The sequence below is a fragment of the Plectrocnemia conspersa genome, unplaced genomic scaffold (genome assembly GCF_051122295.1).
Source record: "Plectrocnemia conspersa isolate PC_06_02 unplaced genomic scaffold, ASM5112229v1 ptg000013l, whole genome shotgun sequence".
Taxonomy (NCBI): domain Eukaryota; kingdom Metazoa; phylum Arthropoda; class Insecta; order Trichoptera; family Polycentropodidae; genus Plectrocnemia; species Plectrocnemia conspersa.
The window spans coordinates 123,084-244,979 of NW_028277177.1; the positions used below are offsets into that span (position 1 = coordinate 123,084).

Sequence of the window (121,896 nt, forward strand, 5' to 3'; positions counted from 1 at the left end):
ACCCATCATACATACGCTCATAAGATTTGCAATATAGTTAAGGTCAGTGTGAGCTTATTTATAATTATTTAAATTTATATTTTTGTCCCAGTATAGAATTCTTAAGCACCCTGTGTATGTTTGTTAGCAAAATCCATTGTGTCAATTTTTTGCAAAATGGCGACAAGTATAAAAATTCAATCACTCATAACTCAGTAGTGTTAAATTTCACTAAAAAGTTTGCTATACATGAAACGTTAAGAAGCCTAAAATACATCAAAATTATATATAAAAAATATAGAGTTTTGCTTCAAAACAAGCGATGTATCAGTTCGATCGTACCCCCATACTAGCCATTTTGAGACTTTCAGAAGAGTTAACGCTCTTAACTGCTTGGTTTTGAAGATTAAAAATTAAATTTTTAGTATCGCATAAAACTACCCTGCACCCCCTATACGTTATGTATTAAAAAAATATATAAACCTTTTTTTCAAAATGGCGGCTAATGTAAAAATTCAAAGTGTCATAACTTTGCAAAATAAAATTCGACTGAAAAATTTGGTGATAAAAAAAGTGTTTAGAAACTTAATTTGCATTTAAAAACAATTTTTAATTATTTTTTTTTTGATAAAAACCGAGTTTTTTTGGTATATTGACAGGGACCCCATACGAGCTTTTATGCGACTCTGCATATAGTTAACGCTTGTATTTGGTTTCTATTTAAGATATTGACTTGAATTTTTTAACAAAAATAGAGCTTTCCAATATACTTACGATACAGTTTAGAAAAATTAAAAAATAATGAAATAAAGGTTTTTTTTTTCAAAACACGTTTAGTGTTATGAGTGGATCGTCCCACCATACATACGCTCATAAGATTTGCAATATAGTTAAGGTCATTGTGAGCTTATTTATAATTATTTAAATTTCTATTTTTGTCCCAGTATAGAATTCTTAAGCACCCTGTGTATGTTTGTTAGCAAAATCCATTGTGTCAATTTTTTGCAAAATGGCGACAAGTATAAAAATTCAATCACTCATAACTCAGTAGTGTTAAATTTCACTTAAAAGTTAGCTATACATAAAACGTTAAGAAGCCTAAAATACATCAAAATAAAATATAAAAAATATAGAGTTTTGCTTCAAAACAAGCGATGTATCAGTTCGATCGTACCCCCATACTAGCCATTTTGAGACTTTCAGAAAAGTTAACGCTCTTAACTGCTTGGTTTTAAAGATTAAAAATTAAATTTTTAGTATCGCATAAAACTACCCTGCACTTCCTATACGTTATGTATTAAAAAAATATATAAACCTTTTTTTCAAAATGGCGGCCAATGTAAAAATTCAAAGTGTCATAACTTTGCAAAATAAAATTTTACTGAAAAATGTCGTAATAAAAAAAGTGTTTAGAAACTTAATTTGCATTTAAAAACAATTTTTAATTATTTTTTTTTTGATAAAAACCGAGTTTTTTTGGTATATTGACAGGGACCCCATACGAGCTTTTATGCGACTCTGCGTATAGTTAACGCTCGTATTTGGTTTCTATTTAAAATATTGACTTGAATTTTTTAACAAAAATAGAGCTTTCCAATATACTTACGATACAGTTTAGAAAAATTAAAAAATAATGAAATAAAGGTTTTTTTTTTCAAAACACGTTTAGTGTTATGAGTGGATCGACCCACCATACATACGCTCATAAGATTTGCAATATAGTTAAGGTCAGTGTGAGCTTATTTATAATTATTTAAATTTCTATTTTTGTCCCAGTATAGAATTCTTAAGCACCCTGTGTATGTTTGTTAGCAAAATCCATTGTGGCAATTTTTTGCAAAATGGCGACAAGTATAAAAATTCAATCACTCATAACTCAGTAGTGTTAGATTTTACATAAAAGTTAGCTATACATAAAACGTTAAGAAGCCTAAAATACATCAAAATAAAATATAAAAAATATAGAGTTTTGCTTCAAAACAAGCGATGTATCAGTTCGATCGTACCCCCATACTAGCCATTTTGAGACTTTCAGAAAAGTTAACGCTCTTAACTGCTTGGTTTTGAAGATTAAAAATTAAATTTTTAGTATCGCATAAAACTACCCTGCACCCCCTATACGTTATGTATTAAAAAAATATATAAACCTTTTTTTCAAAATGGCGGCCAATGTAAAAATTCAAAGTGTCATAACTTTGCAAAATAAAATTCTACTGAAAAATGTCGTAATAAAAAAAGTGTTTAGAAACTTAATTTGCATTTAAAAACAATTTTTAATTATTTTTTTTTTAATAAAAACCGAGTTTTTTTGGTATATTGACAGGGACCCCATACGAGCTTTTATGCGACTCTGCATATAGTTAACGCTCGTATTTGGTTTCTATTTAAGATATTGACTTGAATTTTTTAACAAAAATAGAGCTTTCCAATATACTTACGATACAGTTTAGAAAAATTAAAAAATAATGAAATAAAGGTTTTTTTTTTCAAAACACGTTTAGTGTTATGAGTGGATCGACCCACCATACATACGCTCATAAGATTTGCAATATAGTTAAGGTCAGTGTGAGCTTATTTATAATTATTTAAATTTATATTTTTGTCCCAGTATAGAATTCTTAAGCACCCTGTGTATGTTTGTTAGCAAAATCCATTGTGGCAATTTTTTGCAAAATGGCGACAAGTATAAAAATTCAATCACTCATAACTCAGTAGTGTTAGATTTCACTTAAAAGTTAGCTATACATAAAACGTTAAGAAGCCTAAAATACATCAAAATAAAATATAAAAAATATAGAGTTTTGCTTTAAAACAAGCGATGTATCAGTTCGATCGTACCCCCATACTAGCCATTTTGAGACTTTCAGAAGAGTTAACGCTCTTAACTGCTTGGTTTTAAAGATTAAAAATTAAATTTTTAGTATCGCATAAAACTACCCTGCACCCCCTATACGTTATGTATTAAAAAAATATATAAACCTTTTTTTAAAAATGGCGGCCAATGTAAAAATTCAAAGTGTCATAACTTTGCAAAATAAAATACTACTGAAAAATGTCGTAATAAAAAAAGTGTTTAGAAACTTAATTTGCATTTAAAAACAATTTTTAATTATTTTATTTTTGATAAAAACCGAGTTTTTTTGGTATATTTACAGGGACCCCATACGAGCTTTTATGCGACTCTGCATATAGTTAACGCTCGTATTTGGTTTCTATTTAAGATATTGACTTGAATTTTTTAACAAAAATAGAGCTTTCCAATATACTTACGATACGGTTTAAAAAAATTAAAAAATAATAAAATAAAGGTTTTTTTTTTCAAAACACGTTTAGTGTTATGAGTGGATCGACCCACCATACATACGCTCATAAGATTTGCAATATAGTTAAGGTCAGTGTGAGCTTATTTATAATTATTTAAATTTATATTTTTGTCCCAGTATAGAATTCTTAAGCACCCTGTGTATGTTTGTTAGCAAAATCCATTGTGTCAATTTTTTGCAAAATGGCGACAAGTATAAAAATTCAATCACTCATAACTCAGTAGTGTTAAATTTCACTAAAAAGTTTGCTATACATAAAACGTTAAGAAGCCTAAAATACATCAAAATTATATATAAAAAATATAGAGTTTTGCTTCAAAACAAGCGATGTATCAGTTTGATCGTACCCCCATACTAGCCATTTTGAGACTTTCAGAAGAGTTAACGCTCTTAACTGCTTGGTTTTGAAGATTAAAAATTAAATTTTTAGTATCGCATAAAACTACCCTGCACCCCCTATACGTTATGTATTAAAAAAATATATAAACCTTTTTTTCAAAATGGCGGCCAATGTAAAAATTCAAAGTGTCATAACTTTGCAAAATAAAATTCTACTTAAAAATGTCGTAATAAAAAAAGTGTTTAGAAACTTAATTTGCATTTAAAAACAATTTTTAATTATTTTTTTTTTGATAAAAACCGAGTTTTTTTGGTATATTGACAGGGACCCCATACGAGCTTTTATGCGACTCTGCATATAGTAACGCTCGTATTTGGTTTCTATTTAAGATATTGACTTGAATTTTTTAACAAAAATAGAACTTATCAATATACTTACGATACAGTTTAGAAAAATTAAAAAATATTGAAATAAAGGTTTTTTTTTTAAAACACGTTTAGTGTTATGAGTGGATCGACCCACCATACATACGCTCATAAAATTTGCAATATAGTTAAGGTCAGTGTGAGCTTATTTATAAATATTTAAATTGCTATTTTTGTCCCAGTATAGAATTCTTAAACACCCTGTGTATGTTGGCTAGCAAAATCCATTGTGTCAATTTTTTGAAAAATGGCGACAAGTATAAAAATTCAATCACTCATAACTCAGTAGTGTTAAATTTCACTAAAAAGTTTGCTATACATGAAACGTTGAGAAGCCTAAAATACATCAAAATAAAATATAAAAAATATAGAGTTTTGCTTCAAAACAAGCGATGTATCAGTTCGATCGTACCCCCATACTAGCCATTTTGAGACTTTCAGAAGAGTTAACGCTCTTAACTGCTTGGTTTTGAAGATTAAAAATTAAATTTTTAGTATCCCATAAAACTACCCTGCACCCCCTATACGTTATGTATTAAAAAAAGATATAAACCTTTTTTTCAAAATGGCGGCCAATGTAAAAATTCAAAGTGTCATAACTTTGCAAAATAAAATTCTACTGAAAAATGTCGTAATAAAAAAAGTGTTTAGAAACTTAATTTGCATTTAAAAACAATTTTTAATTATTTTTTTTTTGATAAAAACCGAGTTTTTTTGGTATATTGACAGGGACCCCATACGAGCTTTTATGCGACTCTGCATATAGTTAACGCTCGTATTTGGTTTCTATTTAAGATATTGACTTGAATTGTTTAACAAAAATAGAGCTTTCCAATATACTTACGATACGGTTTAGAAAAATTAAAAAAATTGAAATAAAGGTTTTTTTTTTCAAAACACGTTTAGTGTTATGAGTGGATCGACCCACCATACATACGCTCATAAGATTTGCAATATAGTTAAGGTCAGTGTGAGCTTATTTATAAATATTTAAATTTCTATTTTTGTCCCAGTATAGAATTCCTAATAACCCTGTGTATATTTGCTAGCAAAATCCATTGTGTCAATTTTTGCAAAATGGCGACAAGTATAAAAATTGAATCACTCATAACTCAGTTGTGTTAAATTTCACTAAAAAGTTTGCTATACATGAAACGTTGAGAAGCCTAAAATACATCAAAATAAAATATAAAAAATATAGAGTTTTGCTTCAAAACAAGCGATGTATCAGTTCGATCGTACCCCCATACTAGCCATTTTGAGACTTTCAGAAGAGTTAACGCTCTTAACTGCTTGGTTTTGAAGATTAAAAATTAAATTTTTAGTATCGCATAAAACTACCCTGCACCCCCTATACGTTATGTATTAAAAAAATATATAAACCTTTTTTTAAAAATGGCGGCCAATGTAAAAATTCAAAGTGTCATAACTTTGCAAAATAAAATTCTACTGAAAAATGTCGTGATAAAAAAAGTGTTTAGAAACTTAATTTGCATTTAAAAACAATTTTTAATTATTTTTTTTTGATAAAAACCAAGTTTTTTTGGTATATTTACAGGGACCCCATACGAGCTTTTATGCGACTCTGCATATAGTTAACGCTCGTATTTGGTTTCTATTTAAGATATTGACTTGAATTTTTTATCAAAAATAGAGCTTTCCAATATACTTACGATACAGTTTAGAAAAATTAAAAAATAATGAAATAAAGGTTTTTTTTTTTTTAAAAACACGTTTAGTGTTATGAGTGGATCGACCCACCATACATACGCTCATAAGATTTGCAATATAGTTAAGGTCAGTGTGAGCTTATTTATAATTATTTAAATTTATATTTTTGTCCCAGTATAGAATTCTTAAGCACCCTGTGTATGTTTGTTAGCAAAATCCATTGTGTCAATTTTTTGCAAAATGGCGACAAGTATAAAAATTCAATCACTCATAACTCAGTAGTGTTAAATTTCACTAAAAAGTTTGCTATACATGAAACGTTAAGAAGCCTAAAATACATCAAAATTATATATAAAAAATATAGAGTTTTGCTTCAAAACAAGCGATGTATCAGTTCGATCGTACCCCCATACTAGCCATTTTGAGACTTTCAGAAGAGTTAACGCTCTTAACTGCTTGGTTTTGAAGATTAAAAATTAAATTTTTAGTATCGCATAAAACTACCCTGCACCCCCTATACGTTATGTATTAAAAAAATATATAAACCTTTTTTTCAAAATGGCGGCCAATGTAAAAATTCAAAGTGTCATAACTTTGCAAAATAAAATTCTACTGAAAAATGTCGTAATAAAAAAAGTGTTTAGAAACTTAATTTGCATTTAAAAACAATTTTTATCTATTTTTTTTTGATAAAAACCGAGTTTTTTTGGTATATTTACAGGGACCCCATACGAGCTTTTATGCGACTCTGCATATAGTTAACGCTCGTATTTGGTTTCTATTTAAGATATTGACTTGAATTTTTTAACAAAAATAGAGCTTTCCAATATACTTACGATACGGTTTAGAAAAATTAAAAAATAATGAAATAAAGGTTTTTTTTTCAAAACACGTTTAGTGTTATGAGTGGATCGACCCACCATACATACGCTCATAAGATTTGCAATATAGTTAAGGTCAGTGTGAGCTTATTTATAATTATTTAAATTTATATTTTTGTCCCAGTATAGAATTCTTAAGCACCCTGTGTATGTTTGTTAGCAAAATCCATTGTGTCAATTTTTTGCAAAATGGCGACAAGTATAAAAATTCAATCACTCATAACTCAGTAGTGTTAAATTTCACTAAAAAGTTTGCTATACATGAAACGTTGAGAAGCCTAAAATACATCAAAATAAAATATAAAAAATATAGAGTTTTGCTTCAAAACAAGCGATGTATCAGTTCGATCGTACCCCCATACTAGCCATTTTGAGACTTTCAGAAGAGTTAACGCTCTTAACTGCTTGGTTTTAAAGATTAAAAATTAAATTTTTAGTATCCCATAAAACTACCCTGCACCCCCTATACGTTATGTATTAAAAAAAGATATAAACCTTTTTTTCAAAATGGCGGCCAATGTAAAAATTCAAAGTGTCATAACTTTGCAAAATAAAATTCTACTGAAAAATGTCGTAATAAAAAAAAATGTGTTTAGAAACTTAATTTGCATTTAAAAACAATTTTTATCGATTTTTTTTTGATAAAAACCGAGTTTTTTTGGTATATTTACAGGGACCCCATACGAGCTTTTATGCGACTCTGCATATAGTTAACGCTCGTATTTGGTTTCTATTTAAGATATTGACTTGAATTTTTTAACAAAAATAGAGCTTTTCAATATACTTACGATACAGTTTAGAAAAATTAAAAAATAATGAAATAAAGGTTTTTTTTTTCAAAACACGTTTAGTGTTATGAGTGGATCGACCCACCATACATACGCTTATAAGATTTGCAATATAGTTAAGGTCAGTGTGAGCTTATTTATAAATATTTAAATTTCTATTTTTGTCCCAGTATAGAATTCTTAATAACCCTGTGTATGTTTGCCAGCAAAATCCATTGTGTCAATATTTGCAAAATGGCGACAAGTATAAAAATTCAATCACTCATAACTCAGTACTGTTAAATTTTACTTAAAAGTTAACTATACATAAAACGTTAAGAAGCCTAAAATACATCAAAATAAAATATAAAAAATATAGAGTTTTGCTTCAAAACAAGCGATGTATCAGTTCGATCGTACCCCCATACTAGCCATTTTGAGACTTTCAGAAGAGTTAACGCTCTTAACTGCTTAGTTTTGAAGATTAAAAATTAAATTTTTAGTATCGCATAAAACTACCCTGCACCCCCTATACGTTATGTATTAAAAAAATATATAAACCTTTTTTTCAAAATGGCGGCCAATGTAAAAATTCAAAGTGTCATAACTTTGCAAAATAAAATTCTACTGAAAAATGTCGTAATAAAAAAAGTGTTTAGAAACTTAATTTGCATTTAAAAACAATTTTTAATTATTTTTTTTTTGATAAAAACCGAGTTTTTTTGGTATATTGACAGGGACCCCATACGAGCTTTTATGCGACTCTGCATATAGTTAACGCTCGTATTTGGTTTCTATTTAAGATATTGACTTGAATTTTTTAACAAAAATAGAGCTTTCCAATATACTTATGATACGGTTTAGAAAAATTAAAAAATAATGAAATAAAGGTTTTTTTTTTCAAAACACGTTTAGTGTTATGAGTGGATCGACCCACCATACATACGCTCATAAGATTTGCAATATAGTTAAGGTCAGTGTGAGCTTATTTATAAATATTTAAATTTCTATTTTTGTCCCAGTATAGAATTCTTAATAACCATGTGTATGTTTGCTAGCAAAATCCATTGTGTCAATTTTTGCAAAATGGCGACAAGTATAAAAATTCAATCACTCATAACTCAGTAGTGTTTAATTTCACTAAAAAGTTTGCTATACATGAAACGTTAAGAAGCCTAAAATACATCAAAATAAAATATAAAAAATATAGAGTTTTGCTTCAAAACAAGCAATGTATCAGTTCGATCGTACCCCCATACTAGCCATTTTGAGACTTTCAGAAGAGTTAACGCTCTTAACTGCTTGGTTTTTAAGATTAAAAATTAAATTTTTAGTATCGCATAAAACTACCCTGCACCCCCTATACGTTATGTATTAAAAAAATATATAAACCTTTTTTTCAAAATGGCGGCCAATGTAAAAATTCAAAGTGTCATAACTTTGCAAAATAAAATTCTACTGAAAAATGTCGTAATAAAAAAAGTGTTTAGAAACTTAATTTGCATTTAAAAACAATTTTTAATTATTTTTTTTTTGATAAAAACCGAGTTTTTTTTGTAATATTGACAGGGACCCCATACGAGCTTTTATGCGACTTTGCATATAGTTAACGCTCGTATTTGGTTTCTATTTAAGATATTGACTTTAATTTTTTAACAAAAATAGAGCTTTCCAATATACTTACGATACGGTTTAGAAAAATTAAAAAATAATGAAATAAAGGTTTTTTTTTCAAAACACGTTTAGTGTAATGAGTGGATCGACCCACCATACATACGCTCATAAGATTTGCAATATAGTTAAGGTCAGTGTGAGCTTATTTATAATTATTTAAATTTCTATTTTTGTCCCACTATAGAATTCTTAAGCATCCTGTGTATGTTTGTTAGCAAAATTTATTGTGTCAATTTTTTGCAAAATGGCGACAAGTATAAAAATTCAATCACTCATAACTTAGTAGTGTTAGATTTCACTAAAAAGTTTGCTATACATGAAACGTTAAGAAGCCTAAAATACATCAAAATAATATAAAAAAAATATAGAGTTTTGCTTCAAAACAAGCGATGTATCAGTTCGATCGTACCCCCATACTAGCCATTTTGAGACTTTCAGAAGAGTTAACGCTCTTAACTGCTTAGTTTTGAAGATTAAAAATTAAATTTTTAGTATCGCATAAAACTACCCTGCACCCCCTATACGTTATGTATTAAAAAAATATATAAACCTTTTTTTCAAAATGGCGGCCAATGTAAAAATTCAAAGTGTCATAACTTTGCAAAATAAAATTCTACTGAAAAATGTCGTGATAAAAAAAGTGTTTAGAAACTTAATTTGCATTTAAAAACAATTTTTAATTCTTTTTTTTTTGATAAAAACCGAGTTTTTTTGGTATATTGACAGGGACCCCATACGAGCTTTTATGCGACTCTGCATATAGTTAACGCTCGTATTTGGTTTCTATTTAAGATATTGACTTGAATTTTTTAACAAAAATAGAGCTTTCCAATATACTTACGATACGGTTTAGAAAAATTAAAAAATAATGAAATAAAGGTTTTTTTTTTCAAAACACGTTTAGTGTTATGAGTGGATCGACCCACCATACATACGCTCATAAGATTTGCAATATAGTTAAGGTCAGTGTAAGCTTATTTATAAATATTTAAATTTCTATTTAAGTCCCAGTATAGAATTCTTAAACACCCTGTGTATGTTTGCTAGCAAAATCCATTGTGTCAATTTTTGCAAAATGGCGACAAGTATAAAAATTCAATCACTCATAACTCAGTAGTGTTAAATTTCACTAAAAAGTTTGCTATACATGAAACGTTAAGAAGCCTAAAATACATCAAAATAAAATATAAAAAATATAGAGTTTTGCTTCAAAACAAGCGATGTATCAGTTCGATCGTACCCCCATACTAGCCATTTTAAGACTTTCAGTAGAGTTAACGCTCTTAACTGCTTGGTTTTGAATATTAAAAATTAAATTTTTAGTATCGCATAAAACTACCCTGCACCCCTTATACGTTATGTATTAAAAAAATATATAAACCTTTTTTTCAAAATGGCGGCCAATGTAAAAATTCAAAGTGTCATAACTTTGCAAAACAAAATTCTACTGAAAAATGTCGTAATAAAAAAAGTGTTTAGAAACTTAATTTGCATTTAAAAACAATTTTTAATTCTTTTTTTTTTGATAAAAACCGAGTATTTTTGGTATATTGACAGGGACCCCATACGAGCTCTTATGCGACTCTGCATATAGTAAACGCTCGTATTTGGTTTCTATTTAAGATATTGCCTTGAATTTTTTAACAAAAATAGAGCTTTTCAATATACTTACGATACAGTTTAGAAAAATTAAAAAATAATGAAATAAAGGTTTTTTTTTTCAAAACACGTTTAGTGTTATGAGTGGATCGACCCACCATACATACGCTTATAAGATTTGCAATATAGTTAAGGTCAGTGTGAGCTTATTTATAAATATTTAAATTTCTATTTTTGTCCCAGTATAGAATTCTTAATAACCCTGTGTATGTTTGCCAGCAAAATCCATTGTGTCAATATTTGCAAAATGGCGACAAGTATAAAAATTCAATCACTCATAACTCAGTACTGTTAAATTTTACTTAAAAGTTAACTATACATAAAACGTTAAGAAGCCTAAAATACATCAAAATAAAATATAAAAAATATAGAGTTTTGCTTCAAAACAAGCGATGTATCAGTTCGATCGTACCCCCATACTAGCCATTTTGAGACTTTCAGAAGAGTTAACGCTCTTAACTGCTTAGTTTTGAAGATTAAAAATTAAATTTTTAGTATCGCATAAAACTACCCTGCACCCCCTATACGTTATGTATTAAAAAAATATATAAACCTTTTTTTCAAAATGGCGGCCAATGTAAAAATTCAAAGTGTCATAACTTTGCAAAATAAAATTCTACTGAAAAATGTCGTAATAAAAAAAGTGTTTAGAAACTTAATTTGCATTTAAAAACAATTTTTAATTATTTTTTTTTTGATAAAAACCGAGTTTTTTTGGTATATTGACAGGGACCCCATACGAGCTTTTATGCGACTCTGCATATAGTTAACGCTCGTATTTGGTTTCTATTTAAGATATTGACTTGAATTTTTTAACAAAAATAGAGCTTTCCAATATACTTATGATACGGTTTAGAAAAATTAAAAAATAATGAAATAAAGGTTTTTTTTTTCAAAACACGTTTAGTGTTATGAGTGGATCGACCCACCATACATACGCTCATAAGATTTGCAATATAGTTAAGGTCAGTGTGAGCTTATTTATAAATATTTAAATTTCTATTTTTGTCCCAGTATAGAATTCTTAATAACCATGTGTATGTTTGCTAGCAAAATCCATTGTGTCAATTTTTGCAAAATGGCGACAAGTATAAAAATTCAATCACTCATAACTCAGTAGTGTTTAATTTCACTAAAAAGTTTGCTATACATGAAACGTTAAGAAGCCTAAAATACATCAAAATAAAATATAAAAAATATAGAGTTTTGCTTCAAAACAAGCAATGTATCAGTTCGATCGTACCCCCATACTAGCCATTTTGAGACTTTCAGAAGAGTTAACGCTCTTAACTGCTTGGTTTTTAAGATTAAAAATTAAATTTTTAGTATCGCATAAAACTACCCTGCACCCCCTATACGTTATGTATTAAAAAAATATATAAACCTTTTTTTCAAAATGGCGGCCAATGTAAAAATTCAAAGTGTCATAACTTTGCAAAATAAAATTCTACTGAAAAATGTCGTAATAAAAAAAGTGTTTAGAAACTTAATTTGCATTTAAAAACAATTTTTAATTATTTTTTTTTTGATAAAAACCGAGTTTTTTTTGTAATATTGACAGGGACCCCATACGAGCTTTTATGCGACTTTGCATATAGTTAACGCTCGTATTTGGTTTCTATTTAAGATATTGACTTTAATTTTTTAACAAAAATAGAGCTTTCCAATATACTTACGATACGGTTTAGAAAAATTAAAAAATAATGAAATAAAGGTTTTTTTTTCAAAACACGTTTAGTGTAATGAGTGGATCGACCCACCATACATACGCTCATAAGATTTGCAATATAGTTAAGGTCAGTGTGAGCTTATTTATAATTATTTAAATTTCTATTTTTGTCCCACTATAGAATTCTTAAGCATCCTGTTTATGTTTGTTAGCAAAATTTATTGTGTCAATTTTTTGCAAAATGGCGACAAGTATAAAAATTCAATCACTCATAACTTAGTAGTGTTAGATTTCACTAAAAAGTTTGCTATACATGAAACGTTAAGAAGCCTAAAATACATCAAAATAATATAAAAAAAATATAGAGTTTTGCTTCAAAACAAGCGATGTATCAGTTCGATCGTACCCCCATACTAGCCATTTTGAGACTTTCAGAAGAGTTAACGCTCTTAACTGCTTAGTTTTGAAGATTAAAAATTAAATTTTTAGTATCGCATAAAACTACCCTGCACCCCCTATACGTTATGTATTAAAAAAATATATAAACCTTTTTTTCAAAATGGCGGCCAATGTAAAAATTCAAAGTGTCATAACTTTGCAAAATAAAATTCTACTGAAAAATGTCGTTATAAAAAAAGTGTTTAGAAACTTAATTTGCATTTAAAAACAATTTTTAATTCTTTTTTTTTTGATAAAAACCGAGTTTTTTTGGTATATTGACAGGGACCCCATACGAGCTTTTATGCGACTCTGCATATAGTTAACGCTCGTATTTGGTTTCTATTTAAGATATTGACTTGAATTTTTTAACAAAAATAGAGCTTTCCAATATACTTACGATACGGTTTAGAAAAATTAAAAAATAATGAAATAAAGGTTTTTTTTTTCAAAACACGTTTAGTGTTATGAGTGGATCGACCCACCATACATACGCTCATAAGATTTGCAATATAGTTAAGGTCAGTGTAAGCTTATTTATAAATATTTAAATTTCTATTTAAGTTCCAGTATAGAATTCTTAAACACCCTGTGTATGTTTGCTAGCAAAATCCATTGTGTCAATTTTTTGCAAAATGGCGACAAGTATAAAAATTCAATCACTCATAACTCAGTAGTGTTAAATTTCACTAAAAAGTTTGCTATACATGAAACGTTAAGAAGCCTAAAATACATCAAAATAAAATATAAAAAATATAGAGTTTTGCTTCAAAACAAGCGATGTATCAGTTCGATCGTACCCCCATACTAGCCATTTTAAGACTTTCAGTAGAGTTAACGCTCTTAACTGCTTGGTTTTGAATATTAAAAATTAAATTTTTAGTATCGCATAAAACTACCCTGCACCCCTTATACGTTATGTATTAAAAAAATATATAAACCTTTTTTTCAAAATGGCGGCCAATGTAAAAATTCAAAGTGTCATAACTTTGCAAAATAAAATTCTACTGAAAAATGTCGTAATAAAAAAAGTGTTTAGAAACTTAATTTGCATTTAAAAACAATTTTTAATTCTTTTTTTTTTGATAAAAACCGAGTATTTTTGGTATATTGACAGGGACCCCATACGAGCTCTTATGCGACTCTGCATATAGTAAACGCTCGTATTTGGTTTCTATTTAAGATATTGCCTTGAATTTTTTAACAAAAATAGAGCTTTTCAATATACTTACGATACAGTTTAGAAAAATTAAAAAATAATGAAATAAAGGTTTTTTTTTTCAAAACACGTTTAGTGTTATGAGTGGATCGACCCACCATACATACGCTTATAAGATTTGCAATATAGTTAAGGTCAGTGTGAGCTTATTTATAAATATTTAAATTTCTATTTTTGTCCCAGTATAGAATTCTTAATAACCCTGTGTATGTTTGCCAGCAAAATCCATTGTGTCAATATTTGCAAAATGGCGACAAGTATAAAAATTCAATCACTCATAACTCAGTACTGTTAAATTTTACTTAAAAGTTAACTATACATAAAACGTTAAGAAGCCTAAAATACATCAAAATAAAATATAAAAAATATAGAGTTTTGCTTCAAAACAAGCGATGTATCAGTTCGATCGTACCCCCATACTAGCCATTTTGAGACTTTCAGAAGAGTTAACGCTCTTAACTGCTTAGTTTTGAAGATTAAAAATTAAATTTTTAGTATCGCATAAAACTACCCTGCACCCCCTATACGTTATGTATTAAAAAAATATATAAACCTTTTTTTCAAAATGGCGGCCAATGTAAAAATTCAAAGTGTCATAACTTTGCAAAATAAAATTCTACTGAAAAATGTCGTAATAAAAAAAGTGTTTAGAAACTTAATTTGCATTTAAAAACAATTTTTAATTATTTTTTTTTTGATAAAAACCGAGTTTTTTTGGTATATTGACAGGGACCCCATACGAGCTTTTATGCGACTCTGCATATAGTTAACGCTCGTATTTGGTTTCTATTTAAGATATTGACTTGAATTTTTTAACAAAAATAGAGCTTTCCAATATACTTATGATACGGTTTAGAAAAATTAAAAAATAATGAAATAAAGGTTTTTTTTTTCAAAACACGTTTAGTGTTATGAGTGGATCGACCCACCATACATACGCTCATAAGATTTGCAATATAGTTAAGGTCAGTGTGAGCTTATTTATAAATATTTAAATTTCTATTTTTGTCCCAGTATAGAATTCTTAATAACCATGTGTATGTTTGCTAGCAAAATCCATTGTGTCAATTTTTGCAAAATGGCGACAAGTATAAAAATTCAATCACTCATAACTCAGTAGTGTTTAATTTCACTAAAAAGTTTGCTATACATGAAACGTTAAGAAGCCTAAAATACATCAAAATAAAATATAAAAAATATAGAGTTTTGCTTCAAAACAAGCAATGTATCAGTTCGATCGTACCCCCATACTAGCCATTTTGAGACTTTCAGAAGAGTTAACGCTCTTAACTGCTTGGTTTTTAAGATTAAAAATTAAATTTTTAGTATCGCATAAAACTACCCTGCACCCCCTATACGTTATGTATTAAAAAAATATATAAACCTTTTTTTCAAAATGGCGGCCAATGTAAAAATTCAAAGTGTCATAACTTTGCAAAATAAAATTCTACTGAAAAATGTCGTAATAAAAAAAGTGTTTAGAAACTTAATTTGCATTTAAAAACAATTTTTAATTATTTTTTTTTTGATAAAAACCGAGTTTTTTTTGTAATATTGACAGGGACCCCATACGAGCTTTTATGCGACTTTGCATATAGTTAACGCTCGTATTTGGTTTCTATTTAAGATATTGACTTTAATTTTTTAACAAAAATAGAGCTTTCCAATATACTTACGATACGGTTTAGAAAAATTAAAAAATAATGAAATAAAGGTTTTTTTTTCAAAACACGTTTAGTGTAATGAGTGGATTGACCCACCATACATACGCTCATAAGATTTGCAATATAGTTAAGGTCAGTGTGAGCTTATTTATAATTATTTAAATTTCTATTTTTGTCCCACTATAGAATTCTTAAGCATCCTGTGTATGTTTGTTAGCAAAATTTATTGTGTCAATTTTTTGCAAAATGGCGACAAGTATAAAAATTCAATCACTCATAACTTAGTAGTGTTAGATTTCACTAAAAAGTTTGCTATACATGAAACGTTAAGAAGCCTAAAATACATCAAAATAATATAAAAAAAATATAGAGTTTTGCTTCAAAACAAGCGATGTATCAGTTCGATCGTACCCCCATACTAGCCATTTTGAGACTTTCAGAAGAGTTAACGCTCTTAACTGCTTAGTTTTGAAGATTAAAAATTAAATTTTTAGTATCGCATAAAACTACCCTGCACCCCCTATACGTTATGTATTAAAAAAATATATAAACCTTTTTTTCAAAATGGCGGCCAATGTAAAAATTCAAAGTGTCATAACTTTGCAAAATAAAATTCTACTGAAAAATGTCGTTATAAAAAAAGTGTTTAGAAACTTAATTTGCATTTAAAAACAATTTTTAATTCTTTTTTTTTTGATAAAAACCGAGTTTTTTTGGTATATTGACAGGGACCCCATACGAGCTTTTATGCGACTCTGCATATAGTTAACGCTCGTATTTGGTTTCTATTTAAGATATTGACTTGAATTTTTTAACAAAAATAGAGCTTTCCAATATACTTACGATACGGTTTAGAAAAATTAAAAAATAATGAAATAAAGGTTTTTTTTTCAAAACACGTTTAGTGTTATGAGTGGATCGACCCACCATACATACGCTTATAAGATTTGCAATATAGTTAAGGTCAGTGTGAGCTTATTTATAAATATTTAAATTTCTATTTTTGTCCCAGTATAGAATTCTTAATAACCCTGTGTATGTTTGCCAGCAAAATCCATTGTGTCAATATTTGCAAAATGGCGACAAGTATAAAAATTCAATCACTCATAACTCAGTACTGTTAAATTTTACTTAAAAGTTAACTATACATAAAACGTTAAGAAGCCTAAAATACATCAAAATAAAATATAAAAAATATAGAGTTTTGCTTCAAAACAAGCGATGTATCAGTTCGATCGTACCCCCATACTAGCCATTTTGAGACTTTCAGAAGAGTTAACGCTCTTAACTGCTTAGTTTTGAAGATTAAAAATTAAATTTTTAGTATCGCATAAAACTACCCTGCACCCCCTATACGTTATGTATTAAAAAAATATATAAACCTTTTTTTCAAAATGGCGGCCAATGTAAAAATTCAAAGTGTCATAACTTTGCAAAATAAAATTCTACTGAAAAATGTCGTAATAAAAAAAGTGTTTAGAAACTTAATTTGCATTTAAAAACAATTTTTAATTATTTTTTTTTTGATAAAAACCGAGTTTTTTTGGTATATTGACAGGGACCCCATACGAGCTTTTATGCGACTCTGCATATAGTTAACGCTCGTATTTGGTTTCTATTTAAGATATTGACTTGAATTTTTTAACAAAAATAGAGCTTTCCAATATACTTATGATACGGTTTAGAAAAATTAAAAAATAATGAAATAAAGGTTTTTTTTTTCAAAACACGTTTAGTGTTATGAGTGGATCGACCCACCATACATACGCTCATAAGATTTGCAATATAGTTAAGGTCAGTGTGAGCTTATTTATAAATATTTAAATTTCTATTTTTGTCCCAGTATAGAATTCTTAATAACCATGTGTATGTTTGCTAGCAAAATCCATTGTGTCAATTTTTGCAAAATGGCGACAAGTATAAAAATTCAATCACTCATAACTCAGTAGTGTTTAATTTCACTAAAAAGTTTGCTATACATGAAACGTTAAGAAGCCTAAAATACATCAAAATAAAATATAAAAAATATAGAGTTTTGCTTCAAAACAAGCAATGTATCAGTTCGATCGTACCCCCATACTAGCCATTTTGAGACTTTCAGAAGAGTTAACGCTCTTAACTGCTTGGTTTTTAAGATTAAAAATTAAATTTTTAGTATCGCATAAAACTACCCTGCACCCCCTATACGTTATGTATTAAAAAAATATATAAACCTTTTTTTCAAAATGGCGGCCAATGTAAAAATTCAAAGTGTCATAACTTTGCAAAATAAAATTCTACTGAAAAATGTCGTAATAAAAAAAGTGTTTAGAAACTTAATTTGCATTTAAAAACAATTTTTAATTATTTTTTTTTTGATAAAAACCGAGTTTTTTTTGTAATATTGACAGGGACCCCATACGAGCTTTTATGCGACTTTGCATATAGTTAACGCTCGTATTTGGTTTCTATTTAAGATATTGACTTTAATTTTTTAACAAAAATAGAGCTTTCCAATATACTTACGATACGGTTTAGAAAAATTAAAAAATAATGAAATAAAGGTTTTTTTTTCAAAACACGTTTAGTGTAATGAGTGGATTGACCCACCATACATACGCTCATAAGATTTGCAATATAGTTAAGGTCAGTGTGAGCTTATTTATAATTATTTAAATTTCTATTTTTGTCCCACTATAGAATTCTTAAGCATCCTGTGTATGTTTGTTAGCAAAATTTATTGTGTCAATTTTTTGCAAAATGGCGACAAGTATAAAAATTCAATCACTCATAACTTAGTAGTGTTAGATTTCACTAAAAAGTTTGCTATACATGAAACGTTAAGAAGCCTAAAATACATCAAAATAATATAAAAAAAATATAGAGTTTTGCTTCAAAACAAGCGATGTATCAGTTCGATCGTACCCCCATACTAGCCATTTTGAGACTTTCAGAAGAGTTAACGCTCTTAACTGCTTAGTTTTGAAGATTAAAAATTAAATTTTTAGTATCGCATAAAACTACCCTGCACCCCCTATACGTTATGTATTAAAAAAATATATAAACCTTTTTTTCAAAATGGCGGCCAATGTAAAAATTCAAAGTGTCATAACTTTGCAAAATAAAATTCTACTGAAAAATGTCGTTATAAAAAAAGTGTTTAGAAACTTAATTTGCATTTAAAAACAATTTTTAATTCTTTTTTTTTTGATAAAAACCGAGTTTTTTTGGTATATTGACAGGGACCCCATACGAGCTTTTATGCGACTCTGCATATAGTTAACGCTCGTATTTGGTTTCTATTTAAGATATTGACTTGAATTTTTTAACAAAAATAGAGCTTTCCAATATACTTACGATACGGTTTAGAAAAATTAAAAAATAATGAAATAAAGGTTTTTTTTTTCAAAACACGTTTAGTGTTATGAGTGGATCGACCCACCATACATACGCTCATAAGATTTGCAATATAGTTAAGGTCAGTGTAAGCTTATTTATAAATATTTAAATTTCTATTTAAGTCCCAGTATAGAATTCTTAAACACCCTGTGTATGTTTGCTAGCAAAATCCATTGTGTCAATTTTTGCAAAATGGCGACAAGTATAAAAATTCAATCACTCATAACTCAGTAGTGTTAAATTTCACTAAAAAGTTTGCTATACATGAAACGTTAAGAAGCCTAAAATACATCAAAATAAAATATAAAAAATATAGAGTTTTGCTTCAAAACAAGCGATGTATCAGTTCGATCGTACCCCCATACTAGCCATTTTAAGACTTTCAGTAGAGTTAACGCTCTTAACTGCTTGGTTTTGAATATTAAAAATTAAATTTTTAGTATCGCATAAAACTACCCTGCACCCCTTATACGTTATGTATTAAAAAAATATATAAACCTTTTTTTCAAAATGGCGGCCAATGTAAAAATTCAAAGTGTCATAACTTTGCAAAACAAAATTCTACTGAAAAATGTCGTAATAAAAAAAGTGTTTAGAAACTTAATTTGCATTTAAAAACAATTTTTAATTCTTTTTTTTTTGATAAAAACCGAGTATTTTTGGTATATTGACAGGGACCCCATACGAGCTCTTATGCGACTCTGCATATAGTAAACGCTCGTATTTGGTTTCTATTTAAGATATTGCCTTGAATTTTTTAACAAAAATAGAGCTTTTCAATATACTTACGATACAGTTTAGAAAAATTAAAAAATAATGAAATAAAGGTTTTTTTTTTCAAAACACGTTTAGTGTTATGAGTGGATCGACCCACCATACATACGCTTATAAGATTTGCAATATAGTTAAGGTCAGTGTGAGCTTATTTATAAATATTTAAATTTCTATTTTTGTCCCAGTATAGAATTCTTAATAACCCTGTGTATGTTTGCCAGCAAAATCCATTGTGTCAATATTTGCAAAATGGCGACAAGTATAAAAATTCAATCACTCATAACTCAGTACTGTTAAATTTTACTTAAAAGTTAACTATACATAAAACGTTAAGAAGCCTAAAATACATCAAAATAAAATATAAAAAATATAGAGTTTTGCTTCAAAACAAGCGATGTATCAGTTCGATCGTACCCCCATACTAGCCATTTTGAGACTTTCAGAAGAGTTAACGCTCTTAACTGCTTAGTTTTGAAGATTAAAAATTAAATTTTTAGTATCGCATAAAACTACCCTGCACCCCCTATACGTTATGTATTAAAAAAATATATAAACCTTTTTTTCAAAATGGCGGCCAATGTAAAAATTCAAAGTGTCATAACTTTGCAAAATAAAATTCTACTGAAAAATGTCGTAATAAAAAAAGTGTTTAGAAACTTAATTTGCATTTAAAAACAATTTTTAATTATTTTTTTTTTGATAAAAACCGAGTTTTTTTGGTATATTGACAGGGACCCCATACGAGCTTTTATGCGACTCTGCATATAGTTAACGCTCGTATTTGGTTTCTATTTAAGATATTGACTTGAATTTTTTAACAAAAATAGAGCTTTCCAATATACTTATGATACGGTTTAGAAAAATTAAAAAATAATGAAATAAAGGTTTTTTTTTTCAAAACACGTTTAGTGTTATGAGTGGATCGACCCACCATACATACGCTCATAAGATTTGCAATATAGTTAAGGTCAGTGTGAGCTTATTTATAAATATTTAAATTTCTATTTTTGTCCCAGTATAGAATTCTTAATAACCATGTGTATGTTTGCTAGCAAAATCCATTGTGTCAATTTTTGCAAAATGGCGACAAGTATAAAAATTCAATCACTCATAACTCAGTAGTGTTTAATTTCACTAAAAAGTTTGCTATACATGAAACGTTAAGAAGCCTAAAATACATCAAAATAAAATATAAAAAATATAGAGTTTTGCTTCAAAACAAGCAATGTATCAGTTCGATCGTACCGACATACTAGCCATTTTGAGACTTTCAGAAGAGTTAACGCTCTTAACTGCTTGGTTTTTAAGATTAAAAATTAAATTTTTAGTATCGCATAAAACTACCCTGCACCCCCTATACGTTATGTATTAAAAAAATATATAAACCTTTTTTTCAAAATGGCGGCCAATGTAAAAATTCAAAGTGTCATAACTTTGCAAAATAAAATTCTACTGAAAAATGTCGTAATAAAAAAAGTGTTTAGAAACTTAATTTGCATTTAAAAACAATTTTTAATTATTTTTTTTTTGATAAAAACCGAGTTTTTTTTGTAATATTGACAGGGACCCCATACGAGCTTTTATGCGACTTTGCATATAGTTAACGCTCGTATTTGGTTTCTATTTAAGATATTGACTTTAATTTTTTAACAAAAATAGAGCTTTCCAATATACTTACGATACGGTTTAGAAAAATTAAAAAATAATGAAATAAAGGTTTTTTTTTCAAAACACGTTTAGTGTAATGAGTGGATCGACCCACCATACATACGCTCATAAGATTTGCAATATAGTTAAGGTCAGTGTGAGCTTATTTATAATTATTTAAATTTCTATTTTTGTCCCACTATAGAATTCTTAAGCATCCTGTGTATGTTTGTTAGCAAAATTTATTGTGTCAATTTTTTGCAAAATGGCGACAAGTATAAAAATTCAATCACTCATAACTTAGTAGTGTTAGATTTCACTAAAAAGTTTGCTATACATGAAACGTTAAGAAGCCTAAAATACATCAAAATAATATAAAAAAAATATAGAGTTTTGCTTCAAAACAAGCGATGTATCAGTTCGATCGTACCCCCATACTAGCCATTTTGAGACTTTCAGAAGAGTTAACGCTCTTAACTGCTTAGTTTTGAAGATTAAAAATTAAATTTTTAGTATCGCATAAAACTACCCTGCACCCCCTATACGTTATGTATTAAAAAAATATATAAACCTTTTTTTCAAAATGGCGGCCAATGTAAAAATTCAAAGTGTCATAACTTTGCAAAATAAAATTCTACTGAAAAATGTCGTAATAAAAAAAGTGTTTAGAAACTTAATTTGCATTTAAAAACAATTTTTAATTATTTTTTTTTTGATAAAAACCGAGTTTTTTTGGTATATTGACAGGGACCCCATACGAGCTTTTATGCGACTCTGCATATAGTTAACGCTCGTATTTGGTTTCTATTTAAGATATTGACTTGAATTTTTTAACAAAAATAGAGCTTTCCAATATACTTATGATACGGTTTAGAAAAATTAAAAAATAATGAAATAAAGGTTTTTTTTTTCAAAACACGTTTAGTGTTATGAGTGGATCGACCCACCATACATACGCTCATAAGATTTGCAATATAGTTAAGGTCAGTGTGAGCTTATTTATAAATATTTAAATTTCTATTTTTGTCCCAGTATAGAATTCTTAATAACCATGTGTATGTTTGCTAGCAAAATCCATTGTGTCAATTTTTGCAAAATGGCGACAAGTATAAAAATTCAATCACTCATAACTCAGTAGTGTTTAATTTCACTAAAAAGTTTGCTATACATGAAACGTTAAGAAGCCTAAAATACATCAAAATAAAATATAAAAAATATAGAGTTTTGCTTCAAAACAAGCAATGTATCAGTTCGATCGTACCCCCATACTAGCCATTTTGAGACTTTCAGAAGAGTTAACGCTCTTAACTGCTTGGTTTTTAAGATTAAAAATTAAATTTTTAGTATCGCATAAAACTACCCTGCACCCCCTATACGTTATGTATTAAAAAAATATATAAACCTTTTTTTCAAAATGGCGGCCAATGTAAAAATTCAAAGTGTCATAACTTTGCAAAATAAAATTCTACTGAAAAATGTCGTAATAAAAAAAGTGTTTAGAAACTTAATTTGCATTTAAAAACAATTTTTAATTATTTTTTTTTTGATAAAAACCGAGTTTTTTTTGTAATATTGACAGGGACCCCATACGAGCTTTTATGCGACTTTGCATATAGTTAACGCTCGTATTTGGTTTCTATTTAAGATATTGACTTTAATTTTTTAACAAAAATAGAGCTTTCCAATATACTTACGATACGGTTTAGAAAAATTAAAAAATAATGAAATAAAGGTTTTTTTTTCAAAACACGTTTAGTGTAATGAGTGGATTGACCCACCATACATACGCTCATAAGATTTGCAATATAGTTAAGGTCAGTGTGAGCTTATTTATAATTATTTAAATTTCTATTTTTGTCCCACTATAGAATTCTTAAGCATCCTGTGTATGTTTGTTAGCAAAATTTATTGTGTCAATTTTTTGCAAAATGGCGACAAGTATAAAAATTCAATCACTCATAACTTAGTAGTGTTAGATTTCACTAAAAAGTTTGCTATACATGAAACGTTAAGAAGCCTAAAATACATCAAAATAATATAAAAAAAATATAGAGTTTTGCTTCAAAACAAGCGATGTATCAGTTCGATCGTACCCCCATACTAGCCATTTTGAGACTTTCAGAAGAGTTAACGCTCTTAACTGCTTAGTTTTGAAGATTAAAAATTAAATTTTTAGTATCGCATAAAACTACCCTGCACCCCCTATACGTTATGTATTAAAAAAATATATAAACCTTTTTTTCAAAATGGCGGCCAATGTAAAAATTCAAAGTGTCATAACTTTGCAAAATAAAATTCTACTGAAAAATGTCGTTATAAAAAAAGTGTTTAGAAACTTAATTTGCATTTAAAAACAATTTTTAATTCTTTTTTTTTTGATAAAAACCGAGTTTTTTTGGTATATTGACAGGGACCCCATACGAGCTTTTATGCGACTCTGCATATAGTTAACGCTCGTATTTGGTTTCTATTTAAGATATTGACTTGAATTTTTTAACAAAAATAGAGCTTTCCAATATACTTACGATACGGTTTAGAAAAATTAAAAAATAATGAAATAAAGGTTTTTTTTTTCAAAACACGTTTAGTGTTATGAGTGGATCGACCCACCATACATACGCTCATAAGATTTGCAATATAGTTAAGGTCAGTGTAAGCTTATTTATAAATATTTAAATTTCTATTTAAGTCCCAGTATAGAATTCTTAAACACCCTGTGTATGTTTGCTAGCAAAATCCATTGTGTCAATTTTTGCAAAATGGCGACAAGTATAAAAATTCAATCACTCATAACTCAGTAGTGTTAAATTTCACTAAAAAGTTTGCTATACATGAAACGTTAAGAAGCCTAAAATACATCAAAATAAAATATAAAAAATATAGAGTTTTGCTTCAAAACAAGCGATGTATCAGTTCGATCGTACCCCCATACTAGCCATTTTAAGACTTTCAGTAGAGTTAACGCTCTTAACTGCTTGGTTTTGAATATTAAAAATTAAATTTTTAGTATCGCATAAAACTACCCTGCACCCCTTATACGTTATGTATTAAAAAAATATATAAACCTTTTTTTCAAAATGGCGGCCAATGTAAAAATTCAAAGTGTCATAACTTTGCAAAACAAAATTCTACTGAAAAATGTCGTAATAAAAAAAGTGTTTAGAAACTTAATTTGCATTTAAAAACAATTTTTAATTCTTTTTTTTTTGATAAAAACCGAGTATTTTTGGTATATTGACAGGGACCCCATACGAGCTCTTATGCGACTCTGCATATAGTAAACGCTCGTATTTGGTTTCTATTTAAGATATTGCCTTGAATTTTTTAACAAAAATAGAGCTTTTCAATATACTTACGATACAGTTTAGAAAAATTAAAAAATAATGAAATAAAGGTTTTTTTTTTCAAAACACGTTTAGTGTTATGAGTGGATCGACCCACCATACATACGCTCATAAGATTTGCAATATAGTTAAGGTCAGTGTGAGCTTATTTATAAATATTTAAATTTCTATTTTTGTCCCAGTATAGAATTCTTAATAACCATGTGTATGTTTGCTAGCAAAATCCATTGTGTCAATTTTTGCAAAATGGCGACAAGTATAAAAATTCAATCACTCATAACTCAGTAGTGTTTAATTTCACTAAAAAGTTTGCTATACATGAAACGTTAAGAAGCCTAAAATACATCAAAATAAAATATAAAAAATATAGAGTTTTGCTTCAAAACAAGCAATGTATCAGTTCGATCGTACCGACATACTAGCCATTTTGAGACTTTCAGAAGAGTTAACGCTCTTAACTGCTTGGTTTTTAAGATTAAAAATTAAATTTTTAGTATCGCATAAAACTACCCTGCACCCCCTATACGTTATGTATTAAAAAAATATATAAACCTTTTTTTCAAAATGGCGGCCAATGTAAAAATTCAAAGTGTCATAACTTTGCAAAATAAAATTCTACTGAAAAATGTCGTAATAAAAAAAGTGTTTAGAAACTTAATTTGCATTTAAAAACAATTTTTAATTATTTTTTTTTTGATAAAAACCGAGTTTTTTTTGTAATATTGACAGGGACCCCATACGAGCTTTTATGCGACTTTGCATATAGTTAACGCTCGTATTTGGTTTCTATTTAAGATATTGACTTTAATTTTTTAACAAAAATAGAGCTTTCCAATATACTTACGATACGGTTTAGAAAAATTAAAAAATAATGAAATAAAGGTTTTTTTTTCAAAACACGTTTAGTGTAATGAGTGGATCGACCCACCATACATACGCTCATAAGATTTGCAATATAGTTAAGGTCAGTGTGAGCTTATTTATAATTATTTAAATTTCTATTTTTGTCCCACTATAGAATTCTTAAGCATCCTGTGTATGTTTGTTAGCAAAATTTATTGTGTCAATTTTTTGCAAAATGGCGACAAGTATAAAAATTCAATCACTCATAACTTAGTAGTGTTAGATTTCACTAAAAAGTTTGCTATACATGAAACGTTAAGAAGCCTAAAATACATCAAAATAATATAAAAAAAATATAGAGTTTTGCTTCAAAACAAGCGATGTATCAGTTCGATCGTACCCCCATACTAGCCATTTTGAGACTTTCAGAAGAGTTAACGCTCTTAACTGCTTAGTTTTGAAGATTAAAAATTAAATTTTTAGTATCGCATAAAACTACCCTGCACCCCCTATACGTTATGTATTAAAAAAATATATAAACCTTTTTTTCAAAATGGCGGCCAATGTAAAAATTCAAAGTGTCATAACTTTGCAAAATAAAATTCTACTGAAAAATGTCGTTATAAAAAAAGTGTTTAGAAACTTAATTTGCATTTAAAAACAATTTTTAATTCTTTTTTTTTTGATAAAAACCGAGTTTTTTTGGTATATTGACAGGGACCCCATACGAGCTTTTATGCGACTCTGCATATAGTTAACGCTCGTATTTGGTTTCTATTTAAGATATTGACTTGAATTTTTTAACAAAAATAGAGCTTTCCAATATACTTACGATACGGTTTAGAAAAATTAAAAAATAATGAAATAAAGGTTTTTTTTTTCAAAACACGTTTAGTGTTATGAGTGGATCGACCCACCATACATACGCTCATAAGATTTGCAATATAGTTAAGGTCAGTGTGAGCTTATTTATAAATATTTAAATTTCTATTTTTGTCCCAGTATAGAATTCTTAATAACCATGTGTATGTTTGCTAGCAAAATCCATTGTGTCAATTTTTGCAAAATGGCGACAAGTATAAAAATTCAATCACTCATAACTCAGTAGTGTTTAATTTCACTAAAAAGTTTGCTATACATGAAACGTTAAGAAGCCTAAAATACATCAAAATAAAATATAAAAAATATAGAGTTTTGCTTCAAAACAAGCAATGTATCAGTTCGATCGTACCCCCATACTAGCCATTTTGAGACTTTCAGAAGAGTTAACGCTCTTAACTGCTTGGTTTTTAAGATTAAAAATTAAATTTTTAGTATCGCATAAAACTACCCTGCACCCCCTATACGTTATGTATTAAAAAAATATATAAACCTTTTTTTCAAAATGGCGGCCAATGTAAAAATTCAAAGTGTCATAACTTTGCAAAATAAAATTCTACTGAAAAATGTCGTAATAAAAAAAGTGTTTAGAAACTTAATTTGCATTTAAAAACAATTTTTAATTATTTTTTTTTTGATAAAAACCGAGTTTTTTTTGTAATATTGACAGGGACCCCATACGAGCTTTTATGCGACTTTGCATATAGTTAACGCTCGTATTTGGTTTCTATTTAAGATATTGACTTTAATTTTTTAACAAAAATAGAGCTTTCCAATATACTTACGATACGGTTTAGAAAAATTAAAAAATAATGAAATAAAGGTTTTTTTTTCAAAACACGTTTAGTGTAATGAGTGGATCGACCCACCATACATACGCTCATAAGATTTGCAATATAGTTAAGGTCAGTGTGAGCTTATTTATAATTATTTAAATTTCTATTTTTGTCCCACTATAGAATTCTTAAGCATCCTGTGTATGTTTGTTAGCAAAATTTATTGTGTCAATTTTTTGCAAAATGGCGACAAGTATAAAAATTCAATCACTCATAACTTAGTTGTGTTAGATTTCACTAAAAAGTTTGCTATACATGAAACGTTAAGAAGCCTAAAATACATCAAAATAATATAAAAAAAATATAGAGTTTTGCTTCAAAACAAGCGATGTATCAGTTCGATCGTACCCCCATACTAGCCATTTTGAGACTTTCAGAAGAGTTAACGCTCTTAACTGCTTAGTTTTGAAGATTAAAAATTAAATTTTTAGTATCGCATAAAACTACCCTGCGTTACTACCTATACGTTATGTATTAAAAAAATATATAAACCTTTTTTTCAAAATGGCGGCCAATGTAAAAATTCAAAGTGTCATAACTTTGCAAAATAAAATTCTACTGAAAAATGTCGTTATAAAAAAAGTGTTTAGAAACTTAATTTGCATTTAAAAACAATTTTTAATTCTTTTTTTTTTGATAAAAACCGAGTTTTTTTGGTATATTGACAGGGACCCCATACGAGCTTTTATGCGACTCTGCATATAGTTAACGCTCGTATTTGGTTTCTATTTAAGATATTGACTTGAATTTTTTAACAAAAATAGAGCTTTCCAATATACTTACGATACGGTTTAGAAAAATTAAAAAATAATGAAATAAAGGTTTTTTTTTTCAAAACACGTTTAGTGTTATGAGTGGATCGACCCACCATACATACGCTCATAAGATTTGCAATATAGTTAAGGTCAGTGTAAGCTTATTTATAAATATTTAAATTTCTATTTAAGTCCCAGTATAGAATTCTTAAACACCCTGTGTATGTTTGCTAGCAAAATCCATTGTGTCAATTTTTTGCAAAATGGCGACAAGTATAAAAATTCAATCACTCATAACTCAGTAGTGTTAAATTTCACTAAAAAGTTTGCTATACATGAAACGTTAAGAAGCCTAAAATACATCAAAATAAAATATAAAAAATATAGAGTTTTGCTTCAAAACAAGCGATGTATCAGTTCGATCGTACCCCCATACTAGCCATTTTAAGACTTTCAGTAGAGTTAACGCTCTTAACTGCTTGGTTTTGAATATTAAAAATTAAATTTTTAGTATCGCATAAAACTACCCTGCACCCCTTATACGTTATGTATTAAAAAAATATATAAACCTTTTTTTCAAAATGGCGGCCAATGTAAAAATTCAAAGTGTCATAACTTTGCAAAACAAAATTCTACTGAAAAATGTCGTAATAAAAAAAGTGTTTAGAAACTTAATTTGCATTTAAAAACAATTTTTAATTCTTTTTTTTTTGATAAAAACCGAGTATTTTTGGTATATTGACAGGGACCCCATACGAGCTCTTATGCGACTCTGCATATAGTAAACGCTCGTATTTGGTTTCTATTTAAGATATTGACTTGAATTTTTTAACAAAAATAGAGCTTTCCAATATACTTATGATACGGTTTAGAAAAATTAAAAAATAATGAAATAAAGGTTTTTTTTTTCAAAACACGTTTAGTGTTATGAGTGAATCGACCCACCATACATACGCTCATAAGATTTGCAATATAGTTAAGGTCAGTGTGAGCTTATTTATAAATATTTAAATTTCTATTTTTGTCCCAGTATAGAATTCTTAATAACCATGTGTATGTTTGCTAGCAAAATCCATTGTGTCAATTTTTGCAAAATGGCGACAAGTATAAAAATTCAATCACTCATAACTCAGTAGTGTTTAATTTCACTAAAAAGTTTGCTATACATGAAACGTTAAGAAGCCTAAAATACATCAAAATAAAATATAAAAAATATAGAGTTTTGCTTCAAAACAAGCAATGTATCAGTTCGATCGTACCCCCATACTAGCCATTTTGAGACTTTCAGAAGAGTTAACGCTCTTAACTGCTTGGTTTTTAAGATTGAAAATTAAATTTTTAGTATCGCATAAAACTACCCTGCACCCCCTATACGTTATGTATTAAAAAAATATATAAACCTTTTTTTCAAAATGGCGGCCAATGTAAAAATTCAAAGTGTCATAACTTTGCAAAATAAAATTCTACTGAAAAATGTCGTAATAAAAAAAGTGTTTAGAAACTTAATTTGCATTTAAAAACAATTTTTAATTATTTTTTTTTTGATAAAAACCGAGTTTTTTTTGTAATATTGACAGGGACCCCATACGAGCTTTTATGCGACTTTGCATATAGTTAACGCTCGTATTTGGTTTCTATTTAAGATATTGACTTTAATTTTTTAACAAAAATAGAGCTTTCCAATATACTTACGATACGGTTTAGAAAAATTAAAAAATAATGAAATAAAGGTTTTTTTTTCAAAACACGTTTAGTGTAATGAGTGGATCGACCCACCATACATACGCTCATAAGATTTGCAATATAGTTAAGGTCAGTGTGAGCTTATTTATAATTATTTAAATTTTTATTTTTGTCCCACTATAGAATTCTTAAGCATCCTGTGTATGTTTGTTAGCAAAATTTATTGTGTCAATTTTTTGCAAAATGGCGACAAGTATAAAAATTCAATCACTCATAACTTAGTAGTGTTAGATTTCACTAAAAAGTTTGCTATACATGAAACGTTAAGAAGCCTAAAATACATCAAAATAATATAAAAAAAATATAGAGTTTTGCTTCAAAACAAGCGATGTATCAGTTCGATCGTACCCCCATACTAGCCATTTTGAGACTTTCAGAAGAGTTAACGCTCTTAACTGCTTAGTTTTGAAGATTAAAAATTAAATTTTTAGTATCGCATAAAACTACCCTGCACCCCCTATACGTTATGTATTAAAAAAATATATAAACCTTTTTTTCAAAATGGCGGCCAATGTAAAAATTCAAAGTGTCATAACTTTGCAAAATAAAATTCTACTGAAAAATGTCGTTATAAAAAAAGTGTTTAGAAACTTAATTTGCATTTAAAAACAATTTTTAATTCTTTTTTTTTTGATAAAAACCGAGTTTTTTTGGTATATTGACAGGGACCCCATACGAGCTTTTATGCGACTCTGCATATAGTTAACGCTCGTATTTGGTTTCTATTTAAGATATTGACTTGAATTTTTTAACAAAAATAGAGCTTTCCAATATACTTACGATACGGTTTAGAAAAATTAAAAAATAATGAAATAAAGGTTTTTTTTTTCAAAACACGTTTAGTGTTATGAGTGGATCGACCCACCATACATACGCTCATAAGATTTGCAATATAGTTAAGGTCAGTGTGAGCTTATTTATAAATATTTAAATTTCTATTTTTGTCCCAGTATAGAATTCTTAATAACCATGTGTATGTTTGCTAGCAAAATCCATTGTGTCAATTTTTGCAAAATGGCGACAAGTATAAAAATTCAATCACTCATAACTCAGTAGTGTTTAATTTCACTAAAAAGTTTGCTATACATGAAACGTTAAGAAGCCTAAAATACATCAAAATAAAATATAAAAAATATAGAGTTTTGCTTCAAAACAAGCAATGTATCAGTTCGATCGTACCCCCATACTAGCCATTTTGAGACTTTCAGAAGAGTTAACGCTCTTAACTGCTTGGTTTTTAAGATTAAAAATTAAATTTTTAGTATCGCATAAAACTACCCTGCACCCCCTATACGTTATGTATTAAAAAAATATATAAACCTTTTTTTCAAAATGGCGGCCAATGTAAAAATTCAAAGTGTCATAACTTTGCAAAATAAAATTCTACTGAAAAATGTCGTAATAAAAAAAGTGTTTAGAAACTTAATTTGCATTTAAAAACAATTTTTAATTATTTTTTTTTTGATAAAAACCGAGTTTTTTTTGTAATATTGACAGGGACCCCATACGAGCTTTTATGCGACTTTGCATATAGTTAACGCTCGTATTTGGTTTCTATTTAAGATATTGACTTTAATTTTTTAACAAAAATAGAGCTTTCCAATATACTTACGATACGGTTTAGAAAAATTAAAAAATAATGAAATAAAGGTTTTTTTTTCAAAACACGTTTAGTGTAATGAGTGGATCGACCCACCATACATACGCTCATAAGATTTGCAATATAGTTAAGGTCAGTGTGAGCTTATTTATAATTATTTAAATTTCTATTTTTGTCCCACTATAGAATTCTTAAGCATCCTGTGTATGTTTGTTAGCAAAATTTATTGTGTCAATTTTTTGCAAAATGGCGACAAGTATAAAAATTCAATCACTCATAACTTAGTTGTGTTAGATTTCACTAAAAAGTTTGCTATACATGAAACGTTAAGAAGCCTAAAATACATCAAAATAATATAAAAAAAATATAGAGTTTTGCTTCAAAACAAGCGATGTATCAGTTCGATCGTACCCCCATACTAGCCATTTTGAGACTTTCAGAAGAGTTAACGCTCTTAACTGCTTAGTTTTGAAGATTAAAAATTAAATTTTTAGTATCGCATAAAACTACCCTGCGTTACTACCTATACGTTATGTATTAAAAAAATATATAAACCTTTTTTTCAAAATGGCGGCCAATGTAAAAATTCAAAGTGTCATAACTTTGCAAAATAAAATTCTACTGAAAAATGTCGTTATAAAAAAAGTGTTTAGAAACTTAATTTGCATTTAAAAACAATTTTTAATTATTTTTTTTTTGATAAAAACCGAGTTTTTTTGGTATATTGACAGGGACCCCATACGAGCTTTTATGCGACTCTGCATATAGTTAACGCTCGTATTTGGTTTCTATTTAAGATATTGACTTGAATTTTTTAACAAAAATAGAGCTTTCCAATATACTTACGATACGGTTTAGAAAAATTAAAAAATAATGAAATAAAGGTTTTTTTTTTCAAAACACGTTTAGTGTTATGAGTGGATCGACCCACCATACATACGCTCATAAGATTTGCAATATAGTTAAGGTCAGTGTAAGCTTATTTATAAATATTTAAATTTCTATTTAAGTCCCAGTATAGAATTCTTAAACACCCTGTGTATGTTTGCTAGCAAAATCCATTGTGTCAATTTTTTGCAAAATGGCGACAAGTATAAAAATTCAATCACTCATAACTCAGTAGTGTTAAATTTCACTAAAAAGTTTGCTATACATGAAACGTTAAGAAGCCTAAAATACATCAAAATAAAATATAAAAAATATAGAGTTTTGCTTCAAAACAAGCGATGTATCAGTTCGATCGTACCCCCATACTAGCCATTTTAAGACTTTCAGTAGAGTTAACGCTCTTAACTGCTTGGTTTTGAATATTAAAAATTAAATTTTTAGTATCGCATAAAACTACCCTGCACCCCTTATACGTTATGTATTAAAAAAATATATAAACCTTTTTTTCAAAATGGCGGCCAATGTAAAAATTCAAAGTGTCATAACTTTGCAAAACAAAATTCTACTGAAAAATGTCGTAATAAAAAAAGTGTTTAGAAACTTAATTTGCATTTAAAAACAATTTTTAATTCTTTTTTTTTTGATAAAAACCGAGTATTTTTGGTATATTGACAGGGACCCCATACGAGCTCTTATGCGACTCTGCATATAGTAAACGCTCGTATTTGGTTTCTATTTAAGATATTGCCTTGAATTTTTTAACAAAAATAGAGCTTTTCAATATACTTACGATACAGTTTAGAAAAATTAAAAAATAATGAAATAAAGGTTTTTTTTTTCAAAACACGTTTAGTGTTATGAGTGGATCGACCCACCATACATACGCTTATAGGATTTGCAATATAGTTAAGGTCAGTGTGAGCTTATTTATAAATATTTAAATTTCTATTTTTGTCCCAGTATAGAATTCTTAATAACCCTGTGTATGTTTGCCAGCAAAATCCATTGTGTCAATATTTGCAAAATGGCGACAAGTATAAAAATTCAATCACTCATAACTCAGTACTGTTAAATTTAACTTAAAAGTTAACTATACATAAAACGTTAAGAAGCCTAAAATACATCAAAATAAAATATAAAAAATATAGAGTTTTGCTTCAAAACAAGCGATGTATCAGTTCGATCGTACCCCCATACTAGCCATTTTGAGACTTTCAGAAGAGTTAACGCTCTTAACTGCTTAGTTTTGAAGATTAAAAATTAAATTTTTAGTATCGCATAAAACTACCCTGCACCCCCTATACGTTATGTATTAAAAAAATATATAAACCTTTTTTTCAAAATGGCGGCCAATGTAAAAATTCAAAGTGTCATAACTTTGCAAAATAAAATTCTACTGAAAAATGTCGTAATAAAAAAAGTGTTTAGAAACTTAATTTGCATTTAAAAACAATTTTTAATTATTTTTTTTTTGATAAAAACCGAGTTTTTTTGGTATATTGACAGGGACCCCATACGAGCTTTTATGCGACTCTGCATATAGTTAACGCTCGTATTTGGTTTCTATTTAAGATATTGACTTGAATTTTTTAACAAAAATAGAGCTTTCCAATATACTTATGATACGGTTTAGAAAAATTAAAAAATAATGAAATAAAGGTTTTTTTTTTCAAAACACGTTTAGTGTTATGAGTGGATCGACCCACCATACATACGCTCATAAGATTTGCAATATAGTTAAGGTCAGTGTGAGCTTATTTATAAATATTTAAATTTCTATTTTTGTCCCAGTATAGAATTCTTAATAACCATGTGTATGTTTGCTAGCAAAATCCATTGTGTCAATTTTTGCAAAATGGCGACAAGTATAAAAATTCAATCACTCATAACTCAGTAGTGTTTAATTTCACTAAAAAGTTTGCTATACATGAAACGTTAAGAAGCCTAAAATACATCAAAATAAAATATAAAAAATATAGAGTTTTGCTTCAAAACAAGCAATGTATCAGTTCGATCGTACCCCCATACTAGCCATTTTGAGACTTTCAGAAGAGTTAACGCTCTTAACTGCTTGGTTTTTAAGATTAAAAATTAAATTTTTAGTATCGCATAAAACTACCCTGCACCCCCTATACGTTATGTATTAAAAAAATATATAAACCTTTTTTTCAAAATGGCGGCCAATGTAAAAATTCAAAGTGTCATAACTTTGCAAAATAAAATTCTACTGAAAAATGTCGTAATAAAAAAAGTGTTTAGAAACTTAATTTGCATTTAAAAACAATTTTTAATTATTTTTTTTTTGATAAAAACCGAGTTTTTTTTGTAATATTGACAGGGACCCCATACGAGCTTTTATGCGACTTTGCATATAGTTAACGCTCGTATTTGGTTTCTATTTAAGATATTGACTTTAATTTTTTAACAAAAATAGAGCTTTCCAATATACTTACGATACGGTTTAGAAAAATTAAAAAATAATGAAATAAAGGTTTTTTTTTCAAAACACGTTTAGTGTAATGAGTGGATTGACCCACCATACATACGCTCATAAGATTTGCAATATAGTTAAGGTCAGTGTGAGCTTATTTATAATTATTTAAATTTCTATTTTTGTCCCACTATAGAATTCTTAAGCATCCTGTGTATGTTTGTTAGCAAAATTTATTGTGTCAATTTTTTGCAAAATGGCGACAAGTATAAAAATTCAATCACTCATAACTTAGTAGTGTTAGATTTCACTAAAAAGTTTGCTATACATGAAACGTTAAGAAGCCTAAAATACATCAAAATAATATAAAAAAAATATAGAGTTTTGCTTCAAAACAAGCGATGTATCAGTTCGATCGTACCCCCATACTAGCCATTTTGAGACTTTCAGAAGAGTTAACGCTCTTAACTGCTTAGTTTTGAAGATTAAAAATTAAATTTTTAGTATCGCATAAAACTACCCTGCGTTACTACCTATACGTTATGTATTAAAAAAATATATAAACCTTTTTTTCAAAATGGCGGCCAATGTAAAAATTCAAAGTGTCATAACTTTGCAAAATAAAATTCTACTGAAAAATGTCGTTATAAAAAAAGTGTTTAGAAACTTAATTTGCATTTAAAAACAATTTTTAATTCTTTTTTTTTTGATAAAAACCGAGTTTTTTTGGTATATTGACAGGGACCCCATACGAGCTTTTATGCGACTCTGCATATAGTTAACGCTCGTATTTGGTTTCTATTTAAGATATTGACTTGAATTTTTTAACAAAAATAGAGCTTTCCAATATACTTACGATACGGTTTAGAAAAATTAAAAAATAATGAAATAAAGGTTTTTTTTTTCAAAACACGTTTAGTGTTATGAGTGGATCGACCCACCATACATACGCTCATAAGATTTGCAATATAGTTAAGGTCAGTGTAAGCTTATTTATAAATATTTAAATTTCTATTTAAGTCCCAGTATAGAATTCTTAAACACCCTGTGTATGTTTGCTAGCAAAATCCATTGTGTCAATTTTTTGCAAAATGGCGACAAGTATAAAAATTCAATCACTCATAACTCAGTAGTGTTAAATTTCACTAAAAAGTTTGCTATACATGAAACGTTAAGAAGCCTAAAATACATCAAAATAAAATATAAAAAATATAGAGTTTTGCTTCAAAACAAGCGATGTATCAGTTCGATCGTACCCCCATACTAGCCATTTTAAGACTTTCAGTAGAGTTAACGCTCTTAACTGCTTGGTTTTGAATATTAAAAATTAAATTTTTAGTATCGCATAAAACTACCCTGCACCCCTTATACGTTATGTATTAAAAAAATATATAAACCTTTTTTTCAAAATGGCGGCCAATGTAAAAATTCAAAGTGTCATAACTTTGCAAAACAAAATTCTACTGAAAAATGTCGTAATAAAAAAAGTGTTTAGAAACTTAATTTGCATTTAAAAACAATTTTTAATTCTTTTTTTTTTTGATAAAAACCGAGTATTTTTGGTATATTGACAGGGACCCCATACGAGCTCTTATGCGACTCTGCATATAGTAAACGCTCGTATTTGGTTTCTATTTAAGATATTGCCTTGAATTTTTTAACAAAAATAGAGCTTTTCAATATACTTACGATACAGTTTAGAAAAATTAAAAAATAATGAAATAAAGGTTTTTTTTTTCAAAACACGTTTAGTGTTATGAGTGGATCGACCCACCATACATACGCTCATAAGATTTGCAATATAGTTAAGGTCAGTGTGAGCTTATTTATAATTATTTAAAGTTCTATTTTTGTCCCACTATAGAATTCTTAAGCAGCCTGTGTATGTTTGTTAGCAAAATCCATTGTGTCAATTTTTTGCAAAATGGCGACAAGTATAAAAATTCAATCACTCATAACTCAGTAGTGTTAAATTTCACTAAAAAGTTTGCTATACATGAAACGTTAAGAAGCCTAAAATACATTAAAATAAAATATAAAAAATATAGAGTTTTGCTTCAAAACAAGCGATGTATCAGTTCGATCGTACCCCCATACTAGCCATTTTGAGACTTTCAGAAGAGTTAACGCTCTTAACTGCTTGGATTTGAAGATTAAAAATTAAATTTTTAGGATCGCATAAAACTACCCTGCACCCCCTATACGTTATGTATTAAAAAAATATATAAACCTTTTTTTAAAAATGGCGGCCAATGTACAAATTCAAAGTGTCATAACTTTGCAAAATAAAATTCTACTGAAAAATGTAATAAAAAAAGTGTTTAGAAACTTAATTTGCATTTAAAAACAATTTTTAATTATTTTTTTTTTGATAAAAACCGAGTTTTTTTGGTATATTGACAGGGACCCCATACGAGCTTTTATGTGACTCTGCATATAGTTAACGCTCGTATTTGGTTTCTATTTAAGATATTGACTTGAATTTTTTATCAAAAATAGAGCTTTTCAATATACTTACGATACAGTTTAGAAAAATTAAAAAATAATGAAATAAAGGTTTTTTTTTTCAAAACACGTTTAGTGTTATGAGTGGATCGACCCACCATACATACGCTCATAAGATTTGCAATATAGTTAAGGTCAGTGTGAGCTTATTTATAATTATTTAAATTTCTATTTTTGTCCCACTATCGAATTCTTAAGCACCCTGTGTATGTTTGTTAGCAAAATCCATTGTGTCAATTTTTTGCAAAATGGCGACAAGTATGAAAATTCAATCACTCATAACTCAGTAGTGTTAAATTTCACTAAAAAGTTTGCTATACATGAAACGTTAAGAAGCCTAAAATACATCAAAATAAAATATAAAAAATATAGAGTTTCGCTTCAAAACAAGCGATGTATCAGTTCGATCGTACCCCCATACTAGCCATTTTGAGACTTTCAGAAGAGTTAACGCTCTTAACTGCTTGGTTTTGAAGATTAAAAATTAAATTTTTAGTATCGCATAAAACTACCCTGCACCCCCTATACGTTATGTATTAAAAAAATATATAAACCTTTTTTTCAAAATGGCGGCCAATGTAAAAATTCAAAGTGTCATAACTTTGCAAATAAAAATTCTACTGAAAAATGTCGTAATAAAAAAAGTGTTTAGAAACTTAATTTGCATTTAAAAACAATTTTTAATTATTTTTTTAATGGTAAAAACCGAGTTTTTTTGGTATATTGACAGGGACCCCATACGAGCTTTTATGCGACTCTGCATATAGTTAACGCTCGTATTTGGTTACTATTTAAGATATTGACTTGAATTTTTTAACAAAAATAGAGCTTTTCAATATACTTACGATACAGTTTAGAAAAATTAAAAAATAATGAAATAAAGGTTTTTTTTTTCAAAACTTTGTCATAACTTTGCAAAATTAAATTCTACTGAAAAATGTCGTAATAAAAAAAGTGTTTAGAAACTTAATTTGCATTAAAAAACAATTTTTAATTCTTTTTTTTTTGATAAAAACCGAGTTTTTTTGGTATATTGACAGGGACCCCATACGAGCTTTTATGCGACTCTGCATATAGTTAACGCTCGTATTTGGTTTCTATTTAAGATATTGACTTGAATTTTTTAACAAAAATAGAGCTTTCCAATGTACTTACGATACAGTTTAGAAAAATTAAAAAATAATGAAATAAAGGTTTTTTTTTTCAAAACACGTTTAGTGTTATGAGTGGAACGACCCACCATACATACGCTCATAAGATTTGCAATATAGTTAAGGTCAGTGTGAGCTTATTTATAAATATTTAAATTTCTATTTTTGTCCCAGTATTGAATTCTTAAACACCCTGTGTATGTTTGCTAGCAAAATCTATTGTGTCAATTTTTTGCAAAATGGCGACAAGTATAAAAATTCAATCACTCATAACTCAGTAGTGTTTAATTTCACTAAAAAGTTTGCTATGCATGAAACGTTAAGAAGCCTAAAATACATCAAAATAAAATATAAAAAATATAGAGTTTTGCTTCAAAACAAGCGATGTATCAGTTCGATCGTACCCCCATACTAGCCATTTTGAGACTTCCAGAAGAGTTAACGCTCTTAACTGCTTGGTTTTGAAGATTAAAAATTAAATTTTTAGTATCGCATAAAACTACCCTGCACCCCCTATACGTTATGTATTAAAAAAATATATAAACCTTTTTTTCAAAATGGCGGCCAATGTACAAATTCAAAGTGTCATAACTTTGCAAAATAAAATTCTACTGAAAAATGTCGTAATAAAAAAAGTGTTTAGAAACTTAATTTGCATTAAAAACAATTTTTAAATATTTTTTTTTTGATAAAAACCGAGTTTTTTTGGTATATTGACAGGGACCCCATACGAGCTTTTATGCGACTCTGCATATAGTTAACGCTCGTATTTGGTTTCTATTTAAGATATTGACTTGAATTTTTAACAAAAATAGAGCTTTCCAATATACTTACGATACAGTTTAGAAAAATTAAAAAATAATGAAATAAAGGTTTTTTTTTCAAAACACGTTTAGTGTTATGAGTGGATCGACCCACCATACATACGCTCATGAAATTTGCAATATAGTTAAGGTCAGTGTGAGCTTATTTAAAATTATTTAAATTTCTACTTTTGTCCCAGTATAGAATTCTTAAGCACCCTGTGTATGTTTGTTAGCAAAATCCATTGTGTCAATTTTTTGCAAAATGGCGACAAGTATAAAAATTCAATCACTCATAACTCAGTAGTGTTAAATTTCACTAAAAAGTTTGCTATACATGAAACGTTAAGAAGCCTAAAATACATCAAAATAAAATATAAAAAATATAGAGTTTTGCTTCAAAACAAGCGATGTATCAGTTCTATCGTACCCCCATACTAGCCATTTTGAGACTTTCAGAAGAGTTAACGCTCTTAACTGCTTGGTTTTGAAGATTAAAAATTAAATTTTTAGTATCGCATAAAACTACCCTGCACCCCCTATAAGTTATGTATTAAAAAAATATATAAACCTTTTTTTCAAAATGGCGGCCAATGTAAAAATTCAAAGTGTCATAACTTTGCAAAATAAAATTCTACTGAAAAATGTCGTAATAAAAAAAGTGTTTAGAAACTTAATTTGCATTTAAAAACAATTTTTAATTATTTTTTTTTTGATAAAAACCGAGTTTTTTTGATATATTGACAGGGACCCCATACGAGCTTTTATGCGACTTTGCATATAGTTAACGCTCGTATTTGGTTTCTATTCAATATATTGACTTGAATTTTTTAACAAAAATAGAGCTTTCCAATATACTTACGATACAGTTTAGAAAAATTGAAAAATAATGAAATAAAGGTTTTTTTTTTCAAAACACGTTTAGTGTTATGAGTGGATCGACCCACCATACATACGCTTATAAGTTTTGCAATATAGTTAAGGTCAGTGTGAGCTTATTTAAAATTATTTAAATTTCTACTTTTGTCCCAGTATAGAATTCTTAAGCACCCTGTGTATGTTTGTTAGCAAAATCCATTGTGTCAATTTTTTGCAAAATGGCGACAATTATAAAAATTAAATCACTCATAACTCAGTAGTGTTAAATTTCACTAAAAAGTTTGCTATACATGAAACGTTAAGAAGCCTAAAATACATCAAAATAAAATATAAAAAATATAGAGTTTTGCTTCAAAACAAGCGATGTATCAGTTCGATCGTACCCCCATACTAGCCATTTTGAGACTTTCAGAAGAGTTAACGCTCTTAACTGCTTGGTTTTGAAGATTAAAAATTAAATTTTTAGTATCGCATAAAACTACCCTGCACCCCCTATACGTTATGTATTAAAAAAATATATAAACCTTTTTTTCAAAATGGCGGCCAATGTAAAAATTCAAAGTGTCATAACTTTGCAAAATAAAATTCTACTGAAAAATGTTGTAATAAAAAAAGTGTTTAGAAACTAAATTTGCATTACAAAACAATTTTTAATTATTTTTTTTTTTTGATAAAAACCGAGTTTTTTTGGTATATTGACAGGGACCCCATACGAGCTTTTATGCGACTCTGCATATAGTAAACGCTCGTATTTGGTTTCTATTTAAGATATTGACTTGAATTTTTTAACAAAAATAGAGCTTTTCAATATACTTACGATACAGTTGAGAAAAATTAAAAAATAATGAAATAAAGGTTTTTTTTTTCAAAACACGTTTAGTGTTATGAGTGGATCGACCCACCATACATACGCTCATAAGATTTGCAATATAGTTAAGGTCAGTGTGAGCTTATTTATAATTATTTAAATTTCTATTTTTGTCCCACTATAGAATTCTTAAGCACCCTGTGTATGTTTGTTAGCAAAATCCATTGTGTCAATTTTTTGCAAAATGGCGACAAGTATGAAAATTCAATCACTCATAACTCAGTAGTGTTAAATTTCACTAAAAAGTTTGCTATACATGAAACGTTAAGAAGCCTAAAATACATCAAAATAAAATATAAAAAATATAGAGTTTTGCTTCAAAACAAGCGATGTATCAGTTCGATCGTACCCCCATACTAGCCATTTTGAGACTTTCAGAAGAGTTAACGCTCTTAACTGCTTGGTTTTGAAGATTAAAAATTAAATTTTTAGTATCGCATAAAACTACCCTGCACCCCCTATACGTTATGTATTAAAAAAATATATAAACCTTTTTTTCAAAATAGCGGCCAATGTAAAAATTCAAAGTGTCATAACTTTGCAAAATAAAATTCTACTGAAAAATGTCGTAATAAAAAAAGTGTTTAGAAACTTAATTTGCATTTAAAAACAATTTTTAATTATTTTTTTTTTGGTAAAAACCGAGTTTTTTTGGTATATTGACAGGGACCCCATACGAGCTTTTATGCGACTCTGCATATAGTTAACGCTCGTATTTGGTTACTATTTAAGATATTGACTTGAATTTTTTAACAAAAATAGAGCTTTTCAATATACTTACGATACAGTTTAGAAAAATTAAAAAATAATGAAATAAAGGTTTTTTTTTCAAAACTTTGTCATAACTTTGCAAAATTAAATTCTACTGAAAAATGTCGTAATAAAAAAAGTGTTTAGAAACTTAATTTGCATTTTAAAACAATTTTTAATTATTTTTTTTTTTAAAAAAACCGAGTTTTTTTGGTATATTGACAGGGACCCCATACGAGCTTTTATGCGACTCTGCATATAGTTAACGCTCGTATTTGGTTTCTATTTAAGATATTGACTTGAATTTTTTAACAAAAATAGAGCTTTCCTCTATACTTACGATACAGTTTAGAAAAATTAAAAAATAATGAAATAAAGGTTTTTTTTTTCAAAACACGTTTAGTGTTATGAGTGGATCGACCCACCATACATACGCTCATAAGATTTGCAATATAGTTAAGGTCAGTGTGAGCTTATTTATAATTATTTAAAGTTCTATTTTTGTCCCACTATAGAATTCTTAAGCACCCTGTGTATGTTTGTTAGCAAAATCCATTGTGTCAATTTTTTGCAAAATGGCGACAAGTATAAAAATTCAATCACTCATAACTCAGTAGTGTTAAATTTCACTAAAAAGTTTGCTATACATGAAACGTTAAGAAGCCTAAAATACATTAAAATAAAATATAAAAAATATAGAGTTTTGCTTCAGAACAAGCGATGTATCAGTTCGATCGTACCCCCATACTAGCCATTTTGAGACTTTCAGAAGAGTTAACGCTCTTAACTGCTTGGTTTTGAAGATTAAAAATTAAATTTTTAGGATCGCATAAAACTACCCTGCACCCCCTATACGTTATGTATTAAAAAAATATATAAACCTTTTTTTCAAAATGGCGGCTAATGTAAAAATTCAAAGTGTCATAACTTTGCAAAATAAAATTCTACTGAAAAATGTCGTAATAAAAAAAGTGTTTAGAAACTTAATTTGCATTAAAAAACAATTTTTAATTCTTTTTTTTTTGATAAAAACCGAGTTTTTTTGGTATATTGACAGGGACCCCATACGAGCTTTTATGCGACTCTGCATATAGTTAACGCTCGTATTTGGTTTCTATGTAAGATATTGACTTGAATTTTTTAACAAAAATAGAGCTTTCCAATATACTTACGATACAGTTTAGAAAAATTAAAAAATAATGAAATAAAGGTTTTTTTTTTCAAAACACGTTTAGTGTTATGAGTGGAACGACCCACCATACATACGCTCATAAGATTTGCAATATAGTTAAGGTCAGTGTGAGCTTATTTATAAATATTTAAATTTCTATTTTTGTCCTAGTATAGAATTCTTAAACACCCTGTGTATGTTTGCTAGCAAAATCCATTGTGTCAATTTTTTGCAAAATGGCGACAAGTATAAAAATTTAATCACTCATAACTCAGTAGTGTTAAATTTCACTAAAAAGTTTGCTATACATGAAACATTTAGAAGCCTAAAATACATCAAAATAAAATATAAACAATATCGATTTTTGCTTCAAAACAAGCGATGTATCAGTTCGATCGTACCCCCATACTAGCCATTTTGAAAATTTCAGAAGAGTTAACGCTCTTAACTGCTTGGTTTTAAGAAATAAAAATTAAATTTTTAGTATCGCATAGAACTACCCTACACCTTCTATACGTTATGTATTAAAAAAATATATATAATTTTTTTTTAAAATGGTATCTAATGTAAAAATTCAAAGTGTCATAACTTTGCAAAATAAAATCTTAGTGAATAATTTTGTATGCAAAAAGTGATTAAAAACTTTTATCATTTAAAAACAATTTTTATTTTTTTTTTTTTTGATAAAAACCGAGTTTTACGGTATATTGACAGGGACCCCGAACGAGCTTTTATGCGACTCTGCATTAAGTTAATGCTCGTATTTGGTTTCTATTTTAGATATTGACTTGAATTTTCTAACAAAAATAGAGCTTGCGAATATACTTACGATACAGTTTAGAAAAATTAAAAAATAATAAAAAAAAGGTTTTTTCTTCAAAACACGTTAAGTGTTATGAGTCGATCGACAAACCATACATACGCTTATAAGATTTGCAATATAGTTAAGGTCAGTGTGAGCTTATTAATACATATTTAAATTTAAGTTTTTGTGACAGTATAGAATTCCTAAGTAACCTGTGTATAATTGTTAGCAAAATCCAATGTTTCGATTTTTTGCAAAATGGCGACAAGTATAAAAATTTAATCACGTATAACTCAGTAGTGTTTAATTTTAACAAAAAGTTTGCTTCTACATGAAACGTTAAGAAGCTTAAAATACATCCAAATAAAATATAAAAAATATAGATTTTTGCTTCAAAACAAGCGATATATCAGTTTGATCGTTTCCTCATACTAGCTATTTTGAGACTTTTAGAAGAGTAAACGCTCTTAACTGCATGGTTTTATTGATTAAAAATTAAATTTTTAGTACGTTATGTATTAAAAAAATATAAAAAATATTTTTTTTTAAAATGGTGGCTAATGTAAAAATTCAAAGTGTCATAACTTTGCAAATTAAAATTCTACTGTAAAATGTCGTAGTCAAAAAGTGTTTAGAAACTTAATTTGCATTTAAAAACAATTTTTAATAATTTTTTTAATAGTAAAAACCGAGTCTTACGGTATATTGACAGGGACCCCAAACGAGCTTTTATGCGACTCTGCATATAGTTAACGCTCGTATTTGGTTCCTATTTAAGATATTGACTTGAGTTTTTAAACAAAAAGAGAGCTTTTACATATACTTACGATACTGTTTAAAAAAATAAAAAATAAAAAACAAAAGTTTTTTTCTTTCAAAACACGTTTAGTGTTATGAGTCGATCTACCTACTATACATACGCTCATAAGATTTGCAATATAGTTAAGGTCAGTGTGAGCTTAGGTATAAATATTTAAATATATATTTTTGACAGTATAGAGTTCTTAAGTACCCTGTGTGTTTGTTAACACAATCCATTGTGTCAATTTTTCGCAAAATGGCGACAAGTATAAAAATTCAATCACTCCTAACTCAGTAGTTTTTAATTTTAACAAAAAGTTTGCTATACATGAAACGTTAAAAAGCCTAAAATACATCCGAATAAAATATAAAAAAAATAGATTTCTGCTTTAAAACAAGCGATGTAACAGTTCGATCGTACCCCTATACTAGCTATTTTGAGACTTTCAGAAGAGTTAACGCTCTGAACTGCTTGGTTTATAGATTAAAAGTTAAATTTTTAGTATCGCATAGAACTACCGTGCAGCCTCTATACGTTATGTATTAAAAAAATATATAATTTTTTTAACAAAATGCCGGGGTAATGTAAAAAATTAAAACATCATAACTTTGCAAAATAAAATCCTACTGAAAAATGTCATATGCAAAAAGTTTTTAGAAACCTATTTTGCATTAAAAAACAATTTTTAATTATTTTTGTTTAATAAAAACCGAGTCTCACGGTATATTGACCGGGCCCCCGAACATGCTTTTATGCGACTTGGCATTTAGTTAACGCTTGTATTTGGTTTTTTTGAAAGATATTAACTTGAATTTTTGATACGAAATAGAGCTTTAGTATATACTTACGATTACGTTAAAAAAAATTAAAATTAAAAAAAAAAGGTTTCATTTTCAAAACATGTTAGTGTTATAAGTCGATCGACCCACCATACATACGCTTATAAGACTTGCAATATAGCAAAGGTTAGTGTGAGCTAATTAATACATATTTAAAGTGCAATTATTGTGACAGTATAGAATACTTAAGCACCCTGTGTATGTATGTTAGCAAAAAAATAATGTGACAATTTTTTGCAAAATGGCGACAAGTATAAAAATTCAAACACTCGTAACTCAGTAGGTTTGAATTAAAACGAAAAGATTGCTATTCACGAAACGTTTAAAAGCCTAAATTATATTTAAATAAAATATAATAAAAATATGCGATGTATCAGTTCGATCGTACCCCCATACTAGCCATTTTGAGACTTTCAGAAGAGTTAACGCTCCAAACTGCTTGGTTTTAAAGATGAAAAATCAAATTGTTAGTATCGTATAGAACTACCCTGAACCCTCTATAAGTTTTTTATTAAAAAAATATACAAAATTTTTTTCTAAAATGGCGGCTAATGTAAAAATTCAAAGTGTCATAACTTTGCAAAATGAAATCTTACTGAAAAATATCGTACCCAAAAAGTGTTTAAAAGCCTAATTTACAATAAATAAAATGTTTAATTATTTTTTTTTCAATAAGAAACGAGTTTTACATTAAATTGACCGGGCCCTCGTTCGTGCTTTATGCGACTTTGCTTATAGTTAACGCTTGTATTTGGTTACTTTTATAGATATAGATTAATATTTGAAATACGAAATAGAGCTTTTGAATATAGTTACGATACCGTTTAAAAAAATTGAAAATTAAAAAAAAAAGTTTGTCTTACTTAAAAACACGTTTAGTGTTATGAGTCGATCAACTCACTATATATACGCTTATAAAACTTGCAATATAGAAAGGTCAGCGTCGTCGTCTTCTCCGGCGTCGCAGTGGAGGCACTCGGCGCCTGCTGTTTTGCCGATCCTCTTTAGGTATGTACCGAAGCATCCATGTCCGGTCATTCCCTGCGTGAGAAGGTACGAGAGCTCACTGTGTTCGCTCTTGACCCAAGCCGACAGATCGCCGATGAATCTGTGTGTCCACCGGCCCTTGGTGGACGCGTCCCATCTTCGCTGCCATTCTGTCACGTTCGCAGCTCTGCCAGCCTTTTTCTCGCAGTCGTTGTAGATCGCCTGTCTCTCCAAGGCTAGGAGATTTAACGGTGGCGTGTCACACAGAGCGAGCACGGCGTACTCGGACACGGTCCTGTTCGCGGAGGCTACGCGCAGCAGGCTTCTTTTCCTTGCGAGGCTGAGTCTGGCCTTCTCTATGGTCATAGCCTGCGTCCAGATCGGGGCGCCATAGAGAAGGACCGAATAGACAACCTTGTTGCACAGTCGTCGCCGGTTGTGCCTTGGCCCTTCGACGTTTGGCATCAGCCTGGCGAGATCCTTCGCTACGCGCCCTGCCTTCGCCGCCACCGCCGCCTCGGTGTGTCTGACGAAGCGCAGCTTGTCGTTTATCGTCTATCTGCACACCCAGGTAGCGGATTTCTCTTTTGAAAGGCACTTCGAAGCCGTCGATCGCTACCCTGGGCGGTTGTAACCTGCGCCTCTGCGTAAATAATACTGCTTCGGTCTTTTCCGCCGCGAGTGCGAGCCCGACTCGGTCTATCCAGCTCTGGATCGCCTGCAGCGCCTCTTCTACAACCTGCTGCAGCTGCGTCGGGCGCTTGGCTGCTGCGGGCGCTTGGCTGTCCCGGCGGGACCCGGCGGAGCTCCCTTCTTCTTAGGGAGCAGCACAAGCCGCTGCTGCTAAAATTTTATGATTTTAGCAGCACAAACACCATAGCTAATATAAAAAAAAACCTTTGTTCGTACGAAACGAGAATCACTCAAAATAGAAATCCACAAAAAAATCGCTATGAACAAAAGAGATGATAGTAGCATTTTATCAAAATCTTGGTTTCCGGTCTTAAAGTCATTACGAAAAATAAAATCACAAAAAAATGTCACCGGCCTAATTGCCCCACTATTAGACAAAAACATTAACACAGACACAAATGACTCATCCAAGACAAATGGACAATTAATTAATATAATTAATAATAAGTAGTAACTCTCTCTGTACTAACTGCATGTTGTAATTGACGGAAAGATTATGGTAAATGTCATCGTTCTACTAAGCTTACAATAAGCGTTTGAAATATGGTAAGGCCTGTGCATCATTCAAATAAGCAAAATTGCAGCATATGTTGCGAGGAAAATGATCATGTGATTCACGAGAGACCATTATATGCCCAAAAAGTGCTATGTTTGGTGCGTATTGTGTTGAGACGGCGTCATTGGGCCTTACTTTTTTTAAAACGATCTGTAACCGATTATTTTTGGCACGAAATCGACGGTGCAATTTGCCACACATCAGATGCAACTTTGGCGACGGGAGGTGACAGGTAGGTGGCAATTATACACAGATTGAGCCACTGCAGTTGTATTTTTTATTGAATATTATTACAGTACGTCACCCCAGTGTTACCACAATGAAAATATATATGTATATAAATAGGAAAAGTTCCCAGGTTGCATTATTTCACTGGCAACACTGGAGACCTGTCAGACGTCAAAATGTCAGACTCCGACTCTGACGCGATCGAAGACGCGCTGTCCGCGAAAAACATGAGACGGATAAACGACGAGATCAAACGTCGCAAAAAGGACCCAGCCACTCGAGGAATGTTCGTCTCGGGATGGGACGACGACACGGAGGGCATCGAAGAAGAGAAGAATCCTCACGGTACACTGTGGTCTGTACGGAAGAAGACACTTGCGTACGGACCGGTTTTACAGACTGGTTTACCTTTCAGAGAGTCCCGAAAAGGAAATACTATGGGCCGCCGAGAACGGCCAACTGGAATTAGCCAGGAAACTTTTGCACGACGACCCCCGACTTGTCGACGTTCGAGACAAAGATCGATACACGCCGTTGCACAGGGCTTGCTACAACGACCACTTGAACGCCGTGAATCTGCTCTTGTCCTACGGCGCTTCCGCGAGCGCTAAGACCGTATACGGCTGGGAACCCTTGCACTCGGCGTGCCACTGGAACCATCCTTCGTGCGTAGCTCGGTTACTGGCCGCCGGCGCGGACGTCAACGCTCACAGTAACGGAGGTAATCTACGTCGACTAAATAATTCCTAATATTTATTTATTTGGCCATTGTCCTTTTCCGCTTTCAGAGCAGACTCCGTTGCACATCGCCACCTCTGTCAGTCACTGCGGAAGGATGTTACAACTTTTGCTCGCTCATCCCGACGTCCAACCGTTCGTCAAGAACAAAAGCGGCGACTCGCCTAGGGATTTGGCTAGAAGAACGGGAATTTACGACTATCTATTCGATATGGCCGATCCGGCTATAAATTATATTAAATCTAAGCCATTTACGGTCAATCCGTTCATTAGATAATTTACCTAAATTAAAATTAAATTAAATTACTTACTATGTATGTTTAACATGAGATGCTATTTTTGCTTCATTATCAGATTATCGAATTTTTCACTATTTAACATTTCACACAATTTTATTGGTATTTCAAAAAGTTGTATAAAAATATTATAATTCTCATCATTCACTACTGTCTAATTAAAGTTTTCTTTGAAAGTTAATAAAATGTATGGATGTTTTCAAATTAAATATTTTAAAATTAAATTCGTAAAAAATTTTCATTTTTTTCTATAATTTAACGTTTTGAAAAACACACTTTAATTTATTGAAATAAAATTTAAAATATCTTGACATTTCAACCATTGTTAAATATTATTATATGTAGATTGAGAAAAATCTGTTGAAAAATTTAGTTAAATCATTCAAACAATGCCATAAAATAACATTAGGATACAATTGGACTAATTTTATGGCTACTCCAGATGTTCTACCTAACATTTCCGATGCTTTAATGACAGGCGTAAATCTGTACCAATTGAATAAGTCAATCAGATATAAGGAATACCTACGAGTAAGTATTAACCACCAGACTGAAAGTCAGGGAATCGGTGACATCTATTAAATATTAAATATTAATAATTATAAATTATTATGTGCTGAGGCTGGCTTTTTTATAATAGTGCATTTTTTATAAATAAAAATTCAAGTGCACAACCTCAGAACTACCTCTACTAATATAATAATTTTACCTTGTTTGTAAATCAAGTAACATGCTTGTAAAGATAACATATATTTTGATCTTTTCTTTGTAAGGACTTATTCAAAACACAACAACACGTACAAATGTATCTTAGGAAAGCAAGTGAACTTAAAAAATGTTCATTAACTAAATAAGCTATTAAATCTATATCGATGCTAACTTTCGTGAGAATTTATTTTCCGTGTGTAAAAATTCTCTTTGGGCCCTTTCCAGCTCGTCCAAAAAAAAAATTATTTTCTGTGTTAAAGAACAATTTTTTTCAAATTATTATAAATATATATAGTATGTATAATTTAAAAAAAAAATATTCATTTCACCATAATAATGACTAATGGTGTTTAAGATATTTTGAATACCTAATTTTCAGATAGAAGTTATGAGATAAAATTTAATATAATTAAAATTGGTGAACAACGCCTGTCATTTCGAAAAGTATTTACTGAGCACAAATACAAAAAAGTGAATATATGACATTTTTAATTTTCAAAATATGAACAAGTCGAGTGGTTGACAACCTGTCAAGCTATTAACACAGTCCAACACTACAGAAGTGTCCTGGAAAAATGTGAATTATGGAACTCTGATAACGTAATTAAGGCAGGAGGCATTTTAATTTTTTACAAGATTTGCAAAGAATTAAATTTTTTTTTATGATAACTGATGTATTATATACATCATTCTACAATATAAATCTTTTTAAAAAAATTTACGACCTTTTATAAACGTAACTGAAAAAAATTATGAATATGAACGTGGACCGCTTAGAAATTATTCAGTTATTAATTAATACAGTTGATAGTACACGTATTGAAATTAAATGCCAATTTTCTTCGCTCTCCAAACTAGAATACTTTCACCTCTTTGCGAATGAAAAATATGCGTATTACAAATACAATTTTTCAAATAATTTAATTAATAAACTAATTGATTTTTATGCTTAGTGAGCTTAGTGTTGTTTATTTATGCTCAGGATTTTCAGTGAATCCTGTTCATGAATTAGTAAAATAATCTACACAAATGAAATAAACTAATATTAACTATTCCAAGCAGTACTGTTTCAGCATAACCTTCATTTTCTACTCTCAATAGGACCAGGAAAGATTATGTAGTCTTAGGCCCTCCACACACGGAGCAACTGTTTTACAAATTCGTTGCATGCTAGTCACTCACACAACCAGTTTGCAATCAAATTAAAACCGCACACGAGTGCAACTGATTCTGGATCATTCATTGTTTTTCGCAGAATCTCAAGTAGTAGTTGAGATGAAAAAGGGAATATTGGTTTCATCCCTATATATATAATACAGAGAAATATCAAGTCAAATCTGTTTGTAGCAGCAGAACAACTGAATCAAACAGACAGAAAGTTTATATCATTCTATAGAATGTTCAAAGATTCTTACCTGGAATTGTTGAGGATGCGTACTCCTTCCATAAAGAAGATGGACACAAATATGAGGAAATGTGTGACTGCAGAAAAAAGAATATTAATAACTGTGAGATAAGATTTTTATTATTTTGATCCAAATACAAAATTACAAAACTCTCCTTCGAACTCGGTTTTACACCTCGCCTCCAGTCTAAGCAACCATCTCCAGGACACGCGCTCGAGACAAATACCGACGATTACTAGAAGGGTTTAGCTACCGTCAACACTACGTCACAAATACTGAAAGGTTTCATAAGGGCCACTTTATACAGTTCGCTGTACAAACGTCCTACTAAAAATCATCGACCGGCACTGCCGAAAACGTCATTTTGAAACGTAAACGACAATCTACGACTTGACCACTTGACTCATTTCTTGAACTTTTTGTGAAGACACGTGCAACCATGCAACGCAACTGTTTTGTGACTAGGAAAAACGATTTGAAATCGGTTTGGTTTTAGTCGACTCGTGTGCAGACCCACACTCCCGTTACCAAATAGTTGCAAAACAGTTGCTCCGAAGCTACTGTGAAAACTCCTGAGGATGCTGGGACAATCTCCGGCGAAATATAGAGGAATTTATTCAAAAATTATTTTTATATATATATATACATAAATATTTTAAATCTCGGGATTCATCGCGATTTATGCTTACTTGTATTCTATATTTCGGCCGTGATTTTCCGGCCATGATCACGAATTGTTTGCGACTGCGACTGCCGAGATTTAAAAAATAATTATATTCGCGAAAATCTAAAAATTCATATATATATATATATATATATATATATATATATATATATATATATATATATATATATATATATATATATATATATATATATATATATATATATATATATATATATATATATATATATATATATATGTGTGTTAGTCACAGAGAGAGTGTTTAACATTTTTTTTATTAATTTATTTGATATTCTTTTTTATCTATTAATATTTATAGAAAAACGTTAAATAAATAATTTTAGATTATTTTTGTTTTTACCAAATCGTAAAATAAACTAAAAAATTAGAATATAAAAAAAGATAATTCGCTTTTTATTGAAAATTGTAATATTTCTGTTAATTTTTATTTTTTAATGTAAATTCTTTTGTTAATTGTGATTATGTAGCGCGTGTGGTTTTTGAGAGAGAGAATAAGTGCTGCCAGTTGTTAAAACCCACTCGCTTCTCAAGTTGAGCGGTGGTGTGGCAGCACTGAGAACTGTCAGAATGTCGCCACAGACCCCGTTGCCAGAATTTTTTTTTAAATTCTATATATGTAAAGAAAATTCTATATATACTTAATTAGCCTATACATGGACACAAACTTATAATCTACACATACTTAAAACTAACAAAAATATGCATAATAAGAATTGAGTCTAAAAAGAATAAGAAAATGTGGTGAATAATTGTTTGTAGGTGAGATTAATTATCCAAGAATCTTGCTGGTATATTAATTTATTTAAAGTTTTTTCCTTATTCTATTGAGGAAACCCGCTACATTTGTATTTTTTCAGATTTATATATGATTATATTACTATACAAATTCACACTGTACTTCTTAAATTATCTCTATTTCTAGTATTCAATTTCTGTACATCTTTATTTATTATTTAATACTTAAATGCAATAGGAAATGATTTTGATGAAATAATAATTGTTTTTCACTTAAATTGACCGATACTCTGATATCAGAAGTACGTAGCAATATCGGTAAGGATAGGTATCATATTTTTAAAACTTAGTGTAATATCCAAGTGCAGACAAACTATGGAGCAATATGTATTTTGGACATGACCAAATCAAAGTTATAAAACTATAATTAGTTTTAAAATTTTCATTAACTTAAGTTTGGGTTAGAACAGCAAATGGACGTTTTGCAACTTGTTTTTTAATGCAGCATATAATTTTAATATATTTTTGCCAGTAGAAATATATGATATATCAACTGATTATTCAAAATATATCTTTACTGAAAAATAAATAATAATCCCTGGTAAAAATATCATATATAATATACATATCTACTGGTGGAAATGTAACTGTGAATTGACATATTTTCAAAAATATTTTCTTTTGAGAAATAACCCAAGAACTTCTGGTTTACAATCCGGGACATTATATCCAAAGTTGACCAGCCAATTGTTGTTCTTTTAATGTTTCGATTTCATTAATATTCCTAGTATTTCATTAAATGACATGCATTTTTCTGGCCAAATTCCCCCCTCCTACATGACACCGACTATTCGCCACTAGTGTTTACAAAATAAAGATATGCACCATAGTAATCTCTAGTTACGGCACTGCTCTTCATATAATGATCCCAAAGATAATTTAAAATTAGATTAGTACTTTGTGTCACGTATTAATTGTTCATTAAAACACAAACTTGAATTGTATTATATAATTTTATTATAAATAGTTTACAAATTGATAATTTATTGTACAAGAAGAACAAAAAATATATAGCGGTAATTATATAAACGATAAGGCTAGAGAAAATATAAAGATATGCACGTTATATAATTTATATAAAAATCACCTTAATATTGCTAAGTTTCTCCATTTATATCGTTCACTTCTTGCGTCATTTTTACAATGACAAAGCATAAATGTGGCATGAAAAACGCGTTACGTGAAACTTTATAACGTTAAAATTAAAACCTTTCATTCGCACGTTACGGCGTACGCCATAACAATAAAAAGCTAAACATATATTTTTAGCAACTCAAAACTCTCACCCCGTTTCATACGTTTGAATCAATAAATACAAAATGGTATAATATATATATGCATCTTTTTATACTACTACATATAGTAGATGCGTTGTACAAATTTACGTACACACATTTGGAACTACTTTATTGCATATAACACGTATATATTTAATTACAATATACGGTATTTAAGAGTAATGTATATGATCGATTTAATTCCATCGGGCATCCTCTTATTTAAAATTTTCATCGTATCGTTGGAGTTCATGGACGTTACGAAGATAATCAGTTAGCTATTATGCAAATTTTATAACTATATATCTATCATGTAAGTCTAAAAATAATTTATAATTATAAAAAAGTACAAAATGCTTACAAAATTTCATATTATTTATATATGTATGTGTGTATATATATATATATATACATACATATATATACGGACTGTTGTAAAAATATCTAAATCATCAATGTGGGCAGTGAAATTCGTGTATTTGATATAATCGTATCGGTTTTATAAATGCAATACGGCACAATAACGCACCGTGTAAATATATTATAGATAAAATATACAATTTTTAGCATGATAAATTAGTATACTTATAGAGTCAAACGTTAAAAATTGATTTTGACACTTAAATGAGGTATACGTGAATTCATCGATTAAAAAAGTTACAATTTCACGATTCATAAATATATGTATAATAATATAATAAGTCGACTACTTAAGTGAATAAAAAAATCTACGAAAGCTAAAACTGCTGGGCTTTCGCAGGTCTTATTGAAAAACGGCCACGTCTTAACAAATCTCTAAGACAAACGATACGTCTTATACATATAACATTTATAACATTTCACAAAATGTCTAAAAAACGATCATCACTTCTCATAGAAGAAAAAACATCTCCTATTCGACAAAATCGTAATACATCGGAAGAAGTTCGACGAGTACAGTTATAATTTCTTATAAATCCCATCTTAGCTCAGTAAACATTGCACTAAAAGTATTAAATCTACGTTTCTTACACGTCACGTCGAGTAATCGCAATAAAGATTGGTGTTCATTTTGAAAAGCGTCGATTAAGAAAATAATAATATATACGAGGAACATAACTATAACATAGGTTATTTGATTCATAGAAACAAAGCCCGACATTATTTTGAAGTTGAATAAATATCAATCCACAACTCGACGGCATATAAATCTAGTATTCCCAGTGGGTGGCTTGCTCGATGGATCTGTCTCCCAGTTTGAAGTTTCCGTTTTTGGTTGCAGCTAAATACTCTCCGGACGCGGCTTTGATGGCGATCCTGGTGGGTTCGCGCAGTTCCAAGTGGAAGCCGGCTGGATTTTCCGAGTCGCATGTGACACCTTCGCCGTCCACGTGCCAATACTTTCCGTTTTGTCCTGAAATGACGCAAAAATCATTACATAAGCAAATTTTATAAAGACAGAATATATCGAAACATTGCTTTCTCTCTTCGATATTAAAGTTTAAAATAAATATATGGTATCGGAATACATACAAACTGCATACCGTATATTTTAGTGAAATTGGTACACCCGGTAAAACGGTAGTTGCAAATATATCTAAATTATAATTTAGGAAAAAAAGATAATGCTGAAGTATAATTTTATTAACATATCACCGACGAGGTCCGTGGCAACTATTTTATTGACATATTTATACATAACAAATATTTAAGAGAAAGAGATTATTAAGAAAGTCAATAAATTAAATGCAATATACTTTCAAATAGATTTTGGCGTACAGTCAAAAATTGTCTTCCCGTCTTCTAGAGAAAATCTTAGAGGCGTATTTGGCCGCTTAAAACAATTTCTTTAGTCTTAATTGTCATTTTACTTAAAATTCAGATTTAATAGACTCAGGAGAGCTTACTGATTGACGGGTGAAAAAAACTGTCGCTACTTTACTTTCCTTGCAGTGTGAATTTTTTTATATTTTACTAGTGCATTTTTTAAAGAAATTTCAATAAATTGTAAGTCGACATACAATAACATACCTTTGAAATACACGATACCCTTCGGTCCCCTTTCTACCTGGATGGTCTCGTACGTGGCTTTGTTGCACTCCAACTTCGGGCTGGTGGACGATTTGAACCCTACGAATCCTTGTTCGCATTTGAGTACCAATATTGGCCTGGAAATAAACCGTCACGTCAATCAAGAAATTAATATTCATATAAACGAATAAACAAGATTAGCCTCACCTGTTGATCAAATAGAAGTAATATTTGCAGTTATCGTCTACGACGTCGACGTTAGCGTAAAGATGGCCGGAGCGTTTGGTCGTTAAGTATTTGCCATTGTTGGCACGGAATGAAACCGATCCGTCGCCCTGCCACTCCAAGTCGAAGAGCGCGTTCGACGATCTTTTCAATCGATATAATAAACGACATTAAAAATACGTCGACATCATTGACTATATTTTAGAATAAAATATATACTTTTTGTCTCCGGAAGCTTGAATTCCACCGCCGGTCTCTAGTGTCCAGTAGCGATCTTGCATCGTGCGAACGTACCAGCGCTTGGTGCTCCAGTCGAACTCCAACTGGAAGGTCTCGTGATCCGAAATTTCGTCTTGGTTTGCCGTTACGTCCACGCCTGAAATAAAGAAATATTTAATTAGCTCAAATGCTTATATTTTAGTTAAGAAATACTGATTTAGATATTGATTAGTCGAACATCTTTTAATTTTGCTTTGCGAAAACTACGTATACCGCCCATAATCGTCGTGTTAAAATAAGTCCTGCAAGACCCTTAAAATGATTCATAAAACTAACGGATTTTTTTCTCTCGAATATACTAAGAATCGGAGTGGCCTTTGGTCTTCTTTAACACAACTATCTCCGTGCCGAGAACACTTAACGGGATAAACAACGCAAATAATGAAAAAATGTACATATAAACCCACCATATTCTCCCTTTTTACCTCTATGGTATTATATATTTATTACAAATTTGATTATGTCACGATTGCTTTCATACAAAATAAATTTATTTAACATTTCATACACATAGTACTTACATATATTACATTATATGTCAGATCATACATTTATTTATTGTATTGTTGTTACAACTAGGTAAACACAATCATCAAACTGAAATCAAAGTCTGTAAATCGGTGACATCTATTTTAATAATTATGAACTATTATTACAGCTTACAATCAATAGATTTCATTATGCACGATCTAGTTCAAATTTATTTTAATTAATCGTCACAATATAATGATGAAAATTATAATTATAAATTAATAACACAATAGAAGAGCCAATTGCGTCGTATCTCGAACGCATCTCTAAAATGTGTTCACGCCTTAAGAGAAAACACAAGGCGTTTTCATTGGTGGTTAAAATTTTGATAATAAAAAATAAATTATTTCACCCAATTGTTTTTTTTACTATGTGTCCTGTTAATTTTGCGATCGATTTATGAGCAATTTTCGTTGTGAGAAGTTACCTTGTGACCAATGATCGTGTGAGCAATAATCCGCGTGACCAATTGCCATGTGAACAAGAACACCGAACCAATATATTCGAATAATTCATACATTTTTTTATGGATTTTATATAATTGCACTGAACATTTGATAATATGCACTTTGTACACACAAAAATACATTTTAATACTCTATACTAAAAAGTTGATAGTACATATGCACTTTTTACATTCAAACTTCAATATTTTGCACTTTGAAACAGATCTTTTTGACATATCTATCTACATATTTAACTGTTATCTAATGTTTTAGTTTTTTAAAAAGGATCAGAGGTTCTCAACATTTTATTTAATTACTCTATGTATACCAGCAGTTGAACATCAGTGGGATCATTCAGTGCAAGGTATTCATTTAAAGTGACATATTTTGTTTTAAGTTCAATATATTTGCCGAATGTTGAAGAATTTACTTTTCGTGCAGTATATTTGTTATTAGTGAAAATGATTAAAAAAGTGCATTTAAATACAAGCCATTCATTTTTAACTAATAAAATATACGGAGTTCTTTTTGTAATACCGGTAATATCGAAAGTTGATTTTGCCCAATACCGGTATTACTGGTATCAGTACTACCGGTATTGCAAACCTAGCTGTGTACATTCACTAAATAAATACTTTTGTGGGGACCACACATTTAGGCACATTTAGAAGGGCGATTGTCTCATTGTTAATGACCGTGACCAGAAACGTTCATTCGTTGACAATGAGACAAACATCATGGTACAAGAAGGATTTCTTTTGACCACACAACACGGGTCGTTAAGAGTATCCTTTTTGTGACAAAATGATACGGACGCAATCAATCACCACAATGCAAACCCTTTCCTTAGAATTCGAAAGTCTGGAGCCAAGCAACTGGCTTTCGAAATACACATCCGATTTCTCGAATTCTAAGAAGGCACTGCAGCGATTGGTTAGGAGATCGATGTACAATCGTGATTGACCAGCCAGCGTGCATCTCCCTAAAGGATATAAGCCCGGACTCCGACGAGGAGCAGACAGACGGTCAAGAGACGGCCCAAGGTAGACGGCCCACGGAGACGGCTGAGGCACGAGACAAGAGACGTCACCAGCAGACCCAGCGACGCGGACAACCAGAGAGCCAAGATCTACCAGCAGCCATCCGGAGGGACCAGCCGCGCGCCCTCACCGACAGACCTGCAGATCACACCTGACACTCGCCGCACGCAGCCACAGAGCCCTGAGACATCATCACCTGCACACCTTCATCGCAAGACACGTCACGCCGTAATCGTCCATAGTCAAAATTGTAATTATAACTTAATAAGCAATCTAATAGGATTCACCGGAGAGTCTCATTGGCCGCGAGGTCAACCACCCCTAGGGCTACGCCCCCTAAACTTTTTTTAAATAAAAAAATAAACATATTTCATCATATTATTGATCAGGGTTATTATTATTTCGTTCTATGAATGATCCGCCACCGATTCGTACTGTTGTGTTTTTTGTTCCGTAAGGTTAAATATTTTCGTTCGCGGGCCATAAAAGGGATAAGATGCATAAGCTCGTTAAAATCCCTTTCGATTCTATATTTGAACACGTAACCAACGATTCTCCCGATTCTTTTCTTTTATGCGGTACGTTCGCGTCTATTTCGAGACCGGGCGAAATTTTGCCATCCCATGCTTTTAAATCGGAGAACAGTCTGAGAATTTTTGGCGGGTGAAATTATACTTACCAGTTTAATTCCTTTATTTTATCCATCGCCACCTTACTAACACGTGGTCGTGCAATGTCGTGTTGTAAAACCACTTGAGTTCTATTGATAATTGAATGATTCTTCGCTACCCCACCAAATACACAAAAGTACTTATTTTGCAGTCAGTCCGGGTCACGTCGTTGGTTTTGCTACCTGCTTCTTTGATAACAATTGTTTTTTACGTCTACGGTTGTCATATAGTACTCATTTATCGTCTTCGGTCACCAGATGGTATTTTTCTTCAAGGTCTAGGAGTTATCGGCAAGTGCACACACGTGCTGCTTTGTTCTCGTCGCGTCGCTCAGCTCCTGCGGGATCTATACGCCAAGCCTCCAATTTTTCCCGATTTTTTAATAGGATCATGAATGATAGATTCGGATAATCTGAGCTTCTTTGCCAGCTGATGCATAGCTTGGGTTGGATTATTTTCAATTTCTGTAGTCGATACGTCTTCATCCAATTTTGCAAGTCTTCCACGTCCATGACTGCTTTTAATATCGATATCTCCCATCTGATTTTTTAAACCATCATCACGTCCCCCAATACATCACAATTGTATTTTATTGCAGTAGTTGCAGATATTTAAAAAAAAATTAAAATAGCATGCAATTTCGGTATAAATTTTGCCATCGCGAATCGGTGGTTTTTATTTTTGTTTTATTTTTGTTAAAATGGATGCCCCGAATGTTGATGAACCGAAAAATAACAAAACACACGTTGACACAACGACAGGCAGAGCGCGATTAATCATCCAAACGGAACATTACAAAAAAACGACATTAATTTCCGATATATCACATGTAAATAAATAATGAAGTATGTAAATGTATATATTACAACTGGTGAAAATTTATTTTGACTTAAAATATGGACTCAAAATATATCTTCACTAAAAAATACACATTCAATGTAACATTTGTTAATAATCGCATGTAAATAAACAATGATAATTATGTAAATGTATATATTACCACGTATGGAAAAGTTGAAAGCATATAATTTTACTAGCACTTGCCAGATAAATTATATTTTCACTGGTAAAAATGTATTTCGATGTTTCAAAATAATATTTTCGAGATTCGAAACTGCTATTTTTATTTTTTGAGAGATAACCCGAGAATTTCGTCGTTTGCTCGGATTTTTTTTTAAATTGATTCAGAGGATTTCATTAAATGACCTTCATTTTTCTGGCCAAAATCAAGAGGGGGGGGGGCAAATGTCCCCGACTGCCCTCCCCAAATGTCGTCCCTGAGGCGTTCGCGCTCTGATTCTCGCAGATAATGAGAGACGATCTCGACTCGTCTCCTTCCGCTAGAAAATCACTGACGATGACTGCATAACAGAGGCGTTAGCCTCTTTGCCAACCCGTCTGCGTCCGAATTCATTAACGAGATGTTCATAAATTACACGTGGAACGATTTTACGTCACGTGGCCCGAGACCGTGCTGCCGCTCCCGAGATTCGCGACAAGAAAATTGGTGAAAAAAGCGAAATGCAATTACGAAAGATATCCAATTATGTAGATCGGATTCAAGCCGCTGATGCAAGTTATTGTTATGTGGAATGAGACTTGATAAGCAGTTAACGTACGTTTGAAGAGATTGAGACATTAATTCGTCTTTAACCTTTTTAATGCCGCGCGAGCATTTTGTCGTTCGATGCGGTCACGACGCTAGTGCCGCTCGATACTTTTCGAGGCGGAAGCGTTATGATCTAAGGCTGCACGGCAGCAGTAGGTGTAGGAAACCTGTACGCTTGCGAGGGTAGTATGAATAGTGACACTTATATTCCAATGTTGGAATACACTTTAATGGATTCATACTGGAAAATATTTCCATGCACATACCATGCTACCATCCGATTCCAGCAAGACACGTGCCAAGAAAAAGCAGATGTTGGTTTGCGTCAAAAGATTTTACGCTTTTAGAAAGGTCTACACAATCACCAAACCTAAATCATATAGATAAGTTATAGGCAAAATTAAATTAAAAGGTTGTCCAACACAATTGCAAATCCAAAATTGAGCTACGAGAAAATATGCAGATGGAATGTAGAAAATTGTCTCCGTCCACCTGCAAGTCATTAGTATGCCAAAAAGAGTTGCAGCTTTAATTTAAGCTAAGGGTGGTCCTATTAAATATTAAAAATAATTTTAAAATAAACACTTTAAACAACCTTGATCAGTTTTTGTATTTATATATATAACACATTTATTGGGGTACCCCATTATTATGACCAAGTCTGAAAATATAATTTAACTGATAGGCGCTAAAGAAATCAATAACCGACAATTTTAACGATCATACGATATTTATTTTATCAAAAAATATAAATAGATCTCGTGGAAATGCTTAATTACATTATATTTACACCATAGTACGTGTCGTGCGTAAATGTGAAGACCCAGTTTTTCCACTCATTATCTTCCGTCAGTTGTCGCAATCTTCAATACTCATCTGATCGAATGATAAAGGAACGCACTCGCGCCCTCTGGAACGGTTCAAGTGTCGTAAAACGCGCCGTTAAAAACGCCGACTTTATGGCTTTATACTCCGCTGGAATTTTCAAAGAGTGTAATGAACTTTCTTTCGTAGACGCCTGTCCCGAGTGTCTTCCGATTTGGAAGCGACGGCGCAAGTGCGCTATGTGCGTCACTTTTTTACGAGACGTATCTAGAAATCGGAATTCTTCTCGAGAGAAGACAAGAAAATCGCGCTAGCCGATATATTATAATCAGCAGAGGATATTCATCGATCAATATGTTTTCATTCCAGAATGTTGCGAGCTCTAAAAAAAGGGTACTAGTCGTTTAGTGACAGGCCAACGCCGGGCTCTTACACGTATACGAGCATTCATTTAATGAAGCAGTTTGGCGCATGCGCAATAGTCGTCGTTCGACCGAAAGGTCTTTTGATTTAAAAGGAATTAAAAAATATATTTTTTTAACTTGTATTGGTACATATGTATGTAAAAATTATTTTATCTGCGGATCGTATAAGATGAAAATTAAAATCATAAAATTTGTTTTGTTGCATTTCAGTTTTCGTTCCGGTTCAATAAAAAAAATAACTGCTTTTTCGGTTCAACGCCGAGTAATTTGTTTTTAAATGCTTTTATTTGTATTAAAAAAATATTTTCTCCCATAATTTAGAGCATTTTATGTAAATTATAATAGTTTATTAAATTAGAGATATAATTTATTAAACGAAACGTATGTGAATTGAACAAAGTCGTAGTTACCTTTAATTATTAAAATATATTTCAATACATTTTCATTTAAACTATTTTTATTGTATCGTAGAATAAACTTTCAACACTAACTTGTGTTGTTGGAGCTCCTAAAACCACCATTGCAATTTTATGTATTTTTACTTCCCTCTAAAATATTTTTTTTCTGTCCAATCTTTGTTATTCACTATGAATTCAATGTCCACATCTATAAAAATAAGGTATTAACGAGTCTCTATCGCCAATTTTTACTTCTTAAAAAATCATCTAAATCGTCTATTTTTTCATTGGACGTTTCACTAGATGATTGTTCATTTGTGATTGCTTGTTACAGCCCTGGCGACATTAAAAAGTTAGCACATAATTTTAGCTATTATATGAATGCTATAGAGTGGTACTAATTTTAAACGTTTCTCCATAGATTGCTCTATATACTTAAAGTTTTTTAACATAAATGTGATTTTTTGTGAGAGCTTCGTACGGTTTCCGTGGCACACAAACGGTTAAATTAATTTTGTTCTGTACTTTATTATTATTAAGGGCTAAATTTATTCTTAAAAATATTTATTCATTTTATTTGTTTATATACAATTATATTTTCATTGAAAATCAACAATTCCAAACTTCCTCGTATTACTAAAAGAATCTGTTTTGGTGTTTATATGGGGTATTCATGTTCTGACTAAGGCCCACTCGCATGTTTAAATTTTAAAACGTGTAATGTAGCATAGCGTTATTTTGCTACATAAAAGCGGCAGCGAGTAAGCGCTCTTCAGAACAATGAACACCCCATGAATCTACTCAAAAACTTTAATTTATAATTGTAAATAAATATATTTTAGAATAAGTTTGACCACCTATAATAGGAAAGTAACTTTTTAACTATCACATTTAAAACAAATTTTAATACTTGTTTATTATAACGGCGCCACGCGCAAATTTCTATTTGTCCATTTTCTATTCAAATCCAAACCTAACCTAAACAAATTAACCGTTATATTGTACAGCAAACGTGCCGTCGCCGTCGGTAATCTAACGTTGATATTAACACTTTTTTAACAATAATACGACTTACACTATGTAAAAATACAATGAAGCATATCTTAACCCTTTGGACGCGTTAATCAAAAATTAATATAAAATTTTTTTTTTTTTAAATTCAAATTTTACTTTGGTTCTGTGTTTAAATGTTCTGATTTTTTAATTTTTATTTATTTAAAATGATATTTTATGTTTATTCACAAAAAAAAGTTTTTTCTTAAAAACATTTTTTTTTACTGATTTTTGCGTAGAGATAAAAAAATCAACTGAGCGACTGTAGTCGACTATCGCGTCCAAAGGGTTAACCAAATAAAATAGCGCAAAAAACAATTGTAGCTTCTTAGAAGTCAAAAATTCACGTCAAAAGCAATAAAATCGTACCATCGCCGTCGTTGTGAAAAATCGCTCGGTTAATTGGCTTTAATATTAAGACTTTTTATAACAATATTACGACTTACATAAGTTAAAATCGAATGAAGGAAACATAACTAAACCAAATTTTAACCAATAGCAGAGAGCAAAAAACAATTATGCTTTCTCATAAGTCAAAAATTCACGTCAAAAGTAGCCGTCGCAGTCGCAGTTATTTGATATGAATTTTATTGCTCTTGGCGTGAATTTTTGACTTCTGAGAAGTGATAATTATTTTTGCGCCCTCCTATTAACCAAAATTCAGTTTGAAATACTTCAACTAATACTCTAATAACAGAAATCCGTAGTAATATCGGTAAGGATAGCAAAAAGCATAGTGTAATATCCATGTGTCTGTACTTTTTCTTTTGCTTATTTAATTTTGAGCTATACATATTTGAGACGTAATGAAAGTTCTAAGTCTATAATTAGTTTTAGAACTTCATCATGTCAAGCTTGGTTTGATTAATTCGCGTAGGTTAAGTTTGGGTTTGAACACCAAATGTACGTTTCGCAACTGTCTAATTGAGTTTCATAGACAATTAGAGCAGCATATAATTTCACTAGCGCCTATCAGTTAAATTATATTTTAGCTAGTAGAACTATATATCTACTGGTGAAAATGTATTTGAATTTCACTAGTGAAAATATAATTTTACACAAAAAATACACATTAACAATGTAAATGAATAGCAGTCAATGCAATGAATCTACTCAAAAAATATCATTATAGAATAAAATTTTCCACCGATAACGGGAAAGTAACTAATTAATTATTATATTTAAACAAATATGCAAATCCAAACCTAACCTAAACCAATTAACCGCTATATTCGTTTAGGTTTGAGCAGCAATAGGACGTTTCGCAACCGTTGAATTTGAGCGTGGCGCCGAGATAATTCACAAGTACATTGGTGCTCAAAACCTGCATTTTTTATTATTTTATAAATACTTAATTTTTTGTAAATATTTTTTTTTAATTAGAAATAAAACAAATTATATGCTTTTATTTTTTATCTTATGACACCCACAGATTCAAACCACTGATAAAATATTTTTTTATATGTACTTGTATCATATTTCACACGGCGAAAAAATACACGTCACTCGAATGTTAACACAACTTTCGCGCGTGCACTGAATTGCTTCAGTGTATGTGTGTAAATGAGGTATTGGCTTGTCACTAATCGACCAGTACCAAAAAAGGTCGTCTGGGTTTTTTTGTTCGTTTAAGAATCTGAGGTGACACCTTTTTTTAGTCCCCGACAGCGCTGCTTGTGCTTATACAAAGTTCTGACACCGTGTTAAATATAATTAAATAGCACCCCAGCGAAGGCCCATACTGCTCGCCCCTCGGACCGGCCCAGCGCATTGGATCTTAGCAGATATTGCGCACGTGTTACGTTCCGCTGCTTCCGACCTCGCGTAGGGTTTCGCGTTTGTACACCGATAACGAACGTTTACAAACACGAGGGATAGTAAACACCCAGCGACATCTGCGAGCACTCAGTCGAGTGTTTAGGTTAAATGAAGACGTTCAAGTAGACGTGCGAGTTTCGAATGACACTTTTTTCGATTACGGCCTCACAGAAAAAACAGCGTGCGTTCAAATGTCGAGGCTCGCATGTGGAAAAGGTCATTTATGAGTCTGGTTCGTTTGGTTCATATCGTAACACAGCTGCGCCTTTTGACATTTCTGTTTTGAGCTGACTATCCACTATTTTCCTGAAATAATTTGACTACATTATGCCATCGAACGCCATGTCACTCTTTCTACAAAAGCTTCACACTTCGTCGAAAACATGGGAGACATTGTGTCATTTTTTAATTTCGTGATAACGTTCCTTACGTATCGAAGAGTAACATAGTAAAGTCAGTTAAAGGCTAAACATATTACGTTCCGCTATTTTTGAATGAACGTTTTGACAAAATGTAACATTTTTTCAAGCTACCAAAATAATTATAAATGTATTTATTACGTTCGCACGATATTTTTACAAGCTTAAAATATATTATTTTAAACCCTCGAAAGCGCGTGAACGGACTGACCGCGAACTTTCGTTAACTCGCGATAACAGACCGTAGTGTGTTAATATAAATAATGTTTTTTAGAGGTTTGTTTTTCGAATCGGCAACATTTTTTTTGACAGCTGATTTATACTCAGTTTAGTTTACCATTTCACTATGAATAAAATTACGCCATAACAACGCATGCAAATTTATTTTAAAATCATGATTTAGTGAAACGTACCGTGCGCTACGTCCATTTTACGGTCGACATAAACGTCCATCCGAGCAAGTAATTCGAATGACCATGGATCGTTTTTGCACAACGCGCACTCTAATTGATAATACGCATCCGCAGAGACGTCGTACAGTGCGCACTGAAGAATTTGTCTCTACTGTGGAGCCTAGTTTTGAGTTGGACCGGAATAAGTCGGTTTGCCATCATGCACAGCAATTAAAGCTGTGTCCATCTATATCTCAAGTTTGTTGAATTGGTAATTTTGGAGATAGCAATGTTTTGAGCATCTGTACTTCGATTAAATGTACAAGATACCATAGTTAAATCATTTGCACCCAAAATTGGAGTTAATAAATTTACACTTTAAGCCATCGATAAGTGTCTACGATCAGAATTTATGTTGTAAAAAAATTTCGCTTTGCGCAATAATCACCGAACTGTCCTAGAAATACACTACGCTTACGTCTATAAATAGTGCATGCCTTCATATAGGAGCAACGCATATGTAACTACTTTTTTCAAGTTCAACAATCTGCACGATCGTGATCTTCAAATCGCTCGACTGACCTACGGAGAGGACCTCGTCTTTTTGTACCCGCCGTCTGGCGTCTGTCTCGATCTTTTCGATAATTACCTTTAAATGTAACTTAAAACACAAAACCATATGCTCCGACATTGCAAACTTCAATTTTGACAGCTGGCAATTAAACAATAAAGAAGCAGCGATAGCAGTCCTCCGTAAAGGAACAGGTAGATTTCAAGGAACATTGTAATCACTTAATAAATTTAAAAAATATGTTTATTATATAGGATGAGAAGGTTATATACAAAAAAAATCTACAATAATATTATATTGTACCAATGCAAATATTGTGCAAAATATTAATTTGCTTAATTACGATGTTAGAAAAATACAAAATAGAGGAATGAGAGTAGTGGTTTAACTAAAAATAAATTAATTAGTTGTAGAAATTTGATTATAAGATTTTAATGGTTGGATATATATGTAATTTGAAATAAAGATGTACATATATACTAGAAATATAGACAATTTAAGGATAGTTAAGTATAAGAATTATGGAATTATGTATGAAGGTAATAAACACCTTCGAGCATTAAGAAATAAATTATAATAATAAGTATTTTTTTTATTTTCTGTTAGTTATGTATGTAATTATGTAAAAATAAATATAATTATTGGTATAAAAATAATACTAGAAATAAAGATAAACGAAGGATAGATAGGTATAGGAAAACGAGTACGGCTAGGGTAAAATTGTACAAAGGTTTAAATTTGTATTATATAATAATATTCATAGGACAGTCCGCAAAAATAAAAATGTAGCGGTTTTCTCAATGGAATAAAGAAACACCTTCACGCATTAAGAATAAAATTAAAATATTATATTATGTGTTTATATTATATTTAATATGTATGTTTTGCTTAAATTTGTTTAGTGTATAAACAATTAGCTATATTAGCTAATTAAATTAATAATATAAATAATATTGTTATAAAAAGCCTTAATATGAACGCTAGAGAACCGAGCGTTTTTTGCGATTTTATTGGTTCGATGATTATTGCGCAAACAAAAATTTCGCACAGCGGAACTTCTGATCATAGATGGTAAATATGGACATATGTGTATTTTTAGGAATACGTTAATATATATGTATGTATAAAAATAATATCTGTGTATATCAAAGATGCTTTACAAATATTGTACAATTAAATTACTAATTAATATTACACAAATATTTACTTAAAAAATAGAGAAAAATATAAAGCAGTTTGAATCAAAAGTAAACTATATTTGACAATCAATGTTCAGAATTTTTGTGTGTGCAATAATCCAATCACTGAATTAATTTCTTTTGACGTGGATTTTATACTGGGACACTCCCTTGAATTTGGCCAGAAAAGTGCATGTCATTTAATGAGAAATACTATGAATCTTAATGAAATCTAAACATTAAAAACTTTCGTCCCTTCTGGATGTCCCTGACACGTGTGCATTTTTGCGGTAATAATTCGTATTCCTATACGACCGAATAAGGATGTGGAAGAATCGAAATAAAGAACGCGTCGCAAAAGGCAATCTAGAATTCATCGTAGCACACGGGCACTTCCGACGGTTGTAAAAAAATATTCATACCTTGCTTGACGGACACGTATCTGGAGTTGAGAGCTGCGATGAACGAAGCTTGCGGCAAAGAGTCCTCCAAGGAGAAGAGCTCGTCCTTGGTGACCGTCTGAGAGCGCGTTTTAAGCACGGCCTTCGAGCCGATCGGCGACAGGTAAGCGCCATCCGAGTCTCTCAGAGCGAGCTAAAACGTATTAATTTATTAATTGTAAATCTTCCCTTGCAACGTGACAGGCGTTAGCATGATGCGTTACAGCGCGCTGTAAACGCAAACGATGCATACGAGTGAGCGAAAAAAATATATTAGCAGTATAAAACACATGTATATTATAGACCATAATTACAACTTACAATCGATAGACATCACTATCCGCGACATTGTTTTAATATTTCAATATAATATTCATCACTAATCCGAACTATAAGTATATAATAATCAGTAATTTCGATCTCTAAGACACGATAAAAATTGAAAAACACTATAGTTCATATGCGATTCGAACCCGTGTCTTTCTGACGTTAATCGTTGACTAGTTTATTTATTATTATACGTATTCCTTTTTTATAAATCAACCGTTTTACTTCATATTTTTTCGAATTAATCAAAAGTTAACCGCAGAATAAATAACAATAATTAGGTTTAATTTTAATTTTTAGCAATGTGTTGAAAATATGCTTTTTTTAGTAAAAACCAAAAAAAAATGATATCGCGTGGACCGCAAGCGACCGCTAAAAAGTGGTTCACGTGAGGTTAGTTCCGCCGGCAATGCGACCACGCAATAACCACAGTTTCGTAGTTATGCTGCGATGCATGTATGCATGCAGTTGTATGTCACTACGCATTTCTTTATACTACTAAACGCAATCAAATTATTCTCGAGGAATTTCAGTTTTGGGTTCCGGAATGCTTTGACAATTACGATCGCGTCAACTTCTAACGCCGACTTGCCTATAGCTGTCGCCATCCGGCTCCTTAAATACGCTGTCAGTGTACATTGAGCTGGTCCGATTCGTAGCACTAAATTTTATTTTTATGATTTATTGATCTTTCTTACTTTGTTATTTTTTTACCTTTGTGACGCATTTCAGTAACCTGTGCTAGGTCACGATGGTCTTAATTTAAATAAATAAATAATAATACAACTACAAGTTGGTTTTGTATTCCGCAAAGCTCTTCCTCAACAAACCGCACGATGACTGATCTTAATCTACGCGTCGACGAATTACGTTGAGAATATGATTAAATAATAACGATAAATGGATAAAAAGCACTTGAATTACCTGTCCGGAGTGATATTCGGCGCTGAATAAGCAGTCGCTGCCGCATTTCTCGTTCAGTTTTCCACCGCTGCTCAAATATTTATTATTGCAAGTATGCAGCGCGTATTTTCCACCCTCGTCCGGGCGGAATTCCAGAGTGAACAGGGTGTCTTCGCCCCACGGCACGTTGGCGTCCACGTGGATCTCGTCCAAGGACTCCGACAGATGAGCGAAACGCTTGCGGCCCACGGAACGTAGATTGACCTGGAAAAACGCAAAAACGAAACCTCGACTATAGAAACCCGAGAAAAGCTACATTCGCAGTCTCGATCGTACTTGCGGCCGAGCAGCGAGGTGCACGTGCCAGAACTCGGCATCTCCCGGCGCCTTGGCAGTGCAGGTCAGTTTGTCGGAGCTGGAGCCCAAGAAATATCCTCGGGTTACATTCTTGAGCGCCCATCTTCCGGTGCCGTCTTCGGCGACGCTGCAAAAAAGAGATCGGTCAATCGATAAAAAATACTTTCTAATGAGCGGAATTAAATCGAAACGACCCTCGGGCAAAATCGGCGGTTAGTAATTTGAACAAATCGGACGACACGCTACCGGTCAATTTCGGTGTCATCGAGTAGAAGAAAGCGAAACGAGTACAGTAATGAGACATTGAGATTACAATCTTCAGTATATAATGAAAAAGTAATCGCAACGAAGACGCAGAGCAGATGCCCGGTTTTAAAACGACCTTTACAAGTCCAAAGGCATGTATGTCATGCCCAAAATGGTTTTATCATTGCAGTCCAAATGCATCTATGTCATGCCCAATATATTTTCTATTTTATGAAGGTATTTTAAATGATTTGATGCTAATATTGTCAGTATTTTATTTCATTAGTTACTCCGAGATACTTCCATCAATAAATTAAGGTAAAAAGATTTGGATATTCAAATTGTCAAATTATTAAAACTCGTCGTAAAATCTGTTAATCCTTCGATGGATTTTGGAAACAATTTTTTGACCAGTCTGTGCCAACCGCTCGAAAACTAGACATGTTATTCGTGGTTCTCAATTTAAAAAGTTTTGTTTTTACATTTACGTAAAAGTTCTTTAAGTAAATTAAATTACTGTTTTTAATTCAATTCAATAACAATAAATTCCACGCGATTAAAAATACGTTGTGAACCATTGGTGTTGTCTGAATTATAATAGTGAGCAATTAACTACACACTATTTACAAGGATAGAGCGAAATTTTAGTTCTTTTGTCATTGCATTTTTTTTGTTCAGGGTACCCTAAATAAATGATATATAAATAATAGGGAAGAAGCCAATGTTTGTGTTTAAATACACTGAAGCGCAGTAGATTCAATAAGAAAAAAATTTTGTCCGGTAAAGGTTGAGTCGGAATTCAATTAAATCGAAGATCTCGAGAGCGACGAGTCTCCGTGTCAAGTTCGCACGGTCCCACACATTATTCGCGGACCTAATTGAAATATTCAACCGGAGGAAGAAGGCATTATGCCACATTACGTGTAATGACCTAACAAATTTACACTCGTTTTGTAACGCGGCAAAACTCTCGACGTTTCGAAAAGGTCATGACATTTTTATTTATATATATTGTAAACTTTTATTTTTATCTTTTATTTGAACCTTCGTATTACGTCACAGCTGGGTAAGTCAATCAAGTTATAATGTGTATTATAATTCATAATCAATAGATTTCACTTTGCAGCTACGGTCGGTTTTTAATAAATAAATAAAAGTCGGCTGTCGTGGCTCGAACCCGTAGCTTTTGGGTTACCAGTCTAGACCTTACAGACATTAAAATAACAACCCAATGTATGTAACTATTTATAATTATTATCGTACCCGTGCCGGTTAAATAATTTAAATCAGTATCTATAGAAGAAATTCCCAACGTGATTTGTAAATTAAAAAATAAACCAGTACTGCTGAATTAAATGTAAATATAAACAAAGAAACATGTGAAATTTTCAGTTAAAAGTGAAACAGTTTTAAGATGGTTTGATAGTTATTTAAAAAAGGGAAAACAAAAGGTTAAAGTAAATTATGCTTATACCAAAGAGAAAATAATATCTTACGGTATACCACAGGGGTCCAAATTAGGACCATTGTTGTTTATAATATATTAATGCTATAAATAATAATTTAGAAAAATGTGAAATACAATCGTTAGCAGACGACACTTTTATTGAATATGTAATAATACTAAATAAGTTGTAGATAACCTAAAATATAATTTATTTGGTAGGTGTTAGTAAAATTATATGATTTAAATTTTTGCATACGTAGTAATATATACATTTACATACTTATCATTATGTATCTACATACAGTGAAAATGTATCTTTTAGTTAAATTATATTTTCACTAATAAAGTAACATATGTTTGTAGACGACACGATGTTTATAATAAATAATGAATTAAATATAACATAAAGATGGTTAAAAATAATGTACTAATAATAATATAACGCTACTTTAGAAATAGTTAATAATATTTGTAGTAAAAAAATTAAATTTTAAGGAACGTTGTAATTACATAATCAAAAAAAATTGTAGAAAAATATGTATATTGTCTAGGATGATAAATATGTTAAGTATACATATACACAAAAAAATAATTATCTACAAAAGTATTATATTGCCCCACTGGCATTATTGTGCAAAAATATTATATACATATGCTTAATAAATTAGATGAAACGATGTTGAACAAATTACAAAATAGGGGGCAATGAAAGTACATAGTTTTAAATAAAAATATATTTACTAGTTGTAGACGCATGATTGAAATATTGAAATGGTTGGATATTCAAGAAATATTGGAGATGAATGTTTTAGTATTTATTTATAAAACATATTATTTTCTAAGTATTTAATAATTAATAATGATGTACATAGATTCATTACTAGAAATAGAGATAATTAAAGGATAGTTAGGTCTAAGAAGACGGGTATATTCTACGGTGGTGTGAATTTGTATAATAATATTCTTAGGACAATCCGCAAAAATGATTATATTAATATACAAATATATATAATAGATTAAAATTAAAATTCTTTAATATATTTTTGTATTTTTTTAGCTAATAAATATAACACATATGAATTTTTTATAAGATCAAGCGGGCTAACAAACATAGTTAAGATATTAAAATTTATCCCAAGCGGAATTTCTCGTTTAGCGGAAAAAATCCAATAAACGGGAATATTATTTTTTTATTACAAATCTGAACACCATAACTTGTCAGGATTCCCCAATGCGTCATGATGGCCATTATAAAAGTAAAGATTTAAAAAACAGCAATTATTGTGCACATCTAAAATAGATGAGCACCATTCCACATTTTTTTTCAGATCCTCATAGCTACCACCGAGAACAACTTTGTATTCGTGTAAGAGGAGCGTTCTCAAGCGCTGGCGTTTTGGCCGCAACTGGTAAGAATAAGGGACGCTATCGTGACTCTCGTAGTGGGTAGTTTAAAAACAACTACATAAATATTTCGTATACGGCTACTCCTTACAAAGTTCGAAATTAAAATCACCTACAAATTTATTTAAAAAATAGCATTGTTGTTGAAAAAAAAAATATTATTCATTTCGAGGGGCTTTATAAGATTTGTGTTCCTTAATATTATTCGATCCCAATAATGCTCCAATACTAAGGAATATGTGCACTGAAGAATTGTGTGGACATTATGCAAATCATCTGAAGTTTCTATTTGATTATTTGCGTAAAAATTGTGACGATATTTCAATACAATTACCGGAAGTTTTAATTATCGAACGAAGGAACTTTAACATTTTTTATTTATTATCAAAGTTTGCTAGCGAGATTTTTAATAAGTTATTTAAATAAAAAACGTTGAATGCCATCTAGTTAGTAAAAACGAGATTCATACAAAAGGTAATGGTCAACTTTGTGATATAAATAATAGAATGGTTGATTCTATCGATGCAGTACTTGAAAATAATAAAAAATATAAAGCAATTCGTCATATAATCCGCCTAAAATCTACAAAACTAATAGAAAATATATTAGAAAAATATGCTTTGTTGACTGTTATTGTATGCCAGTTACGACTGAAAGCGAAAGGATATTTTCTCGTTGACTAAAAATTTTTGTTCAAATAAAGATCATCTTTCAGTTCAAGACTGTTTGTCTTTTTAAGTGTTAATTTTTAAACAAATATAAAATGAAATACAAATATGTTATTGTTGGTAATTATGTATATTTACTTTAATGTTTATTAATCCTAGTTTTTCTCAATTTTCACTTCAAATTTTATTTTATTTTTCCGGATTCTCTAGATTCTCGGAAATATTAATTTAAAATTTTTCGTTTCCCGAGAACAAAAGTATCTGGGAAATGTTACCTATTATTTGCAGATTATTATTATTATTTATTATCGTATTCAGAAAGAATTTTCATTTTTTCATAAAAATAAATTTAAAAATAATAATACTTTTTTTTTATTTTAATTAGTATGTATATGATTACGAAAATGAAGCGCGTTAGGAGTAAACCTTTACCGTATTTTATTTTACAGTACCGATTTATCTGTCAAAGTCTATGGAAAAAATTGTAACATTGGACACATGTTATTTTTCTGTCGAGTTTAAAACTACGTGTAAAATAAAGCAGTCTACAAATAATATTATTATGAGTGCGTCGCGTTTTATTACATACATTTTTTTGTAATTTTTTACATTCTCAATCCAATGTATAGATCATTTTTTATCATCGCTCATATGCAGATGCAAAATAGATTGGTCCGACGATTGCTTCTATTTATTTTTCGACTGCGAGCTAAATTTCGGCACTACTGTTAAGAGAGATTGATATCTTGAGATAATTACAGTGCATATAACACAACAATACTCTATTGGTACATCATGCATAAAAAAAGAAAAGCGAAAGGTAAAAAAAAGAAAGCGATATAAAATATAAATAAATTTATTGGACGGCAATTTCGCTTTGATAAACTTATCTGCGGTTTTAAATCGTACGATGAAAGTTAATCTTTTTAATAGTGCTTTACATAATACGCACACCCCTTGACATTGAATAAATTATGACAACACAAGGGATGAGCGATTGGATTATCAAAGCGATGAGTGGATAAAAAAATCAAAACCACATATTAGTTCCGTAAACAAGGTTTAAAATTTAAACGATCGGCACTTAACCCTCGCAATGACGTATTGTTATGTTACTCATAGTCCAGAATCGACGTATCAACCCCAATCGAGGGTCCTAATCGACTCGGTTACGGAGCATGCGCATTTAGGCGCGACGTGAAAAGGGTGCAAAAATACATTAGCAAGGAATGCTGTAGTGTGCGGCGTATTCGTGTATGCTTTAATTATGTATAAACCTAATAACTTTGAGAATACGACCGAATCGACCTTTACTCGAATGTCTGCGTACGGGGTCAGTTTTAGGTTGGGCGAAAAATCATGCAATTGGAATCAACAAGATTTTAAAAATAATCGTAGATTGAAATCTACTGATTTTGGTGAATTGAAAAATATGAAATGACACTAAGCATTTTCCTTTTGATCCCCTCACCGAGTAGTAATTCTCAGTGATTGTTTAACAATTATGAAAGTAATTAATGTATAATTAAAATAATTATTGTTTATAAAAATAATATTTTACAGGCAATTAATTGTTTTTTGTACTAATTGATTAAATAAATAAATATCTTCATCCATTAGTTATTCAATATAGGAATAGAATAAATGAAATCACGTCCTCGTAGCGATAAATTTATATATTTAAAAAAATTTAAATATATTACGGGTATCGAATATTATTATTTTATTTTGGAAATAATTCATATAAAAACCTACGCTACAATGACTCTGTTCACCTTCAATGTGATCAACCCTCCGCTAGAAACAAGTGCAAACGGGGGAGTGCAAACGCGAGGGGGCGATTCCGACCCTGGTCGAGTCCTATCGTAACCTTGACGAATACAGACGGGAATAAATTTGAATTCCAAGCACTTTTCGGCAAAAAAACGGACGTTTAGCTCAAAGCACATGTTTCGCACGCCTCGGCATATGGCCGGCGCTTCGCGAAATTGTGTTTTTTTTTCTCGTTCCGGTTGTTATTATTATATATTATATTATGATTGGTTAGCTACGGTGAAGTAATTAGGCTGTCACGCGTCAAGTGGCGTTATCGATATCGGAAGAACGGAATGAGATTTTATGGTAAAAAAACGGTAACGCGGATCGTTCGCATTTCTCACGGATAAAATTTATTGCACATCACCGTTCGAGTTGCGGTTTTTGTGGGAAAAAAGGTTGGTCACCTCTGCCTTGCTTTGAATGGTACGCATATCGACGTAAATGAGATTTATTTACACTTCATTGAAAAAAATAATGTGTATTGAATTAATAAGGTGGCGCAAAGTGAGAAATTGCACCGATTGTTCGAAGACATGAGATGTACTGTTTACTTTCAACTTAAAAGTTCTTAATATATGTACATCAGACGTCAAAGCAATATTGCTATAGTCGCTGTAGCTATTTATATAAGGAAACAATTATTATGATTTGAGCATATGAGTTTTAAAAAGTATGGTAACTAATATTCACCATATTTTCCCATATTTATATTTTATAGAATTAACAATTGGTAGGTAAAATACTTGACAAATTAATTATTTACCATTAATTCAGTGAAAACACTGGTATTTCCGTATAATTTTTTTCAACATGTTTCGAACATTTTTCTTTTTAAACTTTACGGTATAAATATAGAATTATTCTTTGCCTTGTGATATTTTATATTTTAAACATTTTTTTATTATTTTATGGCTTGCTCTAATACCTGCACTACACTCTCTGGAAGTTGTCCGAACCGAAGTTACAACTGAAGTCGGCCGAGACCTACGACTTCGAGTAAGCGACCACACTGCCGCAAATTTCATATGCCGTCCGGACGGCGGCTTCTGTCACGTCACTGGGAACGGCAAGAAGGGGTATTTTTTATTGGTACTATTTTTTAAAGAAAGCAATTACATTTATTAAAATTAAAAAAATAGTTGATATAACTATCTGGGGTACCTTAAAACAGTGAAAGATCGACCACCGTAGGTTAAAAGCGATATAAGACACTCTCAGAAATGTGATTTCCAATTCGAGCACTCACAGGGGTGTGCAAAAATGTAGCCCATGAGTGAAAAGTTGATTGAATCTCCAAAAACCCACCCCTCCGCAGTGCAGTAACGTCGACCGTATGAGGTAGGTCAAAAATAGACTATTTTCACAGAGGGTCTAGTAACGGCCGGAGGGGAGTGCCTAGATAAAGCGCGAGGGTTGTCGCATGACTTGCGGAAAGTTCAAGTTCAAGCCGACATTCAGCTCCCTCGGGAGTCGTTCGTTAAACGCGGATTACCAACATTTCAACGTCTTCCTCCGACAAATCGAAATAAGTTTTACACATACCTGATCTGGAACTTGCTTCCGGCGTCCTTCTCTTCGCTCTCGCAGGTCACGTTGCCGAAAGAGTCCACCGCCAAGTACTTGTCCAGGTGGGAGCGGAGGTAGATTATGCCTAAATGCGATAGAAAAAGAGCATGATCAGTTAAGCGTGAAGTTCTAAATATTCCGCACGGGCGCGTCCGACCGGGTGCGTCATGGCAATTTCGGTGGCAAAAAAGAAACAAGGGAGGCCATTGTCGGAAAACTCTTTCGCGAGTCGTTTGCGATTCGGCGCACGAATTGTAAACGACTCGCGAAGTGCCGTGATTTACGATTGAAACAAATTAGGGTGTAACTTCAGATCGAAACATAAATCTTCAAACTCACCGACATTGTGTCTGGAATGAAGATAAACAAGCGCCGGTCATTTGGATGTACAAATAGATAATTCAAATATTGGTTCAACTTGCCGAAATGCAAATATTACTTAATTAATTCAACCGTAAACGTTTTTCTTAGAACGACAATATACAATAATAAAAAATATCGATTAGCATACAATTTAATTAACTATAGGTCATAAAGGTTCAAATTTATATGAATTTTGACGACGTCAATATAAATAGAACTGTATTGTTACACGTACGTTTGAAATATTTTGGTAACAACTTGAAAATATAATAACTCAATTTGATAGTTTCGTTTTACTTTCATGAAGTCGAGTTAAGTTTGGATTTGAACAGCAAATGGACGTGTCGCAACTTCAACGACAGCTTACAGCAACATTTAATCTCATTGGCGATTATCAGGTAAATTTTACATATATTCTATGCGTTCACTGAAACGCCAGTGAATATATAACTTCACTGATAATGCAATGTATGGCAATAAATTAACGTATTATTCAGATTCATCTACGGCTGCGGCGTATGAAAAATTGTGATTCGCTCTCGAAACTTTGCTAGACTTATTAAAATAAATTATTTTTTATTAATCATTATCTTTTTAATGAACCTTAACCGTTTGAATGCTATAAGGACACCGGTGTCCACTTACGAACGACGACATAAATGCTGCTAGGAATCGGGTGTCCGTTCCTAGTTTTGATTTTTTTTGTAAAATTACGAAATATTTTTTTTCAAACTGAATTTTATTTTGTTCCTATAATAAACAGAAGTTCACACAAAAACATCAGAAATATATTTTTTAAAGCATTCTAAGCACTCAAACTAAATAAACTAATTATCAGATAGGATTCGTGTTAAGATGTGAATCAATCAGTTATCGTGTTTCGTACATTTTAAAATATTAATAATAGACACATACGCGTATAATAATCTCTTACTAATAAATAATAATATTAATTTTGACCGAAAAATAATCTCACCTTTTTGTATTTTGAATTCCAATTTATTTATTAAAAAATAAAACATTTTTAAATAAAATATAGGAAAAATAGTTGATAAGCTACTTATTCACTATATTAATTTATTAACAAATAATTATAAATATACTATATATTTATAAATACAGGGTGATCCGATTCTAGTTTCCCTGCAAATCAGACGGCTGTCAATAATCACGCGTGTTCAAAGTGCCAAATGTTTGTTTAAAATTGTTCAATTGTTCTACAAAAATAACATGTATCAAAATTTACGGGAAGATTGTGGTCAATTGTCCTTGTCCTACTGAGCGAAAAATGGATTATGCTGATGTATGAAAAGTGTGGCCGAAGACCCCGACTTTGGTGCATTTTGCATCTGCACATGCACCTACATCTGTATAAAAATTCAGATAACTCAATAACTGAAGTCTATAGATCATGGATAGCGAAGAATTTAAGCAGATTGTGTGTGAGAGCAGCAGGAAGTTGATGCTGATTTTTCAAAAAAATATTCTTCTCTGATGAGGCACATTTCCACCACTATAAGCAAAATTACCGCATATGGAGCTAGGATATTTTTCATGTGAACTACAAGAGAGTATTGCATACCCAAAAAGTGACTTTTTGGTGCGCATTGTGGTAAGGCGGCGTCATTGCGCCTTACTTTTTTGAAAACGATAAAGGTCAGACTGTAACGGTCAACGGTGAGTGCTATAGGCGCATTACAACCAATTATTTTTGGCACGAAATCAAATATATTGATGTGGAAGATAAGTGATTCGAACAAAATGGCGCAAATTGGCACACATCGGGTGCAACGTTGGATATTTTGCGTGAAAAGTTTCCAGGTTGCATTATTTCACGTTTTGGTGACATCAACTAGCCGCCAAGATCATGCGATTTTTTTGGGGTTACGCTAAATGTCGTGTCTACCCCCAACAAACCCGAAACGTTTGAGCACCTAAAAACCAACATCCGCAAGTTATAGGCTAGATACCGACCGAAATGTACCGAAAACGTTACTTTACTATAGTATTAAATTAAAGCAGCAACGGAGACTTTGGTTTCAGTAACTGACAAGTATATGATATTTTATTTAGAGTGCAAATAACTATTATATATTTATTGCATGATTAATAAAAATGTATTTATTGTATGTTTTGATTGAGTTTATATACTGTATTATGATAGCTAAATAAATTAATAATATTGATGATTTAAAATAAATGAGAAAATGTTATTCTAAAAAATATGATTTTAACATATAATATTAATCACATGCACTCTAGATTGATTTTCCGTTAGATAAATTAATTAACATGTATGAATTAATTAGCAAATGAGTGTGAAAATAATAAAAACAGACATGCAATAAAACTAATATTATATATTGAACGCGATAAGCTGCCGCCACACGTTTGAAAAATATGCAAATGCCAGTAGATAAATCTGACTACAGTGATACCTCAACGTACGAACTTAATTCGTTTCTTACTGTTGTTCGTATCTTGAAACCCAATTTCGCATTACATAATATTGATTACATAAATACTGAAATAGATGTACAAAAAAGCAAATATGTACGTGTAAGCGTAAATCATACATGGCACTACTTGCGTCGTATTTCAGATAAATGCAACTCGAATCTAGGTTCGTAAGTCGAGGTAGCACTGTGTTTCACTCGATAAGCGACAACTCATTCCGTAGTTTTCTTGGCACTTGTGTATTCGTCAAAAGTATGGAGGTACGTTTAGACCGATTCCCGAATCATAACGTATTGCAATCGACCACAGCTTAGAAATCAATTTAGTTCCGTGTGAAAAATAACACTTCGGCAATAATATATCATCACATAATCGAAGAAAACAATAAATCACCGACCGGTGTGATGCGTTTCCATTGTCTGATAATGATGCACCGTTCTGATTTATGCAACTTTCTAGCGAATTGATCTGGATATTTACAATTTGCTTACGCTCATGACGCGGACCATGTGCGGAAGATGTTAAGTGAATTATTAATGGCTCGACACGCGGGGGGCAATACTGACTTTACATGCATAAACAACTTAACCGTCGAGCAGTAAACGCTCTCGGTTGAAAATAAATTACTTATATATGACCTTAACGTGTTCGCTTATTCATTATTCTATCATACAATATATCCATATTTTTATGTTTATCGTAAAAATCTAATCGGCAAATATAACACTCGACAGTCTGACGTTAAACCGCGAATAATTCATATCGTATTCATATGAATATTTTAGCATAGAAATAAAACATCAATTAATTGCTCGATCGAAAGGTCGAGAGTCACCGTTATCGTTATTATAATGTGTCTAATAATGAAATCATATATGTTTGATGAACATACAATACAATAAAAACTTAATTTAAAATACCATGTATCGTTAGAAACAGTCAAATATATATTTTTTACAGCGTGAAATATTTTTCATGCAACGTACCGCGCATCGTCGTCGTCGTCGACGACGTAAAATATTATTATTAAATTAATTTTACATCATAACGCACGTAAGCTTTGATAATATCATTTATCCTTATTTATTATATATATATACATATATATTATTTCCAGAATCTTTCATTTAGAATCACTTAAAAAAATAAAGGGCGTCCGCCAAACGGGAAGTTCGGTAGACGTATTCGGTTATCGTTATTGAATTCCAACCTATCGGAGGGCGGTCGCAAAGGGGAGATCGTGAAGATTAAAAATATACTAACTGTCTCCGGCGCTCGAAGCTGGTTCTAGCGTCCATATCTGCTTCTTCTTCAGAGAAGTTCCATTAGCGTTGATCTTGAATCCGAAGGTTTCGGCCGTCAGATAGCGATATCTGGCGTTGATCAACCCTATCGTCCACCAGCCCCTCTGTTGGTTCTGCGTGATGATGTCCCCGGAACAAGTTGATCCGTTCTGGTGACCGTTATGACCGTTCATTGCCATCTCGTTGCCTTCTGAAACAATAAAAATAGACCTTTATTAAAAACTAAATTATGATATAGACGTTTTTGTCTCTTCATACTCTCTTCGCTTTCGTTCCCCAGCGTATACTCCCCAATTGTGTTACAATTAACGCCACAGCTGATATCGGTCAACGTCGTAAACTGGTTTAACTGGTGAAGAATTTTTCCAAGAGAGCGACCTCGATGTGGGCGAGAGATTCGCAATGCGAACGAACGCGTGCGCTTTTATGAAGATCAAGGACGCAGTAACAGTAACGCATCGCGGGCGACAAAAAATTGGTTCTCGTTTGAATTACGCGCTCTCGGCGCGATGACCGTGCCGAAAACGCGATCGAATTAACGATCGACTGGTTATTGCTTTAACGATGATTGATTAATTTATGGATCGATGCTATCGACACTATTTCAAAGCGTATACATACGTTCTCGATGGGGTTCAATAAAAATACGTTAAACAAAAGAAAATATTAATAATGATATTTTATTTTTGAATTAATTGCTGCTATTCTTTCGATATTATTTTTAATTCAAGCAATATAATTATTTTGAATTTGCCACTAATGGGTAATTCCGAACATTAATTTAAAAATAAATTTTAAAAATCGTAAGAAAAAAATTGTTGTTGCAGTCTTTAGATTCAGTTCTGATAAATTTCTTGCTACGCAATTATTGGTTTACATAAATATATTTAGCACACAACATCATCATAGCTATCAAAAATTTATTTATGCATGATATCTGATGCATTTCGCCAAATGTTGATTGATGATATTAGCGAAAGACACAACGGCGCTTTTGTCACAATTATTTCTCGGAGGGAGGACGAGAAGGCTCAACGAGCGGTCACTCGCTCGTGCGTCACATCCCTAGGCGAGACCGGAAATACCGGCAACAGTGTTGCTGCTCGCAAGAAACCGGCCGCACGGAACGCTGACTGCGTTCTATAGAAACATCACACAAATTGCCACAATTACGCCGTTTACATAACAAATTTTACACACGACGTAAAAATATGCGCCTTGACCTTCCGTCGGTTTTCTAATTAACAGACATGAAATATCTCACGAAACCCCAAATACGTTCAGTGTCACCCCACAGACGTGTGCGATAAAAATGAACAACTTGATACCGACTGCCGAACGGAATGTTGAAGATGAGATTTATTGTCGTCCGAAATTGTGGAACGAAGTGTGACGAGACTGATAGGATTTGACACGCAATTTAAATAATGTTACGGTGATGCTTTTTTATTGAGAGTGAATCGAAAAGTATCGGTTTAATGATTATATTTGTTTAAGAATTGAAAAAAATATGATTCATGCTGATCTTAAAGATTCTACCAGTTATTCCAATGTATTATATATTTAAATTGAAAAATTTTGCAGCATGATCGAAAGTATGAATCATTTTTTTCGAAACCTAATTCAAATACATTTCTAATTGACTTAAAAATAGTAACAATTACACCAATCGATTTAAAAGTCGGTAAAATAAATTTCTTAATTATATGATTTTAACTCATAATCATACTTATCATTGTATATTTACATGCGATATACAAATGTTACACTTAATGTGTATTTTTCTGTGAAGTTGTATTTTCACTAGTGAAGTCCAAATATTTTTTTACCAGTAGATATATATTTCTACTAGCGAAAATATTATTTAATTAATAGACGATAGAGAAATTATATGCTGCTCTGAAATGTCTATGAAACTGAATTTGACAGTTACGAAACGTCTATTTGATGTTTAAGCCCAAACATAATATACATCAATAAACCAAACCAACTTGCCCTGATGAAAGTTTCATTATAAATATAAAACTAAGCCAACTTAACTTTCAAGGAAAAAAAAGCAAAAATTAAAGTACAGACAAATTCGCATCTCGCATATTGACCGATAGTTGGTCTGCATTTCGATATGTTTTAAAAATATAATAGCTATTTTTATCGATATTACTGCAGACTTCTGATATGAGGGTATTAGTTGAAGTATATTCAAACCAAATTTTGGTCAATAGGAGGGCGCAAAAACAATTATCATTTCTCAGAAGGAAAAATTTCACGTCATAAGCAATAAAATCGTATAGGCGCAGTGGGAACATTTTTATAAAATGTGATGGCACAATTTTTTTTTTGGGGTTGTTCCCACTTGAATTTGGCTAAAAAATGCATGTCATTTATTGAAATAATAATACTTATTCAATAAAATGACCATTGACTAGCCAACTTTCGCTTCCCCTCCCTCCCCATGGAAAAATCTGAAATGACATTTCTAAAAATATGCCAGTTGCAGCGCGTTCATTTTACTCCATGGAAAATTTTAGAATTAGTCGTATATCTGAATTTTTAAACTCCCCGAAACAATTGGATTATCAAAGCGCGAACTAACATTCAAGGTTGGGAGACCTATTATGCTGCTGAAAAATTCGAATCCATCATAAATCGCACCATGGAACGTATTACACATAAAACGCGAATGACATATTCAATGATAAAATTTGTTTATTTACAGATGACATAACCCAACACTTAGATTTGCGATTATTTGCAAAGGAACTGAATAATCTATTATATAAATATGTTCAATGATAGTATTGATATAATTATATTTAAGAGTATACATAAAATGATGAGCCCTCGTATTATTATTGTAGATTAACGAACAATCAACTTGCGGTCGTCCGCAGTCAAAAGTTAATGCACTTTTATCGCCTGGCGATTTACTATATATAGCATCCGATCGCTACGTTAGTTATAATGTCCGACGCCGATAAGCGTCCGCGGAAGTGTACGCAAATCGCACGCGACATGTCATTCGACATCTCGAGCGCGACGAAGACCTTCGAAGTATCACAATCCTGTCGGATTTGCATGCCAAGCTAGCTTTTGTCTAGCGTCATCCGAGCGCGAAAACGTTCCCAGGCTATTTTCTCAGATATCTCAGATGACCCCACAGCGCCAAAAGTGCCCTGAACTCGCAAGAGTTCACGTGGACTTTTTTTATAAAAGACATCACCGATCATACGACTAAATTAATTTCATCCAATTACGAATTTTTGTAATAAAAATATATAACATAACAGTTGTTCGGTTGCATTGTGATTTTTTTTGTAGGTGTGATTTTCCCATCGTTAAGAATACGCCACATTTCCACGGATTGATATAGGCGAAAGTTCAGATCAGCTGAATAGTGTTATATGTATCTACTATTTTTATTTTTATTTCAGTATACAATCAACAACTTTTTAAAACAATATTAAGTAAGATAAGCAACACAACATTAAAAAATAGTGAACTAACAATACTAAGAAAATCAGCAGTTTAACGTATATTTGTAGTAAAAGCAAAATTGCTATTTAATGATGGTATCTATAATTGATTACATTCGTTTTGTTCGTAGAAGAGTTTTATAAGCGTTAATGAATAATTATAGATAATTTAAATAATTTGCACAGTTGTAAATGCTATTTGTTTTGGTAATGATTATTTAATGAATAATTTATGATGTTTTATTAGTATTTCATATCCGATCGTTTACAAAACAATGTGATATAGCAAATCTATACTATGGTTAATTAAAAAATGTATCACTGAGAGGGATTGCTATAATACTGGTATTACCGGTATTGTTATTATTATTATATGTATTGATTGACTGACAAAATAATACGAGTACCCTCGCATGATTCACTATGTTTATTGATTAGCAAAAAAAAAATTAATTACAAATAATTTACATTAAAAGTGTATCAAGTATGTATATTAGTATATAGTTCCATATAAGTATTGCAATAATACCGGTATTGACATTATTATTATTATTTTGATTAATTGTCTGAAAAAATAAACCGAGTATCGCTCGCATGATTCACCATGTTTATTGATTATCAAATTGATTTTGATTAAAACACTTTTATTAATTATAAAAAAAAATATTTTGGAAAATTCGAGCACCAAATATTTTTTCTTTTGGAACAATAAATCTAGGACAACACAATCTTTGATTGAAAACTTCTGGATGCCTCCTAAATATTTATTCCAGGGGCCAGAGATCCATTCAGTAATTTATTATTTTTGTAAGTTACGATTATCCGAATGAATGATATAAGAAAGGAGTGTGTAGAATATTGTAAATCATATTTTTTTTAAAAACTGTGATTGAGATGTGATTTATTAATATTATATTAATTTAATTATTGTTCATTTTATATTAATTTTAGAATATTGCAATTATATTTATTTTCGCAAGATTTATCTCGCGTATACATATTTATTTATACTCATGTATATTATTTATACAACATTAATTAAATTTGAGTCATAAATGTTTATATAAATATTGAGATAAATATGTACAAACAGTAGAAAAAATTTCGTGTATGTAATACCTGCTTTTGTTTTTACTTCGCTAGCCATCCCTATCATAAAAATAAGCGCGCTTATTTTTCTGTTACAATACAAAAGTACTGTTAGATTTGCATGTAATAAACCAAATGTATTCCTTTTATGTTGACATGCCACGCAAATATTAAATTATAAAAATATCTAAATAATATCATTCATTAAATTCCACGCTTTTGCTTGAAATCTAAATAATATCATGAGCATCATCATTTTCAAGAAATAAAATATACTGATTTCAAAAATTTAATTTTCATTTTATATTTAATTTTGTAATACCGGTAGTACCGAAAGTCAATTTTTGCACCAATACCGGTATTGCAATCCCTAATTACTAATGATAGGAATATTTCGCTTTGTGGTATATATCGCTAAATAAATTATCATGAAAATAATTTACTTATGCAAAAAAAGTAAAGGTAAAACTTTTCATAAGCTAAATGTGATGTAATCCTTGTGGTGAGTATTTAGAAAGCACTACATAATACATCCTTAAAACAACCGCAGTGTAGATTAATTCACATTTTATGTATTACAATATAATGGACGTGAATAAGTTGACAACTCGATATGCATGAAATTAATAATTATTCGTTTTTACGCCCCTAGTCTGATCGATATATTTTTTTTATTGCAAATCTGACTATCATGACTTCTCCACTGCGTTATGATGGTCGTTATTAAAACATGTTTAATTCAACATTTTGCATACATACGTATACAATAAATCATATGCACAACATATGCAAACATTAAATATTTAAAAAAATATAGTGCACGTTTAAAATGAATCACATAAATTGTTCCAGCTCCTCATAGCTATCGCCAAAAACATATTCGTGTTTGGTAAGCTCGTTAGAAGTCGAGTTCGTGCAAGAGGAGCGTTCTCGACCGCGACGGGCAAGAATAAACGTTTCGATTCACTGATACGGTATAATTTTATACTCTACTTCGTATTGGCTAAAATATCGTTAAACATAAAATACATAATCTTTATAACAGCATGAAACGTATTTTACTCGTAATGACAAGACTTAAAACTGCCGCCTTTAAAAATTGATGTTATTGGCTTTTTAAATATTAGTGATACAATTGATTTTAATTATTACTATAATTATAAAACTCGATTCGACTAATATTAATACTTAGGTTTTGCAAGCATTGTTAATTTACTTTATTTAAAATTAAAAATCGTAATATATACAAGTTGTTCCGTCGCTTAAACCAGTAAGTAATATTTTTATGCTAATTTTAATAGGTATTGAGAAAGTTAGCTTCGAAAAACGTTAACAGTAACTTTCCAGACACAAATCTGATCCGATTTCCAAAAGGTTAATCGACGGAATCTCGGCGTATTGTCACGGTTAGCGAGATCGAAATCCATTTATCACGACTTAGCTTCAGTAATGAGGCGACTTGCGGTCTGACCTCAGAGGTAACGCAGCTCTTCACTACAGGAACGTTTTTTTGAGATCTTGCTCCTGAATTTGGCCAAAAAAATGCATGTCATTTAACGAAATAGTATGAATCTTAGTGAAATCGAAATATTGAAAAAAAAATACTAAAAAAGCGAAACGACGTCATTAATTCAAAATCAGAAATTCTAGGGTTATCCCGCAAATAAAATTTAAAAAAATCTCGAATCTATCCCAAAAATATTTTTTTAAATATGTCATATCGGAATATATTTTTAGCACTAAATATCAATTTTTAACAGTGAAAATATAATTTATCTGACAGGCGCTAATAAAATTAAATAATTTCAACTTTTCTATTAGTTTCTCATAATTTATTTACATGCGATTTATGTAAATAAATTTATGTGTATTTTTTAGTGAAGTTATATTTTCACTAGTGAAGTATACATACATTTTCACCAGTAGATATATATTTCTACTAGTGAAAATATGTGCTGCTTTAAAATGTATATGAAACTGAATTTGACAGTTGCGAAACGTTTATTTGCTGTTCAAACCCAAACTTAACGTCACGAAGGTTTTAAGGCTAATTATAATTTTAGTCATGTCCAAATTATATATTAAGCCAAATCATTTCTCAGTAGAATATAAGCGAATGAAAATGACAAACGTGGGATTTCGCATATTACTTCATACGTTTTTCTGCATTTGAATGTTATAATGTTTTAAAAATATGATAGTTATTTTTACCGATATTATTACGGATTTTTGATATGAGAGTATTGGTAAAAGTGAATTCAAATCGAATTTTGGTCAAAAGGAGGGCGCAAGGAGGCGCGAGGAGCTTTCCCACTGCGACGGTGACGGCACGTTTTTATTGCTTTTGACGTGAATTTTTGACTTCTGAGAAGGGATAATTGTTTTTTGCGTCCTCCTATTGGTCAAAATTCGGTTTATATGTTCCTCGTTTATGAACGCTCATTACCGAGCGTTCCCACTGCAACGGCGCCGACATAATTTAATTGCTTTTAACGTGAATATTTGACTTCTGAGGAGGGATAATTGTTTTTTGCGCTCTAATTGATCAAAATTCTGGTTCTCGCTCTAATTGGTCAAAATCCTATATTGGTCAAAATTCGGTTTAGATTTGCTTTATTAGATTCTCGCTAATTATAAGTCGTAATATCGTTATAAGAAGTCCTAATATGACATATTAATATTCCACTGCTGATTTTATTGCTTTTGACATGAATTCTAAGCGTAATTATGGCCAGAAAAATCCATTTCATTTAATTCAATACGGTTAATCTTAAAAGCTAAATTGGCGACCCTGCTCAAATAACGATGCATCTTGCGGTTTTCGCGCTGCACGAAGACAAAAGATAAGTTTCCGAATATGCTGCGCTATAAAAGGTTAAAAATCGCTGAACGGAATGCAGCAGGCGGTTAGAACAGTATTTGCCGAGAGATGATCCCGCTTCGTCTCGACGGACAGAATAGGTTTTATACTCTGTAATTCCATATAAGGAATTCGAAAGAAGGTGAATCCGAAATAAGAACTAAGACTTACGTATATATTATATAATATATAATATTTTTTTAAAAGCGTACATTCTTTAGATTAAAAAAATACCTATTACCGGAACGTGAAAAAAACTGTACTAAAGATTGTTTACAAATCCTTCACTTTTTATGATCGTTACACTTTTTTAATAATTTCATGGAATCGTTCTCGTCTCGGCGGCTAACAGTATTCTTTCAAAAGTGGGTAACGAGCACTAGTTACTAAAAAGTAACGTTTATTATATTCGTTTTTGGTCACCGTTATCGGTCGAAAAAGTGTATTGAAAATTCACACGAGTCGATCGACGATTCCTATGATTCACCGTTCGCAAATATCGATAATGTCGAGAGTAAAAAACAAATTGAGAAGCTTTGGAGTGCGACGACGTTCTGATGGAGGAAAACGTGAGAAAGTAATTTGGGGTGGTGATTCATTTGGGAATTCGGGGTGATTTGACCGTATCGTAGATGTGTCACATAATTTGCGTACAGTTTTACATTTTTTACAAAATACTGAACTGCTAAAAAAACGGATTTTTCATAATTACTATACAAATATGTACAAACATGAAGCTATCGTTCTTAATACATAGCAAGATACCAAAAAAATATGCTATTCAGATTATTGACACTTTGCGGTTAGGACTCATTGTGCGGTTATATAATATTTGATTTAATCATCTGGACTTTAAACCGTAAAAAATTGGAATTAAATTATTTCCGTTCAAGGAAAACTATTCTTAAATATATATAATATTTTTTAATATATTATTAACATAAAAAAATGTAAAATACATATGTTTGCAGACGACAAATTATTATATTGCTCAGGTGAAAATGTTAAAGAAGCTGTAGATAATTTAAATAATGAATTATATATAATAGAAATATGATTAAAAAATAACGTACTGAAACTAAATGTATGTGTATTTAATTAAAAAGATATGTTAGATAATAATAAAATAATATTCATAGATAACTCTACTATAAAATATTTAGGAATTATTGTATATAAAAAAAAATTTAAATAATATTGTAATTACATATTTAAAAAAATAATGGAAAAAAAGGTATGTATAATATCCAGAATGAAAAATATGTTAAGGGTATATACAAAAAAATACAAAAGTATTATCAGTATATGAGACAATTCTCATTTTAATTATTAATATTAGATATGTTTAATAAATTGAATAAAATAATGTTGCAAAAATTACAAAATGGAGCATTGAGAGAAGTCTTAAATAAAAATAAATTTACTAGTTGTAGAAGTATGATTCATAGATTGGACTGGTTATTCAATAAATATTAAATATGTTTTAGTATTTATACAATATAAAATAGAAAATAATATGTTACCAGAATGTTTAAATAAGTATTTAATAAAAAATAAAGACGTATATAGACTTAATACTATAAATAGAAACAATTTAAGGATAATTAGGAATAAATATGGGAGTGTGAATTTATATAATAATATTCCTAGGACAATCCGCAAAAATAAAACTGTGGCGTTTTTCCCAAATGGAATAAGGAAACACTTTCGTGCATTAAGAAATAAATTATAATATTAACTTTTTTTTATTTTCAGGTTATGTTTATATTATATATGTTTAATTAAAATTTGTTCAGTGTAAAATGTAGCTATATTAGCTAAATAAATATAATATTTCAATAATAATAATAGTATTAATCATTTATTTTACTGAAGCGCCTCGATGCGATAAAAACCTATTGCGCCAGAGCTAGCGCGTTCACCAGTTTTCAAACTGTATGTTTTAAATAAAATTGCAATAAAATAATTAAGTTTATATTTTTTAATTTAATGCTAATTTCATATTTTCCCGTATAAATTATGACGTTGTCCGTTTTTTTGTATGAATATATGGAATATTTAATAAATAATAAATTGATTACAAGAATCAATAAGGCGTATACATTTTTTTATGTAAATGTTAAGTGAGGTTACTCTCAACATTTAGGAATTTTATTTATCTGACTTCAATTGATTACAAAGCATCGAGTTACAAAAAATGTTGGGCTTCCATAGTTATACTAAAATCGTACTTAACCTATCGTCATATTTACAGTTGTAGACTTTTTTGGCATTCTAAATGCAGATGAACATCAATGAAATTAACGATTTATTTATTTTTATATAATCAAATGACATTTAGTTTAGTTACAAATACACCACCGCAAAACAATTCCTGCCCAATTCACGCATTCGGCAGATAATTTGCCGAATTCATGAATGAAATCACGAGTTTGCTCTTTCCTTTTATTTTTACGAGTACGATATATTTAAGACATGCGTATTAATTATGCTGTCATAGTACACAGATAATGTGTTGATAATTAACAAAACGACATAGCGAGAGATAGCAAGAGGAAGTCACAAAAACATGTACATAAAACAATCTAAAAACTATATTTATACATAAATACATTTCCTCGATGATGACACAATTCCACAGTGAAGAGATAATACTATTACACGCTGTCTTAATGAAGCGTCGATAATAAAAAAATGTATTTGTACATATTTATGCGAAATTGCGTCGCGAATTGCAGCGGTTTGCAATACACTTGGCATATTAGAGCAAATTTACATATCATCCAATGCCTTATGTTTCAAACTACACTAACACTAAGAGTATATAAATTGCTCTAAGAGAGATAAGCGTAATGGAGACAACAGACGAAAGAATTTTAAACGCGATAAAGTCAATCCCTGGAAACGTCGATTTCTGATTTATCTAAGGTTAGGCAGGTATTTCGACCTTCGTTTTATAAATTTGAGGATGAGATATGTATCTGAATACCGTGTTTTAAATCCGTTAGATTAGAGGTGGCCACACTTTACATTCCGTGCGCCAATTTGTTCACGTTCTAGTTCAAATGCGCCATAGAAACGATTAAAAGTTTACTGTGTAAAAATATGAAATGTCGGCAGACATATAATTTTCTGCGGGACATTAAAAAAATACTCAAAAAAATAAGGTCGACGGTAGAATCTCCCATTGTTAGATTGCAACTGTCAGTTTTTTTGTAGACAACACCGCCAGGTGGAAAAGAATAATCTCTTCAGCTGTCACAACACGACTACTGTGGCTCTGATGAGAGTTAAGGAATCAGAGCCACAATAATTCAATGTTTGTATGTATGTAAGGTTAATAATATAAACAATATATTTTTAGTTCCTGCGTAATAAAATATTTTCAGATTTTGTAATATTATCATACGTTTAGCTTTTTTTTTATATATTATAAACAGACATGGTTTATGCTCTTAACCCGTAGAACTCTAAAGATACGTATGTATGACATGCGCAAAACGGTTTTACCATTGCAGTCCAAAGTCATATATGGCATGCTCAATATAATTTATATTTTTTGAGTGACTTAATAACAAAATCCAGTATTGTTTATAATTTCAAACGACTTTACTAAAAAAAAATCTGTTAATCCATCAATGGATTTTGAAAACAATTTTTTAACCAGTCTGTGCCAGCCCTGTGAATTGTTATCAATCTAAATATTTAAGGGGGCGGCAGGTGGGTGCACCTCCCTCCCTTAAATTTGTCTATAAAAATGCATGACATTTAATAAAATTTAAATACTGAAGGAAACGAACACTGTCTAGCCAACTTTTGCCCCCCCCCCCCTTTAAAAAATTACGTCAATGATTCTAAACCAGAAATTTTCGGGTTATTCCTAGGATTCTAAATCGAATATTCGAGTTATTTATCCGATTTTTAACTATTAATTGATCGAATATTAATATAATATTCGTTTATACTATATTGAATAAAATTTGAAAAAATTCGTATACTTGAGTATTTTTCTCTCAATATACCCGAGTGACAAGTGCCGCTCTAAAATCTATAATATTTTATGCGCATTTATATTATTATGAAATTAAAAATGCTTGCAGAGAGAAAAATGTAATTTAATTTCACAATACAAGTGGAAGGTGAATACTATATGTTTAATACTTTTGATAGCCTTCTGAACTTATACGACTAATTAAAAAATTTTCATCAACAATTCTTAATATATTCACGTCTACATATATATGTATGTGAACAATCATTTTTAAACATAAACCATATAAAAAGAATTTTGAGAAGTCAAATAACCGATGAGAATTTTGGAGTCATTGTTCACATCAGTTTTAAGGAATGCGTATAAATTGTGTATAACTCATATTCTGTAAAAATTATATACATTTATAGTTTTAGTAATAAAAATATAATTTTTGAACTGATTTACATCGTATTTGTAAAAATATATTTACGGCTCTCAAAAAATTGTGCTACTCATATTTGGCTCTTCTGGTGCAAAGTTTGTTAATCCCTGCCCTAGCTCCATAGTTTGTGTACACATCAATATTACACTTTGTTTTAAAATATGATGTTAAAAGTACATAAAAACCGAATTTTAGTTAATAGGAGAGCGCAAAAAACAATCATCATTTCTCAGAAGTCAAAAATTCGCGTCAAAAGCAATAAAACCGTGATGGCGCCGTCGCAGTGGGAACGCTCGGTAACGAGCGTTCAGTTCAGTAATGTTATGTTTTGTTACTAGCGGCAAAGGTGCCGGTCCCCTTTATTTTTTTCGATGAAAGATGAATCAAGATCAATATAAAAATGTTTTAGATAATTATTTATACCTATATTTTATAGACAAAAATATAGAATACAATTTATGCAAGATACAGCTCCCTGCCACACGGCAAAATCAATAAAGAATTACTTGGCAAACCAAAAATATACAAGTTTTACCTTGGCCAGATAATTCGCCTTATAAGTATTCGGCAGTTCTTAAATCCATCGTACACAATTGCTCAAATACTAATTTAGATATTTTGAAAAATAAAACCCATTTAAAACGTATGACTAAGCGACCAAAAAATAAAAATAAATATAATAACGAGTATAGAGAGTATGGCTAGAAGAGTACTCAGAGTAATAAAAGTAAAAATCTATACTAGATATGTGCGAAATGTGCGAAAATAAAAAATAATATTAATTTTATAAATTAAATGTGTTTAGAAACTACAAAAATATGAAAAAGAATATCTGGTCCAATTATTTTGTCACACCACTGTAAGTCGTAATATTGTTAAAAAAAAGTCAGGTGGGGGTATTTACCCCCCCCCCCTTGAATTTGTTCCAGAAAAATGCATGTTATTTAATAGAATACTATGAAATCGAAATATTAAAAAAAAATACCACTGAAAGACGTCCCTGGACCAGAGTTACGCCTACTAGCAACCGGCCGGTGTCGGTAATCGATGTCAACATTTTCGGTCACGCGCTTTTCGAGCAAGATTTCGGTCGCTTTGAGATCGGCGTCGCGGCGCTGTGGGGAGGCGTCCCCGTCGAGGGATGCCGATCGATACCAGACTCGACGCACCACGCGAGCGCCAGGGACGAATCCCGGATAGCACGGCGGGCGGGACGAAAACGCATGACGGTTCACCGTTGTCAGAAAGGCACAGGCAAATGACGTCCTAGCTCTAAGCGAAGGTTCACTGACATGCACGCGGCTCGCAGAACAGGTTCACAAAGCGCACAGAGAGCATCCTCATGGCGTGTACCGGTATAATACATAACAAGAATGAGCTCACGCGACAGATGATCCGAGTAATGCATCGGAAGAAAATCGATTTTCAACGACTTCATGAGAGAGCAATTTTACAACTTCATAAAAAATTACGACAACGTTAAATCGCTGCGATTCCAATATAAATATTGACCTGCCTTTGAATTTATCTTTACTTGAAAAATAAGTTTTTGACAATAAATAAATAAAATAAAATAATATAATCGTTAGGTTATAAAAAATTGAAAAATATAATGAGACCATTAATTTTAATTTTTAAAATAAGAAAGCAATAAATGTTTCAAATTTAATGTGCAACTTTTATTTGAATTATCTCTATTGCCAAAAAGACAAGTGAATAGTGTAATCCAGCAACAATTACATTATAAAACTCGGTATGCTCAAAAAAATATTACAATAAAAAATATTTTAAATACTATTCGTATTAATTTTAAATAGATGAAAATAATAATGAGCTTTTGAAAAAGTCCACAGCAGCATAATATTAACTTGGAAATATAGGTAATTTCAGAAATTTTGTCAGTTACAAAATGTTTGTTTTTTCATTATTTTCTATGCGACTTTTTTATGTCAATGTCTACTATAAAAAATAAAAAAATTGTATAACAAAATAAAGAGCATAATTTCACTATGAATATGGACAAATGCAAATTTTAGAATAACAGATATATTTAGTTTTGTTTAGTCTCTACTCGCTACGGGCTGATTTAATTTAAATCAAAACAATAAAACTAGTATAATCCCTATTTTTTTATTATTATTTACTATAAATGCAATATTAAATAATAGTAAATAAATAGCAATAGAAATAATTATGGAAATATTCGTAAAATTGACTCACTCCCAGGTTAAAGTTCCCAAAGAAAATGTTACCAAAATAACTCACTACCCAAAGGGTTAAATCATGATGATCAGTTTTGTAATATTAAAAAATGTATATTTTTTTAATTACTGATTGATTTCATTAAGTATAATAAAGCTTTTTGAACAATATATAATTTCTGCATTGTTCAACTTTTTTTTATATAAACATAGATTTGATTTTTGAACATTTTTTTTAATATTACTATTACTAATAATTTTACATTTTTATATAAAGAACACCAATATTAATTTATTACATGCTTTAAAAAATTATAGATTTTAAATCATTTAATAAAAATATTAAACATGTATAATTCCATCTAAATAATTAAGCGTGCAACTCCGAGTTATATTTTTTTTAATTCTATAAAAATACTAGTAGACTATACATTAAAAGTCGTAAGAATCAGGTAATTTCTAGATATAAAAACGTATAAGTTATTTATTTTAAAACTCTTTCCATTTTTCTCCATGACTTTTAATGAACATCTAGATATAAATATAATTTTAAATAAAATCACAATTTAAAAAAAATCGATTAAAACTACGCTACAAAAAAACTGCTTAATTTTTTAAATAGCCTCCATTTTAAAATAAGATTGCGGACCAGGCTTAGCTGAGATATTTACAATGCCTATTTTTATGAAAAGTTTTATCATGATACAATTAATACCTTACGTTTTTCTTAACGATATTTTTAATGGAACTATTATTTTTTAATAGCCGCCATTTTAAAACAAGACTGCAGATTAAGTTGGTTGCCAAACTTAGTCGAGATATCTGCAAGTTATATTTTTCAATAAAAATATGATAAAAACTACATTAGTTATCGTGTCCTCAAAAATCAAATTAAATTTATAATAAATTCCCAAAAATGATTCTATAAATCGTTGAATGTAAATGTTAAATTAATTACTAGTACCCAAAACTCAGTACACGATTCCCAACGCCTAAGTGAATCTATTGTAAAAATGGTTTACCTTTAAGCATAATTAGATTTTACCTCATCTCATATACACAACAAGACGAATACTAATTAAAACTTCGATCATGCTTTTACATATCGAAGGTCTAATTGCCTCTAGCCCTTGGCTCTAGAAGCTCAAACAATCCTCGTATGTTGATATGATTACTATCGAGCAATCTCGGATAAATCCATTCGTTTGAAGAACTGCTCCGGTTGGTCGAACGTTCTTTGTCCCGCCGCGCCGCGGTAAATATTGACCTTTTCGAAGTTTACGGACAGGTTAATCTGGTTAAAGTTCGACGACTGGTCGTTAACTCGTTCCATTTTCGCACCGAAAACACAGTATGATACAAAAATAGTGCGCAAGGTCTGGAACGGTCGGAAGAGAGGCGCCTTCCAGACAAAGTCGTGCTCGTTTTGTTTAACTTTCATACGCAAAAAAACGAGGTATTAATATTCAGAAAACGCGTCTTGCGAACTGACTGAGTCACCGTGGGACTTGCCTTTTGAACGTACAATAAAAAGTGCAGCGATTCCGAGTGAATTTAGCATAATTGGATGGTATTAATTTTTTTGCAAAGAGAAATGTTAGCAATTGTGTCAACGTTGAGTAATTGTTTTGGCAAGTGTGCCAAAAAGTTTTAACAATTTTTCGAGAGCGGTTGACAAGATGGAGTGTTGCTAAAATACAATAACCTCGATCGAGACTCGATGTAAAAGTGTTTAAAATGTACAATTAACTGATTGAAGTCCAGTGGCATTCCATTGAAACGTTTTAAACATCTAATTGAGTAATTGATGGGTTGTTAACTAAATGGAAGCTAATACAATACAAACTGAGAAATATATTTTATTACATCGATACAGTTAAAATCGACCATTGCATTTTCCCTTTATGCAAAAGGTCAAATCTGTCACATATAACACTTTGTTAAAATCCGTCAAAAATCGGTCATGATGTTCCACTTTTGACCAAAGTGCATAAATTAACGGACCATAAATTTTAAGTTACGAGCGGAGCGTACAACTTTCAGAATATGAGATCTCTTTATATATGTATATGTAATTATATATACTGTTTTTTAGAGGTTCTCGAGTATTAATAATAATACTCTTAATTTAAATAATAATAATATTTAAATAATAATATTTAAATATTATTATTATTTAAATTAAGAAATTACTTTTCGATATTTCGGTACCTGAAATACGGTTTTGCTAAAATTCAGTGACCATGGCAGGAGTATCACTGCCGAAATATCGAACAGTAAGTTCTCATCGCGACGAATATCGAGATTTAAAAAATAAATAAATATACACATCTATATCTCTATCGGAATACACAAAATGCGTTCATATACTAACTGTTTTAATTAAATAAATGGAGCGATTAATTAATTATGAAATTAAATCTGACGATGTCTTACACATCCCTCAAGCATTTCTGTGCAGTTTGCCACAAATTCTTTAAAATATATTGCATTTAAAACCTTTCAAGATTTACCAAAAGTAAATGGGGGGGAGGGGGTTACAGTTTAAATTTTAATGTCTCGGTTTGAATGTCAACAAATCTGGCAACAAGTCTCAAACTGTTCCTATTAAACGAAGGGGAGTTAGGACGCAAATTGAGTAAAAAATTTTTATAAAAACAAAACGTTGGGGTATCTAAGATACCCCATTCGGCCCGGTTGGATAATATTTACTTTAATAAATTAATAACGACACAAATTTAAAATTGTGAACGAACTTTATTTGAAATAAATTTATATTCAAGTTGCACTCGAACGAAAAATCCTCGCTGAATTAACAAGTTGCATCGTAGTGTATCATTTATACTGCTTAGTGACCGATCGATGTCACAATGATCGATCAACGTTTCAAAATTGACGAACGATGTCGATGACAAGAAGACTATTGTTCGTTCGTAACAATACACGGTATCGTAACGTCGCGTTACTTTTAAACTAAAATCATAATTCAAAGAATATATTTACGTATTAGCATAATATATTATCACAAGTCTTAAGTGTATATACGCACAGCTAAGGAAAAGCAAATAAACCAGCCCCTTCAAATAGAATCCCTATTTATACTTCAAACATTGCTTCAACTCGATATCCTACCCTCACTCCGTTTTAGAAAGAGTGCTTATAAATTGTATACTAGGTCTATATTTGGTTATTTAGAGTTGAGTTCAAGATGACAAAGTCGCTGCGCTACGATCGCCTGTTCTTATCACCGCACATGTCACGTAACCTTGCGATCCTGTGTATGCAAATATACTTTATATGCTACATCAATGAAAAGATCGAACGCACCGCTGACCCAATAATCGAATCGGCGAGCCAGACATGCCATCGTCTAAAATCGCTGGTCATTGTGACCATCCATCCGCGACGCTCGGGCGACCGTGAAAAACGGAAACATCCCATTTTTAGAACGCACGCGAAATTCACAAATGCAAAGGTACAAAGAGGGACGCCATTTCAGTTTTTCCAGAAGAGGGCAAAAGTCAGTTGTTGTTTGTGAAATATAAATACCATTAAGATCATAGTATTTAATTTTTTTTATTTCATTGTCAACTGAGCTAATAAGTAATATATGTATAATAATAAATATTATGTTATGAAACATATTGATCAGTGTCAAACTTTTCTTTGGGTCACAAAAACTAATCTCAGTAAAACCTGGTGGCTTCACTCCCTTCTCAAAATTCGAAAATCCACGTCAAAAGCAATAAAATCGTGCCGTCGCAGTGGAAACACACTACGACTTTTATAATAATATTACAAATTTAATGAGGAACATATAAATTGAATTTTTCCCAATAGGAGTGCACAAAAACAATTATCCTTTCTCAGAAGTCAAAAATCCATGCACCCTCCTATTGACCAAAATTCAATTTGAATATATTTTAACCAATACTCTCATATTAGAAGTCAGTAGTACTATCGCTAAAGATAGAAATAATATTTTTAAAACATAGTTAAGTGCAGACAGACTATTTAGCAATATGCAAGATGCTACGTCTACCTGTACTTCCTCCGCTTATTTTCACCTGAGAGATTAGTCGGCTTAGTCTGTATTTTGGACTTGACTTTGTGGCCAGAAAGACCCCGTTGGAAACTGGTATTAATTCATTATATAATATATTGTTACAAACTATTGTGGGCGAGTATCGTTATTCTCCGAATGGTGGTGGAGAAGTTGGCGGAGGGATGATTTCCAGTGGATGGTCCTCAGAGGTCTTGTAGTTATGGCAGCGATTGCGTAGTGAAAAGTCGTTCTCCATCTCGCGGCGTCTCTGTTCTCTTCTCATTGAAGACCAGTCTTTCAGTATCAAAGCTCGCTGACGAATCACAGCCATCTAGCAACCACCCAGGCAATTGTTGCACTCATTTCTTCGACCAACGAAATATGTCCACGCCTCTAGAAAGTGGCATTTGCTTGATGTACATTCTTCCAAGATCGAATGGTGCAACGGAAAAATAGAACTTCACTGTGCTTTTTGTTTCCGTGACTGTTTCGCAATAAAGAAATATTATTTCAATGTATCGGAGAGTAATTATGTGTTATTTATGTGAAGCCCTTTTCTTCTGGACTTAACGGAGGCTCATAGGTGGTCCCTTCCTTTACACTTTAATATCAAGTTCGTCTTTATTATACCCTGGTTACGATAATTCCCACAACCCGATAAAAGTTTTAAAACTATAATTAGTTTTAAAACTTTCTTCAGTTTCAGCAAATGGACGTTTCGCAACTGTCAAATTTACTTTTAGATAATTTGTTTGTCTACTCTTAGTTAAATAATATTTTTATAATCATATTGCCTATATAAAAAAAAATTTTATTTTTATACAGGTTTCAAAATATATTATCGTATAAAACTAGATTAAACATTTACTATGCACATATACATAGTCATATAGCAAGTTAAAAATTAAACTTCACTAAAAAATTTTACATCCCATATAAATAAATAGTGATAAGATTGTAAATGTATGGAAAAGTTAAATTCATATAATTTTACAAGCACCTGCCAGATAGCTTATATTTTCACTGGTAAAATATATATCTACCGGTGAATATGTACTCTAATTTGATTTCACTGAAATTATATATTTTAAAAAATATTGTCGGGATGGATTAGACTTTTCATTAACACGTGATTTTTTTAGCTCAAATTTAAATGGGGAAATGACCCCACCTGCCCCCTAAAATGATCTCCCTATACATACAAAGATTAAGTATCGCCGTGCGCGTTTGTCGCCCACTCCCACGGAGACGGATAAAAAAAATCAAAAACTAGCCATTATACGGACGGGTTAGTTTCCGCGGCGGTGGTGGCACAATGGGTCACGATACAAAAAGGGTTAATGCCCAGCGCCCATACCTACGCACGTGCGTCGCGATCTGCTGCACCTACTTCCGAAGACGGCTTAATAGTCGACAAAGAACGGATGTCCATCCTGCTAAAGCGACCATCGAATACTGAACATCGAAGCTGGTCGTGCGTAATATTAATAACTACTGGAGAAAATCTATTACGAGATAATAACTACCATATGAAAAGAATACGAATCGTGTAGAGACAGTGCATACCAGTGAAGGTTTACCTTTGCCCCCCCCCCCTCCCTGAACATGAGCCAGAATTTATGTTTAAATGTCAGAATATAAGCGGCTAGAAAAATATTAAATTGTCAGAATCCATAATCGGTTCAAATTTAAATTGGACTATAATAGTCAGAGTTTATATTAAATGAATAATTATTTTGACAGATGGTCAGAATCATTTTTCAATTGGCAATATTGTTATCGTATAATTTTGTTATTACTGTAACGCTGAAGATTGGTACAACTGTCGTTCGCATGTCGGCAGTTCATAATCATTATTATTATCGAGGTGTTTCTTCGCCGCCGCTCTGACATTATTCCCGCTTCGTTTGCCGCTCTAAATACGCTCACGCCCTACATACAGTTAAATAGGTTCGTTGAGAGTTATTAATGGGGTATTTAATGTTCTGACCAACGCTCGCTCGCTACCGCTCGCTCACGCCTAACAGTTTTGTTGTGAACGAGATATTTCTAAAATAAATAATTTATTGTCCATTTATATTTATAAATGTTACAATATTTTTTTAATTCACACGACCGTTCTTTATTTTGACCCTAAATAATATAATAATGACCATTCATGATTTGATAAGATTTGATTTTTATTCTGATCCAAAGTTGATTCAAATTCTGATCATTTAATTTCCTGCCTATAATTATTTTAGCACGTATTCGACTCAAACAAATTTTGAGTAACATCTGGCGTAACTTTGACTTTTACCGATTCTAAGAAACTGGCCAAATATTTGGGTCATAAAATTACCATTTGTTAAACTGTTGTTTATTGTTTTCACATATTAAATTTAACTCTTAGCTATTTTAGCGCACTCAGCTTAAAAACGGTCCTTCCATCGCGATAAGGCCGCCCTTAAACAAGTGCGGCCTGGGGCGGTCCCTCCCCCCGCCTTTTCCTAGCTACATCACTAGAATGTTATGTATTTAATTTTAATGAGCATACAGTTTTTTATTGAAATAATAAGAAATAAGTATTGTTATTTTTGTTCATATTTTTATGCAGGTTAAGATACGAAAATTTGCTAAAAAAGTGTTACTCTACGAAAACAATATCACCAGATGTTGCTTAATGCCATTTTTAGTGAAACGTCATGAACACATCAATACAAGTAAAACATCCGAAACTGCTTTATGTCTTAACAGGTTTCCCCGATGAGTCATGATAGAAGTTAAATGGGATACTAGATACACGCACAATTTGCAATAGTTCTCCAAAAGTTCTGGACTACTTGAAACAGCTGATAAAATTAAAAAGCTTAACAAATGAGTGCCGCACAAACAGTATAAAAACAAAAAACGTGATTGTTATGTTATTATTTAACGCAACAGAAGCGATCCATTTATCAACCTTATTGTAAAGTATTTTTTTTATTGTTAAAAAATAAATTTACAGAATACCGCAAAAAAGCCGCCCCCAAGCAAGTGCCACCCGGGGCGGTCCGCTTCCCTAACACCATCTTATATATTTTTTACCAGCCTTTTTATCGCCAAAAATATTATTGTGTAGGTCAAACTTGTTGAGAAGTACTCCCAAGGGCATTTTAAATCTCACAGTCGAAAGTCGAATTGTCGACACCGCCCTTCATTGAATAGATGCTACCCCAATTATTTGTAGTTTTTAATTATTCGAATATATTCGTAATTTTTTTCTCGGTTTTTACCGATAATAATTTATTTACCCAAATAATAAAATAATATTGGTTATTAAATATAATTATTTTAATCAATCATTTATTAATTTTATTGTCATAAGACATTTTAAATTTTATAAAATATGCAAAAACAATGCATGATTTATTATTTTAAATACTAATGCTATTTTATTGCTGAGGTTCTATGTCTTTAAATGTTACTGAATAAAAAATATATGTTTTAATGAACATTAGAATTTTTTTAGATAATTTTATGGTCTAGATTCTTGTATTTTTAATGTATGTGTAGTTTACACACAAATTTATGGCAAAATATAGGGTAGTTAAATACACCCCTTAAATGACGTCCACGCGTTTAAAAATGAATAAATAAATATTTGCACGAAATTTGAGGAAAATATGATGCACGTGTTCCAAAATTCATAAAGATAATGAATGAATCGTAGGTTTTACCGAAAGTTTCGTTTGCCATGTTTTCAGCACTAGTTACTCGGGTATATTGAGAGCAAGATTTTTTCAAATTTAATTTGAGATAAATTAATAGTTGATCAATTATTCGAATAACCTGAACGATTGACAACTGGATACAAATAACTACCGGCTAGTTAAATCGATAGTTAAACTTATAATATGGACAACCCGAAGCGAGAACATTTCGACTGCTGCAAATTAGTTTGTTTGATAATATCAATTCAAAAGTTACAGCCTAATCACATTGATTGTTTCGATATTTAAATTTCTAAGTATTCACCACGTACGATTTAACGTAAATACGGTACTCCCGTATAACGCGACTTCTCACATTTTTTAATTATTAAAAAGAGGAATTTACTCGTGTTTTTAATAATTAAAAAATCTTTCTAATGTAGTAAAAAATACATTATATTAGAAAATAAATATACTTCAAAGATACTCAACAAGGACCGTAAGAAAAAATAAAAAAGAACAAGCTCTTCTATTAAAACACGACGGTCTACTATTTCTGTGGATTATTAAATTGTATGTTTTGATAGCAAGTGACGTTTTTAACGCTATTAATAAATATATTGTCATCTCTTGATGAAAGTTTGAATCTTTATTACGCTCGTACGATGTTTATACAAGCTCAAGCTACTTTATGCTTAACCCTCGTAAACTCATGAACCACGAAACTTCGCCATCACGCGAAAACGCGTGAGCGGACCGTAATGTGATGATATGATATATATACTGTAAATCTTCAACTGACCCAATTTCTATAGAGATTCATGAATGTTTTAATTTTCATGTCAGTTGACACGTTCTTGTTCGATTATTAAGCATGTTCAAGAGGCGAATCTAAAAGAGTCATTAGCGCCCGCGAGCCGATTATACCGTTGCATCTGACTATGAGATGATTTTTCGGTAAAAGGAGAAGTACCGTTGTTGAAAAACGAAGTGCGCGAACAGTACGCGGTGCGGTGAAACGAGACGGCAACGCTGATTCCAAATAAAAATCGATCGAAACGGCGATGCGAGAAAACAGTTTTCTACATCGTCGATCATTATGCTATGCATTTTTTATACGAACGATGTGCATACGAACGCACATTTCCCAGAAACACAATGGAGCGTTGGGACGTTCGAACATGTATTATTTATTATAATGAATAAAACACAATGGGGACGTGCACAATAAAAATGTTATTAGACGTTACTGTGATAAGTAGACGGATGCGGTTTGGGGTTCAGATAAGCGAATGCGTTGAATGCGCCTAATATGTATTTCTAAAAAATAACCCTTCAGACGCGAGGGGTGTGTTCTTCAGCAACGCGGTTCAGTGTTGCCAACGTTACGAGTTCCGAGCCCTATATCGATTCGCATAAACAAAACGCATAGTCAAAACAGTAATAAAACTGAAAATATCAACTCGATGTTGTTCCAATTAAATGTCACAATTCACACACGGCAATGCAGAGTGGCGGGGAGAGGGGTGATCGTTCTTACCGTGATTCCTAGGGAGCGGGTTGTTCGATATCGAACTTGGCACTTAGATATTTGACCGTAGCGCGACTGACACGACTATCCCGAGCGGAGGCTGCGGCGCGACTGACATCGGCGGCGAGCGCCAGAGTCTCGACGGGCGAACGCATGCGGAGAGGGGAGGAGGGGGTGGCCGCCCGCCAGGTGTGCTGCACCGTCTTACCGAAGAATAATCCAATTCTAAATGCTAATACTTTCGATGTGATTCGGTTTTCACATTCAACGACTCTTTCGCTAACTTAAAATTACGCAAAAAATTACAGCTGGAGTCCGGCGGGGCAGTTTAATCGGCAGGGGAGGGCAGGTGTGGACACCCCCCCCCCCCATTGAATTTGACCAAAAAATATCATTTAATAAAATAGTATGAATTTTATTAAAATCAAAATATTAAATAATTAGCACTGACTAGCCAACTTTTGCCCCTCCCCCCCCCCCTGTAAAAATATGAAATAAAAACACAAGTTCTTGAGTTATCCTTCAAATAAAATCTAAAAAACAGTCTCAAATCTATCCTGAAAATATATTTTGTAAATGTCATTTCAATGAAATTATGTCACAGGTAGATCATATTTTTACCAGTGACAATATAATTTATCTGGCAGGCAGTGGCGTAGATATGGGGGGGGCGTATTCGCGATGGGATCGTCTAGTGTAGTTCTTAACCCTGAATGCATTAAAACATATATAAATCCCCGAATAACAAGAGCTTCACAATAACCAATTTATTATTTTAAGAAACGCTGATTTTATGACCCTACAAAAATGTATGGGAGGGGCGGCAATTTTAAGGATCGCCCTGGGTGGCACATACCCTAGCTACGCCACTGCTGGCAGGTGCTGATAAACTTATATGATTTAAACTTATCCACACATAGTAATACATATACTACATATACATATACATACTTAATTACTATTTATTTACATTTATTAAGTGAAGTTAGATTTTCACTAGTGAAGTCTAAATACATTTTCACCAGTAACATATTTCTACTAGCGAAAATTTAATATAACTGATAGGCGCTAGTGAAATTATACGCTGTTCTAAAATGACAATGAAACTTTACAATTGTAAAACGTCCATTTACTGTTCAAACCCAAACCTAACCTAACGAAAGTACTAAAACTAGAATTTTCATTAAGTCAAGTACAAAACACAAATTGAGCCAAATCGTTTCTCAGGGAAAATTAGCAGAATAATAAGTACAGACAGACATCGCATCTCACATATTGAACCATCATTTGTCTGCATTTCGATATTACACTCTGCTTTAAAAATACTATAGTTATTCTTACCGAATTTTGGTCAATAGGAGAGCGCAAAAACAATTATCCCTTCTAAGAAGTCAAAAATTTACGTCAAAAGCAGTAAAATCGTGTCGGCGACGTCGCAGACCACTGCTACCGAACGAAAAATCGCTGCATCGAATGGAGTCGAACGACAAATAATGGGACTCAGATCTAAAGGGCTCGCTGCTATTGCGGCCCCGATATAAACATCAATAAAAATAAAATATTATCATATCTAAAATATCCCTTGAGAGATTGAAGATAAAGCAGTAAAAAATATTTTATTTAATTTATTTATTGATTTACTTTTTTGTAGAAAGTAATTCTCTTAAACATAAAACCCCGAGATGGTTTTTAAACAAAGTTTCCCTTGACGATCATTTTTAGCTCTCCCATGAATTTGTCTTCCTCATTAGTTATTGAACAAATATTTTAATGACAACCTTTTGCGGTAATCTGTCTTCCGTTAACTTTCTCGGAAATAAATTTACGAGATGAATTTTAAACATAAATTTTCGTGATAACCTTCTTTAACTCTATCATAAAAAAATCATTCTCGGGTCGACACTCTTTCTAATATCAAATCAATTTGATACTAGAAACTAATTTATATATAATATAGATACTAAAACATTAATTTTCAATATTTCATTATAATCCAACCATTCCAATCTTTTAACGACTAGTAAATATATTTTTATTTAAAACTACCCTCATTGCCCTATTTTGTAATTTTTACAACATCGTTCTATCTAATTTATTAAGCATATATAATATTGTTGCATAATAATTGAATGGGTCAATATATTACTATTGTTAAAATTTTTCTTCCAACTTCTCTATCATTATCACCTATGCAATTAATTAAAGTTTCATCTGAAAACCGCTGTATTTTACATTTTTTTTTAATTAATAATTATATAATTTATATAGTATAAACTTAAAATTAGTATGAATTAAATGAAGCATATCTAAACTGAGTTTGGACCAATAGGAGAGCGCAATAAATAATTATTCCTTCTCGGAAGTCAATAATCCACGTCAAAAGCAATCAAATCTGCCGTAGCCGTTGCAGTGGGAACGCTCGGTAACGAGCAAGTGTCACAAATGTACACGATGTGGTTTTTTAATGATGTGTATTAATTTTTATCCTTAATTTATACACATAATATGAGATAGCTTATATAAAAACACATAAAATGCATAGCAGATATGACTCAAACATGAATATTATAAAAAAAATAATCTACTATTTAAGACTTTGTTACTAATTGATAATGCACCAGGTCGCCCTTTGCGTGATAATGTAAACGTCCAACTTCCGTCATATTATATAACCCACGAACTCGTACAGACTTTTAAGTAGTATTACTTACAAAGAATATTTAACACGCGTCATAAGCGCGGCTGAAGGGCAGAATGGAAATTCATTCTATTGTAGCTTTTTTTGAAAGAATGCAATATTTACGAAGCTGTTTAAAACATCGGTGCTACCTAGAATGATATTACAACAATGACGAGATTCGTTTATGTATGACAATAAATAAAAATAAAACACCTTTGTTGACGTGACCAGGTTTTGAAAATATCAATGGAGGACACTAAAAATAAAAAGCCACATAGAAAATTTTTATTCGAGGAGGATAAATTGCTGCGGTAGATAAAAAAAGGTCATCGCGGAAATTTTTGTTCAAAGGTTATCTCCGAAATTTATCAGAAGAAAAATTGCTGCAGGAGTTAAAAAATAATTTCGGGAATATTTGATTAAGGAGGACAAAAAATGACAGGAGTAGGACAACATTTAATGAGGACGTCTGATCACCTTAATTTTATTATTAAGAGTTGCATTAAGAAATACATTATAAAAATAAATATTTTCTTTATATTAAGTATATGTTTCTGTTATATTTTTTATGTGTTTTGTGAATAAAGAATTAGCTAAATAAATAAATAATATCTACCATTAATAGAAGAACCTCACGCCCTGTTTTTTTTAAACGTTACGGAGCATGTACCCGAATATAATATTATACAATCAGCCATTTATAACTATATAATCAGATTTGAATCTTAATTTTTTTCGAATTATTCTAAAATCAGTATCTATGAAAAAAAATCTATACTATAGTATACAAAATTACGTTACGTTTTATAAAACAGAACATAAAATATACGTGTCTATCTGTTTGTCACAAAAACACTTTAAAATTGTATAGACAATTAACACTTGACAATAATATTTAGTAGTAAATTAAAATGTACTCAAAACGACCAATAACTCAAGAAACGAGAATGAAATATATTATTTTCTTGGGTTTTTTAAGTGACGATCTATTTTTAGCTACTACAAAAATTTATCCTTCTCAAACATAAATTTCCAATATGACCTTTTTATTTTTAGTGTCTTTTAATATTTTTAAAATCTGGTTGTATTAACAAAGGTGTTTTATATTATTATCTGTCTAATTAACTTAAATAATATTTAATAATATTTAAGTTAATTAGACAGATAATAATATAAAACTGTTTGATTTGGGAATTCTAACTAAATTGTTTATAAATTAAAGAAAAAATAAGCAACTTTAAAAACCTTATTATCGTATATTTACCATTACTATAAATTCAAAACTGTGTATTTAAAGGAACTATCTGGTAAAAGGTAAAAGTTGGTCAGTCATTTCTCGTTTTTTAATATTTCGATTTCATTAAGATTCATAGTATTTCATTAACTGATATGAATTTTTCTGTAAATGGAACGTCAAATGCAACAAAATTGTGCCTTCACATTAGGACTTTTTACAATTATATTATGAGAATCGAATGAAGCATATTTAAACCAAATTTTGATTAATAAGAAAGCGCAAAAAAATGATTATCGCTTCTCGGAAGTCAAAAATTCACGTCAAAAGCAATAAAATCCTGTCGGAGCGGCTCCAAATAATATTTACAAGGATAGAGCAGAACATTCTTTCTTTTGTCATTGCATTCTTGGGTGTTTTTTTTTAAGTAGTGGTCCCAACATCTGTAACGGGTAATAAAATATTATGTAAAAGGCTCAATGTTGTGATTAAATAAATTGGACCACAATCAGCACTTGAAATCCAAGCGAAGAGAACGTCATTTCAGCTTTTTCGTGAAGGGAAGGCAAAGATTGGCCAGTCAGGAGTTGTTTTTTTTAATATTTCCATCTAATTAAAATTCATGGTATTTCATTAAATGCTATGCATTTTTCTGGGGGGTCGCTGTTTATAATTTAGGTTAATCAGTAGTGGAAATAATCAATAAGACTGTTTATAATAATATTCCGACTTACAATAAATGAGAATCAAATGAGGCATATCTAAACCGAATTTTGACTAATAAGAGGGCGCAAAAAACAATTATCCCTTCTCAGAAGTCAAAAATCTACGTCAAAAGCAATAAAATCGAGACGTAGCCGTCGTAGTGGAATTAAATAAAGAACATATAAACCGAATTATGCCCAATAGAAGAGCGCAAAATCACTTCTCACATCGTAGTTTCGTAGTTCTAGGACATGGTTATATCGTTTTCAACAAATAAGATTAACGAATTTAAAAAAAAGAATTTCGGTACTACCGGTATTTCATTTTGTAATACCGGTAGTACCGAATCTTTTCCCAATACTGCAATCCCGATTAAAATAAATACTATAGACATCGTAAAGGCTATCAAAACCAATATAAGCATGATTAGTTTCCAGCGAATCTAAAAATATACTTTCAGTAAAACATCAAGTTTATTACTATACCGTATTTGCGGTTTTATTTTTTCTATATAGTAATTGAGATCTTCGATAATGATCGACTCTCGTGCGGTTTTATACGGAAACTCATACTGCCTTTCTCCAGAAATGTTGAAGATATTGTTTTTTGGAAATTATTCCGACCTTTCTGTTGTATCGTTATAAAAAACGACGACCGCGGAAACGCTTAATGTTTTATGTATAGGACCACGATGAGTTTAATAGACCGATTAGAGCCACTGCGTACGATGCTTATAAAATTATAAACGTTTCGCTTGCGAGATTATCTGAACGTATATCGCACAACCATACAAACAAACTAATTATTTAACAACGATTAAATCGATTGCGAGGGGAATGTGTTTATTGAATTATATTGGCGCGGTCGATATTCTTCTCGATAACGCGCCGACTAGAAAGCACACTTCTTCAACACATAACAATAACGGAATTATTGCACGCATACCTCAGCCTTTTTTGTAATTTCCTCGACGTTAGAAAACGCATCCGAACGCACATGCTTCGAGAGGCATTTTCCTTTCGAAATATATCATCTGCTGATTAATATTAATCGCAATAGATCATAACGGTTTTCTAAAGCGTTAGTTTTTCTCGTCTCAGCTTCGGTGACACAAGAGTCTTCACGATAAAAAATCGGTCTGTCACTCAGTGGTCAAAATTGAAATTGAGCATTTTTTATGTAAATAATGAGCATTTAGCATATTATTTTGCGCACATTGATAATTAAGATAAAGCTATAATTTAGTCCCTACGTTTTTATAAAAGTCATGATTTTTTCATTGTAATATTGCAACGACTGCATCACATAATTACAGCGTTCGTTAAATGCTACGACGAGATAATGGATTCGCGTCGACAACTTAAAAATGATACTTTTTACACGCGCAGATTAAACGACGAATGCGTCGCTTTTCTTGTGTAATTTGAGCGTTTCGCCTTGCGGGAAATTACACGGCTCGTATAATTTACGTTCATATTTGGCGTAAATAATAATAATTGGAATAGCTGTAATCTCAGAGTTCTGCGATAGGTTGTATTCGCGATACACTTTGTCGCTTCTCATAATTGACGAACGGATCACAGATGCTGCGGTCGAGCGGTCGAAGCGCTCGCTTTGAAATTTCAGAAAGATCTATTACATTTTTTTTACTTTATGCCAAAAGTTCATGCAAAGTATTACTTATTCAGATTAAAAAAATCTAGCACAAAATTTTAAATAAAAATAGCAGATCTTAGTTATACGTATTATATTCGTATAAAACCGTAACTAGGTTTTTTACAATAGCAATACGAGTATAAAATAATAAACTGCACACAAGAAATATCCAATGATTACATACACAAAACTAATTATTTCTACTTTTCGCAATATTAAATTTAATGAAACGTTCCTGTTCAATAATCGAATTTTTTTCAATCAGTTAAAGAAAACTTGTTGAAACGTATTTCACAAGAAGCAGTATTAAATTTTATAATAGAACCTTGAATTTGCAAACAAGGTTACAATCAGAAAAGATGCAAACAATAGTGGAAAGGTATTATAAATTAAGATAGCAGGGACGTTATTTCAGAGGGGGCGAAAGCTGGCCAGTCAGTGATCGTTTCTTAAATATGTCAATGTTATTATGATTCATAGTATTTCGAACATGCATTTTTCTGGCCAAATACAAGGGAGTCCCTATTTAGAATCCACGTCAAAAGCAATAAGTAAAATCAGCAGTGGAATATTAAGAATTCATATTGAAACTGTTTATAACATTATTACGAGAAGTCTGGATGACGGCAATTATTGTCCCCATGTGTAAAAAGGGGGATAATAGGACAATGAAAAACTGGAAGAATGTCAATGTGTCATATTCACACAATAGCCTATGAATACTGTACCACCTATGAACACTTTCGATAGCATTCATAAAAAATGTTATATGTTCCGAATATTTTAGACATCCCAAATAAATGAGTGAGATTGGTTAAAACAACACTAAAAGGCTCAAAGTGGTAGTTAATAAACAAAAGAGTTTAGTCAAACAAGGGGATGCATTATCAACTTATCTTCAACCTTGTGATAGAAGTAATAATTAGAAATTTAAGTATAAATAAAAATATAGATCAAATATAAATAAACGGATATATAAATTGATATATATATATATATGTACATCACAAGAATTTGCATAGTGTTTCTTCTCGAGAAAAATGTCAAATCGAGAATTTTTTAACACATTTTTTATTATATAAAATTAAATCTGTACGAATATTTTTAAAATATTTACAATTACTGCCCTTTTTATAACGCTGCATAAGTAAAGGAGGGTTCGTGCCTAATATGCATACTTCTTGAAAGATTTTAATAAGAGTCTGGGTATGACAAAAAAATGTTTACAAATTTTTATCACTAGAACTCGTTTTATTTTTTTCTTAAGTAACGAAAGTAGACATTCAGATAAGAAACCTTACCGAATGTGTTTGTGCCAGATGTTTGAAAATATGCATTCTTTCTCGGGAGATCGAAAATATTTTAATGACTAATATTTTTTTGCATTTTCAATTACTCTAACCGGCCGGTGGCTTTATCTTTGCTTTGGTGATCTAAGAACCGCTCCGATAAGTGAAAAATGTACTTGAGAATAGGCAGAATGCAAAACTATTTAGGGCTATTTTTCTTTTTCGATAATCGTTTTTGTAAAGTAGCGACAGCTTTTATTGACAATTTTCTCACGATTATTATTGATCTTAAAAATTTTGGTAAACTATTGTAAAATAATAATTCTGAGCTAAGCTTGAAATTTCAATGAGCAATTAAAGATAAATTACATAATCGAAGAAACCAGACATTGATGTCATTAATTAAATGTTTGCAAAATCCAGAATCTTTCACCAGGCAAAAAAGAATGACGTTTTTATTTATTCTTCAGAAGCTGAAATGTGTAAAATGGGTAAGGAAATTATTCGCAGATTATTTAATGGCTCGACGAATTCTAAGGAGCTTCGCGACTCCTTTAAATCATTAGAATCCATTGAAGAAATTGAAAATTTATCATTGGCGCAACAATTAGAGAAATACTTACGGATTATAGGAGAAAGAATTTAAAATATTTGAGTCGACTGGCAAGAGAACAGATAATTTATAGTGCCTATTTGAAGCCTTGTTGCCAATTAAATCAACATCAACACAAAACGAGAGGAATTTTTCCACGACCGAAATTTTCTTAACAAAAAATAACGAAGATGTTTGATTATACTTTAGATGGCGTGTATTTTTAAAGGGTTGTTTTAATAATAATATGTAATAATGTGTCTGCAATATTTTATGTAATTCATACATATTTTCATTCATCAAAATTTATTGGGAATTGTCGAGAAATTTGAGAAGTAAAGTCGAGAATTCTAATGTCTCGAGAAATTAAAATCATCGAGAAATCAGAATGCCTATTTTTGCATATGCTGATGATGTGGTAATGGAAGATTTAAGTAACTAAATAACCGTTGGATTATTCAGTTTCATGCCCATTTTTTCTATATCAAAATGTTTACTTTATTTTGGAATAATATGGACAGATTGTAAATTAAGATTCAATAAAAAAAAACACTTTTTTTCAATTTATGTGTGATATAACACAATTTAAAGACGCAATAACTGCTATAGTTTTAATCATATAAAAATTAAACTTATTTTAAAAATAGCACATGTAAAACTCACGACTCGTTAGTAAACCTAATCTGTTATTTTGTTTTAAAATGTCAGCTAATAAAAAAATTCAAAATTTTAAAATATATTATATATATTTTTCAATGATATTTAAATAAATTGTAACTCCGTTTAATGAGATCCATAAAAAACATATTTTATGATAGATTTTAAAATATTTTATTTTTAATTCCAATAAATTATGTTCGAATTCAGAAATCCTGGTAAAATCCATTACTACCTACATACCGTCGAACGAAATGTATGAGAATCGTTCAGCTGTATTTTCGCTATTAACTGCAGTTTAAATGCTTAATTTCGAATTATACAAATAGAATCAAATTTAGCCGTAGATTTTTGTTCGCGTTTTCGAATTGAGATCTAGGAGGGCGCGGATTAATCTCACTGCACACGGGCGCGAGCGTAGTGAACGTGTGATATCGGAGTTGGACGTGCCCAGCCACCGGCAAATGGTGTTCGCCGTGCGTTGCTCCCGTCTCCGCGGATTTATCGCTTTTTCCTGGCTTCTTGGCCGCTGACCGTATGCCAGCTCGACCGAAAAATGTCTGCACGGACACGGCGGATATCACACGGCAAATCCGACGCAAAAAACGCATAGAAAATCACCAGTCTCGACGCGAATATCGTCGATTTGCATGCAAACTAGGTTAGGCGGCGACAATTTTCCAAACGCCATGTGCGCTATAGACTTGACGTAGCATCTTTAAAACGCGTTACGATTCCATTTTGCCGTAATCTAATTACGATTTAATTATATATGTAGCGATTTCAAATTTGTAACGGAACGTTTTCGGCACATCACTACTGACGTCTGACATAAGTAATTGATATAACGACCATGAACGATTTAATTAATATGAGTTAATTGGATCGTATTTAGAAAATAAATAAAATTACACATTGTTAATATTTAAATAATGGTAAATCAACCAAAAGATACAATATTTCGGCCTGGGTTATGCGCACATAATTTAGCATTCGCACTGCTGTACAATCATAAACAAATATGTGGCTCTTAGCTGTGAATGTGTTACCAAATTTAAAGTTTTGTTTTCCACATTATTCCTGCATGTACAATGTTTACCTCTATAACTCTTATGACCTTACGGGTAAATTATTAACTTTGCGAGAAGAAAATAGCATAATGTAAAACCAGTACATTTAGCTGAAATTTATTTGGGAATCATTTTTCTCTTTGATCCAAAAACAGCAAAGCGAAGTTGCAATTAAAAGTATTTTTTACAGCTAGATCACACACCTTGCCATCATATGCATTTCATCCTTCCGTAAGATAATTGTACTTGTAAATTGTCAACGATTCGTAATCAAAGCTATGTTATAAATATTGTATTGTCAGTGTATTTAATTTTTCCGTACAAATTTTCCTCCTCGGTAATTCGCAGACAACTGTTTGAGTAGCAACATAGCTTTAATATGAACCGGTTATTACACTATTACTTAATTTACACGAAATTAATTGTGTGTAAATTGATGATATTTTGAATATGAATTATTTTAATTTATGTTGTATGCATGTACATATTATTATTATTATTAATCTAAAACTCATAAATAAATTCGGAAATATTAAAAGCGTAATTCGTGTTCGTCCAAATGAGTCGTGAATCTGCACTATTTTACAAAAGTGTGTATAATTATTATGTTTTAAGCAAATTTATGTATCGCACTCAAAACGTGTAAATAAAAAAGTCAGCTCGTGAATCTCGTTGAAATTGCCGGGCACTTAAATATTTACAGTTTTACATTATGAATAAATTTGATGTTAATTGCACCGTAATAAGTATAAAATTATCTGCATATAATAAATAGTCGAATCAATAGCAGATAACCGACATCAAAATAGTTTTAAGCGCACGCTATAAACATAATTGTTTCGAATAATGAAGTTTAACTGTATTCGAGACGTAACCTCACTTGTGCCGATTAATTTCAGACACTAAATTCAACGGAGGCGAAATTGTAAATAATCAACCCGGTTAAGCGTAACTGGTTTTTGAATTATTAATTCCGGGCGATAAGGTTGGCGGCACTGTCCGGCGCCGCGCGAAATCCATACGCGCGTGCAAATTTCACGCTGGCAACACCTGATATTTTTCATTATTTAATTTAATTAAGCGACGACGGCGATTTAATCGAACGCCCCCATATAAATATAAATTGCGGTTTTCTAAACTGTTTGGTGGACATTTTTAGAGCGAACGGTTAGAAACCGTCGCGGGGCAATAAAACCGCTTCGACTGACTTTCTCGGATCGTAAACGATATACATTTTTATTTAGACAATCGAGAAAAATTAACGCGAATACAAAAACACTTACCAATGAGATCGTATCTGAGAGCTCATCGCGTAAATCGAAATAAATTTATATGGTAATTTTAATTCATTTCGGATTAACTGTGAATAAATATGCATTTTTAGCCGTTCCTTTGTCTACGTTCACTTTGTGTGTTGTTTTAGAGCAAATTTTAATATTTATTTATCGTTCGCTCTTCGTCCACGCTATGATAAGCCCGATGATAGCTACCAGCGGCAAAATTAAAATTAATTCGACGATTAATAAACTACTGAAAATAATTCAAGTATGAAGTTCAACATTCTCATATAGATGAGATAAAAATAATTACGCGGTAAAAAAATGCAATTTTTTAAGCAAAATTTATAATGTTTTCATTAAAAACATATGGAGAAGATTAGATTTTACGTACAACGTAAAAAGATATTTTTATTGTATTTTTTTAAATTCATTTTTCATATAAGATAATAAATGCTTATATAATATTCGCATCAGACATTCGTTTAGGCGTTATGGCCACATCTGTCATAATTTCGAGAAATTAAAATGGCGGACAATCAAGTTCACAAATGCAATCAGGGTTGCCATATCACGTTACCATAAAGCGCATTTCCGTATCGTATTTATAATTTTTTAATAAAATCAAACACTAACACACACATACAAGCTACAAATGAATTACACATATATAAGTTTATCATCTAAAATAATATTTGATGAACATTACACATAAAACTAAAATACTAAGCGATTTATAAAACCCATATTTTTTCACTTTTAACCGCTTAATCCCCAGAACGAGTATACTTGACAAAAATATGTGTTTCAATTTCCCCATGGACGAGTTAACTAAATTTTGGTATTGCGGTTGATTTACAATATGAACGAAACTCCCCATGACAATATACTCACTAACTGAAAATTAAAATTTACGATACACTTATTTAACAGGGTTTTTTATTATATTCAGTTTCTACCTAAATCAGTGAACCAGTTTATTCAAGCACATGTGAGATATGGCATCTGGATTCTTAAAAAAAATCGAAATATTGTCGAGTTTGACCTATTTTTTTATACACTAACATTATGTATTTTTTACACATACATACATACACATTACATGTATAGTTAACTAATAATTAAATTTTAATTTGATATATTTGTGTTGTATTTTGTACAATTTTTTCATACATTTTGGTTAAGAATTTGCTTTTCAAAATAAAAATAAATATATATTTTTTATTCTTGTTGTCCACGTTTCAAAGGAAAAGTGAAAAACATGAACATATTGAACCTTTTAGAAACTCGTACATTAAAAATCAAAAAAATTTTAGTCCTGTTTTCCACGTCCTATAGCTGATATAATTCGGAAAAAAATAGGTTTGCAATGTTTTTTGCGAGAAAAGTAATTTACTTAGCGATTTTAATGAATTTCTAATATTATAATTAGAAACACTTAATTTCAGCGTCTATTATTTCATTATTTTTTGCAGATTATTTATCTTACATTTTAGCATAAATTTTAACGCTTCACAAAAAAATGTTTGCTATTAGTGCATAATTTTTTTTATATTTTTGAAACAAAATTTCTAAATAAGCAAAAAAATGTAATTTTTTATAAAAAAACTTCCGATTTTATAATTTATTCACATATACAAAATTATATAGCATCTATCGCAAATTACTCAAAATATGTGTCTCTAATTTTAATCATCAATATATAAAAAAAAACAACAAAAACAAGACCATAATGGAAAAAAGTGATGAAATTGTAAATTTATATATAAATATGCCAAAAATATTGTTGTTTAATAAACTTAATGAATATATTTCAACGTTTTCATTACACGTCATATACATATTTATGGTAACTCTTAATATATTATATTGCGAACAATTTAAAACAGAATATGAATAGCAATTTCAATAATAATAATTTAATATCTAAGCAATATACATTTCCAAATGAAATTTTCACTTATTTTTACATTTCTAAATCATCTGTGTATGTAAATTGAGTTAAATAAATAACTATGAAATGCTTAGCATCTGATTGTGATTAAGTTGATTTATGTTCACAGTATAAGATTTTATCTCAAATCAGAAAGTAGAACCTTTTAATGAAGATTAGAAAATTACATGCTCAAACCATATTAATATCATTTACAATCCAATAATAAACACTTCATGTTTTATTACTTTTAATTTTAACGGTTGATTTGATTGATAATCCCAACTCTAAAATATATATTAATTAACAATAAATTCACTATAGATTATATTAAATTTACATACTTGCAACTAGCAACTAGAACGTGAATTAAAGATGATATTTCATTATCGTGCAGATTCGACCAAAATTAATTGGTAGCGCTCATTATTTATGACTTAATGCTTCGCGAAGACTGCCATATTCTTCCGAAGAGCTTAACGACCCATGAAATTAATCCGACATAATTAACGGGTAACGCTTTTTGATAAAGAAACTTTCTAGAAATCCAACAGATCGTCTTTACTCCACATGTAAGACACATTTGACAATCGCCATTGTTACTGCCATCTGAATTGGATCGATTTCTTAGAATTGCCACTGTGCTAATTAGGTATCGTTGAAAATACAAATGCTAACGTCTCTTTCATTGTAACAACTCAGTTGTCTATATTTAGAGTATTCGCTGAGCTAGCGAGAGATATTTTATCAAAAATAATCATGTTTCTAAATTAATGCGATTCATGAGATGGAGATTCCGTTCGCTTCGAGTGCGCTTTAAATTAATTAGAGAGGCGGTATATTGCGTTTACATAGAAATATTATACATTTTTGTAATGATCGCGAAACGAAACACTATAATACAGATATCTGTGTGAAAATTTCGCAAATTCAGAGTCATTAAAACGTGATATTTTTATTTCTATCCTTTTAATACGTCCACTAAAAATGTTTCATATTAGTGTCTATATTCATAATATAGTGCATATGTACATAGTACATTAGTTGTGTTTTATTGAATAGGTTAAAGTGAAAAGACAACTGTTTTTTTTAATTGTGAATAAATAAAAACATCTGCTAATGTATGTTTCATAATTTACTAAACCGGGCGGAAGAGACTTGCATAGTCATTTAATAATAATTACTTTGAAATGAATAAGTATAAATTTTAATGAATTTATGCTACTTATTTCTGTTCATATTTATACTTGGGTGATTTTTTTTCAACAATTAATGGATTGATTGCTATCAAAGCGTTTACAAGATTTTGGAGTTCGATTATATTATAGATTCCAACCCTTTCCCTTTCCTCTATTCGACACATGGATATGACGGTTATTCGAATAGTATTCAGTTCATTAGATTAATAATAATCATATGCAGTTAAAAAGGTAATGAATTATCTTTAAAATGTAAAATTAATCACATAATTGCTTTATTTACAAAACAAATATGTTTTTAGTACCTAAGAACATTTGCAATACGTAGCTGAAAAAAAAGGCTATATGTTTGGCACAAAGTGTAATAAGAAAAGTCACACAAGTTCATTGTCTAAGGGTGGAATTTTTAAAACTTTTTAGGATTCGGATTCTGATGTACAAGAGACTTGATATTTAAAGTAATTATCAATATATATGCAATCACGATATTATCTTTTATAGAGACCAAAAATGTAGTTTTTTATATGAATATTATTTTAATGTCAAATAAAATAAACGTAAGAAGTAGTAGTTTTAAGGTTGGAATAGTTTGTCCGTAAGGTCTAGACTGGTAACCCAGAGACTACGAATTCGGACTCCGGCAGCAGACTCGAATTATTTTTAAAATCGTCTTTAGCTGCAAAGTGACATCTTTTAATTATAAATTATAATAAACATAATTATGTGTAATTAACTATATGCGATGGATGTCACTTATTCAACAGTCGCCGATTGGTACTGGTTTACCCCTATGTAACACATTGGATTTGCACTTGTCAGGTTGCAAAGAAAAAGTAAAAGCACTCATAAAAACATGGCCAACCTAAGCTGCTAGTCTGCATTTGTTTTCAACAGTAAACTTCGGAATATTTAAAATTATAATTTAATGTACTTATTGTATGTGATTTGAAATGATAATTAATTTATATATTCACTAATAAAGTCTAAATACATCTTCACCACTAGGTATAAATTTATTCTATCAAACATACAGTTTAACTGATAGGCGCTAGTGATATTATATGTTGCTCTAAAATATATCTTTACTTTCATTAGGTCAAATATGAAATACAAACTAAGCCAACAGGGGAAAATAAGCGAAAGAAGAACTACAGATAGACGTCGCATTTCGCATATTGCTCCACAATTTGTCTATAAATATTACACTATGTTTTAAAAATATGATAGCTATCCTTACCGATATTATCACGGACTTTTGATATAAGAGTACCGGTCAGAGTATGTTTATTCAAGCCAAACTTTGTTCAATAGGAGGGCGCAATAACAATTACCACTTCTCAGAAGTCATAAATCCACGTTAAAGGCAATAAAATCGTGAACTATTTATTAGCTATAAAGATGTGTGAGATTATAACATAAAAATAGTTGTAGATAACTCTATTATACAATAGAAATAGTAGATAACATAAAATATTCAGGAATAATTGTAGAGAAATATTAAATTTTAATTACATTAGTAGAAAAATATGACCATCGTAAACTAACAGGTTACCCCAATGCATCACGATGGTCGAAAACAATAATTATATTATTTCAATACAAAAAATATATACATAATTAAAATAATACACAAAAAATAATACGGTCCGAGTCGAATTATTAAATGTGGAGCAATATGCGAAGGCGTGCTTTCTTTTTAGCTATGAAATGATCTCAGGAGAAAACCATCTAGGATATGTCACGTCAAGCACTCGAGGACGCTTTTGAGTAAAGTGCTGATCGAACGCATAGTAAAGCACCTCATAGAAGGCGGTTTGGGAAGATTTAACATCAACGCACGCGCCCATGATTTTACTTTTGATTTAAATAATTTCCACAATGGTTTAAAATAACAAAAAGTTTCGTTATATACGAAAAAGGGGAAATTTAATTATTTGTTTTGTTAATTTTATAAACTGATATTAAATTAAATATTTGAATGAAAATTAAATGTTTTATTTTTATATTATTTTTGAGACATGGTCGATTTTGTAAGTGTTACGTTCTAGATATACGTCTGACACATAATTTTAGGTTATGCGTTGATCGGTTCTGTGGTATTGGGATACAATTCATCTGATAAAATGAATAGCAAACTTTTGCCGCTCGGTAAACTCATTATAAGAGGATTTGGCGATGCGTCGCGATCTTTAGCCAATATCCGACACTATTCATACAAAAGCAGCATATCTTTGGAAAAATTATACCCAAGCAGCTCTTTAAAATTGACAACACCCGAGTTTGTAAGATCGCCTTCTCCTTTTTATGCTTATAATCGTTTGACACGTTTTATTAATTTAGACGGATCAGGTACCGGAGCACCCCGAAGAGAAGTTCGGCGGTTATATTCCGATCGATAAACTCGACATAACGTACAGTACTTCATCCGGGCCGGGTGGACAGAACGTTAACAACGTCAAAACCAAGGTAGATTTGCGGTTCAACGTTTACAAAGCCGATTGGATAGAGCCGAGTCTTCGCTCTAAATTGATTACAGAAGTAATATTTTTTTATTATTACTACATCCAAAATCCGTGTCAATCTAAATAACTAGTTTGTTTCCAGCAATATAATAAAATTACTAAAGATGGATATCTCATATTTAAATCCGATCTTACCAGATCCCAACATTTAAACTTAGCAGATTGTGTGAATAAAGTGCGCAACTTGCTTAGAAAAGTGTCCGAACCTGAACCTTCTGTTTCACAAGAAACTATGGAAATGTTGAGAAGAAGGTAAGCAATGAATGTAACTATTTAAATCGATTCGTAATAACATATGTTGTAATTTTAGAAAAGAGAAAGCGGCCAGAAAGCGTTTACAAATCAAGAGACACGATTCAGAAGTCAGACGGATGAAACAAACAGATTTATGATATTTTTATTAATATGAACCGATTAACAATAGGTTCATATATCATTGATCATAATCATGCAATTGAAGAGAGATTGTGATACAAATGTCTTTTAAATTTAATAATAATTTTGCATCTGCAGAAATATTTGTGAATAGCTCTATTGTAGATTTGCTGTATTTTAATTATAGTAAAAATTGTCTTAAAACATATTTTTTCTTTAGATTCATCATATATTAAATATGTATATATAAGTAGATGTTGTTTTTGTTTTTGTATAAAGAACAACACCATATAAAGGGGACTTTAAAAACATAATAACACAGTTGCTAGTTAACCCTTTTATGGACAATACTTTTATGGAGGCATACGATGCCCGTTGTCACGTGAATCGAAACAGAAATAAAGTAAAGCGCCATCGTCATTGATGAACATTATGATCGTTT

The 121,896-nt window shown here is 30.9% G+C and overlaps 3 protein-coding genes across 5 annotated transcripts; 2 read left to right on the forward strand and 1 right to left on the reverse strand.

The window, feature by feature from the left end:
• Window positions 1-48,003: 48,003 nt before the first annotated feature.
• On the forward strand, window positions 48,004-49,122 carry LOC148226822 (ankyrin repeat domain-containing protein 49-like). The gene is made up of 3 exons (XM_088202407.1): window positions 48,004-48,209; window positions 48,280-48,585; window positions 48,653-49,122. The coding sequence occupies exons 1-3, from the start codon at window positions 48,041-48,043 to the stop codon at window positions 48,877-48,879; spliced, it is 702 nt and encodes a 233-aa protein (XP_088058533.1). The 5' UTR covers window positions 48,004-48,040; the 3' UTR covers window positions 48,880-49,122.
• Window positions 49,123-53,447: 4,325 nt separating this feature from the next.
• sn (fascin domain-containing protein singed) lies at window positions 53,448-104,561 on the reverse strand. 2 transcript variants are annotated; one of them, XM_088201600.1, is made up of 10 exons: window positions 104,275-104,561; window positions 80,940-81,170; window positions 76,833-76,941; window positions 69,687-69,834; window positions 69,372-69,614; window positions 68,103-68,274; window positions 56,245-56,401; window positions 56,008-56,169; window positions 55,801-55,937; window positions 53,448-55,183 (listed from the first exon to the last, which is right to left on the reverse strand). In XM_088201600.1, exons 2-10 carry the CDS (start codon window positions 81,157-81,159, stop codon window positions 54,981-54,983), a joined length of 1,551 nt encoding a protein of 516 aa, XP_088057726.1. In that variant the 5' UTR covers window positions 81,160-81,170; window positions 104,275-104,561; the 3' UTR covers window positions 53,448-54,980. The 2 variants fall into 2 exon arrangements, with proteins under 2 accessions (XP_088057726.1, XP_088057727.1); XM_088201601.1 differs by having other exon boundaries at window positions 80,940-81,167; window positions 104,275-104,380.
• A 16,042-nt stretch (window positions 104,562-120,603) lies between these two features.
• On the forward strand, window positions 120,604-121,658 carry LOC148226824 (large ribosomal subunit protein mL62). Of its 2 annotated transcripts, none has more exons than XM_088201480.1 (4): window positions 120,604-120,839; window positions 120,898-121,095; window positions 121,162-121,331; window positions 121,390-121,658. In XM_088201480.1, the coding sequence occupies exons 1-4, from the start codon at window positions 120,681-120,683 to the stop codon at window positions 121,469-121,471; spliced, it is 609 nt and encodes a 202-aa protein (XP_088057606.1). In that variant the 5' UTR covers window positions 120,604-120,680; the 3' UTR covers window positions 121,472-121,658. The 2 variants fall into 2 exon arrangements, with proteins under 2 accessions (XP_088057606.1, XP_088057607.1); XM_088201481.1 differs by having other exon boundaries at window positions 120,907-121,095.
• Window positions 121,659-121,896: the final 238 nt, after the last annotated feature.

What these genes read in the sequence shown, in the direction of transcription:
- LOC148226822 (XM_088202407.1), top strand. Translation starts at nt 48,041, where the DNA reads ATGTCAGACTCCGACTCTGACGCGATCGAAGACGCGCTGTCCGCGAAA. An exon ending in AGAAGAGAAGAATCCTCACG is followed by an intron (nt 48,210 to 48,279) that starts GTACACTGTGGT and finishes TTTACCTTTCAG; the next exon opens with AGAGTCCCGAAAAGGAAATA. An exon ending in CAACGCTCACAGTAACGGAG is followed by an intron (nt 48,586 to 48,652) that starts GTAATCTACGTC and finishes TTCCGCTTTCAG; the next exon opens with AGCAGACTCCGTTGCACATC.
- sn (XM_088201600.1), bottom strand. Translation starts at nt 81,159, where the DNA reads ATGGCAATGAACGGTCATAACGGTCACCAGAACGGATCAACTTGTTCC. An exon ending in ACCTCGCTGCTCGGCCGCAA is followed by an intron (nt 69,615 to 69,686) that starts GTACGATCGAGA and finishes GCGTTTTTCCAG; the next exon opens with GTCAATCTACGTTCCGTGGG. An exon ending in GGGTATCGTGTATTTCAAAG is followed by an intron (nt 55,184 to 55,800) that starts GTATGTTATTGT and finishes GCGTCATTTCAG; the next exon opens with GACAAAACGGAAAGTATTGG.
- LOC148226824 (XM_088201480.1), top strand. Translation starts at nt 120,681, where the DNA reads ATGAATAGCAAACTTTTGCCGCTCGGTAAACTCATTATAAGAGGATTT. An exon ending in AATTGACAACACCCGAGTTT is followed by an intron (nt 120,840 to 120,897) that starts GTAAGATCGCCT and finishes TTATTAATTTAG; the next exon opens with ACGGATCAGGTACCGGAGCA. An exon ending in GCTCTAAATTGATTACAGAA is followed by an intron (nt 121,096 to 121,161) that starts GTAATATTTTTT and finishes GTTTGTTTCCAG; the next exon opens with CAATATAATAAAATTACTAA.